At 41.7% G+C, this 133947-nt stretch overlaps 8 protein-coding genes across 11 annotated transcripts in view; 3 read left to right on the forward strand and 5 right to left on the reverse strand.

Annotated features, from left to right (window-relative positions):
- The first annotated feature begins 8126 nt into the window (after positions 1–8126).
- On the forward strand, positions 8127–22338 carry RAC1 (Rac family small GTPase 1). Its single transcript, XM_039731626.1, has 6 exons — positions 8127–8292; positions 14377–14448; positions 15738–15855; positions 19695–19757; positions 20452–20611; positions 20780–22338. The coding sequence occupies exons 1-6, from the start codon at positions 8258–8260 to the stop codon at positions 20908–20910; spliced, it is 579 nt and encodes a 192-aa protein (XP_039587560.1). The 5' UTR covers positions 8127–8257; the 3' UTR covers positions 20911–22338.
- On the reverse strand, positions 21847–35038 carry DAGLB (diacylglycerol lipase beta). Its single transcript, XM_039731624.1, has 15 exons — positions 34828–35038; positions 34282–34433; positions 31965–32139; positions 31279–31540; positions 31079–31204; positions 29835–29962; positions 29023–29149; positions 28451–28534; positions 27947–28024; positions 27480–27560; positions 27264–27391; positions 26736–26804; positions 26568–26640; positions 25330–25583; positions 21847–23967 (listed from the first exon to the last, which is right to left on the reverse strand). Exons 1-15 carry the CDS (start codon positions 34920–34922, stop codon positions 23775–23777), a joined length of 2025 nt encoding a protein of 674 aa, XP_039587558.1. The 5' UTR covers positions 34923–35038; the 3' UTR covers positions 21847–23774.
- A 628-nt stretch (positions 35039–35666) lies between these two features.
- Positions 35667–48191, reverse strand: KDELR2 (KDEL endoplasmic reticulum protein retention receptor 2). The gene is made up of 5 exons (XM_039732077.1): positions 47985–48191; positions 41439–41539; positions 38890–39048; positions 37577–37829; positions 35667–36882 (listed from the first exon to the last, which is right to left on the reverse strand). Exons 1-5 carry the CDS (start codon positions 48073–48075, stop codon positions 36848–36850), a joined length of 639 nt encoding a protein of 212 aa, XP_039588011.1. The 5' UTR covers positions 48076–48191; the 3' UTR covers positions 35667–36847.
- Positions 48192–55183: 6992 nt separating this feature from the next.
- Positions 55184–88688, reverse strand: OTOA (otoancorin). The gene is made up of 29 exons (XM_039732298.1): positions 88583–88688; positions 88207–88235; positions 88077–88107; positions 87956–87983; positions 87002–87089; positions 85421–85552; positions 84583–84818; positions 84273–84376; positions 81772–81878; positions 81158–81297; positions 78574–78697; positions 78000–78215; positions 77322–77489; positions 76875–77015; positions 76233–76288; positions 75757–75874; positions 75163–75236; positions 73642–73777; positions 72595–72785; positions 71080–71173; positions 69826–69955; positions 66359–66546; positions 62586–62741; positions 61051–61193; positions 60515–60651; positions 59493–59590; positions 57433–57625; positions 56226–56315; positions 55184–55682 (listed from the first exon to the last, which is right to left on the reverse strand). The coding sequence occupies exons 1-28, from the start codon at positions 88659–88661 to the stop codon at positions 56248–56250; spliced, it is 3405 nt and encodes a 1134-aa protein (XP_039588232.1). The 5' UTR covers positions 88662–88688; the 3' UTR covers positions 55184–55682; positions 56226–56247.
- A 4830-nt stretch (positions 88689–93518) lies between these two features.
- On the reverse strand, positions 93519–111168 carry METTL9 (methyltransferase like 9). Its single transcript, XM_039732452.1, has 5 exons — positions 110731–111168; positions 107036–107226; positions 104602–104811; positions 103986–104170; positions 93519–94241 (listed from the first exon to the last, which is right to left on the reverse strand). Exons 1-5 carry the CDS (start codon positions 110902–110904, stop codon positions 94036–94038), a joined length of 966 nt encoding a protein of 321 aa, XP_039588386.1. The 5' UTR covers positions 110905–111168; the 3' UTR covers positions 93519–94035.
- Positions 94859–101415, forward strand: IGSF6 (immunoglobulin superfamily member 6). Its single transcript, XM_039732453.1, has 6 exons — positions 94859–95059; positions 96586–96933; positions 97841–97947; positions 98987–99040; positions 99632–99715; positions 100835–101415. The coding sequence occupies exons 1-6, from the start codon at positions 94993–94995 to the stop codon at positions 100871–100873; spliced, it is 699 nt and encodes a 232-aa protein (XP_039588387.1). The 5' UTR covers positions 94859–94992; the 3' UTR covers positions 100874–101415.
- Positions 111169–115963: 4795 nt separating the features above from the next.
- On the reverse strand, positions 115964–133377 carry LOC120513046 (transmembrane protein 180-like). Of its 4 annotated transcripts, none has more exons than XM_039731994.1 (7): positions 133060–133377; positions 129828–130006; positions 127844–128578; positions 124712–124866; positions 123168–123251; positions 121988–122131; positions 115964–117066 (listed from the first exon to the last, which is right to left on the reverse strand). In XM_039731994.1, the coding sequence occupies exons 1-7, from the start codon at positions 133325–133327 to the stop codon at positions 116937–116939; spliced, it is 1695 nt and encodes a 564-aa protein (XP_039587928.1). In that variant the 5' UTR covers positions 133328–133377; the 3' UTR covers positions 115964–116936. The 4 variants fall into 4 exon arrangements, with proteins under 4 accessions (XP_039587928.1, XP_039587927.1, XP_039587930.1 ...); XM_039731993.1 differs by having other exon boundaries at positions 115964–117069; XM_039731996.1 differs by having other exon boundaries at positions 116937–117069; positions 129828–130002; positions 132484–133200.
- Positions 133378–133504: 127 nt separating this feature from the next.
- CDR2 (cerebellar degeneration related protein 2) overlaps positions 133505–133947 on the forward strand; it is a 15305-nt gene continuing 14862 nt past the window's right edge. Inside the window, exon 1 of the mRNA XM_039731997.1 lies at positions 133505–133749. Within this exon, the coding sequence (XP_039587931.1) occupies positions 133671–133749 (79 nt within the window). The 5' untranslated portion in view covers positions 133505–133670. The remainder of the gene's footprint in view (positions 133750–133947) is intronic.

Consider the following 133947-nt stretch of genomic DNA (forward strand, 5'->3'; position numbering starts at 1 on the left):
GGGCGGGGCGGGGCCGTTGGAGCGGGGCCGGCTCTGCCCTCAGGCGCCGCCGCCCCGCCCCTCGGCCCGGCCCCGGGTGCCGGTGTCGGTGTAGGGTCATTGTCGGTGCCGGTGCCGGGTCAGTGCCGGTGCCGGTGCCGTGCTGGGAGCGCACGGGGACTCGGGGGGTCTCCATAGCGATCACGGAGTCCAGCCACAGAGCACCCCTAAGAATCCCGCTGTGTGCCTGAGGGCGTTGTCACTCACTTCTTCAAACGCTTCCTAAGCTCTTCTCAGGTTTGGTGCTGTGGCCGCTTCCCCGGGGAGTCCGTTCCAGCCCCAGCAGCCTCCCGGGGAATGGCCTGCTGTTGTGGTTCGTTTAAATGCAATAGTACAGCCTGCTACGGACACCCAGCTTTAACCTGGGTTAGCGTGGTTCAGCCCGTTTTGTGAGGGCGTGACCCAGGTGTGCTCCCGGGCCTGCTCGGTGACACCTGCCCTGATGGATGCCGTGGAATGTAGAAGGATTTGGGTTGGAAGGAGCTTTCAGGCCACCCCGTTCCACCCCCGGCCGTGGGCAGGGACACCTGGCACTGTCCCGGGTTCCATCCAGCCTGGCCCTGGGCAGCGCCAGGGCTGGGACAGCCCCGGCTCCTCTGGCAGCCTGTGCCAGGGCCTCGCCCCCCTCACACGGGGGAATTTTCTCCTAAAAGCTAAACCCACTCTCTTTCAGTGTGAAATGTCAGTGATGCTTTCTGGGTTTGGGTGCGTTTTTCTGTAATTTTGTTGTTTCCACAGCCATGTGATGAATTCAGTGAGCCAGCTGCTGTCACAAGGCAATGCTTGCTTTGCCTTTTAAGCCAATACTTGAGTTACACACTGTATCAAAAATACACTGTTCACCCCAGGTTACACACAAAACCATTTTTTAAACATTTCCTGGGAAGGTCTTTGAGGTTAATTACCATCATGACACTTTTCAAGTAGGCAGAAATGTCCCAACAGGTGAACAGTTGACCAACATAATTTTTGGACGTGGCCCCATTTTTTTTTTTTGCCCCAGAACTATTCTTTACAGTTTCCATTCAATCAACTTTCAGTAACTGAAATGAAACAGAAAAATTAATGCATTGACCTAAACTTCTTATAAAATACTATTTTATTGACACAGAATCAAGCTGATGTATAGAGAAAGAATAATTCCAGAGCAGGACATTTAGCAGCTTTCCATTACTAATTGGAAAACCATGCAGGATACACAAAGGTTAAATCAGGAAGCAGATTAACTTTATATTTACCAGTAGATGTCTGCCAGCCTCGTTAGTTCTGGCTCATGTTGCACATTGCAACAGATGTGACGCAGTATCAATTTTAAAATCTTGATTAAGAGTAAATTACTTTCTACACTAAAATAGGCAATATCATTACTAAATTAGGTCATAACAACAAGTTAGCATCAGTATTTATTTGGATCTAATTATTTCAGCAAATACTGAGATTGATAAAACACTCTTTAGCTCTCCAACAAAGAAATTAGCAGATAATGCAGTTGAATACCAGTTGAAGAGATTTACCAGATTTTGTCACATAAAGAATTGGAAATTAGCTAATTATTTTGGTAGTGAAACTAAACCTCAAAGGCATCCCACACTTCCTCTTGATTTCAGCTCTGTCATGGTGGTAAAATCATTTGCAATTTGGCTAAAACACTGATTACTTTAGTATGCAGAAGTCCAAAACTATTGACATGCAATTTGCAGCTGATGCCTGTAGGGATCATTTTCCATCACTTTAATGCCATCATCTCAATTTGCTTCTCAGCCCTGATTTGTGTTTTTCTGTTGCATCAGAGAACACCTTTATCTTCTCTAAACTGTTCATGTTCTATTTCATTTTATCTAAAATATCTTCTCAGGTGTTCAGATATTCCTCTATTTAAAGATAAAATGTTTGAGTCAACATTACTGAGTTGTTACATTTTCAAAACATCCCCTTAAGCTTTCTCAATGTATATCCATAATATTTAGTAGTTCCTCATAGGTTTATGAAAAAATTCCTTTTCTTGGCTCTGCAGCATGACAGAGAACAATCTTTATCTTTGAGATCAGGTCTCGAGACCTCTCTCCAAGAACTAAAAATGACACAGACAAACTGTGAACAGTGAGTGTGCAAATGAGACAGAGTTTAGGGTTATTTATGCTTACAGTTCTTTCTTTCTGGTGCCTTTTATATCCACTGCTATGAAGGCAAAAATTGCATTAACTGATTGCAAAAGCCCGAGTTCAAACAGGCACTTGGAAGAGGGGAAAAGTCAAATAGTTTAGATTTAATAGAATTAAAGTTCAGTTAAAAAAAAAAAAAAAGCCAGATAGTTACGACAAACCCCTTCTTGTGAGTGGGGTTTTTAGGAGTGAAGGAACCTTGCCATCAGTTGTGGTGGCTGTCTGCTGCCACCGTGCCTTCCTTCCCCAGCAGTGACCTGCCAGGACACTCCAGGCACACCTCGGAGTTTATTGTCCCTGGTGACAAAAGCACTGAGTTTGTGATGACATCGGGCTGAGAGCCCTCCCTCTCCAAAACCTCTTAGAAAACGACCAGCACAACAGGATGGTCACAACATGACATGTGCAAGTGACAGTCACATCCAGGGGACAGCTCCCACACAGCTGCTGGGTTACAACAGTGTTCCACACACAAACAGCGACAGTAAAAAGGCACAGCACAGGTATTTTTAATCAGTTTATCAAAGGCTGGATCTCACAATAATTCAAAATACCCAAGTGCCAGCAGTAAGCAGAAATACCCAAAAATACCCAGCTGCATCTCTTGGTAAAACAGGAAGGTGGTTGATGTATGTCACTGTTAGCCTGGAGTGTTTTACAAACAGAACAATTTTCTAATTTTTATATTTAGGAAGTGGGGAATAAATCAAATACTTTATTTTGAGAAGTTTTCCTCTTCACAAAAATTGTAACTTAGCAGCTTATCAGTATAAAATCACTGGGGAAAAAAAACACTGTAGGTTTTCAAACAATTTGTATAATGTATTTATGCTAAAATAAGCTATTTTGTATTTACTTATTACATCTATTACTCTTAAAAATTCTTCAGAATTTCCAAAAATGGTCCCAGTGAGTAATAGACTCCAGAATATATAATCACTTTTTGACAATTGTCTTATTTCTGTAATAAATGTGCATTTCTGTTTCAAGTGTTGACCATGCTGTATGATGAACCTCTGGTTTTAATTTCTGGCTTTGATCTAATGCATTATTTGAAGCTCTCTGGTTTTGTCTTGCTCTCCACTCCAAGAGAAGCTGTTCAGTTGGGATGTGAGTCACAGCTGTGCAGCATGACAGGAGGAAGTAGGCTTCTTCCCATTCCATCTGTTCTCAGACAAACCAACCACAGAAGGTTTGGTCCTTTTTTAGGTCCTAGCTCTGCTGAAGTCCATAAGCTTGTCTGCAAGTCTGGAGCAAAACAAACACTAAATCTTTCTAAGGAAATCAGGGGGCACATCACAGCTTGTAGCTTTCTCTTTTATTCATGTGAAAAATGACTGGGCAATGGAAGGCAGCAAAACTAGTAATACCAAATGGGCTTATGTCATGGTTAAACCTTTATATAATTTTTCTTGCTATTTTAAGGCTCATTTCTGTGAAATGCTTGATGTCAAGATGGAAGATGAGGGGCACTTGCAGCTTACATGTCTGTGTGTTTCAGCAATGCCTCACTTAGGGCATGATGTGATGCCTATAAAAGGCTTATTCCCATATTTCTGCTGAGGGAGTTACAGCAATAAAAAACTGAAGAGACACAGAGAGAAGTCTCAGGTCCTTGTTTATAAATATATAATGATGCCTCTATTCCAAGGAGCTCACAGCCATGTACAGGGGTTGCTGTGTGTAGTCCCATGGCCTTCCACAACAGTTGAAGCACTGTCTGTTGCTGCTTGCTGAACCTGAGGGGAGACATCAGTGAATGCAGAGCCTTATGTGGTTTTTGTAACTGAAATTCCTGACAGAAGAGAGATTGATCAGAAGCTACCTAAAGAAAATGCAGGACTTGTTTCTGTTTTATTCATATACCAGAGAAATCATCTATGCTAGAATCACATCAATGGGATCCATTTATTTTACAATGCTTTATTAATAATGTAAAGCTTTATATACTAACATTTGATTTTTATGCTCATTTAATCTGTTCTCTCTGATGCAGCAAATGCTGACATTTAAAAGTTGTGGTTCCTTTTTTATTGCTGGCTTTGGTTCCTCTAGAGCAGACTGACTGCTATATTTGAACAGTGTACATATCACATGCAAGTACAGGGTTTTTTCAACACTCAGGAAACAAATCATGCCAAAACTGCTTGTCTGGAATATCTATCCATTACTTGTGGATTAGACTATTTTTTGACATTAATTTTATGTCATGGTACCTCTCCAAGTTCAATGAAGATACTCTGAATTTCCTCCAATAGTGTCACTTTCCCCAATTAAAAATCTGTCATTCGTTAACTTGACAAAGAGATATCAACTAAAGAATTCAAACATCATTAAGCAAAAATTTGGAATCTCAGGCAACTGTTAGGTGAGAAGCTTTGAGTGGTAGCTACTGTCCAAACAGCTGGAATAAGTACTACTGTCTGGATTTAAAAACAGGAGGGCAGAGGGGCTCAGAGAGTGGCAGGGCAGAAAGGTGGGTAACACCACAGGTGGAACTAGAGTCCAGAAGGGAATTTTGGATGCTCACTGCTGTCTAACATTGACTTCTTTCTGCCAGTTACTCTGAATTATTACCTAATACTACATCATTAAATACCTGACTTTTACCACCAACTCAAATTAGGGTCAAGCCTTAATTACAATTTTTAAAGACAATTATGTCAGCTCTTTTAAGATGAAAAAGTGTCTGGAAACCCCTTTTTCTTCAGTAAGGTCTCTCTGTTTTGTGTGAGGTTTGGGGGGTTTTTGCTTCTGATTTTAATATAAATTATCTAAAGAAAGAAGAATACAATATGCTGAAAACCTTATTCCACCGTCTGACACTTCACACCTTTGCTTCACATCAAATTGGCTTTTGCACTTCAGTCCAAGCCCCTGTTTCCAGTGATTGTGAATTCCAGTTACAGCTTTTCACCCTAAACCAGTTTTTCCATTATTGTTAAGGACAGAAGGTTACTTTTGACCTCAGAATTGTACATGCTGTGTCCTGCAGGCAGCTGAACAGAACCACTGTCAGCTGGAGGTGTCATCTGTGAGTAAGGGAGCACACCTATGAATCAGTGCCAGGTGTTCTCTTGTTTCCCTGTACAAAGTGTGCAGGGCCTTCTCTGCTTCTCTGGGGCTTCATTCATGAGCTGTCAGTACAGAGCACAGTAATAGCTGGGGATGAAAGATACCACAAAAGTACCAATAATTATTGTCTCTGTAGTGTTGATAGTCTGTGTCATGGTGAGTAGAACTTTCTGGTATTGCATCAGCGTGATTACCCTGCCACTCCCCATCCACAAAGGAGAATAATCCTCCCTCAGTGCCAGCACACACACAATACACACATTCAGGCAGTATCCCAAACAATCTTAAATAATGATTTCTTCTTCTTGTCTGAGAAAAAGGCTTTCAACAACAATTGTAATGGTGAGAGAAGACAAGGTGATGGAGCATGGAATAATATTAAGACTGATCTAAGCCTCAGCTGTATGATTCATGATTTTATCAGAGGTATGGAAAGATTTATAATGGGTTATTGTCACTGCCATTTATTATTTTCTTCCATCCTACTCCTCTGTGAGGTGCATTTGTAACTATTCTGTATACAGCTCAGCACTGCAGTCATATGTATCAAACTGAGAATTCTTCTAATAAGTTGTCTGTTATTCTCACTTCTTTGCCCTATGTTTCATCCTCTAAGTTTCTTTTGTTAAACTAATGTTTCAGAATATTCCGTGTTTCTCTCTCTTCTCAATCTCAGGGGAAAATCCATACCTGCAAAGCGTTGAGTATTTGTAGCATGATGTAAGTTATCTTTTTCTCTTTAAAAACAAACACACCACTTACTAGGTAAACCAAAAAAAGATGCAAGAATAAAATAAAATGTAGCTGAAATATTGTAATGTTCCACAATAGAATAATTATCACATCATGTATTTTAAGGAGCATACACACAATTGTCTGCCAGGACAAATAAAGCCAGTGTAAGAGAGATATCAGCTACGATTTCAAATGCAAAATTTTTAAAAATTCCAAATGGCCTCTTTTATAACATTTGAGGAAATAAATATTTACAAATGTGTTGAGGAAAATTGTTTAAATATGTTGCCATTATCATAATCTACCCAAAGTGTAATATTGTTTTTAATGACTAACAGTAAGTATTTCTCTAGGTATTTTCTAATATTGTCAATTATATACCAAATTCAGTATAAAATTGTCAATTTAAAACCTGTTTAAACCACGCCCTGTGTTTTAACTTAAATATTTTTTGACAGTGCAAAACAATTGATCCCAAAAACAATAGGGTGGATGAGCACTGAGAAGAACATATGTAAAAAGATAATGCTTGTCTCATGACAGGATCATAAAACAATTAATGCTAAAGTGTTTTGTCTGTTACAGCCTTCATCCTTGTCTTTGTGTGCTATTTTGTAATTATATTGTAAATGCTGTTTTACCCCTTTTTCATAGAAAAAGCTCTAATCATCCCTCTCTTATACAGTGGATAAAAAAAGAACCAGTGAAGGAAGAGATAGGTGGTGGAAAATCAGAAACAGTTTTATGTATCCCTGGAGTCTTCCCATGTCCTGGCTCTGCCATCGGGCAGACACTGAGGTGCTGCTGTGTTCCCGTGCAGGATCTCAGAGGCCCCAAGGCTGCTGCAGCAGCAGGAGCAGCAGGAGGGGGTGGCTCTGCCCACACCTCCCTCCTGCTGGGCACCGAGCGCTGCCCGGTCATTGGCACAGGCTTGGCTTTAAAGATACTGAACTTACATGACAACTCATTTCACATTCCATCTGTGCCATGGAACACCGACATACGAGTGTTGCAAAAATAGCCTTCAGGTTCACAGTGGTGGTTAGGATTTCCCTGTGATGGGAAATATCTGAGAATTATTTCTGCTCAATAAAAGAAAAATGAAAGGGAGTTACTGTCATGGAATGCTCTGTCCACTGATGAAGATGCATTGTGTGGTATCAAAATAACTTAAAAATGTTCTGAAATTAAGAGGCGATCAAGTCACTGGAAAACCACCCCTGATGGTGGTTTCATTCATCCTCACTTTGCAGGAGCAGTGTGTGCATGGGTCCTGTCCTCACACTTCTTCCAGGAACAGATGGCAACGCAAACAAAGGGAACAATGCTTCTGTGCATCAGCCCAACCAGGACATGCTCGGGCAAGTAGAGCTATGGCAAGAACTAATTGTTGAAATTAAGATTCTTGGGATCATCAGATCTGCTCTGCTTGACTTCTGCTTCACTATTTAATGGAAATAAATGGTTTGCTTGAGGGAAAAAAGAAACCCAAAGCTCCGTGAGGCCTGACAGTGCCTGGGTTCTCCCATCTTGAGAAGGCTGGATGTGCACTGATCTGTTCTAAAACTTGCCAGCACCATTAACGTCACACACAGGAAAACCATAGGAGGGAGGATGGTGCGAAGATCCATGGGTTAAGGGAAACAATCTGGCTCTGCAGTGGTGGCACAGTGAGAGATGGTCCCATGGCAGGTGCCTGGCTGGGGAAAGCGGGCACCTGCCCACGGCAGCCCAGGGGGAGCGTTGCGGTGACCCGAGTTACACGTGCTCGGTACGTCTGGGGGGAAACACATTGACGTGCTTCAAGAGATGCCAGGAATGATGGGTGCCAGGCGGGATAGACGGGATACACGGCGGTGTCAAAGGCAGCTCTGTGCTCAAGAGCGACTTGTTACACACGGCAGGGCTGCAGAGGGACGATGCCCAGCCCCCTGTCCCTGCGGGCTTGTGCCAGCAGAGCCAGCGCTGACATCCCCGCTCAGGAGGGCTCCCCACGGCCGGCCCAGGGCCGCAGCCCCGCTCCTCACTGGGTCAGTAGCACAGCTCCGGCCCCGCTCCCGCCCGAGCCGAGGCACCGCCCGCGAGGCGGCCCCGGCGCGCCCGGCCGGATGTGAGCGCGGCGCCGCTTCCTGCGCCCGCAGTCCGCCCTCTCCCTCCCCGCCTTGGGTGGTGCCGCTGCCTCGTCCCTGCTCCAGGCTCAGGGCGGAGGCGGCCGCCGCTCCCTGCTCCGCTCAGCAGCCGCCCCGATGCAGGCCATCAAGTGTGTGGTGGTGGGCGACGGGTAAGTCCGAGGGGCCCTCGGCCGGGCCCGGCCTGCGCCGCTCCGCCGGCGCCGGGGGGTGGGTGGCGGCCGCGGCTTCCTGCCGCTGCCGCTGCTGCCGGGCGGGGAGGGGAGCGGGGCACGGCCGGGCCGGGCTGCGCGGGGTCCCCGGGCCCAGTCCGCATCGCCGCGGGGCCGGAGCTCCGGGCCGGGCCCCGGTGGTGGCCGAGGGTTTCGCCCTGGTGCGGGCAGAAGCACCGAGTGAAGGAACGGGGTGTGCTGGGCAGGCCGGGCCGCGTCCCTGCACTGCCACTGCTTGCTGCTGCTCTTTCATCACCCCCGTGCCTTAAAATAATTACTGTGCTTTTAATTATATGGGAAAATTAATATTGGTATGAAATACTTTTTTTGTGGAAGTAACAAACTTACTATCTTTAAGATCTTGATTTTTGGCATGTGACTTTTGCAGTAAAACTGAGTGAAATGGGCTCAACTCTATGCAGATCATAAATGCTTTTGGGCAGAAACTGATTTTTTGCCTGTAGACATCTGGTCTTGTAAGGCTTCTGTCTAAAGGAGAATGATAGGCCCTTGAAATACAAATAGTTAATGATATACTTGTCTGTAAAGAGCTGGTACACCTACAGTATCTTCATATGGTGTTACTTGTATGTGAAACAAGTTGGGGATGCTTCTTAGAATTGAGTTAACTCATAAGTTTAGCAATTGGATTTCAGTGTGAGGAGTGCTGGAATTGAGAAAAGAGTTTGTGTTTGGTGTTTTTGAATATTCTCCACAATACTCTTCTGCTCAGCTCAGAGGGATTCTCTCTCTTCCTGGATGTTAGAGCTCAGGGGAACATCCCAGCCCAGCTGGAAAACAAGACTTGTCTTACGCAGTTTGAGTTGTTTTTTTGTTTGGTTTTTTTTTTTCCTTTTAGAAGAAACAAAAATCCTAGTGTAGACTGAGCATAATTGGTATCACAGCAAACCTCTGTAGATTACAGAGGAGTGAAGTGTAGCTAAATGGACTCAGTACAGTGGTCTGTAATCTCACATGGTGCCTTATTTTTGAAGTTACTTGTGTGTGTTTGGGTGGGGTTGTTGATTTGTTTTTAACAATGTAGAATCCCTAAAAAGGCAGCAAAGTATGGCTGAAAGAGAAACCTTACAGCGTGCCAAATTTGTTTTGAATCACTGTGTAAGATTTGGGGCCACATGGACATGAAAGTCGTGTGTCAATAAATCATAGCAGTGTAATTTTTTGATGCCAGATAGGATAACTGTGGACTGCTCTTTTGCTTATATTGAATTTAAACCCAACAAAAATTGCTTTTCTAATACATGCATATATATATATATATATATATATATATGGTTTTTTTCAGTTCATCTGAACTCTGTATTTATAATGCTTTAAATAAACGTGATGCATCATGTTTGGGTGGGGAAAAGGTGCAGTCTACTTCCTCCTCTAGAAGGGAGAACTCAGCACAAGCCAGCTGTATAATGTTCAGTAATTCATTCAACAGAACAGTTCTTTGGGTCATTTGCTTTGTAAACCATCTTTCTTCCTGGCATTTCTGTAGTTCTCTGTCTTGGAAATGTAGGTGGTGTAGTTCTACCTGACTTTTGTACATATGTGTGAACAAAATAGTAATTTACTTTATTTTCCTTTCTCTTTAGTTAGAAACAAATCTTTTGTAAAGTTCTTTTGAGATACTGTTGCTCATTTTTGGTGGCTTTGTATCATTCTCTGTTCACCGTTTTTAAAATGCATTTAATGATTTGTCTTTCTTTGTGCTGTTGCTGCTTCAAGAGCTCCAGCATTGCAGGTATTCTAGGAAACGTCTTGTTTGGCTTAGATAAGGCCAAAGTTTTAGTGTTCCTGTAAAACAATGCAGGTTAAAGATTTGCTTATGTAATATAAAACTTGGGTATTGTTGTACGTACCCTCCACAAAGATCTGCTAGGAACAAAAATAAACAGAGCTTTAGAAGTACCTGTGGTTATTTTTCTGATTTGTTAACAAGTAGGCTGTTTCTCATGTGTGAGTCCCTTTTTGTTCTTGGAGTTTTGACCAGTGTAAGTTTGGACAACTAACTTGACTAGAAAAATGTGGCATGTGTGCTAGTTTGGGCTATCATATTTCCCTCCCTTTTTTTTTATTTTGCTGTGGGGATTGTTTGGGGGAAAATAAATGCCAACTGTTGCTTTGAGCTGTCATGATAGAGTAGGAGGAATGTGCAGGACAGATGAAGAGCAGCCTCTGGAGTAACTGCAGGAGTTGCTGTTGACTGACACTTGAGAAAAAGCATTGGTGGAAGTTATTTTTAGCAGCTTTTGTTTTCACTCCAAAAAGGCAGCTGTTCAGTGGTACAAAATCTCCAGCGATGTTGTGTAATGTTAGGAGAAGTTCTGTGTTTGGGAGAAATTACCAATTACTAGATGCCACAGAAGTTGTTGCACTTCATGCTCTTTTGTTGTAGGCAATTTTTAATTGTGGAAATAATGTATGAGCAGTGATTTAGGAGTCCTTGTCTAGAATTCTGCTTGATCTGAGGTCTCTGACTCCTAAAGCTGTGCTTTTTTGGGTGTGTATTTGATTTGATGGCTCGGGGAGAAGGGGAGGGTGTGTGTAGGGTAATTGGCTTCTTAGTGGTGGAAATAATGTATGAGCAGTGATTTAGGAGTCCTTGTCTAGAATTCTGCTTGATCTGAGGTCTCTGACTCCTAAAGCTGTGCTTTTTGTGTGTGTGTATTTGCTTTGATGGCTCAGTGAGGGTGTGTGTAGGGCAATTGGCTTCTTACTGAGCATAGTGCAGTGTTTGTGTGAGACACTGAACACCTCAGATCCCTCCCGTGCCATCTGCAGAAAGTGCAGGGACTTGAAGTCTGGTAACTTGTGTTCCTGAAAAAGTTCTTTAAAAAGTAGTTGTTTTCTAAGTACTGAAGAGCATATTTGGGAGAGGGTGTGGCACAGTGAGTAATGGAGCTTATCTGAGAGCTGTATGTAGCTAAACTCCTGTAGCAGCAGTACTGAACTCTGGATCTGAGGGTGGTACCAGGGAAATCTCAGCTGCTCTTCAGTGTCTGAGCAGAGACCTGGGCTGTTGGGCATCGTGTCTGCCAGAGGGGAAGGTCATGTGCATCAGGGAAAGAAAGAAATGGCACAAGCAAAGCCTTTTATGAAGGTTACCACCTGTTTGCAGGTAAAACATGGCTCCAAGGAGCTCTGCTACAGTGGGGAAATTTCATAAAACTTGTTAGTGTAAATAAAAAGAGGGTATGTTCTGTTCTTAGGAATTAATCCATATGTGGTTATATATGGTTATACTTAAGTGATAATACATTGATTCCTGGGTGCTACTCAGAATCAAAAAGCGACTCAGGGCTGTCTTTTGTTAAGGTAGTTTTGTTAAGCATTTAAAGCTAGATTTCTGTAGGCCATGTTTTTAATGGCAGTCAAATGTTGCTAGTTTCATTTATGTAATAGTGGGTGGACAGAGCTGTGATTAAGTAGTTGCTAGAAATCTTATGACTAATCTTGGTGTTATTTTAGATTCCTAGTCTCAGCCTTTATGTACAAGGATTTAAACTTTGCCAAACAGTTAGAATTCTCTTTAGGGGAGTTGCTTTATTACAGAAATTAGTAGTCCAAAAAAGTTGATAAAGCACTTAGAGGATGTACTTTATAAAGGTAGGCATTAGTGTTTATTTTTAAGACCATAACGATCTGATTCGTGTGGCAGTGAGCCAGAAGGCAAGGAAAGCAGGAAACCTGGATGGAGTAAGTCTCAAATGGGGTTGTTGAACGTGTTTTTTCTTGTTTAAATGGCTCTGGCTGGTTGGTGCTGCAGAACACACTACAGGCACTTCTGAACTTGAATGAAATCTCTCGTCACCTTCCCGTGCTGTTTTGATTAGCCAGAGCAGATTCAGGAGTTTCAGTGCCGGGTGGGCAAAGGAGCCTGGATGCACAGAATAGTTCTCAATCTGCTGCTGGAAATGTTAAGTTCAACAGTAATTTGTTGGAAGCTCAAATTACCTGTAATGATCTTACTGGAAGCTGGAGTGTCAGCCCAGACAGGTTCCAGAGGCATGAGAACGTGTTGTCTCTGTGCCTCAAGAGATTTCCCAAAGCATTTGGCTGTTGTCCTGCTGGGGATCCTGAAGGTTTTCCCACCTGTCCTTTGTGAGCTGGCCCAGCACAGCCGGCTGTGTGGTGCTGTGAGAGCAACTCAGCAGCACATCCAGACTGATCTAACTCATCAGCAGGCAGCTAAAATAGCAAGTTGTCCTTATGGGGGAGGAATAACTTTCCTTAACTCCTTGTTCTGGCTTGCTAGAGCGTTAGTTCAGGAGCTAAGATGGGATCTCCTCTTTGACAGCTGTTAAACAGGTAGCTGGGTGGTGAACTGCTCCTCGATTGTCTCCCACACAACTTTTTTTTTTAAGGGCAAATCCATCTACTTTTGAGCACAAGTGTATCTCAGACCTTTTACAACAAGGGAATGTTCAGAGATTGTGCTTAATGAGAACAGAATTAAATGACTCCTTTCATGATGCTATTATAGCTTGGTAAAGAGAGTGTGTGCTGAAAGGGAAAAAACCCTCAGACTGTGTGAGGAGCTGGTGTCTTAGAAGCAGGTGAGAAAACCAGGGTGGAAAACTGCAGGGAATGATCAGAGCTGCAGCAGATAGGATGTTATGGTATTGGCTAAGAAACATAAGTCATATTACAATTAAAAATGGGTGTGTGGGACAAAATCCCAACTAATTTTGTCCACTGAAGTGTAGCTTGGGCATTTCAGGGGATGTCAGAAGCTGCTATCAAATACATTCTTGGGCTGATGCAGTGAAGAACTGCTTAAAGCTGAATGGAGAGACTTCAGTTAGGGATTGAGCCGTGACTTATGGATATGACAGAGCTCAAATTCACTTGTGAAAGATTTAGTTCAGGAGGCTCGTGAGTCAAACCTCGTACTAATGGCACGATTACGTGTAGGTGCAGCAAGGATTCCAAGTTACTGCTGACTGGCTTTGAGCAAATCGCTGTGGTGATAAAACATCTGCAAGACAATGCAGTTTTCCCTGCCCAGGAGCAGGCAGGGGGATCGGGCTGGGAGGCTGGCTGGCAGCATCCCTGGAATCTCTCACAGGGTCAAAGGATTATGCACTGCAAGTGGGAAGCCTGCTAGGGAACCGGTCTGCAGTGTCACACTCTTTGCAGATACTATTTTAAAAAGAGAAATAAGGCCCAATTTCAAGTTTTCCAACACTTGATTGAAACTGTAACAAAAATTGAATGCTGTCGTTAATCAAATGTTTGACTCCAGATAAGATGTGGGGAGGAGGGTAGAGAGGGAATGAGCTGGCTGCCAGAGTTTTGAAGGAATCCTGGAACAGAGCCTTGTCCTGCCCCCATTTGAGGCTCTTGTGAATTAGATCAGTAGGAAGAGGTTTGCTGTTCCAAGTTTTCCAGTCCTGGAATGTAATTTATCTTCAAATCAGTTAATGAAATGTTTGAGTAGTGGGTGAACGCATGTGGGGAGTCACTTTGCAATAGCAGTAAATAATATGAGAGTTATCATTTGTATTCATTCCTTAAATACTCCAAAGTAATGATGTGTTGAGAAATTATACTCTTCAAGCTTTCTTTAACTTCACTTATATGCAAGTATACAATTTTCTGGAAAAGATAAGAGTTCTGGAATTGTGTAAGGGTATCTGGAAATACTTGTCAGGGTTTTTTAATTTCAGAGAATTGGAAGAAGGCCATCTTTCTGAGTATTCAGTCAGGCGACTAGGAGATGTTAGTAGTCTAATTAATACATGTGGATTTGTTGGGGGTTTCTGTCACTAAAAATTAACAAAATGTGGTAATTTGTCACTTCACAAAATGGATGTTTATGCTAGGTGTGTTTTTATTGCCAGTAATTTTAAAGCTGCAGTGTGTCAGCTGTTTTTCTGCACTGTAGTGACTGGAGATGTTCAGTTGTCCTTAGGTGTCTGGATGTAATTAGTTTTCTTACCTCTACAAGGAATATAATTTCTTGTTATTCAAGATGAATGTGTTTTACATGTGAACTTTCTTTCTTTGCAGTGCTGTAGGTAAAACATGCCTACTCATCAGTTACACAACCAATGCATTTCCTGGAGAGTATATACCCACGGTGTAAGTACTTGTAAAATCCAAAGAACTCATTTCTGTCAGCTTCTCAGTGCCTGCTGCCATTCCAGATTCCTTAACTGAATTGTTTGATGTGGCTGCAAGGACCCCTCAGGTGTGTGAGGAACACTTTGAGCTTTTACTGTGGCACAGTCACACCAGTGATTGCTGATGGTCCCTCAGTTTTGGCTCTCTGGGCCTGGCTGATTAGGGACTAACATTTGCTAACATTTTACCAGATGTTGTTCTCTTCCAAAATAGTGTGTTTCTGTCTCTAATGTCGTTCATAATGAGCAGTACCAAGGCTGAACAGCTTGTAAAACATTATATCATAGTCAGAAATAGTTGTCTTACATGGCTGGTGATTTTTTGTTTATTTGTTCTTTCCACTTTTTGTGCTACTGCCAATCCTGTGCTAAGCCAGCCACGGCTTTTTGGCTCCTCAGGCGAGACTGTGGAGACTCATTTATTCTGGTGCTTCCCTTTTTCTTTCAAATAAGGATTTGTCAGTATCAGTATTAGTGCAGTTCTCTTTTCCAGGGCCTGTTGAGTGTGTTTTATACATATACAGCTTCTTTTCCCTTTTCAGATGTTTCTGTATTTTCGTCTGGCTGTGCTGCTCTCTGAAGTATCGATTAGTTTTTTTCAGACAACAAAATACATTCTAATAAGGTTTATAGAGGACTTTTGTTACCTGTCCAAGGCCTTGTTGCCTTAGTTACTGCTGTTTCCTTTTTTTTGGTCTTAAATTCGAGTTTTTGCATTATAGTGTCTTGTGTTCCCAGTGAGTTTAGAACCTTTGCACCCACAGCAGTGATGAGGTAAAAACAATGCCTCCACTGGCCCCTGGTTATGAGCTTTGATATTTCATTGGAGGGGGTTTTGATTAGCAGGATTAATTAGCTTTTTTTTCTTACCTACCGTTGTCATTAAGGATTTCTTGGTTGTTGCTCCTGTATCTTCTGTTCTAAATCTCACACCATGAGACAGATTAATTTGCTGAATGTCCCACTAAGACTGGAAAGTGCTTGCTAAGTACATCACCTGCTTTCCTGTACTCGCTGGGATTAACACTTCCTTTGGAAGAGCCGTGGCAGATCACTTCTGCTCAGACTGGACCAAGTCTGTTGTGTATAATTTTTTATTCCAACAATTTCACTGTCTCAGGGGAGCTGACGGATGCCGTGAAAATGTTCCCTTCCCCAGTTTTCACTGTTTCTCCCTCTGTGAGGGAAAAATCTTGGGTGCCTTATTTTACTGCAAGCTAATGCAGCTAACTCTCTCTTTATTTTTAGTTTTGACAACTACTCTGCCAATGTAATGGTTGATGGAAAGCCGGTGAACCTGGGTTTGTGGGACACAGCTGGTCAAGAGGACTATGACAGACTACGCCCGCTCTCCTACCCCCAAACAGTAAGAGCTGCAGGGTGGAACCAAGAGCAGCCTCTACAGCCTTGTCTGACATAAAGCATTTTTCTTTTTGAACATAAGGCAAACATTGTCACACCTGGAGTTGTATTTATTAGTAACAGTGACCCTCTTTCATTTCTTGTGCTGTAGCTGTATTTTATAGTCTCTGGGGTGTGTGCAATTGTAAAAAAGTTAAAATTTGCATGCTCTGTGTATTTGTGTGCACTGGTACTTGCCGGGTTTTGTGTAGTTGCAGCCTCAGAATTGTCTAGAATGCTTGATTTAAAATAAGAAAAACCACCCCGAAACTACCTCTAAAAATCTTGGTGAATAGTCCCATCAGCCAGTCCATTGATTTTAAGGTTAGCATGCCTGCCAAAGGCAGGGTTTGTTTTTGGTTTTAGGCGATGTTTGGCTGCAACCTGACACTGTCACTGCTAAGCACTTGATATTGTTTAGTCTGTGTGAAGATGTTCTACATGTGAAAGAGGCAGCACTGAATGAAGAGATTATTGGTATTGACAGAGGCTGTGGTGTCCCAGCTTTCCAATGTACTTGAGCCCGTGGGTGTTTCATTGCTTGCTGTAGATTGTGCTGTGACATCGATACAAATAAGCTTCTGTCTTCCCTGTGTGCAACTGGTTAAGTCCTGCCTGCATCCTGCATCTTTCCATGTTCAAGGAAAACACTGAAGTGATCTGCTTTCTTCTTTCCAGTGTGACTTCAGCTACAGTTAATCTTTGTAAAGGTGGTTTTGTAATCTGTTTAGAGCAGTGGCTTTTACCTGATGGAGCTGTGCTAGGGTAATTTGCAGGGTTTTTTTGGCACTGATTACTCTTGCTGTTGACTGTCAAATATATGTTAAATGCTGGTAATATAAAATGCAAAATTGTTTCACTCTACAGCATAAGTGCTCTCTTGAATAATGTGAATCTTATTTAAGGAACTGTGGTGCTATTTTCAGTAATCTTTCCTTAATTCACTGCTCACTAACTTACAGTCATGAGGCTTCCCCGTCAGTTATGATACACAAAATTGATATGAACTTGCCAGTGTGGGCAACTATAGTTGAAATGTCAGAAATATCTGTCTATTTTACAAGGAGAGACAATGGGAAACTGGTTTTCTCTAATACTTAGATATTTATAGGATACCTATGAGGTCAGTTTTGCCGAAAAGTAGAAGGTATGTTGAAGGATCTTTAGTAGGAACAGAATGTATGTGACAAAGGGACAGAATGCACATAGCTGTCTTCAGCCTGCCAAAGTAACTGTGGCTTTCTGGTAGACTGCAAAATAATTCCTTGTCTAAGCATCCTAGGGAAAAAGTCTTGTCTGTGCAAGGGTGTATAACTGTTCAGTACAGTTATATTTGGAGTACTTTCAGTTGTTTGGATGGGTTTTTGCAGCGGAAAATGAAATGGGGCTGTAAGTCTCCAAGTTCTTGGGAAGAAGTCTTCAGATTTCAGACTTGTGCAGTATCAAAGATTCATCACCCCCACACAACTAAGAAAAAGCACTGAGGAAGAGAACAGTGGTGCTGACGAAACCTGACTTTTTTTAGGATCTGTGTTCAGCCTCTCTTCTCCTTCGATGTGCTATTTAAAACTCAGCCCTTGCATGTTCTCATGGCCCTCCTTTCCCCATTTGTGCACCTGAAGGATGTTTTGGGCAAGGTGAAAGCAGCAGGTGTTGGTTACTTGGGCAGTGTGTGCTGAGATCAGCCACCCAGCAGGTGACAGCTGGTAACTTCACAGTGAGGCATTAGTTTGTATCTCTTTCTCCTTATTCATATTTTTATTTTATTCCTTAAACTATGCAGAAATTTAATAACTTCTTCTTAATGCTAATCTACTGCTATTTTCAAATATTTGGGGAAGGTAAAAGTTGGGACAGAAAAGGTGGTCACATCTGTTTCCTCAGGAGACCAAACCAAAGGGAAATTTTTAGTCGGGTGCTTTTCAGGAGAGGTTTGATCTTGCAGGTTTCCCCCGACAGTGCAGAACTGCTTTCTGGGGAAGGCTGCTGTCTGCTCTGGGTGCAGCTGGTTGTGCTGAATTACAGGGCAGCGTCTCTCTTAAGAAGAAAATCCTCCTTCAGAGTATCTGTGAGCAGAAATTGCTGACTGAAAACATTCTCCCTTAAACCCATTTGAGGAGTAACTTTATCTCCTCCTGTTATTAGGTTGGAGGAACCAATGGTAAGAATATATCTTCCAGTCTGACAGATCAACCTATTGCCGTATGTAAAACTTTAAATAAACTTCAGTTCCAAGTTCTGTCATCTTGTCTTGCCTATGATAGTGATAAATTGGCCCCTATTTTTTGAACAAATACTTTCCTTGGAACTATCAAATTGCTAGATCTGAGAACTCTGTTACCAAATTTGTATGAGTTGCTAAGATTAAATATTTTCTTGAAAACAAATAGCTTTTCCTACTAGTGTGCAAGACACCTGAGATCTTTCAGTAATTCCTTGTGGTTACACCAAATCTTTTAATCTCTGGAACTAGTGGAGGAGAGAATCTCCTCAAGTGCAGCCCTCGAGTCCCTACAAACCAGCAGAATTGGAAAACAGAAGTAGTGGCCATAGTATCACATTATTTGATGTTGTTTCTTTCTTCTTCTGGGACGCTGCTACGGAAACTTGTTGGGTGATGCATGAACAACTGGGTTGCAAGTGCTTAGCAGTGAGATGTCAGTGCTGACCTAACAAAATGCCTTGAAATGCAGCACAATCAACTAACACTCTGCAATGCCTGATTCTGTAGCACCTTTGGTACCGGAATAAGTACGGATGCAGAGGTAGGTTGGGGAGAGTTGGGCTTGTTTGGGACACACCTGCTGAGTTTTGGGTCATACAGCAAGTTTGCATCAGCACAGACAGAGGAAATGAGTGTTGGGGTTATTCTGAATGCCTGCACACCTGGAGCGTGTCATCTGTGAAACCTGAATTGTATGCTGTGGTTACTAGCAACACGTGCTCTGAAATGTTTTTATCTGCTCTTACTTAGAATCTTTTGCCTTCAGTTGAAAAGCAAGATATGCAAGATCCCTAAAAAACACCCTTTTTTTCTGCTTTCTCATTATTTAGAAAGGGAGGAGCTTTGAGATTTTTAATGCCCTTTTCAATCCTCATTTGCTTATAGAGAAGTTCTAAATCTTTTTTTTACTGGCATTCAGTAGGAGTGAAGTTCTGTAAGAAGTTCAACAAGCTGCTTCTGATTTGGGTATGGAAGCAATAATTGTAGAAATTCTTGTCTAAATTTTTTTTAAAATTTCATACTGTTGAAATTGGCCTTTGCAATTTAAGACCACTTTAGAGTTGTGTATAAAAGTAGCACTTTGCAGAAGCTGCTTCTGATTTGGGTATGGAAGCAATAATTGTAGAAATTCTTGTCTAAATTTTTTTTTAATTTCATACCGTTGAAATTTGCCTTGGCAATTTAAGACTACTTCAGAGTTAATAGTGTGTTAATAGCTAACACTTTCCAACATCCCATGCTGATGAGGTCAGTGAAGAAGAAATGACATTTAGAGGAAAAATCCCTTGAAAGGCAGTATTGGTGTCCTAGTTGCTGGCTACTGCAAAAGCTGATTATAAATTTAACTGCAATCTATTTGTTATTTTCTCCCCTTTCTCTCTGGCTGCTTGTAGCTGCCTGGGAATGGATTTCCCACTGGGAAAGCTGCCTCTGATTATCATGTGCAACTGTATTGCTGACCTTGCCTTTTGCAAGTGATAGAGCTGGCAGTGTCATGGAGATACTGTTGGTGTTGGCCTGTTCATGACACTCTGCAGTGGTTTCTCTGTTGGGCTGACCTCTGTCACCTTGTTTTGTAGGATGTCTTCTTAATCTGCTTTTCCCTCGTGAGCCCAGCTTCCTTTGAAAATGTCCGTGCTAAGGTAAGGATGAGCTGGTACTGTTTTATTTCTGAATGTTCATCACGCTGTTCACTGTACAGCAGAGCTTGGAAAATATTAGGTGCTTTTTTTTAATTGTTTTTCCCACAGGCCCCATGCAATGCAGTTTGGAAAAGCAGAAATCCATTTGCCTAACTTGTGAGTCATGGAAGTTCAGGGCACATGACACACTTCAGTACGAGTTGTTCCTTGATGCATTGATAACAGTAATTTAAGTGTTCAGCCAGCAAGGTGCTGAGAGCACAAACAGGAGCTTTCCTTTTAGTACAGTTTGAAAAAAAGAGTTTTAAAACAAATGCATGTAAAAATTGGGTTGATAGCACTTGTTCCTTGCATCAGCCATCCTTCTGCACGTGCTCTGTGACTGAGGGAGTATTCCATGTCCTCAGACAGCTCAGCTGCACAAGGAGGTGTCTCCGTGGGCAAGGGGGGTCAGGGCATTTCTGGTGTGTGAGGAAAATACAGCCCTTAACGGGCTACATTTTAAATTGTATGGAAATAGCTCTTGGCTTCACTAACAGGGATGTCCCTCTTCTAATCATGCCCGGATGGGATCTGGGTGCTCCCTCTGCTCCGATGGAAAGTGAAGGACTGGGAGCTTCCAGCTGTGATGCTCCAGGGCCTGCAGGGAACTCTGCCCCCACACGAGACCCCATTTTTAATTTGTCTTTTGCAGTGGTATCCCGAGGTGCGGCACCACTGTCCCAACACGCCCATCATTCTCGTGGGCACCAAACTCGACCTGCGGGATGACAAGGACACCATAGAGAAGCTGAAGGAGAAGAAGCTGACTCCCATCACCTACCCACAGGGCCTTGCCATGGCAAAAGAGATCGGTATGGCAGCAGCAGTGGGGTTATTGTGGGCTGGATCTAGGCTGTGTTTGTGGAAGACCTTGTACCTTAATTAAATGGAATGCCTGGCTTCTGCTGTGGAGCCAGCTGGGAGCAGAGCTGCTGGAGCTGTGCAGAGCTGCTCTGTAACTGTGTCTCTGCTTCCCCCAGGCGCAGTGAAATATCTCGAATGCTCAGCACTTACGCAGCGAGGCCTCAAGACAGTGTTTGATGAAGCCATCCGAGCAGTGCTGTGCCCCCCTCCTGTAAAGAAGAGGAAGAGAAAATGTCTGCTGCTGTAAACTCACCCTCCCCCAGCCCATCAGCCCTGTGCTTTGCTCAACAATGGAGCATTCACATGCCAATTTTTTTCTGTTATAAATTAGTTCTCTTCCATCAATTCTTCAACCAATTGACAATTTCATGGTTTCATTTGTTTAAAGTATGACCCTTACCTTGCATCCTTCTAAGAGCAAACTCCTGAAAAGACACACCTATGTAAAGCCTTATTTTTAAAATCCTCTTCTTGCTCAATTAAATGTTGCCAAACTATCTGCTGAACTAAGTCGCATTGTTGTGCTACAAACACTAAGCACTAAACTGTTTTTTAAAGATTCTTGTTGAAAATGACTCTAATTTCTGGTAGGAAATGCAAAATCTCTTTATAGTTTTTCACAGTAAGTAACAGGACCGGGGAATTAGCGGAACATTGCGCTCTAACGTGTTTTATTCTGAACTGTTTTCCCAGCACAGCCGTTGCCTCGTGGTGCAGCCAGCACCCATCTCTGGCAATGACTGACACGCCTGAGTCACAGTGTAAATGCTTTACCATTGGTAAGGGCTTGGTTGCAATCTAGTTCTTGCTGCTGTGATTGGAAAATTAACTATTACTGAAATGTATCTAGTCCTTTTGACAGCGTTGTATTGTGATGAATAAATGAAATATTGGGTTGGATCAGGAGATAGTGCCAGACAGTATTTTGACACTGTACAGCTGACTTACACTACACTGCCAGAGTAGCTCAGCAACCATTTTCCCAGAGGTGCAGTAGTGGAGAGAGGTTGGTGTTCATGGGTAAATTCCTTTGAATTTCAAGTAGGGCATTCATGTAGGTACAATTCTGAATCAGTCATTCCCACTTTTATGTAGTAAATGCTTTTCTTGTAGAATCTCTTCTTATTGAGCAATATAACTTGTATTTTAAAACTTTCTGATTGATAGAAGTTTGCTTTTTTTCTTTTTTTTTTAGAGTAGAATGTTCAAGCATATCCTCATTTTCCTCTTATTTCTGACCCAGTAAGTTATGCTTTCTGAGGCGCTTTTAGTCTATTAACTAGGTGTAAAAATCATGTGAAGCAGCTTTACACATTTTAGTAATTTTTATATTTTAAACCTCTGTAACTGACAAACCTTTCAACCATCACTATTTGCAAGGTCCCCCACTGTAACATGACTAATGCAGCCAAGTGTTCTTTCTGTCACTCCATGTGCAGCATCGATTGCGTAACGGTAACTTGGGTCTGTGAGGTTCTGTAATTAGTGCTCATGTTCTGTACCTTCCAAACTGGCAGGAATATGATGTTGAACTACACCCTTTCAACCACTAAAGCAAAATTTAAAAATAAAAGTTGCAAAATTGTGAAGTTTTTACATTGATCTTTTGCTAATGCAATTGGCAGTATGTTTTGCATGTATGACTTAATAAATCCTTGAATCATAAGTGTGGTAATGTTTGAGTTTCTGAGCAAGTGTCTCATTCCTGTGCCTCTCTGAGCACACACTCTTGTTCTGTGCCAGCAGCCCTGAGTGCACGTGTCTCTTCAGGGCCAGTGTGCAAAGCCCAGGCTGGCAGTGCTCCCCTGAGAACCCAAACTAAACACAGCACTTGGCACCAGCTCTGCAGAGGCCTTGCCCTCTCAGTGCAGTTGTTGCAGCTCCTGCTGCTGCTTGTGCAGTGGTTTAAAGCTGCTGGCAGCGGGGGGCAGCTTCTCTGTTCCACTCCCCTCTATGCAAACAAATCCTTTTCCTCTGAACCAGTCACAGTTTGTGCTAAAATGCCCCAGATTCCAGGCTTTTATTTAAAGCCCTGTTCTGTGTGCTTCCTCCCCTCCTCCAGAGTGGCTGCACCCAAGGCTGGGGCCCTGGGACCCCACAGCACCCAAAAGCAGCACGAGCCCTCCTGGTGCTGCCTGCCCTCATTGCTCTGACAGCCAGCACTGCTACTGCCATTGCACAGGAGCCAAGGTTTTATTTAATTTCGTCTCCATATCAAGTATCACAGCAGGAACATCCACACAGTTAATTCTCAACCACATCATATTTTACTTACATCAATTTCTTTTAAATAAATGCTGCTGAGCCTTAAAAAGGAAAAAAAAAATAAAATAGTTACACACTAGAAACAAGGAATCCACTTTTTCAAAGTCATTACAACTGGTTACACATTCTTGGCAGAATCAGAGTGCTGCTCAGTAGCTGGAACTAGAGCAAGTGACCAACATGATGCCAGGGCCTGAATGTTAGTTTTTTTTTCCTTCTCATTAAGTAGTTTTAGTTAAAAATCAATAAAAGCAGTGATGTAGATCAACACATACAAAAGACAGGGAGATTAAGGAATATTGCACATGTACATCCAAACAGCATTTAACCACAAGCCCTCAAGAGCAGCCCTGGGATCCCAGCACAATCTGTAAGAAAAAGTAGTGCAATCACTGAGCCTGCCCAGCCCCCGCCCTGCTGGGCCGGGTCACTCCCCCTGAGCCCTGAGCTGCAGCCCCTGGGCTCTGCCACGGCCCAGGCAGCCAGGAAGGGACGTGGGAGCACAAGTGGAGCTGCAGGTGGTGGATGAGGTGTGGCAGGCTCTGCTCTGACACGTGGTTCTCACACACATTCACTTTGGTCAGCGTTCAGCTGCTGTGCCAGCGCGCACGGGCTCGGCTGGAGCTTCTCATCCTGATCCCTTGTGGACAGCCCAGCCCTCAGCACAGAGACACAGTCTGTGCTTGCACCAGCACAACATTCCCCGAGGTCCTGCAGGGCACTAAGACCCTTGTTCATTTTATGCAATGTGAGAAAAGTACTGAAATCCACTTAAGCGTGAAAGTGGAATGTGTCCTGGATACCTGAAACCTGCAAAAAGCCTCCCAGGTCGTCCTCGAGCTGTGGTTATACTGCACTGGGGTTGTAGTCTCGTGTTTGACAAGACAGACACGATCCATGTTCCTGAGACAAACTGTTCAGAGCTTTGAGCACAACATCTGGCATGTGGTCTGTGATCATCTTGGGACTTATTAAAATGCTGCTGAAGACGGTTTCGTTTGACCACCTTGCCGTGTATTTAATATCTGAAGAACACAGCCTAGGGAGAAAACACACCATAAACACAATGGCCCTGTCAGAACTGGAGCAGCCAACCTGGAGACTCTGGCCATGGCTGAGGGAGGAACTGGAACCCCCTCACAGCAGGTCTGCCCTTCAGCAGAGAGCTGGAATTGCTGCCATGAAGTGTCCCTGAGGGCAGAGCTGCACCACGTCACACTGTGCTTTAACAGGGAAAGAAGCCATCATAGATTCAAATAATTCTGCTCCCAAAAACATGGAAAGGAGCCTGAGCAAGGAGAGGAGGGAATTGAACACTGCACATTAATGTGGCAATGTCAGTTTAGGGAATAAGGAACAGTGGTATCAATAGGAGACCAGGCAATATATTTAATGCTGCACATAGGATGCAAAATTTGTCTGTAAAATTAAATACCAAATACATGATGGGGGCTCTTGTGTGCTGGGCCTACTTAGAAAAACTCCCATTATCTCATTCCACAGCACACCATTATTAACTGCTGTGCTGTGGAATAAAAGAAAAGAAATCAGCTCAATAAAGTAGAAGAGCAGTCATTGGGAAAGCCTGCCCAGGTCAGAGGTGTTCAAGTATCTAACTTGTAAAACCAGTATTAAAATTGTTAGAAATTAAAGATATGAAGCTTAAAACATTGATCTATTGAATGGGAGAAAAGAAGTTAATTTCTTCTCCAATCCTTTTCTTTCCTCTCTGTAAGGGGCAATTTCTCTTTTCTGCTGTAAAGATGGTCTTGTGCAAGTTAAAAATGCTCTGATTTCTGTTTCACAACATGAGAGGCTATCAGGGCCTGCCTGGCTTATGGGCTGTTTCAGGTTGCTTTGTCTAAAAAAACCCCAACATCAACAAAAAAACACACAAAAAAAGCCCTGAACACAACACTGCCCCAACAAAGCCACAATCCTCACCCTTCCAGCACTTTCAGTTTTCTGGTGTCTTTGTCTCAGCTTCCTGCATCCACAGAAAAGCAGCAAGTGACAGGAAAATCTACAGACTGTGTGGGCACACACTGGTACTGGGGCAGCACTGCAGGCAGTATTGCACCTCCTTCTAATCACCAACATTCCTGGGACTGCTCAGTAATGAGGAATTTTGTTACCACTCCACCTCTACCAGCACACACAGCAGATCTCCAGTCTCGGGCAGAAACTGCCACTGGCAAAGCTGAAGGTGCCAAGTTTGGGTTTAAAGTCCTCACTTCAGCAGCTGCAATAAATGGGCAGGATAAGGCACAAAGAGAACAGTGTCCAGGGCTTGAAGTGAAACAGAAGTCAGGAGACACAGAATAGAAACTGAAAACTGGGCAATGTGCAAAGAGCAAAACTGGGTCCTGGAGGGTGGTGCTCATCATTGTTCATCACTTACCTCCTAGAGCTGCATTCTTCAACAACGTGGATAATCTTTCCAGGCAGATACAGGTGAGGATACTGAGGGGGTGAATTCAGGCGTGGCTCCTCCTCAAGGGCGTTGTAGGAAGGCGACCGATGAACCATTAAACTCTCCTCGGCCAGGAGGGGCTGGCTCAGGGCATCCTGGCTCCTCCCATCCAGCTCTGTGGGGAAATCATCAGGATCTCCTCCAAACACCTCGTACCAACAGCCCCGCAGCAAAATCTGGTACTGAAATCAGAAACAACAGTCCAAGTTTGGCATCTTTTCAAGTAACTTACTCTAGTCGTGTGCTTGCACACACTTCATCTGAAAATAATTAAAAGATTAAAAATTACTTTATGCACATGCTCCCCAAATTTTGTGTGAGTGATCTCCTTCCCGAATTTTCCCCACAGTAACATGAATTTCAGCAGTATGGACCTTAGCCCCCAGCAATACTACAGAAAACATTACCATCTTTACCAGCTGGATTACTCCACGTGGATTCTTGCTCTGCAGGTTTAACTTTTCTTGCGCCTGTAACTTCTAACTGTCCATTATCTTATTCTGTATTTACGTCACACAGACCCTCTGCTCACCCCTAGGACTACATGGAAACCTTGGGGCATGGCAGATTCAAATTCAGATGTTCAGAAATGGCAGTTCTGAATCTTTGAGCCACACCTCTGTACCTCCAGTACCATCCTGCCTGACACCACCTGATCCAGCACACTCAAAACTGTTTCCCACTAACAGTAAAAGATAAAGAATTAACACTGTAACAGAGAAATATTTGCTTTTCAAATGAATTCTGACAGAAATGTATAAGTAAAATCAATAATTTGCTTACCTATTGGTACTAGTTATTACACTATTAAAGTAAGTAATCTTACTAACTTTTTGTAATTTTAGCTGTTTGGGGTTTTTCTCCCATTTTTGTTTTTTAATAGTTTCCTTTTATCAGCAAAACTACCAAACAATTTCAAGCCTTTGATGTTGTAAACTGGTATACTGGGAGTCTTACTGAATCCTAATCTTCAACAACATAATTTTACAGGATAGGACACTAACACAAATGTCACTGAATTAAATGAAAACAATTTTGTTCTGAAACACAATTGTAACTCTCAGTTTTAAGATCATAAATACACACACCAGCAGTCACTTCATTAAATTTGGGACTTAACCCAGGTAACAATTCCACAATTTTAACCAGGAACTGCATTTGGTTACCTTGGGCCTGTTGCAGTTTGCCACAATTCTCACTATTCTTCTCTTTAAATCCTCCATGTTGGGCATACTTAACCTGTTTAAACACACAGAACAAAGTAAAGCAAAGCCTCCTATTGTCTGCTATCAAACACATCTCCAAATATCAATTTAGAAGTATTTTCATCTCACCTTGCAACAAGGTCTTTTCCAACAATGACTGAAACAATGAAATGCTTAGTGTAATCTGCAAGTGATTTGCTTAAACAAAAGAAAAAAAAAGAAGAAAAGCAGTTTAGACACACTAAGGAGATAAGCACCCTTTAGTTTTAGGATGATCATAATAATTCAGTAAAAATACAAGCACGTGGCAGCACCATTTGCAGTCAGTGCCTCAGTGAGTGTTCAGACCCTCCTGCTGAAGGTGACAGAGTAACTGCAGTGCTGCCTCTAAGGGTGTGTGGATGTCCAACAGGCCAAGGCAGACAAGTCAGGTGAGTATTTTTCTGGAACAGTTATTTTAACCTCTAATTGTACTGCCTGACAGATTCCCCAGATGTGTTTCATTCTGTAACACTCCCCCAGGAACTCAACTCCAGATGGAGCAAATTAATTTGAGTGGAGAACACACAAACTCTTCCCACAGCTACCAGCCAACACACCTGGCAGCTGCCTTGGCTTTTACAGCTTGGACAGAGCCAAGCAACAGAAGCCTCTCACCTTAGGAGCCCTCCAGGGGGAGAGAAGGCGTAACACCTCAGCGTGGGGAAGGAGTTCCTGAGCATGATGGCCAGGATAGACGCTGTCCCACCCCCCAAACTGTGACCAACTATCACAAGTTTGTATTCCTGCAGACAGAAAGACAGACTTAGATGGACAGAGAAAAAGCTGTGGGTAATTTTACTGATAAATCAAATTATTTGGGAGGTAACTTACTGGGGCAATTGTGAAAGCCTGGTTTAAAATTCCATCATTTATCAGTTTTCGATAGATGTAATTTGCAGCTTGAGTTATTCCCTACAAGAGAGCAGTTCAGGTTAGAAGGTGTCTCTAATCTGAGGTGTGATACATGTGTAGTTTAAATACAACTCCATCACAGAACAACTTTTTGCAAAGCTGGGCTTCTCTTTGACATCCTCCTGCCAGAGGTCTGGTTACAACCAAGAGGTCTGCATGTATGGGTTAAAAAGGTTTTGGGATTTTTCCTAAGGACATTAAGTCTGACAAGAGGATAAAAAATTCTACCTTGCAGTGTCAGAGGCAGCATTTGATGCACCAAACACTGAAATAATTTGTGCAATCCATCTGGCAAGGAGAACATTCTTCTGTTTAACTAAGGATCCCAGGTGTTTTTAGCTTGCTACTGCTGGGCTGACCTACAAAGAGCCACAGGCTGCACACACCTTATGCACAAACCCATTCTCCAGAACCTCCTCCAGTGTCAGGTCCTCGCAGTCTGCTGACAGGTCAGTGAGAATGTCCTGTGAACAAAGCCTGGGTCAGAGCTCCCTGCAGGGCTGTGTGGCTCACCCTGTCACAGGGACATCAGCAGCTGACTGCCAGGTGTGTGAGCAGCACAACACATCCCACCACACACCAGCAACCCCAGCAAACACACAGCAAGCACAGCTCCAGGCCTGGCAACTGCTCCAACTGCAGACACCCCATTATGGATGCACCTCCTCCCACAGTGACCTGGGATTACCCCTGCCTGTCCTCCACTCTCTCTTCCAGTAGCACAGGGAATATTGCCCATCCAAGGGCAGGGGGGCTTACAACTTAAACCTGGGAGACTCATACCTGTGAGTGAGTTATTTTAGCATGTGCCAGCCTAACACAATTTCCTCTAGGTACTGGGAGTTCACTCATTTCTGTAAAGCTAATTATTGATATCAGATGGATGATACCTCAAAAGACAAGGTTCCTCTCACAGCGACCACAATAGCTTCTTTTTTGTGATCCAAAGCAACAAAAAATGGAATCTCATAGATCTGGAGGAGAAAAATGTAACCAGTAAAGACACCAACATTTTGTAAGGGCAAGCTCTTATTGAGCTCCATACTGTACTATGGAAAGAAGCTGAACTGGCCTCTTATTTGGTTAGTCTAAGTGCCTTTTTTCAATACTGAGACAGATTTATATCAATGGTTTTCTGGCTGTTCTGTTAGATTAGAAAAGAAACCCAAACTGAACGTTTTCATTTGGCTTTGCATCTTACACTTCATAAATGCTGAAGGCAAGCTAGACCTTTCAGTCCTTGCTTTCCCTGAATTAATCATAAGTGCCTTTTTTCAATACTGAGACAGATTTATATCAATGGTTTTGTGGCTGTTCTGTTAGATTAGAAAAGAAACCCAAACTGAACGTTTTCATTTGGCTTTGCATCTTCATAAATGCTGAAGGCAAGCTAGACCCTTCAGTCCTTGCTTTCCCTGAATTAATCCCTACAGCTTGCCCAGTGCCTGTGCAGATTGTTTACCTTGTTATGAAAACTGATATGAATGAAGTCTCTGTACTGCAGTCCTGTTATTTTTAGGATGGATCCAAAGTGAAAGTTATGACGATCACTGCCCGTTATATCAGAATCTGTTGGTCTGTTTCTGCAACTAACAAACACAGAAGAGAAAAACTTTCATGTTCCAATTTGTTAGGTTTCATTTCAAGGAATCACACTCAGTTAAATGTGCAGAGGGCCTTCTGCCAGGAATCAAAAGTGCTTTCTTTTTGCAATAGCACCAGTAAACATTCTGATGCAAGATGTTACCTCTGCCTGTTACAGGACCATTGGCAGAGCAAACAGTGCAGTAAGAAAAGAATTCTTAAGATTACAAGCCACTGAGCAAAAATACAAACAAGGAAAAAGGAAATTCAAACAAAAATCTGCACAGCAATCTGATCTCATGTTTTATCCAGGGTATATAGGACAGAGAAAACTACTGATACACTTCTATTTTTATATGTAAGTCTGTGCCCAAAAGGAGCCTCTAAAAAGCCTCAGTTTAAAACATATTTCATTTAATTCGAATTTTTCCTTTGTCATTTTGCTAAGTGATTTTTTAAGTCACAAACTTTTCCCATGGAAAAAAAACCCCAATCTGTTTGAAGGTGGAAAGACACTGGAATTTTGTTTCTCTGAATTTCTGAAAGATAACTCCAGCAGTCAAGCTCATGTACATCCAAGAGTGATATAATTTAATGCAACAAAAATACTGCTATTGTAACTATTTCATTCTGCTGAGACTAGTTAAATAGAAGGCAGCTTGTGTTTTGAAGCTCTGAGGTCAAACCTACCAGTCACCATTGAGCTTACAGAGTGCAGTATATGGGTTGGTGTACACGTAGTAGGGCCAGCCATAGGCAGCTGCTGCAAACAGCATGTAGTGAGCAGCATTCTCCAGCTCAGCATCCAAATCATCAGTCTGCAGCACACAGGGAAAGAAAAGGGAGCAGAGAAAGAGAGGAAGTTGTGTTAGGCAGCCTCAGAACACAACTGAACACAGGCTAGTGAAAATCAAGGCATTATGAAATACACACTACCCAAAAGGAAAACCTCAAGGTCTAAGAGGAACTAAAAATAGCCACTTGTATTTCAGGAAAAAGTCTGTGTTTATTTATGTAGCTACACAGCTCAAGGATCTTCAAAAGCTCTCACTGAAGCAGCTTCTACATTTGCTGATACATGGATAAGCTCAATGCTGGAAACAACATTCACTCCAGATGTGCTACCTAAGGATGTCCAAGGGAAGGCTGAAGAGCCTGCAGCAGACCTCTCTGGTACAGACTTTTAAAGCACAAGCCCATCACACTGGCTGCATTCCAAAGAAACTTGACAGAGATGCACTGGTTAAAGTAAAACTACATACATCTATGAAACACAGGCTAAAAGGAGGGGAAAGATTTACAAAGACACTTTACTCCTGAAGACCAGCAAAAATCAGTTAGGAAACTAACCCACCACCTGCCAGTATTTAAAAGATGCTATTTTTGCTCTTACCTTGTCTGGGTATTTGCAGCAGACAAACAGCCCACAATACATACTAGAAGATTGCCTTCTCAGTTGTATGCAAACAGTACCAAATATTCATTCTCCCTCTGTTCCCTTTCTCTCCCAACTGTTCATCAATGATTAAATATCCTAAATGGTTCCTTTTTTTGTATTTAATTCCCCATTCGAAGTTCTACTCATGCAAAAGCAGAAAAATGTTTTTGACCACAAACTTACTGTTTTCACTGCCTTTATTAATAACGTACATTGTTACGAATTTTATTGCAGTGTTTAATTGTATTAAAAGAATAAACAACAAAAAAAAAACCAAAAAAACAACAACAACAAAAAAAACAACAAAAAAAAAACCCTAAAACCAAAACAAAACAAAACACCCTCTCCAGAAATAAGTGCAAACAAAAAAAAACCCAAAAAAAACCCCAAAACCAAAACAAAACAAAGCACCCTCTCCAGAAATAAGTGGATTTCAATGGACCTGGCACCACTTCCCAGAACAACTACACCAGAGGCTGCACCAACCCCATCTTACCACGAGAGATGATGGAGAATGACACAGGACTTCTTCAGGCTCTTTGGGGCAATTTTCCATTTTATCTTGCTCTTGATGGAGCAGAATCAAACCAGCTGCTATGTCACTTGGCACCAGATCAGTGTCCTGTACAAAGACACGGAGACTCAGTAAAGCCCCCACAGCTCAATGCCAAGCCCCAGCAGGAGCAGGGCTCTTACTGAGAAGTAGCTGCGGAAGAGCTCGGCGATGCTGGTGAAGGCCACCCGGTGGTCGTCGTCCTGCACGATGCAGCAGCAGAGCAGCCTGATCCTCTTCTCCCACACCCTGGTGGCAGAGCTCTTCACGTTGTAGAGCAGCTGCCCCGACTGGCTGCTCTCCAGGTTGCGGCTCACGCCGTCGGGCAGGTAGAACGTCTTCTTCCCCCCGAGGGGGTCAAAGACAATGACAACTCCAATGACGGTAAAGATGATGATAATCCAGCTGCCAGACAGGGGGAGTGGGATAACAGACTGTGAAACCAGACACTTCTGACAAGTGTGCAAGAAATCCCAACTACATTTCTTGGCAGACTGAAATCGAAGCTGGGTATGGAATTCTGTGTGGAGACCTCCTGCTGCTGTGCTGAGGCTGCAGCTCTTTGAACTGTGCTTGCAAAACTCTGCATTTTTCACTACAGCTGCATTCTTCACTACCAGCTACGTGATCAGGTTACTACACTCTTCATCTTTATCCAGTTTTCTACACTCCCATTGCCCCTCTTACCCTTTCTGACCTTCACCTCCTTCCCTCCACTGCAGGACACGTTTTCTCTCCCAAGGCAAGCAGCTTTTTTAGGGAAGGATACCCACTCATTTTCCTTTTCCCATACACTGCCAAGCTCAGATTTGTGGGGAGGCACCTTTACCTTGCAATAACTGTCCCAATGACACCATTTATCACAGTCTTCTCACACTGCACGCTGTTGTCTGACACCCACACAGCTCCTACAACAGCCCAGATGAATTCAGGGAAATAGAGAAGCAGGCGAGTATAAAGTATTTTGGGAAGAGATTTTCTTGGGCCTGGATTAGAAATTGTTCCTGAAATTAGAGAGAGAATTTAAAACAAGAACTGTTCACAGATGCACCTCAAGTATATAAAATCCTACCTGGAAAGATGAACTTTCTGGGCTTTACAGACAGTAAGAACCTTAAGCAAAACTATCAAGTTCTTTCATACTAATGGAAAGCTATCACTGAAGCTATGAAAAACAACAGTGGATTTACAGCTGTGATTCTTAGGATCTACTCCACTAAAACCCAAAACAACTCTAGTCAGAGACAGTTTTGCACTGAACTTGAGGCAGCAGTGCTGTGCCCCCCATAAATTAAAGCTGCATCCAAGAGCACTGCCTTACCTACAGTTCCTCATGACTCTTAGGGACTGCTTTTATTATTCTGTTTGGCTTTTAGCTGGTTAATATTTCATTTTCAGATCCTATTCTGCTGGGCTACACTGAAGTTCTTTTACTGGAGTTACTAAATAATAATAGAAGAACAAAAGTAGGACCATTACCAGGACAAATACTTCTCAGGCTACTTTCTGTATTGTTAATTTACTAATAACCTCTTAGTTTCAGCACTCCAAGGCAATAAAAAAGGGAGTAACTTTTGGCCAGCTCATCTTAAACCAGTCTGCTGATCCCAGGGTAATGGGTAGTGGGGTGTGAGTGCTCAGGTGTAGGCAAGTGATTGGTAAAGGCTGCAGAACAAAAACAACTTTGGGAACTGTTCCCAGTACAAAGCTGTGGTTCACACCCAGGGATAAAGCTGTTTCAAAAGCCCTCCATCCAGAGGTTGCTTTTTCCCCTTCCCAGGTTGCAGCCTGTCCTGCAGCAGTGGGGATGCTCACACAGACACAATCAGATGGAACTGTGCTTCCTCTGAACAGCTTTTCCTTTCTCACAGCACCAGGTGTGAGGGCTCCCTGCTGGCATCACGGATTCTCAGGACAGCACAAGGGCTGCTGCAGGAGGAGCACACCCACCCATGCACTCCAGCCACAGTCCAACACACCTCAGCCTCTGCTTTCCTGGAAACTCAGCCTCAGAATTACTCCATTCCTTACTTACAATGGCCTTGCAGCTGTACTTTCACAGAACAAGGCTCTTTTATCACTGCTGTTTACAGTTACACCTCTCACCTCTGCAGCTCTGGTCAGAGCCTGGTGCTAACAACACCATGGGTTTGACCCCTGTATGGCCCATCCACTTCAGAAATGGACTCAGTGATGCTTTGGGTCCCTTCCAACCCAGAATATTCTGTGAAACTTTGATATAAACATCACAGTCTGCCTGATCTAACTTCCCCTCCTCTGGAAACTCTGGGCAAACCAGTGGTCAGATCCAAGGCCAGGATTATCATCCACACCTCTGCTCTGTCAGTTTCTCTTCATGCACTCTTAAAATTGCTTACATGGAAAGAAGTATAAATACTTATTTACAGAAGCATAAATGCTTATTTTCAGTGAGTCATGAGAACCAATATATTAGAAACTGTGGAGTCTCATCTGTTACTCCAGAGACCACACACACATTTCAAATTAATCTTCTTAACATTACTTTGATGATCAGCTGCCTCACCAGAAAAAAGCTTTCCTAGCAATTTTAACCCAAAGTGAACCATTGCTACAATTAGAAGTTGCATTGTGGTCCTTACTTGTGTTCAGACATTCATTTCAAGCTGTGGGTCCTGCTCTATTTAACAGTACTCAATGTCAGTTTTATTATGACATTTATATAATTCACTTTTCTGTGTGTTTTTCCCCAGGCAGCCCACTGCAGCTAAGGGACTTTCACAAGATATGACAAAACCTGCCTATGCAAGGCAGAACTAACAACAGGCTAATGATTCTAAATTATTCTGGACACACTTCCCCAATTCCTGCCAGAGAGGTGGAGCAGTGTTACAGCAGAGGTCACACAGAGAGAGTTTCCAGGATGCTCTGATGGCAATGAACCATTAGCTGGACTAAGCTGTTGTATCTATTCATTATGTTAGAGTCCAGACTAACAAAGGTAATACTATTAAAGCAAATATATTAATGCTGTTGGAGGTTTTCAAGTCTGACTACCATTAAAACCATTTCAATTTTTTGGTAGTTTTTATGTCAGCTGCAGATTAAAACAGACATCTATTACAATCCTACTAGATAAAGGCAAAGCATCGTCATTAACAATTTACCTTGCATACTGACGTACACAAGAGCACATAACGCACATATTATGGAAGCCAGAAGAATGATGAGGCCGAGCAGGTAGCTGTGCAGCAATCCTCCCCCGGGACAGTTGAACTGCCCCTTGTGAACCGTGTAAAGGACAAAAATCCCGATCCACCTGCGGGAAGGGAGATCGCAGCAGTTACAGCGGGAAGGAGAAGCGCCCGATCGATAGCGGCCGCCTTAGGGAAAGCAGCGCACGAGGATTACCAGCAAGGCACCTGTTACATAAGGGAAGTGTCGGGCCGGAACCCGGCACCAACAGCGGGCAGGAATCACAATCCGGTGCCCCCGAGCCGCGGGCTCCCCGCCCGGTGTTATCACTCGTTCCCTCCCTCAGATCCCCGGAGCCCAGCGCGGCTGGCGGGCACGGAGCAGGCACCGCGTTAATACCAAAGCAGCCCAGCGCTGCTCGCGGCTGAAGCCCGGCGGCTGAGGGCGCGCAGCGGCAGCGCGGGCACCGCTCCGTCAGGGACCGACCGCGCCCGGGCCGCGGGCACCGCGCGCCTTACCACACCAGCCTGACGAACAGCTCGAAGGCCCCCGGGAGCACGAAGTCGTCGCTGCCGATGGCCCAGCGCCGGCCGAAGAGCACGAGCCCCGGCATGCCGCGGGTCCCGCCGCGGGTCCCTCAGGCCCGCTCCCGCACCGCCCCCCCTCAGGCCTCACCGCCCGCCGGGGCGGGCACGACCTCTCCGTGCCGTGACGTCACGCGCGCCCGCCCCGCCCCGCCGGCATCGCCCCGCCCCCATCAGGCCGCGCCGCGCATGCGCCTGGAGGGAGCCCCGCCCCGCCCCGGGGCGCGCGCGCAGGGAAGGCGGGAAGGGCGGCGGCGCCCAGGGCGCGTGCGCAGCGCGGCCCCCAGTGGGCGGGGCGAAGCAATGACATCACATACCAGTGACGTCACACCGCCCCGGAACAAGGCTCCGCTAGGGCCGCTGGATGACGTCACAGCGCGGGGCGCGGCCCTGCCGCGCTGCACGGGAACGGACAGGACACGGCTCGGCCGGGCCAGCAGCCAGAGCGAAAGGGGATGGAAACCCTCGACTCGTGCAGCACTCAAATCACCCAGACACTCACCGTGCAGAGAACTTAAATTGCAGATAAAACAACACACACACTCACCGACCCCTCCTCTGCACCACGCTGACCACTGAGCTCTTACCAAGCCAGCCAGCACTCGGCCCTCACTGCTTCCATCTGTGACAATGCCCCTCAGAGCCTTAAAAACTATTTCAATCCAGCAATATTTCAATGTTAAGCAAGTCGTCCTCACCACAAGTTTCCATCCAGTCCCAGACAAACAGAACACTTTCACATTCAAGAATGAAAAAAGGAAAAAAACCCCGAAATGTTTTCACCATTTCATAAAGTGTTTATTGAGGATGGTAACACAGGATAAATCATGCAACAGCTCAGTAAAAAAAGGGAATCATTTAAAGGATGAAGAATGGTAACTGGTGCTGCTGATTCTGAAAAGTTTATAAAAAAAATATTAATTGTCCAAAAGTGACATCGAAAACCACTTGAAGCTGAACATGGAAGTTGCTTATAAAGCATTCATTAATAAGAAAATGTAGATATTGTTTAAAATGATCACCCACAGATTTCTGTAATCAACAACTTACAAGTCTCCCTTTCCCACAGCTGTAATGGTGGAGCAGGGTTGGACATCCAAGAGATTTAACCTCCTCTCCCTGAACAAACAACACAGTCACAAACATTTCCCACCAATTAACACAATCACATCTCTTACCCCTCACAACCTGGGCTGCCAAGTGCTCTCATTATTGGGATTACCTTCCCAGGCACCATGGCAGAACAGACAGAGCCCGTCCTTGTGGCCTCAAGTGATTTCCCCATTGCCCTCTTGCCATCAGTCTGTTTTAGAAGGGGAACAACTTCCAAATGTGACTGTTCCCCTTCTAGCACCAGCATATATTTTGAATAAGGAACTCCATGTCAGCAGATGGCACAAAGACTGGGCACCAGCACATCACATCAAACATCGGTGGTTTCAGATTTAGAGTTGACAGATATTCGCCTTTTGGAAAAAAAATAAATATAGTGGAATGAAAACTGAATCAAAGGGAAAGAACAGATGACTACCATCCATCAAGGATGCACATATTTGTGCACTGAAAAAAAAAAGAAAAAAAAAATCAGTCATTTCAAAGAAAATCTTGAAAATTAAAAAAACGTTTGCACTTGTTCCTGGTCATAAACAATCTCACAAAAATCTCACTTTTGGAACTATTCCAATTGAAACCATACACTGAATTTATTAATACAGTATAAGTTTCTTTATGTAAAAAATCTTTATACATAGTAATAAAAAAGATAAAGGCAAGATGCATCAAACAGAAATCTGCTGGTTGTTTTTCCTCCGTTCTTACAGAGCCGCTGATGACTACCTGCACTATAAAGAGCTGTGTTTCTGACTTTCTGTCTCAAGCATCTTCACCTTTGCTTGTGATAAGGATTGTTCTGTCCAAGCATCCAACAGGACAGATGCTGGTGATGTTTTGGCACTTACGCTGGCAAACTGAGCTTCTTTCCCTTGAGAACTGCAAGGAGAAGTGGAAAGAAAACAGTCAGCACAACAAAGCTGTGAAGCAGGAGAAGCACACACTGCTAGAATGTCACAGGGACCAAAACCTTCCACACCAAACTGGCCCACTGCAGACAGCCCTCCTAGGCTGCCTCTCTCTCTTCAATACATACTGGAAAAACTAGAATTAACAAATCTAACCTTGCCCTCTAGTGCCACCCTGCAGCTCCCACTCTTCATCTTCAAAGAACACACTAGCACCCCCACCACAGCCTCTTAACAATTATGACTAAAATACCACAGCTTTGTGGTGACATGATGGAAACTTTCAACTCTTACAGCATTTAAATCACTGAGAAAGGTGTCTGTAGGCACAAGATCTGCATGTAACAGTGTACATGGTCAGGGGAAGCAGGAGGATCATGCTTATCCATGGAAGGCAACAGCAATATATATTTAGACATAATTAAGTCCAAAAGTTCATCAGACCATTTATATATCTATATTCTACCCATACCCCCCAAAAAATCCTCAGAAATGCCCCACACTAGCAGAAAGTGTACTCAATAAATTAAGGGTATTTCTGAATTTGTGCGCAATTAATTTGCACACAAAATTAATGAGCTTGTAATGCTGATGTAGCAGACCCCTATGAACCTGTTAACTGCTACATTCCACAACCTGAAGCTGCAAGTTGCTGTATTTCTTACCTTTTGTAACATACAAATAGAAGAAGTCACAGTACAGAACGGTCTGGACCACACCAGCAACAACAGCTATGAGGTCAAAAAATCCCTCAAAGTAGTAGCGCCAAATCCAGTTGACTAAGTACAAGGCACGGTACAGACCCAAGAAGAAAAGATAGTGAGTAGTGATGGTCTCTGCTTCCCCAGTTTTGCTGATCATAAAAAGTTGAGGGAGAATAGCAACCGATTCAAGATAGATGGAGAAGGTCCACAGTATCTGAAAGGAAAAACCACAGGTATGTCCAACTGCCTTACTGATGACAGCAGGACAGAAAACATTTGACTTGGCTCGACTTTTCACTCTCTAACAATGTTATGGATGGATGAATACCTAGTCATACAGGCCCAGTATTTTGGCAAATTTTCCCTGGTACAGGAGAAACTGAGAGCTTAGATACCAGCTCTCTAAGCCAGAGGATGGGAGAAGAGAACTCTCCTGGCAGACAGAACTCTCCAAACCAGCCCTCTGCTGAGCTGGCACACACAGGTTTACTTGGGAGGGAACGTGTGTGCATCCAGTTCACATTACCACAAATGCAGCTTACAGAGTCCATGCTGAGAAAGCTGCAGGGAACATGGAAGTCCCTTCCCCTGCTTAATGTTCTTCCATTTTTTACCTATTTATTTAAAGAATAAGTTAACACAGAACAAAACTTAAAGTATGTCTCAAAGTGCTGCAATTCAAATCCCCTTACCCTGTAATAAATTAATTTAAACCCAATATAAAAATGCAGCTCAGACCACGTAAAACAAGGATTTAAAGTTATTCTCTATTTAGTAGGAAAAAATTACCTGTTTGAACTCTCTGTAATGACATTTTAATATAATTTTTCTGCAATTAAACACACAGGTGCATTTTAAACATAATGCGATTTGTTTTTATAGTCTAGACCATTTGCAATTCTATAAAATTTAAGTAGTAGTATAATTCCTTTTGTTTTCACCAGGTGGCACCAACTATTCATAAACTGCCTTCCTGGGGATTTCTTTAACAAACAGAACAAAAGGAATTCTGAATTAATACAGCTGTCATAGTATACTGGGAAAAACAGTCTTCTGCTTAATAAAATAATCTATGCTGATATATATGCTGGTCTTCTGAGGTGCCTTAAATTTGTGCAGACATCTGCACCACACAGATTCATTGAAGAAAGGATTACTGAACCTACTAAACATAGACACCCTTCAACCATTCACTTGTCAGGCTAAAAATGCTCATCCTCACATTCTAAATATTTCAGCAAAAAAATATCATCTCATGCCTACAATCAACTCACCTCCAGTGGAGAGAAGTCATGATTGACAAGGAAAGAGAGCCCACCAACAGGAACTATCAGGAACTCCACTCGGAAGGTGTCATGGTTTCCATCATAGGTGGCCTTGAACTTCATGTAGATCAGGTACACGGTGGCGTACGAGCAAGCGATGTAGATGAGCTGAGGGCAAGGAAAGAAACAAGCCCAAAACAATCCACAGAGGTTCCAGGAATCAATCACATTCCCTGAACAAGCACTAAGATGAGTAAGCGTGGTCTTTTTTGATTCTTTGCATTGTTTATGTGGTTTTGCAGGCTGTTGGTGGTGCTTAACTTTGTCAACAGAGTAAAACTTCAAAATGAGCGATTTTGGGCCCTAATGGTTTTGTTGCTTTGAAGGCATCACATGCCCATGGCTGAAGTGACTGCCCAAAGGTGAAGTCACTAAGGAAGTGACTGGAGAAGGAATACATGTTCTGCAACTGCAGGGGAAGCACTGGCCCCAAACATTTAGGTTAAAAATGTGCAGGTGCACACACACAATAATAATGAATGGGGCTTTTCTATATTCAAAAGCCCAGCAATGGTGTGGCTCACATGACAATTAAAAAAATATTCAGTAATCCCCATTCAGACAACCATTTAACATATCACAAGTTAGCTGATTTGCTTTGGACCTTTAAACATCTTTAAAAATCTGAAGAGTGGCAACTGGACACTGCTCTTCACCAACCAAGAGGCCCCAAAACCTACAAGACTGAGAGCAGCAATGAACCAGAATTCAATCTGAGCTGATGCCTAGCCATTCTGAATGGTTATGGCACAGCAGACTTTGTAGCTATTCCCTGTGGAATAAGCAAAAAGCTTCATTTTACAGGTGAGAAAACAGAATAGAGAGAATCTTAGACTTTCTAAAGGTCAATCTGTCATCATCAGGACAGACCTCATTGTCCTGGAGTCAACAGAGTACAGCAGACTAGACAAATATTTTAGCTTCTGCCACTTTCAGCACAAAGATTAAATGTTCCAAACCATTTATCACATTAAAAAAGGATTCTCTACAACAGAGAAGTAACAGATTAAAAATCCCACTGTTTGCAGATGCTATTAATCACTAAATGCTCTGCCCACAGACAAAATCCTACAAATACTGTATTAAGGAGCTCAGAATCCAAAGGCTCTGCTACACGAGCACCCCAGCTGAGTGGAGATAAAGAACCACAGGACAGGATACAGGGAACCTTGCCTATGGGTGTAAAATCACAGCAGGTATGGTCACAGAAGACACTGAGAAAGTGTGAATGAATCCAAATTTCTTTCAATACAAACTTCTTCATCTCAAGAATCTCAGCTCTTGACTTCTCAGCTAAAGTTCTCTCAAGTTCTCAACTGTTCTCAACAACTGTGTAACATTATATACTCCTACATATATATATAAATATAACACAAAATTGTGTTGGGACACTCGAGCAGCTTCATCTTGACACTACAATAATGGGTGGAAAAGACAATTACATCCATCAGTCTTTCTAAGCAGCAACCTTTGAAACTGAAATAGAGGCTACCATTTTGAAAGTTAATATTTCCACATTCCTTCCTTTTCTGGTTAGGAGGGCTGCAGAACAAAATATGCTCATGGCCCTGAATCACAACCAATAAATAAATAAATGACAAAACCCCCTACCTTCTCCTTTAGTGCACCTAATGGCACCTTCCAATCAGAAATCACATATGGAAAAAGCTTCTGTTTCAAGAATATTTTATTTAATCCAGAGTTCTTCATTTATACTGTTAATATTAAAACTTAAGCATACACATTTCACTTGTGGGAAAGCAAGTGTGAGTTTAAGACACAAAATTTTATTTTACAGTATTATTTCCCTAATTTATCCATCAATTTTGTGTTATTGATTATTTTAGTCTTTCCTCTTGGCAAAGTTATACTGCCCTCTAAATTAAAGCTGAAAAGCATTAAAAATTCCAAAAATAAAGGAATTGTATTAAAAAAAACCATAAACATACTGCCCTCTCTCATACTACTGCTTTATTTTCTTGTACTCAGCACCAGAAATTGCAGGAATGAGTAAGTAAAAAACTCAAATTCAGGCTCACTGATATTCAGTGGGCAAGTGACAGGGGTATAACTCACAGAAGCTGCATTCCTTAAAGCTTACTCATGTCAACTTTTCATCAGCCTCTGACCAGACAGTAGCTGCAATTCTGGCAGTGCGTTCTGAATACTAATTTACCTTGCAGTGAATAAAAGGAGATTTACTTGAGCTTTAATGTCTCAAATGAGAAATACAGTTTATTTGAACCATTTTTCCAAGAGCTTGTACTTTCAATAACCAAAATGTCATTTGTTCTAAATGTCACAGTCCTGATATACACAGTTTTTTAAAATTGCATGTAGAGTGCAGAAAGTAGGATTTTGAGTCCATCTTCCACATTCTTTATCTAAAGCCCATCTAGAGCTTTGGTGCAGTGGGCCATTAAAAATGGCTTTTATTAATGGAATATGCACTCTGCAGGCAACTTCACTAGCTTTTCTAACTCTTCAGCATACTCTACCTTCATAGATGTGTTATACAATGAAATGAATGAAGTGAAGAGGTCCAGGTAACGGGTAGTGAAGACCAGTGCAAACAGAAGCTGGCTTTTCCCAGAAATACCTAAAGTGATAAAGGAAATAATTAATCATTCAGAAAGTGATGAGGTGCTTTGAAACATTTGATGACCGGGATGAGAAAGGATATATCCTTTATTTTTAAGCAGGTTGATCACAAAATTAGGACAAAATCCAAATTCCCAAGCTGTACAAAGCAGAATTCTATGCCCACGTAGCTCAGTAGTGTGAACATAAGTTACCCTGTACTGGAAGAGGTGCTGGCACTACACAAGGTTTAGAAGTTACTCACAGCAGGTAGTGTCATCTCCAAAAATATCACCTGCAAGCTATCTGTTCTGTATTATCACTGGGCAAGGCTGCATTAGCTTTCAGTTCTCAGAGTGCTGTCACATGCCTCAGTACAATCTTTAGATGCTGAATAGCTGGAAAGGTACAAGGGCAATACAGAACAGACCCAGTGACAAGCAGAAGGTATGATGGCACCAATAATGGGATTTTAGAGGAATACATGGATTTTAAAACATAAGGCAATTCAATTCACAGACTCAATTGGCCACATGGTGAGAAAAGCATCAAACAATCAAACCCACATGTTATTACGTACTAAAACAAAATTTTAAAAAGGAAGAAAAGTGACCTAAAATGTCAGACATCTACACTGCATCTTCAAAGCAACTTTCGATTCTAGGTCAAAGCCCCAATGTCAAAATGTTTGTTTGTACTTAACTTCAGGCACTAGAGCACAGTTAGAAGCATAAAAGCTTTGCACAGTCAGTCACTAAAAGCTTCTGAAAGCCGAGGTGAAGCATTGCTCCACAACACTGATGTGGTGGTGTGTCACAGCAGGGGACAAAACAACCTACTCTGTGCCTCTATCTTGTTATTCCAATTATTCTTGTTTTCAGTCATCCAGGGCGAAAATAATTGAATCTGTTCAGCTAAGCATGCAAGTCTTCTTCAAAAAACAAGAGGCTGTAGGAGAGGCTGGAAATCCTTGTCCCTTTGTACAGAGATATTTCTAGAAAGGCTTTTATTAACAGTGCCATAAAGTAATTAGGAGAAGGCAATCTGCTATGGCTATTGAAGTCCTTTCTCACTCCAGCTTAAGGAACATGGAATAAACTGCTCCAGATGAAGGAATTTAACCTATGAAGTACAAGAATGGCTGAAACAGTAACAATTAGAAAGGCATGTGTTTGCAAATTTCGTATGTGAAACCTCTGCAAGGTGAGCCTGACGTGCCACCTACAGAACAGCTCAAGTACAGTGCAGGGAACAAAAACCTTTCAAAACCTGCAGGCTGTAAAGCTGTAAAACACAAGCTGCAAGTATTACAAACAAAACACACCACCCCTCCCTCCCCCCCAAAAAAACCAAAACAAACCCCCACAAACAAACCACCTCCAAAAGTTTAGGGAAAAAAATATATTTGACATTTCTTGAACTACAACTGCATTGCACAGACAGCTGAAGCAGCACTCTGGGCTCATCCCAGGTGTGCTCATTGGCATCACAACTTGCCAATGAAACCTCCCAGCAAGCAGAGCTGTCCTAAGGTCAGAATCCACAGGACAAAGAAATCCACCTGGACAGATTACAGCACAGCATGATATAATTAGGCTAAATTATTCAGCATGCTATTTTCTTTTAGCAAATAACTGGAATAGGAAAAAAAACCCAACAAACCAAAACTAAAAACCAACCAGCATATGAGACATTAATTATTGGTAACAGCTCTAAATTCGGATCTGGATATTCTGTCATAAATACATATAATATACTTGACAAATTCTTCTAAGCCATTGTCAATCTTACCTCCTCAACCTCAAAACTGTAATTTTTATTAAGACTTTCAATACTCTCAATGATTTTTGAATCTTTAGAATAGTTGTGAAATCCTGAAACCCACCCTAGACTCAAGATTAAACTACTCAAGTAAAAGTAGGCTAGACTAGACTAGGCAAGGTTTAAATTGTAAACCAAAGGCCTATGAAGGGATGGGAGAAACATCTTAACTACAAACAAAACCAAGGCGAGAGAACAGGTAAACACAACAGTTGTAGGACTTTGATGCTTTTTAAGACTTGGGGAATGTATCAATGTATGGGTCACAGCACTGACCCTGCCTCAGCGTTGGCAACTGCAATACACTGAGGCTACAATGATGCTAATCTCATCCTTCTCCCTTTCCTTTTACTCCCACAAACGTTACTTAGTTCCTGAACTAAATAAAAATGGTTTTATTTCTTCTTCCAAAGCTCTGGGCTCAAATTTGGAAGAGCCAAACCTCTCAGTTTTGTTTCATCCTCACACATGGAAAAACTCTTTCAACCTCTGCGCTCCAGCTTGGCTGAAAGCCATAGCATGAAACTTTAATTCAGGTGATTTTCACATCCAGGCAGGAGGGCAGAGCTGAAACTGTAGTAGTTTCTTATCAACTTATTTCTTATTTTGCTGTGGTGAGCCAGGTAAGGAATAACAGGCAGGAGCAGAGGCACTGAGCTGTGGAATATGTATAGCACTTTCCAACTACAAACTGCACATCACAGCCATAAAACCTACAAACAAAAATTCTTCTAAGGAAGGTCAGTCCATACTTTGCCATGGAAACTTCACAGACTTTTAAAAATAAAGTAGGTTCAGTTCTGTACCAAGTGCACACCACCTACAGAACCACAACTTCTTTGGTTCTGCTAATAAGTACCAGCATTAAGACTCCTGGCTTCCAATTTAAAAACCCAACCTAATTTTAAAGACAAATTTTCCAACTGAGAAAGAGAATACTCTCCTTCAAAGGGAGAGAAAAAATTTCAAATCTACCTAAAGCAGCAGTTTTTGTGAAAATACAGACAAATTAGCAGCAGCCTATGGCAAAGTACTGTCAGAAGTCTTCATCTTAGCATATTATCTGTTCCACAATAGACATATAAAATTGAGATACAGCTACATTACCTAGCAAAAGTACTACACATTTACTATCTATAGTACTTTTTTAGAATACACAGCTGATAATTGGACAGCACTGCAACCGCAGGTCACCTTTAACACTTGATAAATGGCACACAGAAATGCGAATCAATTTTCAGACAGTAATTTGCAGTGCAAACAACCTAATTTGACTTGAAATGGGTAAGAAAATACAGTCTGAACAGGACAATGTTTGAAAGCACAAGATCCCTCAAGTCTCATGAATTTCCGAATTATGACATGACGTTGATAATGGAGTTACCTACTACATTCTCCATGGCTCTTCCTAATGATTTTTGAACTGTTATTATTCCAAACATTTTTCCAAATTCTAAATTTGGAAACTTAAATAACCAGACATGCAAAAAATTGTTTCCCTGCCAGCTCTAAAATTCTGAAATCAAGATTTGATTTGCTTTCCCCTTGTTATCTTTTCAACCTATTGACTAAATAAGGGAAAAAAAAAAGTTTCTCAAACATAGACTGCTTCAAAGTGCAGATGAGCCTAGCCTTACCTATCTACTTCAATTAGAAGAGTCACTTCTTAAGAAAGAAAATGGGGACTACGAGTGCTCAAAAAGCAGCAGGTTGCAGCAGAGGTGCACAGGCTGTCTCCCTCCTTTCCAGCTGCTTTTACCGAGTTCTCCTGGAACAAAGGCCTCAGACACACACAGATGCAACCAGAAGAGAGGAGCTGGCACCATGTGGTTTGCCAGCTCTTCATGGATCACAGCCTGCACTTCAGCCAGCAGTCAGAAGCCCTTCTTTATTTTCAAAGCCTCTACTGCTTCCAAAGTGCACGGTTAAAGTCGCAGCTGGTTTGCCTGGGTCTCCTTAGTCACCAATAACCACGAGGTATAAGTTTATTTAATTTAGAAATGGTTCTAATAACTATGCAATGTAAAGAAATGGCAAAAAGCCCTCTAATAAGTGGCTCTGTGTAGAGCCACATTAACTGGTAACTACTTAGGGGTTACTGTCATGCATGACTTTACAAACATATGCAAATGCATATTTACAACAGTTTCATCAATAGAAACCTCAACTGACAACCATGAACCACTAGGAGGAACAGAATAGAGCCCCAAAAATAAAATTCTTTGCTCATGGTCCTTTGAGGTATTCACGTTCTCATTCTAGACAAACTTGTTAGGCCTCAGACACCAATCTCACAGCAGCAACACAAATCTGGATTTACTCCTGAGGACTCGGGCAGAACTAGAAGATACCAAAGAAACAACCCTTGACAAACACATTTCTGCTTTTTTTTTCCTTCAGGAAAATGAATGAAGCAGATACTTTCTACTGAAAGAGCTCATGCACGTGCATTTGTGTCCAGGGACACTGGCTAATTTGGGAATGGGGAGAGCTGTATCACCTATGTGATACAGGCCTGTTTACTTTTCTGTCCTGCAGAAAGCTGCACCAATGGTTGGTGTGAGGCTGCCTTCTTATCAATAAACCCCTAGCAGCAGAGATTCTCAATCACAATTGGCCTAAGGAAAGCAACATCAGACCACTTTTTAAGCAGAAAGATGGGACCAGGTCACATTGTACTATACTGTGCAAATAACCTCACATCCAAAGGTCACTTAAGAATCTCTTGGCTCAAACCCTATCTGAATTTCAGCCTTGCAATAGAATTTCACATTTTCTTTCTTCAGACATTACATGACATTCAGTTTTTAGATCATTAACCCTCCTGCTGTTTGGAATCTCAACTGCATTTCTCAAACACAGGACAAGGCTCTACTCACGATCTGGAGGAGGCAAGGCCCTCTCCTGCCAGAGCCAGGCAGGATTCCTGCCATGCACTAGAGCTGAGCCAGGTAAGTTCATCAGGAAGGTGCTCTTGTGCTCCATGACCTCAGGAACAATAGTTCTGCACTACTGCTGCATGTGGGCCATGGAGTCACTTGCTTGACCTCTTTTGTAAAGTTAAGAACAGTTTTTACTTTAAGTCTGTTTAAAGCCAAAGCCACTAGTTTACTTTTTAAAAAACAAAACTATTCATTTACTCTTTGTTTTTTTTGTGTTACCAAGTGATTAGCTGGTGATTTGACATGACAACACAAAGAACCTGTACTTCCTCCTACCTGTGGTGTAAATCTCTTTCATTTCCCCATTCTCAGTTATTTCAGGTTACAACTTAAACTAATTCTTCACGCTTTTAACTGAAAACTTTACAGATACATCTGTTCAACAGTGCTAACCGGGTATTTGAACAGTATCATCAAAACATGGCAAACTCATTTCAAGAACAATCACCCTCACTAAAGAAGGAGAAGCTCACTGGAGAGAAGGCAAAGTCAAGCTCACGGCCAAACTCCCGTGCACAACACAGCCGATCCACGTAACACACACCGCAAGGAGATGCCCATTTTGAATGACAACAGCTCCCGGTTTTCTGAAAGAAATCAGCTACGCTGCAGTTATGGGAACTGCCTGCAATTCCCTGCAACCACCACAGCGTACAGCCGAAGGGAGGGAGCGAGGCACGGCGCAGGGAAGCGGAGCACGCCCGTTCCGAGCGCGGGGAAGCGGCGCGGGGGGCGCGGAGCGGGGCTCGGGCCGGGCCCGGCAGCTCCCGCGCCACGTCACACGGGCCGGGAATCTCCCTCCTCCCGCTCCCCGCCGCGGCCCGGCCCGGCCGACAGCAAACCCGCCGCCAGCGCTAACAGCGGCACGAAGCACAGCTCAGCTCCTGCACAAAAGCGAAGCACAGGGGGAGCGTGAGGGAAGGGGAGAGCAGGGAAACTTCAGAGGCTGCGAGCCGCGAGCCAGCGGCGGCCGGCGCTGCACCAAACCGGGTACAGCCAGGGCAAGCGAGGGAAGGGATGGAGGGACGGAGGGATGAAGAGACGGCGGCTGCTCGCCCCGCAGGGGACGAGCTGATCCCCCCCGCCCGCCCTCCAAGCCGGCCTCCCCATTCATTCGCCTGCCGCCGGGCAGTTACGTAAGGAAGGAGCGACCCTCCCGGACGCAGCCGAGGCGGCGGTGCACAGGGATTAAAGTACAAATAATGGCAACCACAACACCTTCCAGGGAAATGCAGCTGCCGCCGGCGCACCCCCACCCCGGAGCGGGATGCGCCTCCTCCTTCCCCCTCTCCCGGCTGCTCACCCGCTCCGCCAGCGCTGATTCGGACGGGGCCGAGCCGCGGGGAGGTCAGGAGGAGGGCAGAGCCCCCTCCCCTGCGCGAACGGGAGCCACCGTCCCTTTTCACCTGCCCGGGCCGAGCTCTGCCCGCCCGCCCCGGGGGCCCTCGGGGGGACCCAGCGGGGTCAATGCCCTCCCTGCCTTCCCCCGCTTCACCAGGGCCGCCTCCCGGGCCACTGAGACAGGCGGGACCCCCCCGCCGCCCCGGCCCGCCGGGCTCTCCCCGGGGCGCGGCCCTCGGGGGCGATCGCAGCACGCCGCGGCGAGCCCGGGGCTCTGCCGCCCGGCCCCGGCGCGGCTCCCGCGGGGCTCTGCGGCCCGGAGCCACCCGGCCGGTCCCGCCCCGCGGCCTCCGCACGCACCCGCGCAGGAGCGGCTCTTCCAGATCTTGAGCAGCAGGATGATGATGGCCGCCAGGTGGGACAGGTCCCCGGTGAGGCGGAAGATGTTCATGGCGGCGGCAGAGGCGGCGGCGCAGCCGGAGCCGGGGAGCGAAGATGGCGCAAGCTCAGCGGGCACCGAGCGACGTGGCCCGGGGACGTGGCCAGGCAGCCCCGCGCCGGTGCACGCCGGGAAGCGGGGGAGCACCGCCCCGCCCCGCGCCGCCCTCACGGCGGGGCCGCCCCGGCAGCCGCGGGCCCGGGCCAGCGGAGCGGAGCGGCCGCGGCACTCAGCGCTTGGGGCGGCCGAGAAGCTGGTCTATATATATATATACACATACACATACAATAGCGAATATAATATATATTATATGTATATTTTAGTACGTTTTGGAGGCTAACACTGTGAAAATCTCCATCAGCTACTAGAGAGAGTCCAGGGGAGGCCATAAAGGGGATGAGTGTCTCTCTTAGGAGAGACTGTGAGGCCTGGGCCTTGTTAGTCTGGAGAAGTCTGAGGGGGGATCTCCTCCACAGGTGGGTGGGTGCCAAGAGGGTCACAGAACCATGGGATCACAGAATGGATTGGGTAGAAGGGTACCTAAGGATCATCTCGTTCCACCCTCTGCCATGGGCAGGGATGCCGCTCACTGGACCAGGGAACTCAGGACCAGGGTACCCCATCCAGCCTGGCCTGGAACACTTCAGGGGTGGAGCAGCCACAGCTTCTCTGGCATCCTGTGCCAGACTCTTCACTTGTGCCCAGTGACAGGACAAGGAGCCATGGCCATAAACTGAAACACAAGGAGTTTCACCTCAAAACAAGGAAGAATTTGTTTACGTTGAGGGTTGCAGAACACTGGGACAAGACTGGGCAGTCAGGGATTCTCCCTCCCTGGAGGCATTCCAAACCCACCTGGACACGTTCCTGTGTCACTGCTCCGGGTGACCCTGCCTTGGCAGGAGGGTTGGACTGGGTGATCTCCAGATGTCCCTTCCAACACTAACAATTCCATGATTCTGCGTAAACTTCCAAGAAAAAGAAAAAATAGCTATTATTTATTCAATAATCATGCCTTGAGAGTCAGCACACTGCCTCTTCAGAGTCCTTAATCCCCAAAACAGGACATGACCAGCAAAGTTCAGTGGGCAATTCAAAAGAGGTATCTCCTCTTAATAACTCTCCAGTGTTCTCTGTAAAAAAAATCCAACAATCCAAATAAGAGCAAAGAAAATACGAGTAGCTTCCCAGGAATAGGATTTCCAATGGTTGTAGAAAATGGCTAACAGCTTATTCCAGTGGTGCTTTGCTGGGTAAGCTCATTTCTTTAAAATCTCTTGGTTTACATTGTTTCACAGCCCATTTGAGGAAATAGCATAAGGACTTCACTGTTACAGAATTATACAGTGAAAAGTTCCCAGAGCAGAAGGTTATAGACTGTTTGAAATTTAAGAAAAGGATGCTAACTAAAATATTTTAACTTTTCTGTTTAAAATGTGGCACAAACATTGAAATCTTTAGAGTTTGCATAATCCTGAGAAGAGAGAACTGATTAGTACCCGCTATTGCGTTTATCTTTTTTAGTAAGTACCCACTGTGTGACAAAACCAAATTTACTTATTTTCAGAGATTAGGAATCAAAGCCTGCCCTCTTACAACGCTGTGTTTACAAGCACAGCAGTACAACTCCTTGACAAGCTCCATAGTATCTCTTACCACTTCCTAAGAGAAGAGCTTGGATGTTGCAATTGAAAAGTTTTATAGATCTGAACTCTAACAGAATAATTATTTTAAACAGATATTGAATAATTTTTGGCATCAAATAATGTTTGATGTAACCATCAGTGAGTTGCCTACTTGAGGATACATGTTAAAACTCCAAATATAGTACTTGGAGAATTTGTACTGAAGATGACAGCATTTGGCAGAACTCCCCAAATCTGTGTACAACTGCAACAGGAGAAAGTGCAAATTCATAACCACAGCATCAGCAGCTGCAGTGCTGAGGCACTTCCATCACTGCACACACGTGTGAGGTCTGAAAACACAGAAATGTCTTTTACAGCACTGGCTGGACCAGCCTGTTTGACACAGGCTTGATTGAAATGTGAACATTGAATATGTCAGATCTCAACAGTTCTGAAAGGATGAATGCTGAAATAAAAGTAGCTAATAAAAACACTGACAGATGCATATCTGGAATCTATTTAATAGATACATTAAAGCTAGAGAGCTGACATCCATGCTCTCAACTCCTGCTCAGTTAATGCAGTTCATATTCAGGACTTGTTTGTGATCTAAGTTGTTTTCTGATGTCTGATTAAATGTTGAAACATGTCAGGCCCCAATTAAACATGACCTGGGGCAGTTTCAGCTTGTGCACCAAACCAATGTGATTTTCACTATAGCAATGGCTATTCTTTGATAAATCAATACCGTTCACTTCCATATACAATGGTTAAAATTATCAAGGAGAAAATATTCCCCTGTTGCATCTGTGACAGATTAGCATTTTCCACTGTTTTCATATTTCCCTACAGGAATTTACTTTTGTCATCTCTCCTTTTCTCCTTGTCCCTCAAAGAGAAGTTTGCAGATATTAAGTGAGATGTTAAGTATTTGTAAGGCTAATTATACCAGCTAAAACATTAGAAAATAAATGTTATACTATTGCCAGCAAAGAAATCCATCAATCACAATTCTTCCAGTTAATACTTCAATGTTCAGTCACTTGGACTATGAGCTCTGAACATGCCTGTGTTCCTGCATCATCAGGGCAAGAAAATCCTCTCGTTAATCCGGATTGAAAGCAGACTGATGCTGAACAGAAAGGGGCAGGAAGAGACAGATGGACATTGGTTGCTTTCTACTCATTGCAGAAAAAATATAATACATTTTGTGGCTATCTATTTTTGGGTACAAATAAAGAACCAGATGTGAGCTTTGATAAAAATATCCTATGGTGCAAAACTCCTACTTGTCCTGATGCCAGGCAAGGTCCAGTGGGGTCTTTGAGGTAGTCTCATAATTTCTCTGTCTAAAGACTAAAATTAGAAAGATATGGAAAGATGGTCTGATAATAGATCACAGTCTTAACTAAAATATGGAATTATGGATACCTGGATAGCACACAGGTCTGTTTTGCTTTATGACAGGTTTGTTATTTATCTGCACTTTCCAACAATATGCTACATAACAATGCAGAAAATACTCTTTCTGAGGACCAATTCCAAATGTTCTGGGGTACCAATAAAAGAAATTTAACTTTGAGTGGAGTTTTTGTTTATTCTTTGCAGACCTGTCTTTTCTATCCAGTTTCCCTCCTGCCTTACTGGAAAAGGAAGTCAGATCCCTGCCTTCCAACAGCACTGGAGTAAACAGTCCCTAAGGCTGTCCCACATCATATGGATGAGAATATTTTACTAATCAGGACTATAAGGTTCTTAGCTCTCCTCATCCCATGCCTAGAGATCTTGTTTAAAAAAAAAACCAAAAAACAACCCAAAACACACACACCAAAAAACCCCACACTTATCAAAAACATGTAAATAGTTTCACTGAAATAAAGAGACACTGTTGCTTAAAGTTGTGTACCAGCCCAGAATATCAGCCTTTTAGAGAAAAGAAAAAAAAAAGGAAGATATTATTTGAAATTTGATATTTACTTTTAAGGAGAACAGAGTATGACAGGGGAATGAGGTGCTGCAGTTTGCTGGCTGTTCCTTGACTGCCATGGGGAAATTGGCAGTGTGTGGGATCTATAACCACAACACAGCATGAGCCAAAATACCAACGGTGCACTATGGCCAGTACCTGCTCAAGTGACACATTCCAGGTGACTGCTGATTCCTTGCTCCTTTCTGAGTGTCACTGGAGTGAGTCAGGCCTCTCCCTTGGCCCCAGGAGTGCTTGGCTGGCACACCTTGAGCAATGTCTCACATCTGCTCCAAGGGGGCAGCCAGTGGGACTCTGACAAGGTCCCAGCCTGACATGATGGGCTGCAATTTGTGTTACTGGAAAGTAAATGAGGGGGTGATGAGCCCTAGGCACAGCAGTGAAGTGAGAAGCTAAATCTGCCATAATGCAGTGTGTAATTGCCTCTGGAATATTTGAGCAGATTATACAGAGAAATAAAGGGCTTCTTAAAATTAAGGAAGGATGCCTTTTTTTTAAACAGTATCTTTAGAACCTCACACTGAGGAGCTGGTTAGCTCTGATGTGACAGATTGAGATCACTGGGAGTCAAACATTCCATGCACTGTACAAAACCTGACAACAGGCATAATGCCAGCTTTAACAGGGACACTTCTCAGACACTGTGGATGGGTAGTTGTTTTCTTCCTCTTGGGGATTCAGAGATACCACAGATGTGCCATTTACCTCAGTACCAGGTCATAGGGATATTTTCTCTCCTGCTGATCCAGAACCAGTAGCCCTTTTTTCCAAATACAATTCTGAACATCAAGGTATCAGGCACTGAAACAATAAACCAACAAAAGTATTTCTTCCCATTTCTTAACTTCTGAAGGATCCTACATTCAGTCACAGGAATGAAATGCCTCCTCTCACATTCTGCTGGACAGGGACATCTGTCACAGGGCTCAAAGCACTCAGAGGAGCCAGGCCTACACCAGAGCTCTGACTGTCAGCAGCTGGATCCCACAGGATGTGTGGCACTGCCCAACAACCATCACAAGGGTCACAAGTGGAGAGGAGAGCTGCAGTTCTCACAATAAGCAGATACAATTATTACCATGGCCTGCATTCAACAGCAGATTTATGTACAAATCTGATTTTTTTTTCTTTCTCAAAGATCTAAAAGAACTAAAAAGAATGTAGGAGAAATTAAGCTTGGTTTAAATAAATGTTACCCACATCTACAAAGAGCAACATTTCTTTAAGAATCAAATCTTTATACCACATTTCTCTGTAGTATATTCTTCCCCAAAATCCTGATCATGCAAAAAGAGAGGGAGTGTGAGACATTTTTCCCGTGAATGCATTCCAGTCCAAGTGATCACGTGCATCTTGTATGCAATACACATCTGCAGAGGGGACAGATGTCTGCACTGAGGGGTTCTGTGGTTTGTTTCATGGAAGTAAAGTGTACAAGTTCAGTTTCCTCTGGCAGTGTGCAGGATTGTGAATGGATGGCAGGTCACACACACAGATTACATACCATGCATACTTGTGCTCTCTATGCCTTTCTCCCCTTTCCATCTATTCTTCCCACAGAAATTCAGTTTCAACAGTTTTGATGGAAGTGCCTAATGAATCCCAGATTTTGTAGAATGGGCTTTTCCATCAGTGACCTTTACAAGAGGGACATTGTCAGGAGTAAAATTGCTTTTCTACAATACTTGCCATCCAAAATGCTCACACCACCTCATGAACCAACCAGCATTTGCAATCTCATAGTGAAATCAGTACAACATTAAGTCAGCCACGTTTACCCGTCCTAAACTACTCTTGTAAGAAATAGATAAGCCCTTGACCAAACGTAAATGCAATGCCAAAGTTCTTAATGTAATTATTAATTTAATAAAATATATAAATAATCAAGCTGTTCAGCTATTTAAAAGCACTTGTGCTTGAAAGAAATTACAGCACAGATGGCACAAAACAAAGAACTCACTCCTGCTCCAATTAAAAGCTAAACTCTGACTCACACAATTGCAAACAGAATCACTCCCAGGTATATTGACAGAAGAAGATCACTTTCAACTCATATAGATTTTTGAAGGGCTTGGTAGAGCTAAGTCACGTATCTGACCCAAGCAGCTGAACTGGAAATGCTGACGGTCTTCTTGACATGAAAACACTCTCCTGCATCTTCGGAAGTGCACACAGAATTCAAGTCAGGCAATTTCTAGAAATCAGAAAACCTTTTAGTACTTTCACATCTGAGTGAGGCAGAACTTTCTAATGTGAAAACACAGATAAATCTTTATAATGCATTTGATCCACTTGGTTTTAGTGGACATTTGCATGTATTTGCTGGGATTAACAAAACAAACTTCTTTCTATTTAAATATATGTCTCAATCTCTTGTTCCCATGCAGAAAAGGAAACACAGCTGGAGAAGCTACAATCTTACCATGAGGATCAGAGAAAAAAGTGCCAGGCAGTTTGAAGCAATCATAATTCTTTGCTTATAAAATGCAGAACTAAAGCATGTAGTACTATCTATAACATCATGTCACACTTGCCAGGGTTAGTTATAGGCAAAGGCAGTTCCCAAAGCAGCAGATTGCTGAAGGGGGAAGAGGGAAAGGAGGGGGTAAGAAATGGCTCTCACTGCCTACTTTGCCAATTACAAAGCCCTGAGAACCAAGTTATCCCCTGCTGCTGCAGGAATTACAGAATATGTGGGACTATGGTGGAACTGTTACTCCCAACAACAGCAAGAGCTCACTTTCACCTTGCCCCAGCAGCAGCTGGGCCCTTCCCTCCCTCCCACTCCTATTGCTTCCCCAGCTGAGAAAAATTTCAATTCTACTTTCAGGACTGAGAAGCCAGATGTAATATTTGCCATAAAGGAATACAAATTACAGTTTGAAGGGCATTTGCTACAGTACAGCCCTGAATGAAAAAGCTAAACTTTTCAAACCATGCATTGCCTTTTTCAGTCTAGAAAATATAAGACTTTTGCAATGGCAAAATGGAAAACTGTGCCATGTGTCCATGGTCTAAAATCATGTTGAAAAACATCAAAATATATGTTCACATGGACAGGATTTTTAATATATCTTTTTCCTGCCATTGTTTAAAATATTGAGAAATATTGAGGCATGAGAAGCTCATATTAGACACTTAAATCATATGCTGATAAAACACAGGAAAATATTTATGGTTTATGAGAAATTCCTTATTCTAGGTCTTGTGGAAAATACTGGATTGACAGTCCTAGTAGTGCATAGGCCCAGTGAACAGTTTCCCTTTAGCATTCCCAGGTGCACACTTCAACCCCACCTGGAGTGAAAGGACTGTCTCTTGATGAACATAAGCAGGTTTCCATGGTGCATTTTGTCACATGAAATACTCACAGTATTGCCAATGCCCCCAGTGTCAACAGTTCTGTATTGAATACAAACAGCCATGGGGAAACAACATTTTGTAGAGGTGCTTAAATTCTAAGAGACTGTTATCACTTCTTGTCTGAGAGGATTTAAACCAGCAGCTCCAAGATGAAGCTATTTTATTGCAACAGCAGTAACTTTTAGTGTAGTTTCTACTACACCACACAGAAGGACCCCTCTCCAGGGAATGTACACTTGAAGTGAAAGAAAACCCAACAAAAGGACACAAGAGTGGGACCAAGTTAGCCCATGTAAAAAGCACTGGGTATCAGACATCAGCCTCCAAACAACAGTCCCCCACCTCTCCTCTCTATACTTCAAGTTCCTACCTAACACATAATCCTATATTTCAGTGATTTTCTCACGAGACAGATAAGCTATTTCCAGTTTTTAAACTTCAAGTATTTGCAGGGATACTGTGTTACTTGTTAATGGTAAAGCTATGGAAAGGAGATAGTTCTCATAATGATGGCAGATGAGGATCTTGCTTGTAAGAATTTAACCACTCTGCACTCAGAATTTCAGAGCCTCTTGATTCTACTGTTCAAGCTGAGCTGACACTCTTTTATCTCTAGCATCTTTGTTGTAAGCTCCAGGACACTGAAAATCAAAGCAAAGAAAAATATTAAGTCTTTTGACATGTCTTGCTTAAAGACTTAGTAGAATACTTAAGCATTTAGTTTGCCTAACTGGAATCTAAACTTCAAGCCCACCAGTGCTCCTCTTAAATATTAGCCTGTCAAAATGTTAAAATCCAATGAAAATTAATGACAATACTCTACTAAACAGAATTGTTTGTGGAATAAAATCTTATAAATAGCCTGGAACAGGCAAAACGCAGAGTAAAACCAAGAACATGTTCCAAATAACAATGCAGTAATTGACTGGTGTTACATGGAGTTTTAAATATACCTTTGTTATGTTTGGCTTTACAATAAAGATAAGATAAAGTGTTTTCCCCTTGATTAGATTGAGAGATAGTCTTGTACCAAGGTACAAGACACCTCTGTAATACAGAAAAATTATTCAAGAATTGTTATCTTTGTATTCAAAGCAGGAAGAGGATCCCACAGTCCTTCCTCCCTGTTACAGGTGATCTGTGCTTCTGTTATAAAGTTACCTCTAATTGAAAATATAACTTACCTCAAGCTCAACCCTTGAGGGTTCAGAAAGGCAGGTGCAGTGTAAACACAGCACACAGCCAGATGCCAAAGCCACTCAAACAAGGAGCACCTGGAAAGCAGAAAGTTTTATTTCTTAGTGTCACGCTACAGCTCAGGCCTAGAAGTCTTCTCTACACCACCACAGGGAGGTGCAGCAAAGTGCAACAGCTGAATCCTAGTTACATTCAGCTCTCTAGAGATGTCACTTCCAGTGTAACATACACAGCTCCAAAGAGAAGCATTTCATAGGGAGCCAGGAACAATGGACAAGAAGCTCAACAACTCAGGTGATCTTTACCCGGAAAACTCCTCCCTTTGGCAGACCTCCAGAAGGAACAGGTCATATATGAGAGGGAGCAGGGCTAAGAGCACTTCCCAGGTGCTTCTGGGAAGGCCTGCTCTAATTCCAGCAAGGGCATCATATTTAGCAATTTAGCTCCCCTTACTCCTGTTTCAGCACTTCAGCTTCCCTCTTTCTCATCCAACAGCTTATGTCTTGCTGGTGTCACTGGAAACAACAATATTTGCTGTCTGATAGGGATAAGTTCTCAATATTGTCTTGACTATGTGCAAACTCTCTTACTGTAACACATCCATTGGCATTGCCCAGTTTAAACTGAAATATGAAGAAGTAAAAGATAAAACCACTGAAGTATAGGTACCAATAGGCTTTAATTCCAAATAGGATGGGAATAGCAAGAAAAACGATTCATTGGCCCTACAGTCTGGATAAAAATGCTAATCCACCCCAGTTCTACCTCCTTTCCCACTTGCAGCTCTACCAACAACACTGTGATGCACATAAAGGCTCTGACCTGAAGGTCCAGAGATGGAGACCTCTGCCTTAAATTTAGGCAAACAATATGGGAAAGAAGGAGAGGGAAAAGCTCACTGTTTCAGACTACCTTTTACACAAGCTAGTGCTTAGCACAGTGTAATGCTACTAGACAGCTGCTCATGCCATCTGACAGTCTTCCTCCATTACCTCTTGCTGTGGGTAAATCCAGCATCCTCCTGGCTGTTTGTCTTGGTCAGGCATGTGATTTGAGGCACGAGTGTAGAAGCTGATTAGCAAAGTCACTGTAACCCACCCTCAGAATAGAGCCTGACCCTGCTGTGTGCAGTGAGACCTCACACCCCGCTGGTGTGTGCCCTCCCTGGGCAGGAGCAGGGAGGACTCCACTCACCGCTGGGAGCCGGGGTTTGTCCCTGCTGGGGAGACCCTGCAGTGCTCTGTGTCCCGGGGCTGCTGCTCCTGGCTCCGTCCAGTGCCAGCCCCAGGCTCTGGAGCTGTGCTGCATCCAGATGCTCCCGCTGAGATCCTGTAACCATGGCGGCGTTCTCGGGGCCCAGGTTTGCTATTTGCTCTGGGGACAATGCCTGGGAGGAACAAAAGACAGAAAAATTGGTTTAGGCTGTCAATTATAGAAGGCAGGTAAGGAATCAGAAGTCAGCACTGCCTTGCATTTGGAATGAGGGACATTAGCCTTCAACATTGTGTTGCTGTAAAAGAGCTCAATAGAGCTTAAAAGAATCCTCTGTATTCATTTACTTCCCTGACCACTCATCTAGCTGTCACCTTTCTCTTTGATGCTGGAAGCTGACAGCTTGAGAAGCTTTCTATGCCAGCACTGTACTGCACATTTCTTCAATATATTGTTGGAGTTTAATTTTCCAGCCATTTCTTTTCTGATTTGTTCAAAGACTGATGGTATTGTGCAACCTCTTGTGTTTTCATTTATTTCCTCTTATATCTGCTCCCAAGCAACCTCAACTTGAACTTACATTTGACCTTTGATTACAGTTAGCAGTAGAGCAATGAGATGAAAAGACCCCATGCTTAATCTTATTATTCAATTTTCTCATTTAGATTGAAAATCTTCCCAGTTTGTTCGTATTAAATTTAAAAATTAAACATGGCAATCATAATCTTACAGTAATTATCTTATATCATGTAGCAATTAAGCAGTTTGTAAAGCCTGCATTATTGAGCAGGCTGGTTTGCTTTAGTTCTAGTTAACATTCTGCAGTCACAAGCATTTTAACCCTCCTACACAACAAGCCTTTTTTCTTGCAATAATTCTGCATCCAGGTTCTACTTTGGAAAGACAAAATTCCCCTTGCAAGTAGGTCAGATGATGGAGCAAACCCTTGCCCATTTTTCATTGTCTACCAAATGGTGAGCTGATTTAAACTCAGCAAACTCATGGAAATGCCTACAGGTTCAGACATTTTGAATTGAACATCTTCTTAACTCACTTGAAGTCCATAATACACTGTAATTTTTCATAAATCAAAATCTGAATAATTTATAGAGCTGCAAAATGAGGCCATAAAAAACCCATGTAAAACCAAAGTCTTCTTTGTATCTTTCAAATACAGAAAACTCTTCCAAAGAGGTACCCTGCTTTTTATTAATCACTTTTTGTAGCATCATTACTACTCTTAAAAACAAAAATGTTGTTTGTTAGAAATGCTACAAGATGATATCGAGCTGTTTTGCAAAGAAATAGTTTCTGTAATGACATTTTAGGCTTATCTGAACTGTCAGTGGTACTGTGCACAGTTAGTGCTCAAGGAGTTTTTCTTTTTTATGGGAGCTGACACAGTTAACTCTCTGTTTAGCTCAACTGTCCATAAGTACATTGCTTGCCTGAGCATCTGAAAGAGACCAGCCCAGGCAGAGTATTAATCTTGTCACTAAGTCAAAGAAAGTCAGGGGCAATGATCTCAGGATCCCTGTTCTAATTTGTGGTCCACATTCAATACTGCTGTAATTAGATGTAATTCCTTTCTGATCTGTATCTGCCTGCACAATCTGTTTTTCAGAGCTAACTCGGGAGAATGGTGCCAGATTTTAGGTTAATAAAGCAGCTCTTGCACAGTCAGCAGAGAAATCTGTAGCTATTACAGCATCCTTGCAAATGTTAATAAACAGAGACAAAAATTCAGATCTGAATCAAATGTTGGAAGATACAGTGTCCATTCCCTGTTTTGTGATGTTTGCTATTTCTTTGGGATGCATTCTGAAGGATGAATAAAGCTTGTCCAGCATATTTCATGGGCATCACAGATACAGATGATACAGCTGAAAGTTAATGTTCCAGATCCTTGATGGTCTCTCACTTAACAGACCAAAGAATTTTTTTTGCCAAAACCCACAACCTATCAATCAATGCTGCAGTTTATTTATACTAGAGTAAAAACAATAGAAATTTAGTAACTTCTTCAGTAATCAAGCTCTTACTTGGAAAATTTCAGGAGGTATATGTCTTACTGCTGATGGCTGGAAATATGGCATCAAGCTTTTATCAAAAGCTTTTAATTCATCCTCACTCAAACCACCTAAAAAACCCACATAATAGAAATAAAACTCGATTAATGTTATTTTTAAGGCAATATAAACTTTAAGCACTTATAAAAGATATATCATAAATGGCTTAGTCCAGGGTGTTATATAGAGAGATGCTGGTTCTTTCTGTTTTATTTCTTTCATTATATTTCAGCATTACAAATCCTCTGACCTTAGCCACTGACATGGAATGTACTCTACCTGAATTACTTCACCTTGGAAAAGAGAATTATAAAAGCCTATACAATCATAAGCAATGTTATTAGGGAATGCTCATTCACAGTCTCTTCTGATCCATGGTTAGGGAGCATAATCATGCAATGGGAGTGACTTCTTCACCACTTAGGTGGTTATGGAGGGAATCATTGCCACAGGCATTGGGGATGCTAAAAATTATGAGAGCTCAAGGTGCAGTTAAATGATAACAGGGAAACAAATCCAGGAACAAAACTGGGAGTGACCTCTGGCTCAGGAGGTCTCTGAGGCTGCAAGAGCACTCTGGAGAAGCATCACTCCAGGCCAGTCCTGCCCTTGTGCCCTTCCCTGGGCAGCCCACTCTTTCCAGGCAGGATACCTGGGGAGCCAGAGCACAGCTCCTCCCAGTGCAGCCTGGTTCACAAAGAGTGACTGGGTCTGGAATCCTGATTGGTTTTGCCCTCCTTGATTTACCCCTTCCAACTTACAGGACATAAGAAGTAACTTCAGTGCTTCCCAAGGTCAGTTTGACCAGATTTACAGAACCTTACAGAGAATACCACGATTTTTCCTTCTGAAATTGCTGGATGCCTGTCCCTGCAGGTGACTCCCCTCTGGAAGAAATGCCTTTTGCCAGTTTAGAAAATTCCCCAGCTAGGTGAACCCATCTCTTCATAGCAATGCTTCAGAACCATTACCATCTGGAGCTGTAGCTTTGTTACCTGCTATAGTACCAATTTCCTGTAAAACAGAGCCATTCCAGCTGGTTGCAGCACCAAACACAGATTCTGTCATCTTCTTAAACTGCCTCAGAACAGGGGTGCTACAAAACAACAGGCCAATTCTTGCAACTGCAGCACTGCAAAAGGCAACAAGGTCATCATTACAAGCTGCATTTACATGGAGTACTAAAAAGGCCTGGAATATACTTAAGCCTGCTGTAAGAAGACTGTAAAACCCATTTGCAGTTTAAAATGTATGTGCACAAATTACATATAAATATTTCAGGTTTTAAGCAAAAACCTGTATTTCTTGATGCAATACCTAAATGGTGGGATATAAATGGCAGAGGAAAACTATAAAAGAACACATTTTAAACAACTGCTGCATGCCTCCTGCTTTTCTAAAAGCATTTAAACATTTAAAATGTAAAAAGGTGTCCTTTAGGCTCTGAAAATCTTGATGGAACAAAAATGGCACAATAAATTTAATCAACAGAGTTACTAATAAATATTTCATTAGATATAAAATGCAGTACCTGAATTCAGCAGTCCTTATGGATGTGATTTCTGTGGAGTTCAAAGCACAGAGAACAGCTCCTAATCCAACTAAATCAAAACTTTTTAATGTGCTGATGGTCTGGCCAGAGTCATCTAGAAAACCTTGCAAAATAGCTCTTGCCTATAAAAGCAGTAAGACAGTATGGATGAACAAGGCAAATATAATTGAAAGGTTTGTTACTATGATTAAAATCTTACCAAAAGCTATGGAGCATAAATATATATCCTGAGCCTCCCCAATGTATGGTCATGGCCTTCAGGAGGAGCACTGTCACCACCTACATGTGACACTGAACCAGGGCACTGTTACCCAACCACTTGCTAAATGGAAATGGTGTGAAAACACTCTGTACTTCTGCCAGGCCACAAGGAAAGCCTTCACCAGAAGAAATGGTGCTGGATTGCCTCACAGTATCAGTTAAGTGGCTACAGGAAAACAAAACTACCTAAGGGGATCAATATGTAATTTTATTATTTTTAATACTCAGGATGACTTGCCTTATTTAAGTGCCATACATGAGCGGTGACCTGTGTCAAGGATTAATTTTCAGATATGAATGGGATATTGGTACCAAAGTGCCTTTGCAAGCCAATTTAGAGTGGTGGTCATTTTAAACTAACCCTTTAAAAACTGCATCCATCTCAAGCATGTCATCAAGGCATCCTCCAAAGCCAGTGAAAAAAACAATCATCTTCCAATATTTCCTAATCTATCCACAATGCTGAGCTTCAAATAACTAGCTTAACTAGCTGCCTAAGGTTTAGACAACTGAAGTTCAGCAGGATGAATTTCTTTTAACTAACTACTCTTACTGACAGCAGGAAACCTCAAAAGCAAACTGGTTCTGTATAAAATCCTCCCAAGCGCTTCCTTCTTATGGTGCCCTTCACAACATGAATCTATTAAACAGATTTGTGATATTCTTCCAGAACTGCCACCATGCCAGCACCTGTGCAGCCACAGAGCCCTGATGGGCCACAAAGTCAGAAGCATGCTGCCAATTGCGTATATAAATAAAAGTTTTTAACTCTTTTTATGAAAGTCCCACTGACATAACTAGAAGTTATTCAAGGAAAGGAACATGAGAGGAGGTTATCTGCTAATAAAGAGCTTCTAGGGCAATGGATGTTGGGGTTGGGGCAGACTACCTATTCTTTGATTGTCCTTAGGAAGGACTCGTACTCTTAGCAGTAGTGTCCATTCCAGGGACAGTGTGAGAGGAGCTGCTGACCTCCTTCCACTGCTCAGTGGACAAGTGCTAAAGAACACACTCATGCCCACCCCAATTAACAGTGATTGATGGTGACTTGGCCACCTCCAGGGAAGCCCCAGACAGGCAGACACCAGTGCTGACCTATCTGCCACTTTCACTGGGGTCACAGCTGCACAAAAGCAGCAGGGAGTAGTGTGGGTCTCTGGATCTGTTGTCTAGGCAGTTCCAGGACTTGAGTCCCAAAGGGCACGAATCCAGAGCCTTTCACCAGGAGTGCATTCAGTAACTCACTCACTCACCTGGGTAAGAGTCCACCCTGTTTGCTGACTAAGACCAGAAACGGAGTCGATGGAGCGCAGGTCCAGCTCTGTGATTTCCTGTGCAGTGAGTGCCAGAGCAATGCGGCCCAGGGAGATGATTTGGTAACTCCTCCAGTCTGGCAGCAACCCCCAAACCTTTAGATGAGAGTCATTAATACCTGTTAGACCATTATGACTCTTCCTCTATATACACCATTCTCAAATCCCTTGGTTCAAAAGCCCTAAAACCTGAACATTCCTCTTTGCACACAAAAGGAGGGCTTAGGTATTGTGAAGGTTTTTGAGGTTCTACACCAATAATGATTAGTTCATCTAAAAATGCTGCAATTTTTACAGCTTGGACTTGTTGATGAGTCAGAATATGAACTGCTGGAAGTGTGGCTGTAGGAGCAAAACCACTAAGAACAACAAAAAATGGGAATCTGTGCCTAGATCCACACTGTTATACTGCCAAGAAAGCAGCACCTGCACTAGCCAGGCTCCTTCCCAGCTGCAGTCACTCCAGGGGATTGACTTTAAGTTCCTTTTGTGACCAGTCACCCTGGCTCAGTCACTGACAAGGAAAGACAAAGTAGAGAATCAAGTAATACAAAGAACCAGTTCCTAAAGTCCTGATTTCCAGACTGTGTTCATACAATGTTAAAATAAAAAAGAATTTCAAAGTGTTTGTACAGATACAGTTAAATTTCTAAAGCTTTGTAAAAAACCAAAGAAATAAGCAGGGGCTCTTCTAAACCAGTACCAATGTATTTAAACTGACAGCTTCCCCTACTTTTAACTGTATTTGTGATAAAGTTACAGTGATTGAAAAGCTGTCACTGATCAGCCCGAAGGAAATTTTGGTATAAGGAAAAGTTCTGCCAGAGTAAAGAATAATACAATTCCATCAAGAGCTGAATTTTCAGGGGCCAGAACTGTCAATTACATTTTCTTGACAATGGTAGAAGACTGTAGACAGTGGTCAGTATCTCCCCAGATGTGGCCAATTTCCTTTACAGAAAAAGACACTGGGTTTTGGCTGGAGGAAGTGACTTGAACAAGCCAGGAACACATTAAAAAAATACTCACTTTTAAGCTCTCATGTACTTCAGCAACTCTGCTTTGTGTCAGCAAATACATGGTTTCTAGTATAACATCATACTGCTAACTCCAACTAGAAAATTAAAACTAAAAACCCAGGACTGGGCTCCTATCTGAGTCAGAAAAATATTTACTCCATTTTTGAGATAGCTACAATTTAAGTTTTGTTCAAAAAGTTAGAAAGGACAAAGCTAGTGGGCACTTGCTGAAGAGCATCTCTGCAGTTGCCTACTAAATAGTGTTTGTACTATCAGATAGACTTGGAGCTGTACAGTCTCCAGAAAATATAAAAGCAGAGCTCAGGAATCTGGATCTCTGGAAGTAAGTACTCCTTACACAGAGCTGCAGGCTCTCTGCTGTGCACATCCAGCACAGAGCAGCTGTCAGGGTGCTTTTCCCAGCTATGACCCTCAGGGTAAGGATTTGTTTAAGAGATGCATTGCTGGACTTGTACCTCCCAACTGAGCTTCCACCAGATCTTTTACGTTGGTTTTACAATGTCATAAAGGGTCTAAGTCTGGGAAACTTCAATCTTTTCCAAAGCAAATAGACAGTAAAAAGTATTAGCCCAGTTTTAAAGCTTTTAATTCTCTAGCTTAAGAGATACATGAAACACATGCAGGCAAAAATGCCAAGTGTCTGTTTCCTGATCTAGGCCATAAAGTACAGAATTTGAAGTACTTCATAAATAGTATTATTTGACAGGGCTGGGTGAAATCTCAGGCAGAATGATATAAATAACACAGCACATGAAACTGAAACACTCCTTTGTCCTCATTCACCTAGAACTACAGATCCATACAGCTGTCACTGCTGCAGAGCTGGGAGACCTTCCACTTACAAGTGAGCTAAGCTTCTTACTTTCATTAAGATACAATCTGATAACTAGACTTTTTGAATTAGTTTGGAACAATGACTAGCTCAGGCTTAATGAAACCTTTAATCAAAGATGTTAATAACATAACAGCATCTATGCATATAATTTCAAAGAGCTTTGCCTGTCCTGTCTCATTTCTCATGCTTCATGCTCAGTGTAACACCACACTGCATTTTGAAATTAATATATAGGAAGTCTGTCTTTGTCTAGCAGAAATCTGTACAAACACTCACAGACAGAATATACTGCCATTCAGTGCACTGCAGATCTGTGAGTCTTTGAATATAGCCAGAAATGTGAGTGTATCAACCTTGTTAGCAATTTCCATACAACCCAAATATAGTAAGTACCCCAATATATTGCACTACTGTAAAGAATAGTAGTTTTCACTATGTCAGGAGAGCACTGGTTTTATTTTCTTCTAGGATTACATTTTTCCCCCTTTTGATGTGTCCATGCTGACAGAGGGAAGCTGACTTGGGAAGAATACATCTGCTGCAAGGCAGCAGAGACACAACTGCAGAGCCACCATCTTCTTTCAGAAATCTCTGCAGTGTCACTTCTCTTCAAGCACCTGCAGTCCCACTGCTCTAAAAGCTGAGCTTCACTGCTAAAAATTGCACAGTTGGCCTTATTTACCCCAAATCCATGGTCAGCTCCACTACTGGCTGCAGCTGCTGGTTTAAGGAGATGCTGCCCAGGCCCATGTGGCCCCTGCTCCTGCTTTCCTCCACAGGTCACAGCCCTCACGTCTCCAAGCCTCTTGCACTCTGTACTGCTTGCTGCCAACTGCAACTTGTACATGCTTCCCAACCTCATTCTGTCAGAATGATCTGATGGAACCTAAAAAGGACTTTTACAAGTTGGATCATTTTGACAGAAGGGGATTACAGAGTAGCCATGCAGAGATGGAAGCAGAGAACAGATAACCTCCAGCAGATGCTGCTGACAGGAAGCTGAAGCCAGGCTGGGGCAGTACCCTCTTCACCTCTGAGTTTCTGCAACCAGAACAATTTGTCTTACTGCACCCTAAAGCTTTTTCTTGCTGAACTGAAAGTATGTTTGGGAATTTGCCCATTCCCTGCCAGTGCAGGCAACCACAAAGCAGCAAGAGGTCACCCCAGGGAGAAGTGCAATGGCAACAACAGGCATAGAGCAAAGTCTGACTTCTCTGGCTCCCCACTCTGTCTCAGGCAGGGCAGCTCAGAGCTCTGTGGGTGCCCCAGTCCCAGAGTGCTGACCTGCCCCCAGCACAGTTCTCTGTCCAACTGTGCTCCAGGAAAAGACAAAATGTAGGTGGGATTTTTCCTCCCTAAGATTTCCCACTGATGGGTCTGTCCCTGCCTGTGAGGAGGTGGGAAAAGGAGCTTTACTCAGCCAATACCTGCCTTTCAGTCAGTTTGGGTTTACCCCACTGGAAGCTATATTTAGCATCCATGTAGACATGCCAAGTTTAACATGCCAAGCTTAATTCTCAGCAGGGCAATCAACAGCCCCTAGTACTGCTTGCTGATTTTTCATTTATGAAAGGAAAGTGAGAAGCAAGCAGAAAGGTAATTCAAAAGTAAAACCACTTCACTTTTCCAGCTGCCAATAGCTCAGAACTACTTGCCTGTTGACTCCAAAGCAAGGGCAATAGTCTTCTATCACCACCTCACATTATTTTTCCAATAAACCATAGATATTCTTGTGGCAGTAGTGACATTGACATAGCACAGTTATTTTAGAACTGCATAGTTCAATAACACCAAATCAAATTACAGATTTAATTTTCCTTCACAGACAGGATGGTTACCTGCTTGGCTTTTTCCTTCAAGGCAGTCAGCTGGGAGCTGTTAAAACCTGAGACACCCCCAAGAAGTTCCACATTTTTGTCAAAAGTCCCTGGATCCATGCATTTCAGTTCCTGAACTGACCAAAAGACATTTGCTTCTCCTAATTTAATGATTTCATTGGAAGAAGGAGCTCTGGTTCCCAGGCAATCTGAAAAAGGTCAAATAGCAAGAGTTTTCATCAAAGAGACAACAAAATAAATCAAAGCAATATTGATATTTAAGAGAGCAACAGACTATGAAAATTTACTGCTGCTGATGTGATATTGTTAAATTAATTATTTTGTAATTGAAGAATTAGAAAAATACTTATATTATTAATGTTCTGGATATAAAACTATCAGTATCTTGAAAACTTCTTTCAAGTCTAATTCTCAAAAGGCATCAAAACCCAGGCAAGGGCTTGTTCTGAGTTTAAGCCACCATTTGCTGGGAGCCTTGATTCAATAGGAGTGAAATGCAAATGTTTGGGGTGACCCTGGTGGAAATTCACCAAAAAGAGCTTCAGCTGAATAAACATCACATTCAAACAGTGGATCCAACCCAACAAGAATGTAACAGACATGAGAGGTCCTTGCACTCTGAAATGCCTGCTAGAGATATATGTCTTGTAAGACTTGCCTGACATTTAAACAAGGTGAAGACAGAAGCTGGATGTGTCAGAGAAGCACAGGGCTTGTTGGTTATGTCAAGCCTGTTGTTAAAATGTCAGGATCTAGAGAGGGCTGTACATTTACCACAGCACTGTTTGGACAGACAAACTGCCTTTAAAAATCTTATTTACAGTCAGGTTCCAGGCCTATGCATTATCAAACGAGACAGTTTCCATTGTGTGTTTTAAAAAATCCTAGTCTTTGTTGACATAATCTACCTCTAATGTTGATGGAAAGCAGAAATAAGAATCCTAATGTGGTTGTTTACTGCTCCCTCTCCTATCACTAATTTAGGAAAACCTTATTAAATAATTATCTAAACCAAATAATCCCTACATGTCTTTGGATACAGTCATTACTAGTAAAAAGCATGAATTTCACAGATGCTGTGCCTCAGCTAAGCTCCCCCAGATAAATAAATTAAAGCGAGGATGTACAAAGTAGATTTGTACTTTGAAAGGAGGCAGAGGAGGGATTTATTTGCATCAAAGGACGCTGCAGTAGTGGGCAGAACACTGAAAAGATTGAATCTGTTGAACAAATGAAAATGCTGCTCAGCTTCCACTGTACCAGCTGATCTTCTGCTCTCCCTTTACCTCCCTCTTGTGAAGCTGCATTGTTTCCCTTTCCCCTGCTGCAGGTCAGCTTTTCTCATGTAAATACTGCCCATGCAGACACAGTGCAGCTCCCTTCCTCAAGTCATGAAAACCTAAGACTGGGTGTCCTTGAAAAAAATCCATTGATTTTATAATTTTTAACACATCAGGTACACTGATGCAATTAAAGAGGGAAATAATAATTAGATTTTTGACCTGATGTCATTTTGCTGTTCCTTTTGCTATAGATTTAGTTTGATGAAAAACATATATATATATGCATTATAACATCTCAGTGCTTGTGGTGAGAAACCTGAATTCTTTCTCCAGCACTGCTACTGCCCTCTGGTAGCATCTCAGACACACAGCTCCCTAGTTTTGCTTTTCATGTTCCATCTTGCCTTAAGCACCTTAAAACCTTTGCTTTTAATCTTAACATAGACATAGATGCAAGAACTCTGTAACTGGTAATTGCTACTGTTATTAACATTAGCTCACAACTGGTCTGAGAAATGCAAAATAGCATTGGTGGCATGAAAAGCTTCAATGTTATTCTGGAGTAGTTTTCATAATACCCAATTACAAATCAGTCATGAAACTTCATTCCTTACTGAAACCACTGTGTGAGTTGTATGGAGCTGATGAGATTATGTTTGGTGACAGCAGTTCAAGACCATGTTTGGGCTGCAGAAGCATTTCCTGGAGTAGCACAAACAATCCTTCAAGTCCTCATCTCCCAGATTCCCCCCAGCTGAGCTCGTGCACCCCAAGTGAAGACTCAGGAGCCTCCACAGTCTGGGAACCAAGTTATCCTTGGACAAAACCCCTCAGCTTTGCTGGCACTGCTCTTGCAATGCAGATGAGAGAGCTCTGCAACTGCACTGGACATGAGCTGGGCTGATTAGAGAAGTCTCTGGGATTCATGTAGATCCAGAGACTTAAGAACACTTAACTTAGGGACACAGGCATACTGAAATACCTGCTGCTGAACCTGCAGTCCTGTGGCCCATGTCTAAAGAAATATGGCTTGTGATCTGCTGATTTACTTGTTGAGGGAAGAGTGAATTTCATGCATACAGGTGAACTAACCCCCTGCTATTTCACCAGCTGAGTCCTGCTTTTTTTAGAGCCTGATGAGAGTGTAATGACTCCTCTGATCAACTGAGGTCATGTTTTGTTTCAGGCTATAAAAAACCACAACTCTCAGAACTGCCTCCACCTCTCTCTGCCTACGAATACAGCACTCCAAGAGGCAAATTCATTTCTAGAGACACACAGTCACAATTCAGAGTTCCTGCCATACAAGCAGATGGATTTCCATGGTGGCTCAGGGCTTGCTGAGAGCTTGAACCTCCACTCTGCTAGGCAGAGAACCAAGAGGGATATTTTCAAAGACAAAGGCAGACAAGATCAAACTCCTTGAATATGTTTGGGTCTAAATTCCCACTGGTGCTTTTCAAAAGCTTCCCCCACAGCAGGATTGTTTTCCATGGCACAGGATGGCACAGCTTACAGATTCTGCCTGGGTGAATTTCAGATAAGAGAAAGAATAGTTGTTATTATAATAATAGAATATAGTCAGAGTATCTATCTTATATAAAGAAAATTATCCACTTGTCACCAGAGATTCTAATAGATTAGTTTGGTTGCTAATTAAAATACCTTTTAGATGATTATAAACTTGTCCATTTGGACAGAAAAAACACAGTGCCACCACTGTCAGATTTAAGAACAGATCAGTCACCATATGCTCATGTCTGGCAAAGGATTAACTATGTGCAATCTTTTGGCACAATGGTAACTTGTCACCTTCAGAGGTTTTTAATTCAAGGGGTTTCAATTAGATTACAAAGTAAAAAAAAAAAAAATTAAAATAAACAAACCCCTCTAATTCAAATCATTCATATTTTTCCTTTGTGCACTCAGAAGGATTCCAGGAAATGCTTAATTATGCAATCCTGTAATGAAAGTTTCAGCAATTAGTGCATTATACAACTCTGATGAGCAGCAGAATGAACTCTCACTGGTTTTTGCTGGAAGTCTGTAAGATACTGAACACTTCACTTTTATTGTTCGACTTCTCAGAAGGCATTTGATGACAAAGTGAGACAAAGTCTGTTTGAGTTGCACATCTCAGCCCCAAATGGCAGCACTTTGCAGAGGCCCCAGTGCAATACTGACCAGCTGTGCTGAGAGATGGGAGGACGCTGCCAGTGCTGCTGGAGACTGACTCAAACACAGCTGACAGAAGCTCTTCAGCTGAAGAAACTGGTCCAATTGTCTTTGCTATTTGTAAAAGGATACCTGGGAACTTCAAAAGGAGAGAAAGAATAAATAAGGCTTCTCTCCCTTTTAAAACAAATCAATTTGTGGAGAAAGACTTGTGCAGACGTGAGCAAAGCAGGGGTTAGTAACAGTTCAGTCTCGTCCCATTGTGCAGATGTTTCAGAAAAAAGTAATTGGCTGCTACTGAAAGGTCATTGGCACACATTTGAGGGGGGAAAAATTAGGAACAAAGGAAATTCTGAGTGATTCTCCATCCTGTGTGCCCTCCCAGCTTCTGGCAACACCTGAGCACTGGCTGATTGGTGTCTGTGTCCAGCCCCTCCTGGAGCAATGAGTGCTACCATTTTAATTTGGGCTTCATTTCGCTTGTCTTAAATTTGCCAGATAAGTGTATGAATTGGGATAGGGACCCAATTAAATTATGAGAAATAACTTTGACCTGTTTGCCTTCTTTAGGCTTTTTTGACCTCTCTTCTCCACCCTGCTAGACACCTTCTTTTCCTTTGAAGAGTCCTATTCTATCTGGTCAATTATAAGCATTCTCTCCAGTGGAAAAGCTGCTGACTGTGCTCACATATTTCTGCTGAAGAATGAAAACTATACTCATTCCAGTATAGTTTACTCCTATGCATGAAAAAAAAAATTAAGAGTATATGAACTAAAAAAGGGCAAGGAAATTACAAAGTGCAATGCTGAGGCCATCAGATATTGTTACTTGTGCTATGCTGGCCCCAGGGCAAAGGGCCACATGAGTAAATGCTCATTTGATCAGTATGATCCCATTAATAACAGGATAAGAAACACAACTTTTATGGTTGGAAGGCAGAAGAATGGAGTAAAGAGCACTGCAAGGTATAAAGTACTAAAAATGAGTCTGCATCACTATAAATGCCTCTTTTTCCCCCCCCATGTGACAATGTACAATTATCATTGTACACATGCAAGTAATTCTTTATATAAACATTACTCTCAAGAAGAAATCTCTTTGATGGAGTCACGAATATGTGAAACATTAACAGACGTTTCCTTGACAAAAGAAGTATTTACCTAGTTCAGCATTCAGGTTACATAATTTAGACTTCATTATGACATTCACAATTCCAAGTTCTAAAATATGTTACAAATTAACATTTTTTAATAAAAGCATACCTTTTCAGCAAGGATGTTTAATTCCTCTTTTGACAGCAGAACTATGAACGGTCCAACATCTAATGTTGTTTCTGCTGTCCAATTGTTTGAGGAGCTGAAAAAATATTGAAAAATTTAATACAATTGAAAATTGTATTAATAAAGAACATTACAATAAAAATAATACTAAAACTTCAGTGGGTTTATGACACTTTATCATACAGGAAACACAATTATATGCCAATGTGATGATTCATTGTTACAAGCATTAGATTGCATTTTCTCACTTTCTGGGCATAGGGCATTAGTGGAACTCACAATATAATCAGAAAAACCCTTCCAATGTGGTGATGGAGCTCTCCTCAATAGTCAAATGTTCTTAGCATTACAGCGTTTGAACAAGGAGAAATAATTATTTATTTGACAGAAAATTTACCATTTTCCATAAGTTCATATTGAAATAGTAGTCTGCAAAATGGCTATCAAAAGAGAAGTAGAAACATCATCCACATCTGACAAATGTCAGTCAACCCATTTGGTAGGTGACTTAATAAAGCTCATAGATAAGTTATTTTCAGCCTGACAGAGCCTATAGAAGAGTGTAGGAACAAATATGTTACTAGCTCATGTTCCCACAAACAATTTTAATTGCTTTGTTGCTCCACTATGAGGATGTTTAAATATCTTCAAAATTAAATATAAAATAACATAAAATCTTATTTAGCACAGTGTGCCACACTCAATAAAACTGATTTGTATCAAGATCAATGCAGGGATGGGATCTGCTGGAAAATACAGCTATCCTACCACAGAAAAATGCTGGCTGGCAGGAAGCTGAACAGCATCTAATGTCATCAGGTGGGTCAAGTCACCAACTTTGGGGTGAAGAGGTGGTTAGAAACTGCAACCAGTCTCCCTTTTCAAATGCAAGATACTTCCAAGGGACAATGCAAGACAGAACAGTATACTCTTGCTAGACAGAGGATGGCTTTGTTCTTTGCACAGCTGATACCAGTGAGGTTCCATTTGCCCTCCTCATCTGAGTCCTTAGTGACACCCAACACACTGCCCACTCTGCTGCTGCAGAAGCTTGAACTTTATATCCCTCTGCTTCTTCTCTGCTCTCTCCTATTGCCACAGGTGCTTGCAGTCTTTTTTACTTTTCTCCTTACACCAGCACAGCAAGTATCCCACTTCCATTTTCCCATTCTTTGCGTTCCTGCACCATTCTCTGCTTGTAACCCCTTTCTCTTGCCAGGCCTGTGAGTCTATTTGCCTGCCCCCCCCAAACATTACACTTTCTCTCCTTTTCCTCTGGGACTTAAGCCATGCAGGGTGTCCCTGGGGTTGTATTTTGTTCCACAGTTATCACATTACACACAAGAACAGAAATATCATTCTAGTGGACAAGAACTGGGGCAGTGACAGAAGCTGCTTTGTGCTGGTTTCACTGCAGTTCATCTGGGCAAAGCAAATGCTTGTTGTTTGCATGGCCTAACCACCAGCATGACCACAGTGGTGTATCCAATACCTTACCCATATAACTCGAAGAGTTTGTATTTAATTTCAGTCTTCTGCTCGTGGCTGAGCTGTTGGCAAAGTTTGAATTGATGTAGGGCTGCTGCCATTGCCTTCAGGGACATTCTGCCATGTAGAAAGGCTGGAGGTAGGTGGCAGATTAGATTTCCAAGGAGGTCAACATCATATTCATCAGCAATGGAGCTGTTCTGAAACAAGAAGCATTTGCCCTGTTGGCAGACCTAACTGGGCTCTTGCCCTGTACCACTTAGCTGCATCACAACTCATTTCAGCTGTAAGGAACAAAGACACAACAGTTTGCACCAGCAACTTAATCTACATTTTCTGCTGAGACTGCCTTACATTTTTTGTTTTACCAATCCAACTGGTGATATTTCATAAGCACTTCTCAGAGCTTTCAGTATTCTTTATTCCATACTGAATCACACATAAAGAATGTGACCACCCAGCACCTGCAGAGCTGGTGCAGCTCTGTCTGGCAGCACAGCCCTCATGTGGCCCCTTGCAGCAGAGGGGCCCCAAGCTCTTGCTGTTAGAAGGCTGAGCTGTAAAAGGTTTGTCAAGCAGCTGCCAAAACACTGGGGATTATACAGCTGGTACTGTGTGTAAGGACAGGAACAGCCACAGCTACATCAAAGAACTAGCTTCCCCTAGAAATTGGTGAGTGCTGCAGCTCCCAGACAGCAGAAGTCACAAAATCCCTCTGGTACCACCACCTCTCCCATGGAGGTCCCTGTGCCACAACAGCTCTGCTTGGACTGGCACTGCTTGGAGCCAGGGAACAGCTCCAGATGCAAACTGGTCAGCTCCAGGCTGTCCTGACCAGCAAGGACATTTCATGAGAACACTTTGTAGTGTGCATGGAGTCAAGGAAAATTGCTACGCAAGCTATTAAAAGGTTTGCTTAAGGAGCAAATAATAAAATTGAAACAGTAAAAAAGCTCCCAAAAGAATGCAGATGGATGGATGAAGAACTCATGTAGGTGGTGACTCCCTCCTCCTCCATGGTGTCTCCTCCTCTGCTGACCTCACAGCCATACCCACCAAGCACTCCTGCACTTTTTGCAGGACAGCATCCCTTTTGTGAAGGCTTGGGTTCAGAAGGTCCATTCCAGTCTTCCCCACACGTTCAAGGAAAGGGACACACAAAGGGCCTGTAACGTACTCCAGGTACTCAGAACTGCAGAAAGAATTCAGAAGGTCTCAGAATGCAAACCTGACCTTCATACACCCACAACCATAGCCATGAAATCTGTGATGACAGAAATATTTAGAGACAAGACTGGACTTGAAAAATCATAAACCAGAGAGGCCAAAAAAACTGCAATTAACCCTCACCTTAGTCCAATATCTGTCTTTTTCCAGTCCATCAGGACATGAACTGAACTTCAAAAAATGGCTAAGAATTATAAATAGCTGCAAGTGTATGAAAGTGCTCTGAGATGCTTTAACACCATATGAAACAACAGCTCTTCCAGTCCATCAGGACATGAACTGAACTTCAAAAAAATGGCTAAGAATTATAAGTAGCTGCAAGTGTATGAAAGTGCTCTGAGGTGCTTTAACACCACATGAAACAACAGTTTACAGGTCAGAAGCTTTTCCCCTTTCTCTGTTTTATTAGGAATAATTCTCTGATGAATGAAAATGGGGTGGGTGGCCTGCAGACCACAAGTAGTTTTAGAGTAGGTTTCCTTTTTATCAAAATCCCAAAATCCTGCCAAATTAAAAAAAAAATAATGCTCTTCTCCACACATAGTGGCAGACAACCTTGGCAAATAAAGCCACAACCCACATCTGCCCAGCCTTGCCAGGGTCTGTAGGCAGCAGCAGCAGTAACTTCTGATGGCCCTGAACAGCCAACATGCAATTGCTGCCAAATACCTGAGTGCTGTAGTTTATGGGAAGTCTTGCATTGAAGTCTATTATTATTATTTTATAGTTGTTAAGTAGAATAGAGCCTTTTCAAATTGAATACTTTTCTTCCTTTTTTCAATTAATTTCAACATATTCCACAAAAATAAGGGTTCTCAGTCCCTTTAATCCCCTGAGGCACATAAAGAGAGAAAGAGTGGAAGAGACAGAAAGAAAAAGTGAGAAAGAGACAAAAGCAAGAAAGCAAAGAAAAATTAACAAATTTTACAATTCAGGAGTTCTCATACATACACAAGTTATTTTTTCCTAAGGAAAAAAGCTGTCACTGAGTTTTGTGTGAGCTAACTTACACAAATGTCTTGAAACACACTGGAATGTTTCCAACCATACAGAGCAATATGCTTCAGCAGTATCCAGTGCTTTTGTCTTATATATCAAAAAGACCCCTAAACAAATAAACAAACTGAAACCAAATAAGCCTACCTAGGGGGAAGAAATCCACCACTGTGACAAAAATGTACTGTACTAAAAGACACAAAGTATTACCAACTTTCACTCGAGACAGATTTTTCCTACAGTCAGTGACCACTTTTCATAAATCACCATTTACTGGAATCATCAGTTTCCTTAGGACTGAAGAGATTATTTGAAAAGTGCTCAGAAGTTAAGATGGACTAAGATGTAACTCACGGAAGTGCCAGTAAGAGGAAGGGAGGAATGGATGCATTGGAGACTTTCCAAAATTTCCAAGCCAAACAATTAACCTAAAGGCAACAAAAATTTAGGATCTTAAACCTCTATCAGTTTTGAAGAAGAATAAAAAATATGGCTTGTTTATTGCAGCATATATATAAATTAGCATATATAAGACGATGCATATTATCTTCAGAGAGCATTTTTATCTGGCTTGTTTGAGTTTTCTTTTTGTAGACATCAGAGATGAAACATTATATATTTGGGAACATGAGAACATTTGTATGTTTCTGAAAGTTCTATGTATTTCCAAACAGATCACTCATGAATTAACAAGTCAGAAGGGCTGTAGGAATTTCTTGCAATTTGTAAGTGACAAATGAAATTGTCAAAATGAAGTATGATAACAGACAAATTCACACATAAAAGATTTAAATAAAATATGCTAACAGACAAGCTGAGACATACAGGATTCTGAAAAAAAAATCCCCAAAAACCCAAAGACAAAATAGAATGAGCCAAATTTTAATCTGCCTAATTTGGATATTGGGTAGTATGTTTATGTACATAAAGTCTTTTTTGTTTGTTTACCTGATATGGAGAAAGCAGATGAAGATTAATTTCAAAGAATTTAAAATTGTTTAAAAATATGTCTGTGTCCATACTTTCAAAGAGTTGACAAGTTACTCCTTTCACAAGCTGTCCTGTGCTGATAGGAAAGGCAAATTTCAATCTTATGAATATTTAAGCAGGATCTAGTCCTTACTCCCCACAACCCCATCCTAAGACACAGTTTCTTCATCTCTCCCATTTCCTGTAATTAAAAGGTTCTTGAAAGTAAAAATGAAAACAAATCGAAAAATATCAACTAAGACTTAAAACACCCAAACCTCTGCAATGCTTTGATCCTCACTTTGGTTTTGAAGACCCTTTTTAATAAGGAAGGTGAATTATCCTGTGGTATCCAGGAATGAATAAACATAAGGTAATATATATTGTTTACCTCAAAGTTGCTCTCATCACAAAACTAGTTTTAAATCCCATTTCAAAAGAGATACAGTCCATACCTTAGAAGGTCAACAGGATAGTTTTCCTTGGACAGTAACTCATACAGATACAAAGCCTGAAAATAAACCCACCATAATTAAAGGTAACTTTAGTTGATCCACTTGTAAGAGATATAAACTACTGTAAGGTTTTTGCACTCTGAGCTCTTTTATGTACCCTAAAGGTAATTCTGTGGTCCAGCTTGAGCAACCAAAAGGTTTGGCATGCAGTTTAGCTGAATTTTTTCCTCACAAGACAAGCCATAACTGACTGGCATTATGGTAAACCTGTACATGGCCCACAGCCACTGAAAAACTTAAGGGTGAAGGGAGCCCTGGAAATCGTCTGATCCAACCTTTCATCTCTCTGGACAGAGTCAAAGACTTTAAATGCAAATATCTAATGTACAGTACTGGAAAAAGAAAATTTACATGGCAGAAACCTGGGGGCTTAAATTCAGCATATTAATGCTTCCTTTTCCATAGCATTGTCTCATAGTGCTGCCTGGGCTCTAAATGCCCTGTGGTGTTTATGTTGAGATATATCTGGGGCAGTTCCTTCCTTTTACCTGTGTTCCTTGAACACAAATATATTACACCACTTTTCAATTCTCCCATTCACACTAAATTGCAGTGGAATTGGAACTGCATAACAATTTTTACCTGGCTGCTTCTTAGTTCTTTTTCTTTCAGCATTGTGGAATTATAGCCAGTTTGCTTCCATAAACCAGAAAGAGAGACTTCTTTAAAGAAAGCTCCTTGTATATCTTTGACTGATGAAGAAAAATCTCCAGATGCAGCAATCTAAAAAGAGGAACACAAAAATACATGGTATTTCTGAACTGATGCTTAGATTTACCGGATTTGCCCTTCTTTCTATTCCATGTAATATTTCTCTTAAGAGGATAAAGGAAAAACACGACATTATTAAAAACACAACAAAATAAGCAAGAGAGAGCCTTCAAAATACACTTGGTGTTCAGAAAAAAAACAGTAGAGCTGTTAACCATTGAGCTAAAGGACATATCTTGCTTTAATTCAAGCTTTATAGTTCTGGTTATGGTGCTTTTGTGCAGAGAGACCCTGCCACAGACTGGAGTTAATAATCACCTTCCTGAGGATGCCCTGTTGCTGTGCAGGAGATAAGTCAGACAAGTACTGGGATGTTGTGCCTCGAATCATCTGAGCCAGCTCCCTGGGGCTCATGCTGTGCAGTGACCCAGTGCCAATTCCTGTCACCAAGGCACCCATTTGGCTCACATTGTAAAATGATAAAACCTGCAGGGAGAACAGCACAAGCAAACAGGAAGCTTTATTGAGACCAGCAGATATGTTTAAAAGCAAAAGTCAATAAATAAAGAAAAACTATTTATTAAATACTTAATACATTTCTTGCCTGGGAATGCATTTTTTTGTGTCTGTCCATGGAACAAACGCCTGAAGTTCCTCAGAAGTTCCTTTTTCTGAAACTTCAACCAGGACCTGATTCCTTGCATTGCAGTATATTTGTATATACAGCCTCAGGTCTTTAATCATGCAAATTCTGCCTAGGGCAGTGACACAGACAAAATAATATATACAAATGCCAAATCCAAGTACTCATTCTCTCTCTACTAGAGAATTACTTTGGGATGTACAATCTTGAAAGCTTTTATTTGATTTAAACACATTCTCCAGGCCACTAACTAATTTGAATTTTTATACTAAACTTTTCAAAATTTACAGTTATTGTTAAGAAGCCATTTCACTTTTAAAAACAGAAGGTAGGAAAGCTGTTATGAGAGGTACCTTTTCATAAGAGAGATATTTACTGGATAAAATCATAACTTGGCTCTTTGCCCACCCAGAGACTTGGTTTAATGTTGCAACAGCATTATGCACTGCTTCAGGTGACAGAGATTCCAGCTGACTTGAAGTTAGTCCAACCACAGCATCTGACAGAGATCCAAGGGTATCATTCAATGTCTGGTTTTGCATGGCAATGTTCAGGAGCTGAGATTTGAGCTAAATCAAACAAAAAGAGCAGACTGGAAATAAAAATCTGCCAAGAACCAATTTTCATTACCACCCAAAACATTAACTGGAATCTCCAGAATAGGCATTGGCAAATATTCACACACTTAGTAAAATTTCAAAAATAGAACCACAGTTGTGAAAGGTATAAGGAACAGGAGTATGAAACAGAATGAGAAAAGAATAAGCACCCAAAATGGGTTGCTATCCTTTGCATTCTCAAGAACTATTTTCCCTTATTTCTTAAGTTCCAATAATTTTTCACTCATTTCTCCTTATTTAAGAAGAGCATCTTTCCTCCTCTGTTTACAGGATTATGTTAGGCAAGAAGAACAAATGTTGTACACACCTCATGAACCTCGGCCTGGAAACCTCTCAGCTGATTGCATTTAATCATTTGATGAAGTAGAGCCCGGGCCACAGCTGCATCCATCTGTTCCAGGTCATCATAAAAACAAACCAACAAACCCAGCCTATAGAGCAGAAATACATTAGCTCCCTTCTGACATAAAAGGTGTCACTGTTGGGAAATGGAAACACAGCTTGGTACCCTCTCCTTGTGACCACAGCTTGAGCCATTTCTGTTTGTCGTGAGTGCCTCAACCTGCAGTCTTTAAAACTCAGCCTGTAACAGGGGTATGAGAACATGCACTGGCCTTTGCATTCAGCTGAATCCTACCTGGATTGCATGTGCTTGAGAATTTACCTGTCCTGGTTCCATTTGTTCATGGCTGGATTGTCCCTGTTACTCCACTTCCCCCAACAGGAAAATTTTGAAAATGATGGAGGGTCTTTAGAAGTGGCTTGCTGAGTTCTTATCTGGTTTGATTGGATGTTTTGAACTCTTAAGTCCTGCTTGGATTCCACATGCAGCACAACCTATTTATGTTTCAGAGCAGCAGCTAGGGCATGACATAGCTTCTTTATAATTTTAGGATGGAACAAAGCCTGCAGTATTTCCCATCAAACACGGGACTGGCCGATGGATGGAGACCTGTGCAGTTCAACACTGGTCAGGAGAAAGCACACTGAGGCTCACTGCCCACTTGTGCCAGCACAGCAGCCTGCAAGGCAGGGTTTGCACTGAGCTCGTTTCCCTTCACAGTTCCCATGCCGTAACATTTCCATTAACCTCTGTAAAGTGCAACCACAGCCATAGTTTTTGGAGAGGAGGAGTCACACCACCATGGGGAAGTGCCTGTTGTAGGTGTCCTTCTGGCTTAGACCTTGTGCTTATTTACTGCCTTTGCTTATTTACTGCCTTGTGCTTATTACTGCCTTTACCTGCAGCCCTGCAAAGAAAGAGCTCTGAACTGTGCATCACCATGTCTGGATTTTGAACTTGATAGTGATGGGGATGAACTGGTTTGTAGGAAGCTTGAGTCAATTCCCTGTCCCTGTAAACTCAGTGCCTTTGCTTTTATAATTCAAACAGAACAAGAACCTCAAAGATATGGCCAAAGCCCAGCTTTCCTGCTACAGTCCCTGCTTTTTCACAGTTCAGTGAGACAGGCACAGGCAGAGTCTGGGCAGTAATGTCCAGATGTGAATCAAATCATCAGTGGACAATGCTGCAGCACTACCACAGACTCAGTCAAATTCTGCAGCACAGAAAGGCTTTTAGTTCTTCCAGTCCCTCAACAACAACCTGCCAGTGATATAACAAAACACTGCTTCAGCAGCACATCTGAATTCATGGGAGATCATCAAACCAACATACAAATAAAAGAAGCATCTATAAGAGCATTTTTATAACAAATAATTACATTCTGATGCATTATTGCTTAGCCACCAAAAGCTCTTCATCTCCTCTGGGATTAGCAGAAATGAATAACACTACTTCTTAAAAGTAAAAGTGCATTTAAATCAACAGTATGGTTAAAATGAGTAACATAAACTAAGTGTGTCGTAAAAATGGAATATATTAAGGATTATGGAGCATGACATTTCTCTCATCCGTGAGAATGTGGCAGCTCTTATGAGTGACAAAATAATTTTTAAGATTTCTGACATTGAAATTTAGAGCATGGGCATAACTCTTCTCTCGCTTACTCCTCCGACAAGAGCAATGCTTCATGGAAGTCAGCGAGCTGCACTGCAGTAATGACAGGAGCTCTGAAGCCATAAAGCATATTCTCCATTAGTTTAAAACTCCAAGGTATCCCCCAAGGAGACTACAAATAATTTCAGACAGCATTGTCTTGGGACTAAACACATCCATTGATATGACAATGTAAATGTAAATGTGGAGTGCAGAGCTCTCTCATGCTCACTGTGTATTTATGAGTAACAGCAGTTTATTTTGGTTTTTTATTAGTGTTAAAGTTAGTTCCGAGCAGATTTGACAGTCCTGAAAATTCAGTTTCCTGCTTACACACCTAACGTCCCAACATATTTAAGCATGGCTCATCTCCACTCTTCAGGACAAAGAGGATAGCAGGGCAAGCTTTACACTGCTTCAGTTTGTGGCTTCTCTGGTGACACCCACGTCAGTTTAAACCCACTTGCAGTCCTGCTGGCAGGAGTTGAGCTTTCCTCCTTCAATCCCAACTGTAAAATTATTTCCCCCAAACACCTCCATGTTCTGTGATTCAAGCAGCCAAGACAACTCATGTCCTGCTGTCCCAGTTTATTTTATTGCTCTGTGATGTGGTGGAGCTCTGCCTAGGTCGCCCAGATACTCCTGCAGCCTTCCCACAAATGCTACAGGCATCTCCTCACTGTGGAGCAGGAGACAAAGCATTAGCTAATTAGGCACACCTCCAAAAATTCATAAAGTAGCAATTCTTCACTGTTGCTAAACAGGGCTGGATTTCAGCCTAGATTTTTTGGCTGGAATGAAAAAGCTGTGCCACGCTATCAATTTCCATTTTCTCCTTAGTTAGTTGTTCCATCCACACACAGCCATAAAAGAAAAAGCAAAGCAGCCTTGCCTGTAGATAGTTGAAGTGTTCCTCATATCAAATCCTGACAAGTTTATCCTTTCCAGGAGGGCCTGTGCAAGCTCTGGTGTGATGTCATACACCATGTCCAGCTGCTTTGTTGCGTTGTCGTAGCTAATGAACAGTCTGATCTGACCAGCACAAACAAAACCATGCATCAGCACTGTGAGACAATGAATCCTACAAAGTCTGTGTCTGACACTCAAAATTAACTGAGCCTACACTCAAAATTAACTGAGCCTGTTCATGTTATAGAGAAAGCCAGAAGATTTGGATAAACCAGTATTTCTGAAGGCAAAGCTGAGTGAGTGATTTGAGTGATTCTCTGCCAAAATGTCATATAATTTGAGGGTCTTCTATCATTGGTCCCTTTCAATAGCAGTCATGGAAGTCTGATACAGAGAAATAATTACATATTAATGACAGGCACTTTAAAATTAAAAAGACAGAAGAATTTTGTAAAGAATACATTTATATTTCCCCTCTGTAGTTTCTCTTCATAATTAATTAATTAAGATACATTAAGTTATTTTTCATGTTTAAGTTTGCATTTGTGTTCTTATTGTTTGTAGCAATAATATATCCAACCACACTTTGTTACTTACTTCATTAAGACTAATTTTCAGAATTTCTTCTATTGGGAGATGGACCATGTATCTTCCCAAAATCCATAAGCTTTCTGCACTGACCCAAGAAGTTGATTCATTGAACTCTGTTTTGTACAAATAAATACTCACTACAATGTTAAGAAAGTAATTACTTTTCAAATATATTTTCAAGTATATTGTTATTGTTAAATAATAAAAAAACTGCAAATCAGAAAAATCATTAGCAGAGAGAGTCAGATTTCCTCCATTTGCTACATTTTAGCACCATACATTTATGAGTCCATACATTTTTTTACTGAAAATGAAATAGTGTTTCAAGTGTCTCAAATTTTCTCATACAAAAACAGTCAATGTTTTATGTTGTTGAAACCAAGAATTAATAAAGTGTAGGACATGAAAAATTTATCCAAAAGTATTAAAAATGGAGCAACGTTTTTAAAATTCACTTTTCCTAATCAATTGCATTATTTAAGAACATCAGGAAGGCATGATACTTTATATGTCTTATATATTATTATTGATGATGCCACTTGTTTCAGTAGTATGCAATAGTAATAATGGAGAAAATGAAAAACTGTCCAAATACCTCCATGGAAATGAGCTGACAAAACCACAAAACACTGCACAACAGTTAAAAAATGGCATTCATTTAGTAACATTCTCCCAAGGATTGAAAATGAAATCAAGATCCAAATATCCCTGAGAAAAAACATATTCATGGACTCCATGGGTACCCTGAGCCACAAAGACTGTTTTCTCCAGGGTGTTGTCATTTGGATGGCTCAGTGTGTGACACCTCTGAACACATTCCTCAGCAGTGCTGATACTCACAGCTCTGTTAAAATAAAATAATCTGTGCACTTTGAAGAGTTTCCAGTGCTGGGGAAAAAAACAGCCTGCATCTATCAGAAGCTGAAGGACTCCATTAAGTGATTTTTTTGAAAACACAGATCTAAGCTCCTTAACTGAGACAAGATGATGATCCCAGCAGACCTGTCAGGCCTGTGTTTTTTAAAGTGATATTACCTCCCATTACCCAGAATATTATGAGAGTTGAAAGACATGACAAGAGAGCTAAAGGAAAAACCAGCATCATTTAAGGATGTTGACTGTGGCCTTTAGCAGAACAGACTCACAGCTACCAGCCATGGTAGCTGTGATCCCCAAAAACTGATCCCTATCCCAGGTTGTCCCAGTGCTACCCACATATGAAGTGAATAAATCAGCCTCCTGCAGCACTGTTCCTGCGCTCTGCTGTGGCCTGGGGAGTGCACACCGGAGGGAGCTTTAGACTTCCAGTCCAAGTGTGCCTGCCCAGGGCTGATGGTTCACACTGCCACAACCAGCTGGGAATGAGCCCACACTTGATGCCCTGAGGGGGGGGATTCACCACTGTGCAGCTTTTGGCAGGTGAAGCAGCAACCAGGGAGGAAAAAGAGGCCCAGCAACTCCCAGTCCCTCCCAGGCTGTGTGATCTTCCATGAACTGAGGGCTCACCAATGGTTCAGACACAACTCAAGATGATGCTGAGAGATTTTCCCAGGACTGCTGAGCAGCACCAGGCAAATTCTGCATCTTTGCTTTCCCAGCAATGCACTGGCACTATCACCTCACAGCAGCAGCATGAACCTCCTCTCCACAACTTACTGGTTTATTCTCATATTTTGAAATGGCAGGAGACCCAAGAGTCAAATTTAGCTCCACTGAAGCAAGTGGGTATTTAACCTTTGATTTCTAGGGAAGGAAGAAGAACACACACACCTGTAAGTCTAAAACGCTCCCAGGACAGCTGTGCTGGGATGTTCAGTGAAACCCAGGCACCAGCTCTGATGTTCAGTGCCCTGCACAGCCCCCTTGTGGAGCCCATCCTGCCTGTCCCAGCTGTTTTGGAACAGCTGTTTTAGGCACATTAGCCAGGCAAACAGATGTGGGAAAATGCATCCAATCAGAATTAATTAACTTTGGCTTTATCATGTCCCTTTGCTGATCGAGTTGGTGCCATGTGCTTTCACAACATCCTGCATTTCTCTGTGTTTCGAAACAGTGCAGTGGATAATGTATCCTGAGCCAGAGCTGTTTTCTCCTTTGAACAGGAGTTCAGAAGAGAACAACTCGCCTTGGCAGAGCACCTGGCCACTGTATCCTATTTCAGACTTAGAAACAGTACAGAGAGAAAAGACTTTAGTACTAGAAAAAGACTTTGTGTATAGCTCTGTGCAGAACAGAAGGGTCCACTGGTTGCACCTGATGATCCTGGAGGTCTTTTCCAGCCTTAACAATAGTATGATTCTACTCTACAAGTTCAAGCATCTTTGGAGAACTATTTGTCATGAGTAACAAACACATTATGTTTATTTATGTGCTCTGCAGAAAAGGTATTCCAGACAGCTCTTACACAGACCTGTGTTAACTGGGGAAACAATTCAATACAATGGGCAGGCCATTTCCTGAGTGCTTTTCTCTTATGATAAGTAAGAAGAAAACACTTTGTAACATACCACTCATGTTGTAAGATTGCTGTAGAATCTGCTTCATCCAGCCATAGAGAGCTCTCTGAGTGCTTGCTGAGGTTCTGTCATAGAGGTCCTTGAACAATGATGATCTAAGTGATAAATACATTTGTTGGCTCACTAACGAGTTAACTATTCCTTTTTTTAATGACACATGGACAAATTATTTTAGAAACAGCATTCTTTACACATAAGCAGAAAGCTGTATCAGGAAAACAGACTAAGACCATATAGCAACTTCTTTTTCAATAGTCAGCAAATCCAACATAGTATTGTGTCTGAAAAATAAATGGCTTACAAGTTTCTGAAAGCATCCTCCAGCAGAAGGTTTGGGAGACTCCCAATGACATCAGGTTGGAGATAGTTCACTGCTGACACACGCAAAACCTGACTCAGGATATCCACACAGTCCAGGGCACTCAGAGCCAGGAAGCATTTATCCAGAGTTACAAGGAACAAGGTCCTGTTTACTCCTGGGCTTTGAAAAATTCTCTCTCTAGTCTTGCCCCAGTCAAGAATAATATTTCCCATTTCCTGCAAGAAACAAAGTGTGAAATAAACATCTCTGATTAATTCAATACATTGTTCATTTTGAGGCCTGACAGAGAGCTCTCTACAAAGAATACGATGCTGCTCTCATGAAAAACAGCTGCAAATTACTGGTTGTTTGCATTACTTCAGATAATTCCTTTCTGGCATTGGGTAGAGACCAGCTTGAATATTTTTTACAAAACCAAATGAAACCCAGAAAGATATTTCAAATGACTGATTTACAAAATTACTAATTTCACCTCCTTTATCCATCTTGGCTCTCTTTCCAGCCACCAAAAAGAAGACACTCCCTGAGAGTAACTGGCCCTACCTACCTTAGGTGTTACTGTAGGAGGGTGAACTCTTCTCTGGAGATGAGTTTCTCTCTATTGATTACAGTGAAAATCCAAATGACTGACTTGTACTTGCATCAACTTTTAGACAATAAGAGTTAAATAAACTAAGTCTAACCTAAGAGGAGAGGAATCCAATCCAAGCCAGGTAAGTAACTGCAACGCCTGCACTGTGAGCCCCCCAGTCTGTCCCTTTCCATTTCTAAACCACTGACAGCAGCTTTTCCTTTTCACGTGTGGAAACTTGCTTACAAGATGCTCCTTTTTGCTGTTGAAGAGGTACTTCATCGCAGTTTGGAACTGCTGCTGATCAAGCTGTTGCAATTCAGACAGTAGTTGCCTGGGCTGGTATAAAAGGTTCTTCAGGTAACTTTTTATGGACATCTGGAGTGTAGAAAAATATGTTTAATATACATAAAACTCATACTATCGTGCTTTTACTCCCTGAAAATCTGTGCTCAAGGAGAACTAAGTGCTTAGCTCTGTATTGTCTGGGCTGTCAATGATCAAAATAACTGTTCTCCCTCAAACTGAAAACAAAAATAATCTAAATGCATTCTTGAAATACAGTAATTTTCAAATCCTATTCTTGGCTCCATGAACAAGTCCTCTCGAGGGAGCTTTTTAACCAAGATGCCTCAGTTTCTCACTTCATAAAACAAGAGTAATAAAGCTTTTCTGCTTCACACAACAGAGCTGTGAAAATGAAACTTCTAAAGAGCTCAAAAAATAGCTTAAAAATTATCAGATATCATGTGCTTATTACTTAAAAAAGGGAAGGAAGTGTGCAATTAGATGGGAGGAAAAGTCTCTACCAGGTCATAAGCCAAAAATATTCTCTCTCGCATCAAGCTTCATTACCAGTTAACAATCTCATGCCTATTTTGAAAAATTGAAGGGGAATCTTAACACTGGAACAGAAATAAATTTAAGGCTCATTAGCAGCAGACTGGAGTAAGATCCCTGCTATTTCCTGACAGAATTATTTCAGAATTGGGTTGGAATTTGAGTTGCAATTGCTCTTTGCTGCCTTTGCTTAACTTGCATTGCCACCACCAAATATTAACACTGTTCCTTTATGCCTCGGGGTTCAGCCTGCTGAGAACATCAGGCTGCCAATAAACCTGACAAAGGGAAGAGGCAGTGGCAGGAAAATGTAGGTGAGGATGAGCTGTGACAGCGACACGGAGCTTGGGACAGGTTTCAAGCACTGTGGAGCTTCTGGGAATGCCTGAGGCTCAGGGATGGCACGGTGACACTTCCCTGTTTCCGCGTGTTTAGGGACGAGGGAGGGGCTCAGGTTTGTTAGCTGGGTACAGCTCCACTGAAAGCAGCTCATCACTAACCCTCAGCAGCAGGAGGAGGAACAGCAGCTCCTTCCTGCATCAGTCCACATCGATAATTTACAAAAACAGCATTGAGAGGAGCTTTAAAAGGTGGAGGCATTTTGTAGGATGCTCCAGAGCCTCTCATTCCATAAGGAGCAGTGTGAACTACAGCCAGCCAAAATTTGGGAGAAACCCATCATTTTCTGGGGAAACAGCATTTATATATACTCAACTCAGAAACAATTAGCACCAAAAAATCCTAATTCCTGCTTTCCATCAGAGAAAAAGCAAAAATAATTGTTATTATTTCTGCCTTGCATATTCCTGCAAGCTTTGGGGGAAAAGACAAACTATTCCTATTTCTTATTTAGCTGCTACACTGTAGGTGTATTAATTACCTCTATTAATTACCTCGTTGATCACCTAGCTTTGGCTACAGAGATAAGTTAAGGTTTTTTAATTCCTTTTCAAATAAAAATTGTCATGCATCTTAAATGTCACAAACCTGTAGACTGCTAAGAGTAAACATAACTTCCTGAGCATGAAAATAGGCCATGACTTTTGTAAGAAGATCTGCTGTCCAGACATTAGAGCTGTAACAGAAAACAGGACCAAAAATGCCAGTAAAATGATGTAACAAGTTAAATAGCAGATTACAAGAGTAGAAAAGAAAAGGGGAAACAAAGAGTGATGATAACACCATAATGACAAAAGTATTCAGTTTTTTGTCTAGCCAGAGTAATAGTTGATCTGTTTAATGCAATGAAAATACATGGTTCAATGGGGAATGGACTTAATTAGTTTTTCTCCATCTAATTCCACAACCACCCACAATAAACTCAATTTTCCAAGGTGCTGCCATTAGTACTCTCTCCAAGGCATGTGCTTTCTGGCACCCCATTATGTCTGTTCTGATCTGCTTGCAGAAAGCACAGGGAGTAACTGCTGCCTTTCCTTCAGCAGAGTCATTAATTTCACTGTGTCTTCCTTACACAGACACTGATTTTCTCAAGATATGTAGGAGTGGAATGGCCTTTGAGGCTTATCCTGCTCTTTCAGATTTGGACAAAATTAGCAAATAATTAAAAAGCCACCAGGAGCTGGAGGATGGGGGATGGAGTGAGAATGAAAGAAGGAGGTGGACAGACAGCTGGAACTGCACCTAATTTTCTTAAGAAGCCATTTGGACACATGTGAGCAAAGTTAATTATCAAAACTTCTGAGAACTGTAGCAACTATATATTTTCAGCCTCATTCTATATATTTTTTTTTTTCACTACACTACAAATAGGTTTTTCCCTGTTAACAGGAAATGCTCCTCCCAGGAGACCTAAATCCAAGCCAATATGAGCCAATTTCATTCCATCCATAATGTTCCAGTTTCTGTGGATATGAAACAGATCATATCTGAAGTGCAAGATAATACTGAAAAATCAAGATGGGGAGAGTAATACATTACCTTTGAAAATAAAGTATATCTAGGAGGGCTGCACATGAAAAATGGAACATAAAAAGTTATGGTGAGATACTGAGCTTTAATTCATTTTAGAAGCATAAATGGGAACAACTGTGTACATTACCATTCAGATATTTCCCAGCTATTACTTCCTCCTAAGGAAAAATTACAAATATATGCAGTAAATTACTATTTTTAGATTATAATATAAAATGTTATGTCAAAATGTAGAGAGATCAAATAAAAATACTAACCGCAGCTTTGTGTAACAATGGAGGCAAATCTGTAAAAGATTATCCCATTATTAGAAGTTAATTTAATGTTTTATCAGTCAATTGTGTTACACAAAAATATATTTATTGTATACAATGATTATATACACATATATAATTTATTTGCAAATATTTAATGCAGTTTTGATTAAATTTATTTACAGGAAAATATTGCAGGGAAAAAAGGCTATTCAATAATAATCAGTCTTGGTGAAATTCTTTGCTGGCATAGCTCCATGAAGCCAAGAGAGCAGAGACTATGGTCCCAGTTAGTAACAACACCTAGTATTTTTTATTTATTACAAACAGCTTTTTCTGTGCAAAAAATATGTCCCTCAGACAGGAGTTCTGGTCTTACCTTCAGAGTTCTGACTGTGAGTAATCTTGGCATGATTCATTGATATCAACAAGAAACACATCTTCAAAAGTCTGGACATTTCTTCTGGTGTTTTTAGAATAAAAAGATACTTGGATTGAAGAGGAAAATAGGAGGAACAGAGTCAAAATGCAATATTCACCCCAAATTTCATAGCTATAAATCAGAGACAGCCTAAGCTATGGAGTACAGATTGAGATCAGAACAATCCAAGGCTGCTTGCTCCCAAGTTTTTAATTTAGATCCTTTTCTAGGATAAAGATACACTTTATGCAAACACGAGTCCATGAAGAGTGCGTGTGCAGACAGATTTATCTCCCTATAGCAAGTGGCTCATTTAATTTTCTTCCTTGTAGCACCATTTATTTACCAAGTTACACTGCACCAAAGTACGACTTCAATGCAGTTTTGTTAAAACAGGCAAACAAATCCTTTTAAAATCACATAAAACAGAAGAGAAATTGAATGAAAAAGGAAATTATAAAGAAGCTTCACACAAACTCTAAGCTTTTCCTAGCTGGCTAAGCTGCAGTATCACTGCAGACTTGGTCTGGAGCCCTCCATTTGCAGATCTCTGAACTCAGGGGTGGGACAGCCTGGCCCTGGTCCCCTGTCCCTGCAGGGTGCTCCAGGCAGGAAGGTGACAGAGCACTCCCCTTCCCTGCTGCCACATTTGGCAAAAAGGGAGAAAACGCCCTTATGCTCTTCTGAAGCAGAGGGAAAGTCACACATTTGGGAAACAAACCATGTCACTGCACCTGGATAGATCAGAGCCGTGGTCTTTGTACTCACAAGAAGTGTCCCATCAAAGTTTCACCACCACCACGGACACGGTTTGTGTGGAGAGATGTTTTGGTAGCTCTTGCTATCCCTGCTGCCCTGTGCTATGCAGCACAAAAATCACTGAAAGATAAATTGTCTGGAAGAGCAGTAATAGGGTACCCAGAGCTTTTCACTGGGTTGTTACCGATTGCCACCAGAAAAAAATTGAGTTTCACAGTTGTCCAAAACAAAATGAATGTGTTGATTTTGGTCTAGTTCTTGAAGGACGAGGATACACACAGAACTAATGCAATGGGGTGGAAGGAAGCAAAGACTGGGCAGGTTTCACTCACACAGGAGTTTCTGCAGCCACATCCCCTCCTCAGCTCTGAGGGCCATCAGCTGCTTCAATCCACACTGCAGAGAGGATTTTCTGCCTGGCCCTCTGCTCAGCCTGAGAGTCACCACCCCCACAGGTAAAACAACAAATTAATCTGAGATATTAGGTGATGCCTTGATCCACAGATGGCAACTTCTTACACTGGGATCAGTCCCTGATTTAACAAATGACACACAGGGTCCCATTGGCCAACTTGGCTCTGAACATAAAGAGACTTTGTTAGGTTTTGTCTCCCCTTCCCTCACTTCAAAGGTTTATTTGCAAGACACTGAATTTCTGCATTTCTTTTTGTTGCTGAATTCTGTGCTCCCTCTTCCTCCCCCCCACCAAAGTTCTCTGCCACAGCTTAAGTTACAGATCTGAATATTTGATAAATGACACCTTTTTTAGGATTGTTTAATCTCATGTACCAAGGTACTCTTTTATAAAAATATCTTTCAACAAGCCTTCAGCAATACTCAGTCTATTGCAAATACTTAACTCCAGTCTTGTAACAGAAGTGTCTCAAACGGACAGATGATGAAAAATTTAAACTTTAAACTTCAAGAAGCTATCACCTCTGTCCTGTTCTTACACACACTGAAACCCCTTTCAGCCACTCTTTTGGGAGCACCACAGTAAATGTCTCTCATTCAGATGTATCTGGTTTCCTAGACAATGAACTTACTTGTGTTTCTTTCTGCCTGTGCCCTAATAATTTTGCAGTAAGGTTTGATTACTCTGCATAGGTTAAATCATGCTTCCAATGTCACTCCCGATTTGTTTATTCCAATTCATGCACTTTGATCAGGGAGTATATTTTAATTAAAGCATGTTAACTTAATGTATAAGGAGATTAAATGCTAAGGAAAGTGCTTTTTCATCCTGACTAACTCAAGCGGACAATCAGCAGGGCACAAAGAGGGCTGTGAAAAGCCCTGCTGGGCAAGACAATCTCCGGGATGAAGTTGTTCATTTTTTGAGTGAAACAGGTCAGTTTGCAGCTCACAGCAACTTCCAGCCAGTCCCAAATCACTGCAGATCCCACCCAGCATTTCCCCGGAGATATTCCTTGTGCATGCTGCAATGAGACCTCTGAGCCTTGCAGGACTCCCCGCTTGTGAGAGGCTCCCTGATCGCCTTCTCTCGCAGCCAGAACAGCCACCCTTCCATGTACAGAAATCCTAGACATTTTATCACTCACTCCAGCAGTCGCTGCCTTATCTGAAGCTCGATAACCAGAAAACTGACCTTACAACCACAACCTGTGCTGATAAACCCTCACACTGCCGGTGCCCACCTTCCCCCGGGCTGTGAGAAAAAGCACCACATGCATGGGGGAAGCCGCAAGGGGTGCGGGCTGGAAAGGGAGAGAGGGCAGGAGGAGGGCCAGGACCCCCGAGAGCTTTACCTGCCTCTGCAGTGTGCGGCTCCTCCCCGGCACTGCGGGAGCTGGGCGGCTCCAGCCCGGGACCCTGAGAGCGGGGCCAGGCCCAGCGCCGCCCCGCAGCCTCCGCGCCCCGGCCCTCAGGGCGGGCGGGAGCGGCTCCTCCGCCCGGGGCTCGGCCCTCCCAGGGCCGGCAGGAGGGGACAGCTCTGCCCCGAGGTGAAGAGAGCTCAACAAGCTGTGCAGGGGAAGCACAGGGCTGGTGCTGCCCTGCTCCCCCATCTCCCCAGCCCAAGCTGGGGCAGGTGACCCTGGGTCCCTCAGAGTATGAGCTGATTGTACCTGGGATCGCTCGGCAAAGGGAGGCTGTGGTTTTGAGGGATGAAGCTGTTCCAACTTTGCTTTGAAAGTTTCTGCCTAAATCGAGTGCTTGCACAGCATCGTTTTCCAGCAGTGCAACACACCCAGCCCACCCTGACAGAACAGAACAGTTCAGCCACTCCACAGGGCAAAACTCTGCACATCAGTGAGAGCTCCGAGTGCAGCTTGGATGGACACTGGCACCCACAGCAGGACAAGGCAGGATTCCCAAACCCAGGAGTAACGAATTTCGACATTGCAATTGCAACATTTGTTCCCTTAGATGGCATCTTTGGGGCAATTTCATCAACTATTGAACACACGAGTGGCCTGTGAGCAGCATTGACTGCACACAAATGCTCTCTCAGTGCCCACAGGGAGGAAGAAGCCCCTTCACTCCCAAGGAGCCCTGGCTTTAGAAATACAGGCGTAGATACAGTCTGACCTTAGAAATACAGGCGTAGGTACAGTCTGACTTTAGAAATACAGGCGTAGGTACAGCCTGACCTTAGAAATACAGGTGTAGGTACAATCTGACCTTAGAAATACAGGTGTAAATACAGTCCTGGGGGTTATTCTGTTTATTCAACAGGACTAAGCAGGTGTTTGACCCTGCTGAATTTAGGCTTTGTAGAAAGATTTTCTTCATCATCGGTCATGTTTTAATTCCTCATCTCAAGTGTAAGAATACTTGGTTAAATAGAGTGAACAAAGTAGAAAATCTTAGGAAAAAACACCCCTATTGTTTACATTGCACCTTCTGTTCCCAAATGTCTCAAAGCCATTACAAATTGAAATCGTCAGTGACAGGACTAAAAGATGAGAGGCATGAAATGCAGTCTCGTGTGATTTTTAACATGTGGGATTAAAACACTTAAGTACCTTTGAAGAAGTTTGTCTTACTACATATTTGCTACCTTAACCTGAATTAATGACACATTAAAAAAACATTTTCCCACTACTGGAGGAGTACAAAATGAAGGCAGCAGAAGATAAATTAATGGATTCACTCCAGAGTATACATAGCTCATTTTCCCAACAGACAAATCTGACTGCACGACGTGCCAAAATGCAACAGCACATCCTGAAATGAGAATAACACTGAGTCTAAATTACTGTTGAGAAGTAATTTGAAATTTCAGCATCTCTTGCCCTTGCCCCATACTACAGAATACTATTCCACAAAGATGACTGACAACAAAAAGCTAAGAAATTGGCAGGAGAAATCATTAACCATCAGTTTGAGGTAAACCTAAAATGACATTGTTAAGCATCCCACCTGGCATAAAATCACCATTAATTATAAAAACCACAAAAAAACCCCACAACAGACAACTTTTTTAGACTTCAAAAGCAACAGAAGTCAGTTCTTACTTTACCTACCTGAGGGTTCTCTGCTCTGTCACACTTGCAACCCAAGCACTGTATGACATACACCAGCCAGGTCTGTACTACTTATGATGCCTCTTGTTTTAAAGAGAAGCTATATCCCAACTGGCAGAAATTATCCACTCAAACAGTTTTTAAAACAAGACTTGTTAAAATAAACAGCATTTATTTAGTGCTCTTGAAGAAAGGAAAATATCTTAAGCTAGCTAAAATGAAAATGTCTCAAGCCCCTATAGCCTGATCCTCACAGGCAGTTTGACTCAGAAAATTTGCAAGAAACTGCCTGCAACTTTTTAAAGCTGAAAACATTTGGCAACACTTGCTTAGAGGGTTTGTTTTTAAAGCCATCAGTTTAAAGTGCAGTTTTGACAAGTTCTACTGTAACCCCTTTAGCTGGAAAACGGCAAATGCAAAAGCAATGAGGATTTATGAGGCTTTGACAGGGAAGAACATGAAGGAAACCCAGCCAAAAGTGATACATTTTTTGTGCACTGTTATCCCATTAAAGAATAATTAAATGCTGTTTAAATAAATACAAGGTTGTGTTGCTACTGAAAGCTTAATTCTCAACACAAAGAGCAGTTGCTGCAGACAAGCATGGCTATGGTTTACAAAAATGAACACAAAAGTTAATGCAAAAGTCATCTCAAAAAAGTTTATTAGCATGATTAAAAACGTGAAGAATGACAGTAAGAGAGAAAGTAACTTAGCATGGAAGATTATCCATTTCAACAGTTTCATTCAACAAGGCTTGAACTGAATGGATAACTTTATTGCCAGATTTTGCTTGATTTCTTTCACAACAGTTCACACTGTATCATTTTCACCATTATAAAGACTATTGCTTTTGTTTGGATATGATCCCTGTTGCAGGTAAGTATAAAAAAATATCACCCATTGCTGCTGGATTGCAGAATGCAATGTTGGTTTAAGAGCTGGTAAAAAAGAAATACTCAGCTGAGGAGTCCATTTAAAAAACAACCTTTTTTCCCCCCCACCTAATCACACTACAAAGAAATACATTATTATTTTGGCCTTTAAATTTCTTACATTGTATTTATTTAGCATGGCAATCCCAAAATTCCCTCCCTTTAAGTAACCATAAATCAAAATCCCCTTTCAGAGGCTGCTTCTTGGGTTAGATTGTGGAGCTTTACTTCACACTGGCTTGAGGACAAAGACAGCATCATCCAGCACGTAGTAGTCATTGTACATGTCACCTTCACAGAGGTAGGGCAGTCTGGTGAAAGCCTCAATGGCAAAACCAGCTTTACTGAAAACTTCTGGCAGGCTGTTCACCTGCTCTTCCCAAGTGTGCCCTTTGATTTCCAAAACTTCTGAGGGCTTTTCCCACTTGCCACCTACTGAGAAAACAGAACAGCTTTGTTTCAATTATAAAGAAAACTTTATTGTGTGCTGCATTTTCCTACAGAATGCATAATTACACTAATTATGTTCCATTCCACTACACACAGGAGGTTGCCACACCACTTCCAGACCTGTTGCAAGACCAGTTTCAGTTTATCCCTGCTGTTCAAAAGCAGCTTCTTTAAGGTTATCTTTTGTTACATTTTTAACTAGAAGTGCCAGGAGTCGCTAAAAGGTAACTGCCATTAGTGAGGCTGGTGTCCAGCAGACAGGCACAGAGGTAATTACAGTAATTAGAGTCAGCAAGTTGAAAACTATGATTTGCTGTGAAGCTTTCACCAGCAGATCACCCATATCACAGTGGAGAGCTACTTTGTCCCTTCAGTGGCCACCTACCATCTGCTAAAGGCTGCTGAGGGTCATATAAAATTAAGAAGCTGATTAAGTAGCATGCTGGAAAATGTCTTTTTATTTGTTATATCAAATGAAATAATCTAAAGGGTTATAGGTAAAACTCTAAGGAATTCGAAATGTAAAGTTCTTCACTCATTTTCCAAGTGATGTCATCCACAACAAACAAAGGCTTTCTGGTTTGGTCTGTACCTTTAAACAGTTTGCTAAATGCAGTAGTAAACACCCTTCTAAACAGGAAGTTCTACATCTTGTGATTAAGACAGTTCTGCAAATCCAAACATTTCCTAAGTTCCTCTTCCTTCAAGAAGATTCATTTCCACAGAGATACAAGAAATGGCATCTTTCAACAAATTTGAAAATGTGCTAATGTTGGCGTTTGACTGGATCCTGTTTGGTGCTGGTAAGACTTTAAAAAAATTTCTTACATTTTCTCACTTAACAGCAGTTAAACAAAACTGAGAATTTTGTGGTTATGATTTGCAGCACAGCTACAAAAGAAAAGCAGTGAAAAGGTTTGCTGAAAATCAGGTTAATTTCTGCTATTGTCATATAACTTCCAAAGTACACAGCTGCTAGCAAATGCTTTTTTCTTCCAAAAGTCTGAAAGGCTGCTGTAATCTGCAATTTCTCGGTCAAATCCTGCTGCACTTCCCTGCTTGGAACACTCCAGCAGCAGCCTGGATTCAGAGCAACTGTGTTTGTTTGGGTGGAGGGTTTGGGAAGTTCAGCAGGCAGCACCAATATGACCTGAGGCCAGGGAGCCCTGCTCTGCAAGGACACCAGAGCCTGTGGGTAAGGGGGAAAAGAGAAGGGGAGCAGCTGCAGAAGCACAGGGTGCAAGTACACCCACAGCTTACAATCTTCACATGGCTGTAGTGCTGTGGAATGGCTCTGATACGGACCTGACACAGAATCAGTTTCACTTTACTCCTAAAGAAGTCACAGACACTGAATCTGATGGATTTAGTGAGAAAAATGGTGAAGGGACAATGCTAATTGTTCACCATGGACAGGTTTACAAATTGTGTCTCAGCAGTACACTAAGAGATGTCAGTTTATTTATCTTCTAGTTTGTTATTTTCTGGCAAGCAGAAAAGGATGCTATTTAGATATTACCTTTATTCTTGCTGCAATACCCTCAATGCCATAGTTTAAATAACCACACTATTTGTTTTAATAAAATTAAATATATTAACACAGAATACACATGATATTAAACCACACATTTTTGTTCCTTAATTAGAATGCTCTTCTCTGATTAACCTTGTTTTCTCTGCACATTTTTAAATGTCAGGACTAACAAGCATTATTATTCTTAGAAACCCAGAGTCAATATATATGATGAAGTGGAAGAATATCTAGGAACTATTGTGAATTCTAATCAATGTTATGAAGTCGCTAAATTATAAATGTCTTGATTTATGACATTTCCACTGCCTGCCTTCAGCTAGTCTGGCTGACTCAGACCAGGAGCAGAGGAGGAGAGACAAAGCCCTGCAGAACTGCTCCACTGAGCAACTGCACTTACACCACACAACACCCAGCCCCACTGGCCAGTACCCCCACAAACATGCAGCACTAAACCTCAGGCTAGAAACAGCACCAAGTATTCTTCTGGTCTTCTCCAGTGCCAAAGGAAACATTCACATTGCTTTGGATCTATCAATCTTCCCTATTTTATCAAAAAATAGAAAGGCAAGCATATCACCCTGTAGGTAAGAGTCAAATGAGCACATGTGCAAGCTGTAGGAACTGTCTAAAAACAAAGTTTGCTGAAAACAGCCTTAATAATTTCAAGTTTGAAACACAGTTAGTTTCTTCCTTTTCTCCCACCTTTCCTTGAATGAACCAAAAGTAGCTGTTTTTTCTTTTTACTGTACCACTTTTTAGCTGTCTCTCACACCACCAACTGTTCCTTCCCAACAGGTGTTGCAGGTCACTGCCGAGTCACTGTCACACAGCCCAGGTTTCAGCAAGCTGACCCCTCCATGAACGTGTCCCTAACATGCTCCTTCTCTGCCTCTGGATGCTCCTTGTCCCCACCTGAAGTTCTGTGGTTTCGTTTTTTAACTAATACACATCAGGATTTGTGTACTCCTGGATGCACAGATCACCAGAAGTATAAAGTACATTCATCAGGAAATAACATCTTACTTCAGATAAAAGATCTGACTGTAAGTGACAGCGCTGTTTACATCTGTGGAATAGCATTTTCAGACTCAGATTCACCCCTTTCTAAACAAACAGGAGATGGAACAGTACTAACGGTAACAGGTCAGTTGATTATTCCTTCTTAATGAAGCATCTTAGAAGAAATAAATTATCTTGTCTAAATACTCTCTTGATTTATACTTTCAAGAATGACATTTAAGATGGAAATACCAACAAACCCATTAGGAGTAGTATGGATATATTAAGATGTTATTAGTAAAACCAGAGGGATTCCACAAATAAGCACCTCAACCTCATTTGCTAGTTAGGCTGCTCTGTCATGTGATGAAGATAACTCTAGAATTCTACAAAAGAAAGAAGTTTTGCACTTATGCTATCTAACCACACTCTACATCCTCTTACAGAAAGACTTTTGTGGCTGTCAGAAAGAAGTATCTACTTAAAAATGGGAAGTAGAGAAACCATCATTTAGTAGAAGTTGCCAAGAGAGTGCAGGGCCTCAGACCTGGGGATTCACTGCCAGCCTGAGAAAAATGCTCCAAACTTTTGTATCACTTGTCTCTAGTTAAGAAAGTGATGAAACTTGAGTAACTACATTTCAGTTTTACATGCCTAAAACAGAAAAAGTAAAAAAACAAAACAGAAACACTCAGCTGGATTATTACTTTATTTATATTCCTTCCTTCCTCTAATTCCATTTCTGAACAGAAGTCTATGAGCTTTATTCAGATATACCTTTACAGGAGCAGAACACTGGATACCATTCTCTCTCTATCCCTAAAGGAAAGGTTTGTAATCAAAACTAACAGGTCTCCGTTGTCCTCACAAACATATGAGTGAACAAAAGGAAATTGATCTCAGTAAGGAATTTAGACTGAAAATTACCCAGAAAAATATTGATTGTATATTGTTCTTTAATTCCTCAGAGAAAGGGAGCTGGAATGCAGAGTCTTAAAAAAATTAAGTGAATCAGAACTGCTCTTTATTCTAACACTCCTTTTTAATAAAGGATCAGGGAAGCAGCTCAGCAATGGAAAACTCATCTCCATGATCATTGCCTCGTCCTTACTGTTCCTGTACAGCTCTGCTGTGCTCATTTCCTTTGTGGTCTACAAGGTAGGCTCTGAGTGATTTTCTGGTTTTCTTCATTTTGTAAATCAATGCAGTTTTAACGTCTCCATAAGGGGAATAAAAACACATTTCTAGCTTTCATAACGATTATATTTAGGTTTTAAAGAGAAGGTTGAAGTCCATGTGCTGCACACACACATCTGTGAACTCCTGAATGGCAGATACCTGGACTCTCAACAGCAACCACATTTTCTTTTTTCAGTAAAGTGCCTAAAGTAGAAGGTATTCTGAAGTTAAAATTACCCTAAGAGTATAAATTTCCAGTAAAAGTAAAATTATTTAAATTCACATCAAAGTATTTATGAGCTGCAGTAAAGTACTGCAGACTGACCTTGCTTGTCTACTGACTCTCTTAATACATGTACAGAACAGAGACCTTGGTAAAATTTAAAAATATCAGAGACTTGGAAGAACTTTTATGCTTACAGAAACAAACCCATTAAAATGCACATGGTTAAAAGCTATGTAATTTTTGTTTTGTTTTTTTTTTAATCTAGAACAAAATTTGTGTTTAGATAAAAACAAACAGAGCTACAACAGGAATCTTTATATGATAATGAGACTTTGACAGGAGAATCAGGACTTCACAGTCCTTACTGGTATGATCTGGTAAAATGACTCTTTCCTGTAGTGACTGCTGTCTAAGCATAAAGACAAGACTGGCTTTTTCACTTTTGTTTTTCTTTAGAAGTGAAGGTACAGAGTGAAGAGTACAGTGGGAAAAATTAAACGAGCCTTCTTCAGGGGAAAAATTAGATCTGTGATGCCATTGGTTTATTTTTGAGAATTAAGTAGTGTTTCAAGCAGGTCCCACTGTGCTCAAAGCAAAAACACTTGCAGCATCTACTACTAGAAGCTGAAAAAAGCTTCATGCATGTGAAAACCTCTGATTTTTCCAACGGTATAAGATGATCTAGTGAAACACCTCCAAACTGACACTGCAAAAGGGCAACAATTTTAACTACTCTGCTAACTTCTCACCTTATATTTTAATTGCTTTTTCATTTATTTTCTCTCCCTCCAGTTAAAACCAAAGCTGCTAAAGAAAAGTGGAAAAGACCAAACAACAGAGAACTGTGTATGTTACCATGCTATTTGCTTTGTCTGTGATCCAGAGCTTCTTCTTGTCTTTCTGAAGCATATTGGGCATCAAATTTGTGATTAACTGATGGTTCCATTAAAGAGACATTCTGAGCTTCTAAGGCTTCACTTTAGATTTGTACAAAATTAGTTATCAATTTATATTGAACTAATTTTAACAAATCAGGTAATTTATTTTTAACAGATTGGATGCATGGTAAAGATAATCTCTGTAAAGGCCATCTCTAACACATTGTTTACTTTAGGTTTTAAATAAATTTTATTCAAATTTCTGACAATAACAGATTTTGCTATTAATCAACAACAACCTCCACCACTACATATCCTTTATAAAAATCAGAAGCCATGCATTTAAAGAGCCATTAAAGAAGGTGTATATGTTAAGTAATGAAATAACAATGAGATTTAAAAACCTTCTACTTGCCAAACTGCATGTTTTAAAAATGCTACTTAGTAACACTCCCAAACACATCTCCAGGTAAGAAACCTAAATTAGAACAGTTAGAAAAAGATGTTTCCTCCAACTCAAAATGTTGCACTGAACCAAACTATTTTAAATTATTTGCAGAAAATAAATAGTGGCCGGAAAGTTTTTCAAGCAATTGCTCAAGAACTTCAGAAACAGAGATTTGCTCAACATTGCCAACAGCCTGTGAGTATCCACCCACCAATACCTAAATTTCTGGGGAAAAACAGACACCAAAAGGTTTTAATGTACCTATTCCCTTTAAAGTTGATAGAGATGTAAAAAAAGTATTCTGAATGACAAGGACATTATAAAGCATTCTAAATGGCCATATGCATACAATTACATATATATATATTTATACATAGTTATACATGTGTGTGTATACACCCCCCCTTTTTAAATGCATGCTTGTACATTTAAAATTAGAACTGCCATAAATTTGTATTTTGCCAAGCAGAGGTCTGGTTCTGTACTGTTTGGTAAAATGCCTGGAGCTATTAAGAGGTTTTGTTTGAAAAGTACTGCTTTTTCAGCTCCTCTTGCTCCATAACCCAGAGTAGGGGATAGAAACATAACAAAACTATTATAAAAGATCTGTAATATATTTAAAGGTATTTTCCTTCCTGCAGCACACAGACTAAGTATTCAACATCACTGTTGAATACTTAGCCACACAACTTATTTATCATTCTAAGTTTATGTCATTAAGTCTTATATGACAGTAATTTTACACGGGCCATGTAAATTATTTAAAAAAAAAACCCAATAAACAAACACAACTTTAGAAATCACACGTATTTGCAAGCAAAGAAAAATCTCTTCAAAATCTTGCTTTGAAAATCTTGCTTCTCTTGAGAAACAGTGTTAATTCTTTCCTATTCTGAGCACAGAGATCATTCAGAGATGCAAGGAGGAACCAAAGGACACATAGACCAAAGTCAAGCACTTCTCCTATATACATTTCACTTCATTTATTTCCATACAGCTCCAATAATTTTCCTCTGTAATTACCCCTTTAAAGCCTTCCAGTCCCTGCTGACATGACCTGGTCCTTGGTTTGACCATCAGGTATGAAAATATGGGCCATGTTTTACTGCCCCTGTGCTCTCTGGAGATTAGGAAAAGCCAACAGGATAAGAAACATGTTGTGAAGACTGTAGGTACCACATGGACAGAAACAAGTGGATAAGAGGGGAGAAAGGATTTTACTGAAACACTAAAGGGATGGAGTTTGCCTCAAAAAAGAAATTCTCCCTTTATTAAAAAAAAATCACCTCAATAACACAACACTTCTGTCCCTAGGATGATTTGGAAGATGACACTGTTTATCAGAACAGATGAGCACATACAGCACTTCAGATTTGTAACTCTGCATGCAAAGGAGCAAAGGTGAGGAAGTCAAGCTTCTTCACAGACTTCCTTTGCTTTAAAGGAAGAGGAGAAAACCTTGCAGGGCAGTGTTCTTTGGGAGTATTTTCTAAACAGATCACCACAACCAAGTGCATTATACCTTACATCTGTGCATATGTGTTACATATTCCATTTTCCATTTCCAAGCACCCAGGGAAAAGACTTCATAAGATAACTGTTGATGTTTCACAAAAGTTTCCTTTTTTAGTTTAGATTTAATTCTGTCTTTTTTTTCTCTTTATATAAATTTTTATGTAATCCTGTTACACAAAACAGGATGTGAAAAATATTTGACAATTGACAGCAACAGAAAATAAACTTGTTTCATGGGTGAAATTCTGGATTTGCTCATGTTAATGGAGTAGTTATTGATGTAACATCTACAGACCAACAGTAAATGAGCCTTAGAACAGTTTAAACAGAGCAAAACCTGTGTATTAGACAGGCAAGCAGAAAAAAACTGACAATATAAACACACAAAAGCTCATTTGGGATGGGAGCATCTTCCAAACCTATTTAGGAAAGTAGTTGTCATTGTGAAAACATTGCTCCTCCAATACTAAAATCTAGTAGGCTAGGCTGACAACTCCCATCTCCCAGTCCCACCATCCCAAGTCAGAAATACCTGGAGCACCACGTTTTGCTTTACAAACCTGTTCAACTTGGATACAAGCACAAAAAAGAACTACATTATCCAGTATACTTTTTTTTAAAGAACCTTTTTCACCGGTTACTAGCTAGACAATCTGCAAAATCAGCACTTTTACAAGATACCTGTTGGTATCAGGCATTTTCCCTTCTAAAGAACAGCTGCATCTTTTATCATAATTTAAATAAAGCAAGGCTTTGTTTAACAAATCAAGGGGCATTTCTCATTTCTGCGAGATGAGAACTGACAACTGAGACAAGAGTCCATCTTACACACTGTGTTTCCAGCTCAGTTAACAGTATTTCAGGAGGACAGAACACACACCTTTGCCTTCTCATCCCATCAATCCATTACAAGGATATGAACACATTCAACAGGAAATTTCACACTCCCAGCCTCCCAGTGTTCACTACTTCTGAAGTATGGCATGGCATTTTTATTTTAGAGAAACTTACACCAGTCCAGTCATGTATTATCCAATAATGACTTTTTCTGTCTGTATTAGGAAATACAAAGAATTCTTATATGACTCTGTGAGACACTATTAAAAATGAAGTTGTGGTAATACTTGTTCTTAGTGACTGGTCTAATACCTGATGATTCATCAGGCTCTCCTGCCAAATTTAGACACCTGCACTAACTGCATTCCTGGTTGAATGCACATTGAAATAAAAACTGAAAAGCCCCAGAGAGAATTTATGACTGAGCTCCTCTGGACTCTAGGTGTCACTGTCATTCCACAAACAGTAAGCACAGATCTGTATTTTAATTTCTTCTCCACCTTGCTTTGTTCTCTTAGAGCAGGTTTTATGTTATTCACATAGACAGTTTCTACCATTACCATCCCATTATACTGCATGTAATAACCTAAATATCTCACTTTGATTAAAATAATTTATCCACTTCAATCTATGGATCTATCACTGGATCAAACACCTTACCTGTCCCAATGCTTTTCCATTTGCTCTCCCTCTACAAAATTAAAAAGTTTCTCTACAGGGGTCCAAGCTGGTTTTAATGAGCTGCTACAAGAAGTTACTTGAGCTGAGGAATGTTCTCCTCTTTGAATGTTCCAAGTATAATTTTGTTATATATGAAACATATGTATAGATCTATTTTTAAAATGCATCGTGTAGAACAGCTGAATGAAAATACTGAAATTCTAAAATGGCTTTTGCATCATGAAGACAGTCTGGCAACTAATTGTCTGTTTCTTTAGCCCACGGTTAAATTGATCTTTATTGGGAAAGCTATAACTTTTGTGTGTGCTAACCTGCACTGTTAACAGTTTAGATAGGTCTGTATCCATAATTGTGGCAAATAGGGGAAAAGGATTTCTACAAGGTGAAGCCATATTGTTCCACATTATAGGAACAATAAGTTGTAACCAAATATGCTTGAAATACTTTACAGATGCCTAAGTCAAACACCAAATCTATCACACACTACTTTTCAAAACACTTACAAAATTACAAGCTCAAATACTGTATTATAAGTAATTCTTCACCTGATGGCATTACTTCTTATACTTATTTTTTTCCTTTTCCCATCAAAATAACACTAGCATGCAACAAGAGAAAACCAGATTCAGTTTGATGCATTTGTGATTACCAGATTATGATTAGTTCTGTATTTTTCTGGGCATCCATACCTTTCTACAGACAAGTCTTAACACTCAAGGAGAGCCAGATCAATGACTGATGAACATCAGCCTCCTGGAGTTCAAACCACCTTCAGGGTGCTTCTACCTGAATCCACAATCACAGGCATGTAAAAAGGTTTCTAGTCTCTTTAGAAGATTAGTCATAAGGACAGATTAATCTAAAAACCTCTCACATATTTCTTTTAAATCCAAGCAGGGTAAATAATTGAGTTTTGGCACTGAATTTTACTTCTTTACTCCTGTTACTAGTACAATGTAAATTCATACAATATTAATAGTGGGGTTCATATTTTACTTTGGGACCTCATGTTGGAAAGTGAGTTATCTTTCTATGGATTTTTAGGTGGGATTCATCTGGAACACTTGAAACAGCTTGACTTGAATGGCTCAATTCAGCATTAGACAGTTCTGGTGGTTTTGCTCTACTGGTCACTAGAGACAGCTGGGGTAAAAGGTCCTCATCAGGGACCAGCTTTTCCAAGTTGCTCCAACACAGCTGAAATGTGGTAACTTGCAAAACAGGATCTGTGACTTCAATATTTGAGCTTTTTGTTGGTGTCAACAAAACAGCTTACATCATGTGCCCTATTTACCTATGATTTCATACTTCTACTAGTTATGAGTAAAAAATCAAACACAAACATGTCTTTTATGAAACATTTAAGCCAGGGATACTGGATCATACACATATTTTCTTTACCTGCCTACACAGCTGTTAACTGTGCACTTACCATTTTCCACATAGGGGTGAAATGGCAGAACCAGTGCTAGGATGACTCTGCCTCTGGTTGGCTCCAGTACACTTCTAATATCTTTTAATACAGTCAGTGGTTGATCACAGCGATCCAGCAAATTCAAGCAGCTGATAACATCATACTGAAATCCTGTGTTTTGCCATTCATTTACACCAAGCACCCTGTGAAAGGAAAGAGATACAATCTGTTAAATAAAAACAAGCTGATTTCAGACAGAACTACTGAAGAGAAGAATTCCCTGTGGATGTGTTGATAGTGCAGGTAAGGTCAACCATTTAGAGAAGAGACAGACATGATCCCTTCTGGTCTTTTGGAAAAGGAAACTAAATCAATGATCAGCATGGCTGCATGTCCAGCCCTATGAACCTTTATACAGTCTGATAAACATCAGGTAAAAAACGAGACAAAAACCAATGCTGCTAAGAGGGATCATCACATGTGCTTGTTTCTCTGCTTTTGTACAGGCTACCCTTTTCCATAACAATCAAACAATAAAGGAATTGACTGAAAATCCTGAGCATTCATTAAATCACAAATAGATTACTTGCTGTAGTGTCTGATATAAAGGATGTAGGAATTACTCAGTCGATACCTGTATTTCTTCTTCTGAAGCTGCCATATCATTGTTTCAGACAATTCAGTGGCATAGATTTCTTCAAAGTGAGGACTCATAACTTTAGTGACTTCTCCATCTCCAGCCCCTAAATCAAGAAGTCTGTGGGATTTCCATTCAGGATTTATTTTAAGCAGTCTTTGAAATTGTTCTGGGGAAAACACAAACATGGAGCCCCTTCCCAGCAGCCTAAAATGTAAAAACAAGAAATGACCAATTTAGTACAAACTTTAATAGGACAGGCAGTGAAGAAATTCAGAATGTGCTCTGGCAGGAACCAGTCATACATAATAGTAGACAAGGTCACTGCTCAGATAAATTTTAAATCCAGTTCAACTTGCCTTGCACTTGTAAGAGATCAAACACAGAGCCACATGCAGTAACAGTGGTTAAGACTCCAGAAAGAATTTGATTAGGTAAGGAAGAGCTCATGGGGTGCAGCTCAAGAAAATGATTGCATTTAAAAAAAAAAGAAGGAGAAGAGAAAGAGTAGAAAAGATAAAGACTGAACCTTATTTGTCACATCTGCAGATTTGAATCTCTGCTACCTACCTTAAAAAAAAACAAACAAAACAACAGGATGAAATAACAGAGGAAATAAAATGGCTGCAGACACAGAAGTATGCACAATGAACGAGGAATAGGATGTGGAATGAGGAGGGAAGACAGAAAACAGATTTAAAGAAAGCATGGGGGCAACGCTGCTGGAGGGGCAAAAGAGGTTTTTTAAATTCTATGTTACAATGGCTTTTGCTGCTATCTGCAGATCCTGCACTCAACATGAAAAGCTGTGGAACAGAAAATAGACAACTCATTAAGGAATTGGGTAGAGGTGACAGTTGGATTCCTTATGGATCAAGTCAATGCCATACCCGCCCATGACTGTTTGAAGACTACACAGTGACACGTTTCAGCTGTCACAGCAGAATTCAGTGATGAAACTGTTAGAAGAACAGGCAGAGGAAGAAGAACTGGTCACTAATAGACTGCAGGTAGATAAATACTATTCGTTAAACTCCTGTTGGATAGCAGGTTAAACTTAAAGACAATGAACAGGAAAAAAAAAGCAAACAAGAAAAAAGGTAAACAGAGACAAAAAGACTCAAAGAATAAAAAATGTGAAAAGGAGCTGGCCTAGGAAAGACTGACTACTAAAGCCCAAAGAAACAAAAAGGACAGAGTATACAAAGTCATAGAGAAGAAACTAAGCAGGATATCAAATGTATAAAAATAAACAGACTACATCCAATTTAAGTAGAGCCCCCTTGCAGCACACACGTGTCAGTCCACACTGTATAATTGGCTCATAGCTATTATTCCTAACAGCATTATGAGGTGTTATTCAAAGCCCTGAAGAGCCTTTGAAAAAAAATGGAAGAGAAAGGAAGAAGAGACCAAAGGAACCTTTATATAAAGCTACACATAACTAAGAACACCACAGGGAAGCTCATAAAGTCATCTGAGTAGAAAATAAGGAAAAAGACTATTTTTCTAGCCCCAGTAGACAGCTCCTATTTTGTATCAGACTGTGCAGAAGTATGCAGCACGTGCAGAGGTGGGGACACTGGAGAAATTGGCTAAATGTAACAAAATGCATTTTTCATAAGGTCAAAGCTGGTAAGCTGTTAAATGTGTCTGAATGGGGTAAGGTGAGCAAAAAAAAGCCCTGCCTTGTTTGAAAAAAAAACAACACTAAAGCACCCTTGAACAGCCAAACTCCTCTGCAACTGATGCAATAAGAATTGAAGAATGCTGTTTTATCAATTTATGTTTTCCTGCTTTGCTGATGGTTCATGAGTTAAACATGCTCCTTCAGAAGTGATCTGTTCCAGTGCAGCTTACACAAAAATTGAGGTGAAACTGTTTTAGAGAATAAGAGCAAGGACAATAGTCCACATTTGTGTTACCAGGCACAGCACTTGGGCAGCTGGGCAGTGCTTAGAAATGTACCATGATTTGCTGTGGACAGGCAAACACTCTCCTGTAGGAAGGGTTTTAGGTACAATCAGAACAGTCTGGATACAGCCCCCAGGACAGTCACAACAGTAAATGATAAAAATGTGGCAGTAGGGAAAGGGCAAAGTGAGAGGGGGGAAGAAAGCTGAGGGAAGAGACACAAAGAACACTCTCTTAGAAGAAAATTAACACAAGTAATTGTTATAAAATGCAATTAGAATCCTCTGACTGCCTTGTATTAATTGCAATTATCTCGTCTGTTCCCCCATACTGGAAGTGGTGTTCACCAGTTAAGAGGGCTGGGAATGATGAACACAGGAGGACATTTCACATCTGACAGAGCAGCAAAGGGAAATTACACATTTTGAAAAGCTGGCAGATCAAGGGGTAGGGCTGAACACTTGAAAACTCTAAATCCAAACTGTATTTAGCTTACCCAAGATCAACTTTCACTTACCCATTGATAGATGTTCTAGACATAAAAAGGCTAAAAATAGAGGACACAAAAGAGTGATAGAGCTGGATAAACAGCCAGCCTGACTTCTCAATGCTGTTGTTTAAGAAGATCTGTGTTCCTTGATCAAGGTAACTCTGGACAAAAATAGGCTGGAGGGATTCAGACAACTGTTCAGTGTTGCAGACATACCACTAAAGAAAGAGATAAAGAATCATTTTAAAAGTTCAGCAATGTAAACCCAGAAGTAGTCAAAATTAATACATACAAATCTATTACCAATTTCCATAAATACAAAAATTTAGCTTTTCCTACAGTCTTTCCAACAAACTTAGAATTGTAATAAAGTGAGGACTGATTACTTGCCAAGAAACAGTGGTTTTAGTTTTTGCCTTAATTCTTACTGTGTACTTGGAAGATATCTACAAGGTAAATTCCCTAGAAAGCTAACATAGGTTCTCTATGCAAAAGTTATATTTAAAATATTTAAATTTCTTTCTAATGAAGAACATCACTATTATTTTTCACTTGCCTGCACTTACATGGAGTTAGTGCCAGTCCTTCTCATAAAATGCCATTGTGTCTATTTTCTACCATTAAGAATTATTCTCTACAACCAACACCCTCTCATCTCCCCCTTAAATCTTGCAATAATATTCCTTAATCTGGCAGCATGTGTTCATTGTGCAGATAGAGAGTTTTAAGTATCCTAAAGTGACAGGTAGAGTTTTAGCAGAATCTTGCAAAAAATGCACATGGAAGGACAGAAACTGTCAGCTGGGGTAACTCCCCAAAGATTTAACACACGTGTGCTCAGAGCCTGATCCCATCACATTTGTCTGCCTTGTTGGGAGAGGAACATTCACTCAAGGTTTACACAGCATCAGCACAGTGGAACTGGAATGGGACAGGATTCTGACTGCAGTGTGTGCAGCTTCCAGGCAAGCAGAGGGGAGCACACAGGGCTCCAGGGCCCCTGTGCCAGGTTCATGAGCAGGGGCTCCATCAAACACTGGCCCAAAGCAGAGAGGGAAGACCCCAAGACCCCTCAGCTGAGTAGCAAATGTGTGCTGAGGTTTGAAGGGTGCACTGCTGGCACAATCAGGCTCTCGACTGTACTTGGAAACACACTGGTGGGTAGAACAAGTGAGTGATCCTTTCCTCTGAACCACAGATTCTAGCCTGGCACAGGGATCCCCAAAACTGCTGATTCACCAGTTTAGGTCTCTTCTCACTGCAGCTCAGCACTTGTGCAATAAATCAGCATAGGCCAGTCATTCCCAAAAGGAATCCTTAGTGGCTCCTGACAAACCATTCAAGCAGCAGCTTGTGTACTTTGGCCATTCATTCAGGAGCCAATTCCAAGAGTGTGGCAGAAGCAAATGATCCCAAGGAGCTGAGGAGCAGGCTGGGATGTGTCGGGTTCACTCACAAGGAGTGGCTCAGATGATTTGCCTTTTGCAATGTGCTGCCAGTTTCAATCCAGAAGAAAACCTTTTCAAAGCCTTGGGAAAGAGAGGCTTTGTTCCATGAGCAGCATGACTACACCTGAGCTCACACACCTTGGGGCTCTGCACTGAACTCTCACCTGCAGTTCCACTGAAAAACAACAGTCCTACAATTCTTGCCTTTAAGACTTCTAAATATTGACATAACTGCCAGAAGGATGACAGTGACAACGTAAGCTTGTTTCCCAAAATTAGGTGTTGTTCACAGATCTCCAATTTCTTCTTCTCAATATGGTTTAGTGAGTATGGTGGTATTTGGTGAAAGAACTTTATGATCTTGGAGCTCTTTTTCAACCTTAATGATTCAATGATTCTATGATCTCTCATGGTTAATCTTGCCAATTAGGTTATTGACAACAACCTGTATAACACTGGTGAATAACAGAAGTTCTAACACATTATAACAGAGAAAAAAAACAACCCCCCAAAACCCCAAGATAAATTTCAAATGAAAAAAAAAACAAACAATGGTGAAAACCAGCCTAATTCCAGAATTACTTCCTCAGAACAGAAACTGCTTTTGTTTTCCTCCACATACAAAATATGAAAGGCCACTAGTTATGTGACAGTGTGTTAATCTCTTATATATTTTCAGATGATTGTGCTCAGACCTTTGTTACAACAAAAGTTACAAACATTGCAACTCTTGCCTAATATTAGTAAAAGGATGAAAAAACTTATTTTAGATGATTTACATAAAACTAGCTAAGTCAGTAAAACTGCAGAGTCAAAGCACCAGCAGTCTGAACATGCAACCCTTGCATAACCCACAAACTCAGTAACCATAAATCTTACTGAATATACTAAATAATCAATACCTACATTTAGAATCTAGATCAAATAAAATAGAGATAAGGATTATCTACTGCAGACCATCTACCTGTGAATGACACAGGCACCTCCACAACACATTTCCCTGACTTGTCTTTCTACTACAGCTTTAACAACACAAAAGACTTTCAGATTTTCTTTGTTCACCAGAAGGAAGTTCTTCCTGTAAACCTGAATTCTGCTTCTCTTTGTACTTATGTCCTGAATGATACCAACAGCAGACCACAAGCATTAAATTCCAGGGATACATCCACCCAGCAAGATTCTGGATGCCCACCCAGAGCACTAAGAAGGCTGCAGAAATGGATCAGCAGGAAGAATTATGGTCTTCCTTTGTACAGCAGTCCTCAAGTGCTTATACTACATCTTCTTCGTTAGCTCGCTTCTGCATATTTAACCTAGATTAAGCTGCCAGCTTCCCTCTGCGCTAAGACTTTTTATTAGCCCTTCTAACTGCTGTCAGATTTTCAGCAGCATTTCGCCAAAACACAGTGCGGCTCTGAGCACACTCCAAATGAAATCCATCACATCACCATGGCAGTGCGGGGGCACGGCCCCGAACTTCGGCACAAGGCACCGACCCCTGCGGCCACGCTGCCCGAACACAGCACCAACCTTTCCTCGCGTTCGGACCGCACTGCCACGGCTCCTTCCCCGTCTGCCACCTCCTCCTGCTCCGAGGCCTCGGGGGACTCTCAGCTCCCCACTTTTTTTTTTGTTGTTGTTGTTTCCCTCTAGACGCACCGGCACTAATTACAAACATCTCTGCGATTACAAACCCACCACCTGCAAACTTCCCTGGAGCTCTCACAGGGCTCACCGGCCAAACGGGGGAGCGCATTGGAAAAAGCGGGGTGCACATCCAGAACACGGGGTGCCCGTCCACAGCCCGGGGTGCCCGTCCAGAGCCCGGGGTGCCCGTCCAGAGCCCGGGGTGCCCGTCCAGAGCCCGGGGTGCCCGTCCAGAGCCCGGGGTGCACAACCAGATCCCGGAGTGCCCGTCCAGAGCCCGGGGTGCCCCTCTCCGGGGAGCAGCCCCGGCCCGGCCCGCCCGCTCCGGGACGGGCGCTCTCCCCCGCCGGTACCGCCGCGCTCTCCGCGACCCCCCCGAGCCCGCAGCCCGGCAGCGCTCCGCGGGGAGGGCGCACGGCAACTTTCTCACGGCCGGGCAGAGCGGTTCGCTCTCTTTGTCTCGCTGCCCGGCCCGCTGCCCCCTCAGCCGGGCTCCCGCTCCTCCCGCCGCTCCCCCCGGCGGAGCTCCCCGGGGCGGGGGTCCCCGTGCCGCCCCCGCCGCCCAGCCCGGCGCGATGAGGGAAGGGAAGGGAGGGGCGGGCAGCGCGGCCGCCGCCGGGGCTGTACCTGGTGGTTCTCCCTGGCGCCCGGGGCTGGCTGGCGGTGGCTGCCCATCATATTCACGTAGAGGGACCTGGATAAAGGGCTCCGCAGGTACCGGGCCGGGCCAGCCCACATCGTCCTCCTCAGCACCCACAGCAGCAGGGTGTAGCAGCCCAGCCAGCACAGCCACAGTCTCATGGGGAAGGGGCGCGCTCAGCCCCGCGCGCCGCCGCCGCCCCCCCGCTCCATGGCAGCGGCGGCTCCGCTCGGGGCCCGCGCACAAGCTCCGGGCGGAACGCGCCGCCGCGGCAGCGGGGCCCGCCCGGACGCCTTCGCTGCGACACGCCGGGGCCTGGCGCGCACACCCGCTCCCTCCCTCTCCCTCGCCAATGGCCGGGCGGGGCCGCGCTGCGTTCGAACCGGAGCGGGGCCGGGCAGGGCGGGCTGGCGGCGGCTCGGCCGGGCCCCTCGGGAGGCTGCCTCGGCGGCGCTGGCGCACGTGCTCGGCGCCGCCCTGCCAGCCGCGCGTGCGCAGAGCGGCGCGGGCCGAGCCCTCAGGGCGGCTCCGGTGGCTGTGGCAGCTCTCGGTGTCACCGGCAGGGTGGCACTGCCACACAGACCCCTCTGGGCTCCTGCCTTTCACTGGAACCTCCTCTGATCAAGCACCGATCACATCCAGCCTTGCTTGTCCTGGGAAATCAGCAACACCAGAGCACCAGCAGAATATCGCCAGCGGATTTTTGTGTGCAGTTCATTTTCACTGATGCTTAACCCCCTTGAGGAAAGTTTTTGACTTGAGAGCTTTAGACAGTTTTCCACTAAAGACTGTTAGGGTGGGTTGTTTATTTTTTGTTTGTTTGGGTTTTTTTTCCCCTTCTCTCTCCAATAGCTAGAATGCCTTTTTGGTCTATTTTTATTTGGTTTGGGATTAAAAATCTCCTTTCCATGCCTGTTCTTATTTGTGAAGGCAGACTAGTTTATTTTTTCCCTCCAGGAATAAAACACCTTTGTAATCAAAGTCCAAAATGACAAAAGATAAATTTGCTGCTTTTTAAGCAGACGTCTGCTCACAATATTATAAAGCAGTAAATATAATTACATCAGGTTAGTTACATGTTGTTCACAGGGAAACATAGCTTGGTTTTATCATATTAAAAAATACAGATAATTGACTGCATACCAAATAAATCAAGAAATTTGCTAGCTTTTGTCTTTGCATCATTATCATAAACCTGGGTGTGTTTTACTGGAATTTTTTAAAATTCCTACCCAGTGTTAGATTTGTCATTAACATTCTGATGGAGCAGTTGTATACTCAGCATATTTTTCTCTTGACAAGCCACAAAGAACTCACTATTCATGCATATTTAGGAAATAATTTTGATGTACAGTCATTTGCATATAAGCTGGTGGAGTTGTAAGCAGCTGCTGGACCTCAGCAAACCCCTGGTGGGGCAAGCAAGCTTTGTCATTGAATTCATGTGCTGGGAAAGGATTCCCAGGAATAATGGAATCACTTTTTCTACTTTCTGCTCCTCTATTTGGAGAGCATTTTTTCCTTTGTCTGATGGGAAATTTCTGTAATCAATTGAATCCCTGGAGTAGAAAAGGTCCCAGACCCAGCCAGAGGGTTGAACCTGGCCAGTGCTGCTGCTGCCCCCCTGGCTTCTGCAGCAGCCTCGGTGGCAGGGCTGGCTGTGCAGCCTCGTGTGAATCCTCAATTTCCCAATAAAATGTGATGCCTCAGGTTTTAGCTCTTATATTTCTCATATTCTGTGCTGCTTTAGCATGTGGGTCTGGGGTTCATGCCAAGGGAAGGTGATCTCTCTTCACAGAGTAGGGAGACAAAACAATTCCTTCTCTAGCTGGGGACCAAGGACAAATGATCCAGATCTCAGACCCAAGAGCACAAACAACATGGGCTGAAGAGAGGAAAACAAGAAGGATGGGACTGCATAATCTAAAGCTGTAATTGGACAATTAACTCCTATATGCAAATGGACCAGAACTCATGTAAGTGAGAGCCCCATGGCTGGTCGTGCATTTTGTGACCATTTTGGGTTCAGCTGGGGTGCAGCCCTGGCTGGGCTCCTGTGCTGCCCAAGGTGGATTTACTGAGGCCTCCTGGGTTCAGCTGGGGTGCAGCCCTGGCTGGGCTCCTGTGCTGCCCAAGGTGGATTTATTAATCCCTACTTTATTCTTTAGCTCCATCTAGTTTCTGTTCTAGGTCAGCCTTCCCAAGGCATCCAATGCAGTGATAAAACAACTTTCCCTTCTATTATTGAAACATTAGGAAGAAAGGGATTACCAGAAAGAGGTCTTTAAGGCAAACACAGATCTCTAAAGTCCTCTCCCCAAAGGTAACCCAGGAAGCCCAGCTGTGGGTCTGTCCAGACCTTCAGGACGACTCTCCCCAGCCTCAGCTGTATGTTCCCTTACCAAACCAGCTGGAATTCTTTCTGCATGTACTACTGAGCCTTTCCCCCCACAGGCTGGCTCAGTTCTGCCAGGAAGTGCCTAGAAGTACTTGTGGAGATGTGGCTTATCTGAAGTGTTCCTTCCCCTTCCTGCTTGTCTTCCTGACAGCCCCATTAGGCTGTGGAACTGTACTCAGACATAAACATTCCTACCAGCCATGTCAACACAGGACAGCCATGAATTACTGAGCAGTTCCAAAATCAGGGCAGCAGGAGACTGGGAAGGTCATTTTGTACAGGACCAGAACAGAGGCAGCTGTCCAGACCTTCAGGACGACTCTCCCCAGCCTCAGCTGTATGTTCCCTTACCAAACCAGCTGGAATTCTTTTGCCTGCATGCACTACTGAGCCTTTTCCCCCCACAGGCTGGCTCAGTTCTGCCAGGAAGTGCCTAGAAGTACTTGTGGAGATGTGGCTTATCTGAAGTGTTCCTTCCCCTTCCTGCTTGTCTTCCTGACAGCCCCATTAGGCTGTGGAACTGTACTCAGACATAAACATTCCTACCAGCCATGTCAACACAGGACAGCCATGAATTACTGAGCAGTTCCAAAATCAGGGCAGCAGGAGACTGGGAAGGTCATTTTGTACAGGACCAGAACAGAGGCAGGCATGTAAGCTCCACAAAACATCACTTTTCCTCGCTTAAAATTAAATATGCTTTGCTGTCATTTATTCAATATTTTCACTCTATCACTGACCATATATTATGTTACTACTATATTAGACTAACATTCTTTAGTGTCTGTTGGGCAACATGCTTTTAAGTCTAGCAGACATTTCTGCTTATTGATTTTCAATAAATAAAATTCATTCCGTGTATTAAGTTCCATATTCTCAGAATTTATAGAGAAACTCTAAGAATGGGATTCAAGCATCACATTTCTCCTCCTCTGAGCTTACCACAGCATTTCATATTTTATACTATACACACACTTATAGCCTCTTTATCAGTTATGAGACTCTTTTAGACACTCTTAAATTATCCAGATTAAATTGAGGCATTTTTCCAGCAGTGGGAGTTCAAGCTCAGATACTGTTGGCTAATAAGGAGAGAAAGCAGGGAAACCAGCTGTTGTAAGACACTGAACTTTTGCCTTTGATCATCCTTTACTTGATTCACAGCCAAAACCAATCATGTAGGTTCAGCAGAAGATAACAGAGTTTAGTGGGTGACAGAGAAATGGAGAATAAGCAATGTCAGTCACAGCACAGTGCCAGCCTTCTATTCCCACAGGAACACCACCACCCAAATTTAAAGCACCCTTCCAGTTCTCTTTGGGATTGACTATTGATGCTCTAAACCACATTTCTCCAGCCCTTATAGCAAGGAAAATAGGACAGACACATGGGAGAATAGTGCATAGTAAATTTGGAAAATTATTAATATTTTACATATTAAATAATTTGAATTGTATTTCTCAGGTTTTTTTCTAAACCAGTTTATTCTACAGTTAATGTCTCCTGCCTTCAGGCTGTCTTGCTAAGGAATCTTTGATTATGTACTTTTCCTGTAAGAATTCCAGAGATGCAGCAGATTGTACAGCCTATTCAAACAGTGCATTGAGTCACATCACTACTTACTCCTTTCCTTATTTCAGCAAATTGATGGTAACTTTACCAGACATTTTCCAGAAAGAAATCATTCTGATGATTTCAATGAATTCTTGATGTAATTTTGACTCTTAAAACCACTTCTTAGATTTCCTGCTGTATAGCATGGTAGTCTTCCAGTTGTACACTATATTCTAGTAACTTAATATTAGAAATAACTAACACAGTCACCTAACAAACCCTGTTTATGGTACAATAATGTTATTTTACTGTATATGTTAAAATATATATTCTATGAAGATAGGATAAACATGGGAAATTTAGGAAATACAGAAACAATAAATGAAAAAGAGACTATTTAATGTTATTACCATTTTAAAGGAACTCTCAGGGAGAAGACTGTTTCATATAGTGAATCAAAGATTGTGTTAACTTAAATTCCTTTGACTTCTGCTCCTGCCTTTCAGACATGAAATAAATACATACAATGCAGGAAACCTTTTCAAATTCAAAACCCGAACACACAGGCTGTATCTGCTCTGGTATTTGTATTTACCTGTCCACAGAGCATTTACACAAGTGATGCTGTATGTGCATCACATAATACTGTCAGCATGCACAATGCAAATGGGCAACAGCCTCTCTGACAAGACAGATAAAAACCAGATAAGGCAACTTCAAACTTCACCACAGTGCTGGCTTCTTACACTTTAACATAAATCTTCATATTTCTATCAAAGGATTCATTTGGATTTCTAAATATTTAATGATGATCTACCTCTTTTTCATTCATCGCCTTGAAAGCACTTCACACTTCAAAAAAGGCAAGGAAATGATGTTATTTCTACTTTGAAAATGTAAAAGCTGAGACACAAATGAATGTTTTTTCAACTGTGGTATTTCAAATCTCAAACTTCTTCATTAAGTTATGCTGCTGTCCACCAAAATGCAAAACCATTTCTTACACTCCTTTTTCTTCCAAGATACCTGTCACAATAAGTGTAGAGCCTTGAAAATCAGCTTGCTCAGCCTTTTCAAACTGGGATCCACAAAATGCTCTTGTACTTTCAAGTGGCACTCCCTAAGAAAGGTGCTACTAAAACTGTGTTTGTCGAGGCAAAACAACATGCAAAAATGCAGTGATTGTATTACACTAAAGGTATTTATCAGTGCACAATTACACCATGGTCTTACCATTACAATGTGTGAAATGAAGAGAGGACTCAATGTTTCTAAATTTTGGTCAAAACCCCTTTATTTTATAAAAATCACAGGATTCATTTAAAATCTTAACTGATAAGAATTAATCAGAAATTAACTAACTTCAACTTGATGATTCAGAAATTAATTTAAATAGTCACACACCAAATGAGGTAACCAAAGTAACAGCAGTGAACAGGCAGAGCTTGGTTCAGTAACTGTGTGTGCCTGCATTTGTTCCAGAGCTGAACCCTATATCCACAGACTAATGCAGTCCTTGCCACGATGACATTCTGTATGAGGCACTAGCTTTAGGATACCTTCAAAATTATTTTCCCATTTAAAGCCAAAAAACTGCACTGACCTTCCACCAACCAGAGATTCTGAAAGCCAGTGAGGACTTACTGAGCTTTTCCCATACTGAGCAACACTGAACAGCACCTGAATCCTTTTCTTCTTTAGCCTTACACAGACTTTCACAGAGTAGTTAATTTCTCTTGGATCTTCCCTCGGTAGCTGTCAGATCTGTCTTGATACTGGCCAGCTAGACAGCATCTAAATTTTTATCTCCCTGCCATTCATGAGGGATGTCCACTGGGATCTTCCAGATTACCTTCAGAGATCTGTCATTTCATCAGTATGGCAAAATTAATCCACCAGTAGGCCTGAAAAAATACAGTTCCCTTGAATTCCAGGTGCTGGGTGGGGATCCCTTTCCCTGATCTGCCATATCCTTTCTTCAAATGAGTTAACAGGAATCATATATACCAGAAATTACTTTAAATAAAGTAATTAAGGAAAAAAACCATTAACAGAAAGCAACTGAACTAGGAAAAACTTGTGTAGGCTCAGCATTAAGGCTGAATGTGAGTCACAGTCTATAGAGACTGAATGAAACAGCTCAAACTGTGTTTCACCCTTGCAATTTTGCTTTCTCACATGAAAAACTTCCTGAACTCTCTTGTGGTTCAGCAGGAGATGCACTGACCACTGGCTCCACATTCACTGTGGAGCTGCCAGGTGGCTGCTCTGGATGGAAAAGGGAGTCCAGGTCAGGATCTGTAGGACTGCAATGCAGAGGGGAACCAGACAGACCAGGTAGAACATGGCATCATGCAGATCTAAAAATGACCTGCTGAAACAAATGAGAACACAGCTTTCAATATGAAGAGTAACTTCCATGGTCACTAAACGAGTTATTTTTAAATCATTCTCATTATAAACACATAGACATGCTATTGTACAGTCAATTCTAAGTAAAATAAATAGAAATATCTTGTGTATTTTGTAATTCTACATACAGATATGTATTATATATTGTTTTCTCTAGGTGGGAGGAATTCAGACAATTAGCACAGAAAGAGTTAATTTTAATATAACCTAAGAAATCCAGTTCACCACTTTCCTGATTATGTAATATAGAAATCAATTTAAGCAAATTTCATCCAATTACAGAACAGAGCATCCAAAAAAGATTTAGTAAAATTTGGAAGAGAAAGAAAAGTAGAAAATGGAAGCAAACATTTGAACATGAAATTAATTTATTTGAGTTGAAATCTGTGTGCTCTAATTACCCACATAGTGTGATGTCTTAGATGCTGAATGCTAGATAAAAGTAATGATAATTGCACAAAATTCAGGTGTGGTTTCAAGGGCCATTTGAAATATCATGCCTTATTTCATTTGGTTTTAAAATAAGTGATTACAAGATAATATAAGCCAGAGAAAAAATAAATGTGAAATCAACACTAGTTTTCTTTTTATGTAATGAATGCATGGTATTTCCTCATTTAAATATTCTCTAATGAAAAATAAATAAAAGCATCAGCAGATATGAATGAAGCAAGAAAATACAGGAATTAAATGAGCTCCCTTTTATGAGCAGTATGGTTTCTGACAGCTCAAAGCATGCATTTTGGCATTCATCTAGTAGGAATCATTATCTACTTGCATTCTGTTAATTATGGGATTCTAATTACTTAAATATCAGGAAAGTCAACTCAAGCTGAGAAACAGCCCCTAAGTGAACTTTCTCTCCATGAGGCAGTTTATGTTCCTTTCTAATTTTTTTCCTTAGCATTCATGGATGAGATAAGAGACTCACAGAACAGCTATGGACATGGTCCAAAAAACCTAAAATCTGTGAAAAATCCCCCAAACCTTGCGCAGCTTTCTGAATAAAACCGAAGAGCTCCTCTGAATCATGAAAAAATCAACTCATGTCTCACTCAGTTTAACAGAAAAAATGTTTGCAAGCTCCAACAAAGCCCAGATTCTGTCCTTAGTACAGACACAGGCTCCTAAATGAGCACAGTTTATCTCAAACCATGTACATGCTAATGCTACACGAGAAAACAAAAGCCCACAGGCTCACAAGTGAATCACTCAATCACTCGGGCAATTGCATTTGTGGCTGGAAATGTTCACTAGCAGGCCACTGGTCCACAGCCAATGTTTATTGGCAGTGACAATAATTTACCATTTGGAGTTGTTTACTGGCCTGTGTCCAAGTGCATTTCCAGTGCACCTCCAGCCCAGGAGCCCACGTCGTGCACAGCTCTGGCACAGCTGCCCCGGGACTGCAGGAGCAGTGCCAGCAGGGAGCCACAGACACATTCATAACCACCTAAGGATGGAACAGGGCTCAGACACAGCTAACAGGATGCTGGGGCTTGCATTTGGCCTGCTCTGCACACTAAAGAGGATTGCAGTTTTCAGTGCTAACATGATTCCATCTTTACACAAAGAACATCTGCAAAATCACTCACACTGTGCAATCCTGATTTGGTTTCAGTGGGACGATGCTGATTTAAGAAAATGATATTACCTATTGTACTGTAAAACCTTAAGTTATTGAGGGAATTATGAAAAAATATAATACACAAACAAGGAATGGGAAAACATTTCATTAAGGACTGGGATAAATCAAGAGCAGATCATGAATTTTATCACAATTACAGCTGAACAAGTAACTTCAGAAATTTCCACATCTACCCTTTTTTTTTTGCACACACAGGAATAAAACATATATTGTTTCCCCAAACAGCCCTAAAATCACTCTGAACAGAATGTCAGGTAGTTCAGTATTCAATATGAAAGCATTAACAGTTTAAAGTGCCTTCAATAAATAATGAAGAATTGCTGCCAAATAACTTCATTCTGAAGAATGAATCTGAAAAGCACTCTCAAGAGAAGCTGGTGGTAGTTGCAGTGGCTCTCCAGAAGAGGGAGGTTTTAAACTAGGCATCTTTTCCATGGCAAAGTAAAAAAAATCAAGCCAAACTAAAAAAAAAAAAAAAAAAAAAACCAAAAAAAAAACAAACCCCCAAAAAAAACCAACCCAAACCAGAACAAGTCATAAAGGGCATGCACTGCTTTGCTATGATGATGGAAGAATGGAAAAATCAGGACACTCCATTTCAAATTTTAAAGATATTAAAACCACTTTCCATGACAAAGTGCTTAACTTCTGTGCAGTAACCACACTTCCTAAGGATGTGGCACAGCGTGTGAGCAGAGGGGAAGGATCAGCCCTGCCCTGCTGCAGGACTTTGCCTAATTCCAGCCCAATCTCCAGCCTGCTGAGATCCCACAGTGGCAGTGTGACCCTCTGTGCACACAGCCCCAGCTTTGTGTCACCCCCAAACTTCCTGAGGCTCCATCCTGCCCCATCATCCTGGTCACCAGGAATGCAGCCCAGGCAGGCAATCTCCCCTGCCTTCCCCTGCCCACCAGGCAAGCCATTTAACTGCAGAAGTTTAGCAAGTTGGTCGAGCATCACTTCCCCTTGGTGGAGCCATGCTGGCTATTACTGATGATTTTATTGTCCTTACTGTGCCTGGAGCTTTCCAAGATTAGCTGCTCCATCATTGCTGCTACAGTTTAACTCTCAGTTCAAGAAAAAGTAATAATTATTAGTAAAATAAATTAATAAAAATAATTCAGAATGCAACAAATAGTGTATAGTCTGCATATTCTGCCTTGTCCCAGTAAACAACATTGCTGGAAACTCTTCAGACATATTTATTCAGGGCCCAAACATTTTTTTAATGCAGAATAAGGGTCCTCTGTGCTATCTTCACAATTCACTGCCACTACACCTAATAAAGCACATGCTTTCCAAAGCACTTAATAGATATTGCCAGCTTTGGAGAAGGAGGAAGGACAGAGCTGAGATTATATTGGCATGGGTCATAATACTTCATTTTATACAATTCACATGTGTGAAAAGCTTTCTTTTCCCCAAAACAGTTTGGGTGTCTTTTAAACAATCTCTAATATTTAATTTCTGTTTGTCCTCAAACAACTTTGTCCTGGGGCAAGAGTATTTTAACTGTCTGCCTATGGCTGAAATATGAGATCAGCAAATAGGTTTTTTATATATATATATATATAAGTAATTTTAGCTCAGTCAATGGTCTGAGAACAGTGCCAAGGGCAAACTGACTCCCTAGAAACAACTTTGATCTTTCTGGTCTTCATGGATTGTGTATCAACCCTGTACCCCAATTTGCAAGCAAAGGAAAACCCATTCACACACTACATATACAGGAAACACAGGCAAACTGCTTCATATTTAAGAAATTATTTTTGAAAGGATGGGCAAGAGAAACATATTTCAGGTGCTCTGATTCACTAATCACAGCTTTGTATGTTTTATGCTATTCCTGGCCCTAGTGAAATAAATAAGATTTCAGCATGACTCAAGTGAAAACACAGGATTTATAGACTGAGCATTCCAAGTATTTCAACCTCTATATCATAAATTTATTGTTGCTATAGTCCAGGGGCTATTTACCAGGCAAAAAAGATTTATGACTTCTGTGATTTAAAATCCATCCACAAAGGGATCATTTCTCTGATTGAAAGGGATCAGAACTGCAGTTTTTATGTTTCAAATCTGAATTTCCCTGAATCATCAAGATGAATATATTCAGCCCTCTCACATCCACATCCAGTTCTTCTGCAAAAATCACTCATCTTATTTGACATTATAATGAAGTTCATGTCCTCCTCACATCATCTCACTGGCTATCTACAGAATGCATTAAAATAAGCTGTTCTCAACTTAAGCTGCCTTTGCTTCTGTCTGGATGCTTTTCTGAAGAGCACCTGTTGTTCTTTTATGTCATGCTTGTCCTCATAGATTTTTTTAGAAAATTCCTCAAATATGGAATGTTCTCCTAACCTTAGGTGACACACAACCAGACCTCTCTCCCTCAGGAGCTATAAAGTTCATATAAAATTGTGTTTATCTGTTCCTTTAGGTTTTTACTGAAAGTTTAGGAGAGCTATGTACCTCCCAGGATATTCATGTTGTTTCCTCAAGTAAATCCTACTCAGGACTGAATTTTCCATTTAGCCCTGACTTCAGTTATTCCTTATGTTGCCACTTCCTCCTGATGGTCATAAATGCAGCCTGTGACCCTTTCAGTGTGGTTATTCCCTGTTCATTTATTTTTATAAAAGCCCACACATGTCCAACTAACCAGCAACCACAGCTTTATGCTGTATTAAGGTCTCCAGGGACTGAAATGCAAGCATTAGCATTAGAATGGTAAGGAGTACTGGAGCCAAAATGATACACTCTTACTCGAGGAAAAGTCTCTCCCTCCAGTGATTGTACTGCTTTCTCTCTCAAAAAAAATTTGATTAACATTTCATATTATATATTTAACATTTTATATTATATATTTAAGGAAGTGGTTTATGAGGTAAACAAAATTCAGATGTCAGGACAACATGTATCTTAATTTGAGCCATTAGGTGATCTCAAACATTTTCTTCCTTTATTGCAAAAAGCCAGGGGATGAAAGGTATCCTTTGCTTTTCAAAATTAGGTAGATATCCTCAAGTATATTGTTTAATAAATTATTTACTCTTTAACAAACATTTGTACTTCTACACAGACAAAAACAACTGATAAGTATTTTAAAATGTTTATGTTTTTGAAGTGCATTTGATGCAAACAAATTCCTGATCAATTTTATTTTTAGATTACAGGAGTATTTCACGTTATTTTCTAAGATTTAAAGTATCTCTTTTGAACTCACCTTATATCAGGACGACCAGGTACATTATTCAGGTTATAATATCCATAATGATTTAGTATTGTAACCACAACCATTGGAGCCAAAGATTGGGCAGGCTTGGTAAATAAAGCATTGGTACCAAAAACCATAGAGGAAAGTGGCAATCTAAAATATTTGGGGAAAAAACAAATTATTGCACAGCACAAACTTATTAGTGTATTAATTACAACTGTGATTTTAAAAAGCTTGAAATCCTGTTAATATGCAAATGATAAGTGTCATGATCCTTGGATTTATCTAGTTCACACATTATAGCAAACAGATCTACTCTCATAATGAAATTTAAAATTTTTTGGAAATTAAAAGTTACAAACCTCTATGGGCTGTGTGTATGAGTATATATATATAAAAATACATATACACACATATATACATAGACACAGCTTGGCCCTAATTCTGAAGTGACTCTACTTAAATTCAACTTTGTGCACTTTGAGTAATTATTGAAGTTAGGTTAGACTGAACAGTGCATGGAGAATTAATTACAACTGAAGATTTTGCATGCACAGGCCAGAAAATGAGGCATTTTTTTTTCCCATGAAAGCAACAGATCTTGCATTTGAGGGGCAAGTTCTTTAACAGGAGCCAATCTACACTTACATAACAATTGATTGAACCAACAGGAAGTTATGTGCACTTTGATAAAAATCCAAAAGATCAGTGAGCTGCAATATGCTGTTCTGCAGCAGGTTTTATCACTTTTATTTCAGGGAGATAAAGGAACCAGTTAGACTTTGAAACCTGCATTTCACCTGGCATAGGCAAAGCTTTCTTAACACCTTTTCCATCTTGGAAAGCCTCATTCAGAAAATTCCATACATGATTATAGATGTACCTGGTTACAAAGTAATTCACTTGAAGCTAGCAAAAGTAAAGCCACACAAATTGGAAGGACTTGGCTTATATTATAGTATGAGAAAAAAGAGAAATGACCTAATAATCTGTTTAAATGACTCTACTGAAGTAACTGCAGGAAACTTTACTCAAGTTCTGATCTTCATGTTATGTTACACTGCTTTCACAAAAAGCACCTCTGTATCAAGGATCCCAGATCATTTGCTGTCTTTACTTTGACATAATTTATTACCAAAGAGTAACAAGGCAAACAGCATGTTCAAAAAAACTGTAATGACTGACATACCTCCTCTTGTGCTTTATTAAATCTGCATCAACAATATCTGCCAAAGGCAAATTGAACAAGCTAAATGAAGCTTGCACAATTACCCTAAAGAAAAACAAAATATTGAAGATGTTCACAGTGCTTATATTCACTTTATAACGAAATTGTAACTGACATTCAAACACACCAACACAGATATTCTGCAAACACACAAAGCTGAGATGTTCCTTAAAACACGAAAGCATTACCAGATCTGTTCTTAGTTGAGAATTAGAAATCAATATGCAAACCTACAAGTGGGGGGTTTTCTTCTTTTTTTCCTGGACATTGGTGTAAAAGGTTATGAACACTCTGACAATAAATTTAACATTATCAGTAAATGTCATTTTAAATGATCAGGACAAAAGAAACACCACAGAAAAAGGGGAAATTGAAAATTTGCTCTTGAAGTCTGGAAAAGACCATGTGGAAGATAAACTTCAAGGTGGAAGAATTAGAATAGAAAGAATAGTTTACATGCATTCCTAGATCTGTATTTACAGTGTATGTAGATGTATACAGATATGCACAGACACACAGAAACACAAACATACAAAACTGATTGTTAACAAATAGCCAAATGAAACAATAAACTAAAATATTACAATTGCTGTGTCATTAAATTTGGGGTAGGATGAGGTTTTACTAACAAGGTAGTTTGAACAACTAGCTCTTTAAATATACAGTCTTTAGGTACCTCAGAATTTTTTCTTGGAGAAATCAAAGCACATCTTCATCATTTAAAACATGCAGATAACAAAATTCAATTTACTGTTCACACAATTCAGTGTTAGAGTAGCCCACGACTGCAATACTGAAAATAAGAAAGAAAATGGGGTGGGGAGGGAAAGATGAAGAAAAAGGGGAAAGGAAAGAACATGGAGAAAGACAACAATGAAAGAGAACATGAAGAAATAAAAACAAACAGCTGTAACAGTATTCTGATACAAACAGCTCTTTATCTTGAAATAAGGTTTTCCATGTATCATTATGTATTTATGTGAAAATACTCCAGCTTGGCATCTTACCACTGAGCACCAGAGGGAATGGGCTCAGTGCTGTTTAACAGACACCTGAGTTAGCCCTGTCTGCCTGCAGTGCAGCACACAAGTGTTCCTGCAACACAGGGGGAGGTCTGGGCTTTCCTAGCAAACAGTCCCTGGGGAGAGAGACTCTTTTCTCTGCTGAGCTCTTCCCTGTCTGTGGAAAACATGAGATTCTCCTCCCTTGCATCTCAGGTTGAAGTGACTGGAGGCATGTGCCTGCAAACCATAATTGCTGTTTTGCATTTTAGACTGTTTTTATTTCAAGCAGAAAATAAAAGCTGAAACAAAATAAAATGAAAGCCAGAAAAAAATAAAAGAAAAGAAAAGAAAAGCTGTAACTGGAGTTTCAACTTTTCTGGTAAGTGAAACAGAATGAAAACCATGAAAGCAGAGGCAGAATCTTCATGGTAATAAAAACAAGTATCTACTCTATCAGAAGTATTTCAGCTGTGTCTATGGACAGGGGATGGATTTACTCACATGTTTGTTGTGACATAAAATGCCAGCAGATAATAGTGTTCTTGCCCTAGAAGACACATGACAGCAGCAGCTACTCCTTCATAGTAAAAGGAAAACAAGATGATTCTGTAATAACCAAACTTCTTCAACGAAGCATGACTGAGAAGAACAAGGCACTGAAAAGATAATTCATACACATATAGGATGAAAAGGTACAGTACAGTGTCTCAGCCTCAGGAGAGCTATAAAACACAGACCTGACATAATTAATACCCTTTAAAGAAAAGAAAAACCAAACAATGATCCTTTCTAAGAAGGTATATTCAACAAAATAAAAAAAAAAACCCAGAAACTGAACAAAGACAATTCTCTACTGGCTCATTCTATGCCACTTCTACTGGGTACAGCATCCTTTCACTCAAAAACTAGCCACTGAGAACTGCAATATCCTGAGGGAAACAGTTCCCCAGAATGCCTAACTATTATTTAATAGTTTTTATATTATATATTATTTAATGCCATGATCTTTACTTCTGACATCCCTTAAAGTATTACCTTTGCAGTATGGTAACTGTAAATCAAGCATCTTGCCATGTAACTGCTGAAAATATGTATTTCCAGCAATTGCTTTTTCATTAACATTACTATTTTCATTGACATTTATAGAAATCAAGCATGATTTTTAAGTTGTCAAAGCAAGCTCACCAGGACAGCTTTGACTAAGCAAGTTAGAGGCTTTACTAGCAAGCAGAGAAATGCAGAGGCCAGTGCTTGTCATGGCTGAGTTTTAATTTTGCCACTCTTGGCAAGGAGTAGATTCTGAGAATCTAGTGACTGGTTAACTCAATATTAATTTATTAAGTGCTGAAAATTATATTAAGTGCTGATTATAGTATGAACAAAATTTAAGTTCTTCATTGTTCCTCACTTTTCAGTTTCAATAGGGCATTCTGCAATGAATTATGTTATTTTTATTATATGGGCCTTTGTCACCATCTACATGTACATGGTCCTCATCTCTGTCACAAATATACACAAAAGATCTGTGGATCTGTATAAAGATCCACATTTTCTCCTTTCTTGTGTGTTACAGAGATGAACTGTGTAATATTCACATGAAGAACAGGAAAGAATTTCCCTTGTACAATTGTTCCCACACTGAACTGCTTTAACATGACAAATAAAAGCAGGATGCTACGGTCAGACAAAGATTACCATGGCAAATGCTATTGTACAAAAAGCTCAAGATTTCTACTTGATCAGGGAGGTAAAACAAATCTGGAAAGGTGGTATAAGAAAAATAGCTTGTTATAAGAAATTTAAAACATACTCCTCCCCCTGGCTGTTTTCAGGGATTTTGCTGAAAAGTGCCTCCACTAGAAATACTCAGGGATCATGTAATGCCTGCTATTGTAAACACCATGTTCCTGTCTCTCTGTAATTGCAAAATAACCCTGTCTCAGGAAGTACTTATGACTGAGAAAATTCCTCACTACTTGCACGTCTTTAAGACTGTGTGTTTGTAAAGAAAATACTAACAATGATGCAAATTCAAAGTTGTTTGTCTGTGTTACAGCAACATTTTCCTTGTGGGCAGGTTGTGTTCCTCACATCCACTACTAGAAGGAACCTAAGTCAGAAGCTGAATTCTAGTACAGGCCACTGAAGCAGAGCTCCTAAAAAGGAGCTTTATTTATAAGGGTTGGGTGTTTTTCCAGTAAGTGAAGTTCAGGACATTGCCATCAGAGAATTCTCTTATTGTATCTTGAGCTCAAAGGGACAAAACCTGAGAAAAATAAGGTCACAGCAAACCCTCTACGGTTCAGTGACCTTCTAGACAAAGAGTCTCTGGGGAGCAGAGAGGGATGAATTTTCTGAAAGATTGTTCTTTTCACACTGTCACACTGATTTTACCAATAAAAGTGATTGTTATATATCAAGTGTAAAATTATTTAAGCTTTCCTAACTTCTGTAGCTTCTAATTTATTTCCAAAGTTCATTACCTAACTGTCTGAGGTACAGGGGAAAACCCCAAAACTATTAAAGCCGTGATAAGGACAAAAGTTAAAATTATAGATAGTTATAGAACAGAAGGTATGTTCAGGATCTGTATGTTTTATAGGCAAAAGCCCAAATGGGAACTGAAATTGAGCTGTGAATTCCAATTGCATTTTCATTTCTCTTCTTATACATATTACTTATCAAAACTCATTACAATTTAATGAATGTAACAGCCTGATTTAAAAAAAATTCTGAACACCATCAGCACCTATGATGTCAGGATACTCCTATTTTGAGTACCCTAACTTTCATCATCCAACAGGGAAACACGGAGAAAGTTTTTAAAGTTCTAGAGAAAGAAGTTAGAAGGCAATGAACAGAGGAATGTTTTATTTACTGCAGACAAGTATGGTCTATGGAATATTCTATTCTATGGAATATACTTTTGCTGCTTGTTTTCACACATTACCCTTTTGGGCTCTCTTTCTCTTTTCAGTTCCTTATTCCTCCCCTCATCCCTGACTGGGCTCTTAAAAGTATGTCTCTCTTCCCCATAAATACTGCTGACCAAGAGACCAATCAACAAAACAAATGGGAGTGTATTATTCTTCAAAAGCAGCTATTTAGAGATTTGTTTGGTTTCCATGACTGAGATACTACATATTTTAACAATGCCTTTCATACTTTATAATTTTTTTCTGGTATTTTGAGCATTTTATTTCAGAAACTTCCTGAAGAAGAGCTTAGTCTTTCATTTGTAATACACAGCATTGGAAAACAGAACAAATCCAAAAAATAATTCAGAATTCTATAGATTTTGCTTTAGAAATGCTTGATCTTGGCCATGTTTTTCATTCCTTCATGCTTAGGTATGATAAGTGCTGGAGGATACAAAACATTCATTCCTTGCCTACTCAAGTCTCACATTGGTTTAAACACATGTTCCACCAGCCTGTCTGCTCTCTCTACCTCTTACACTTGATCAGCCTGCACTGAGGTACTTTCTTCTTCTAGAGCACTGGGGAGTGAGATTTAGTACTCATTTTGGAAAGTGCCTTATGCCAAATACAGCATTTTTCAAGCATTCAATGGATACTGTGAACTACTAAAACACCAGGTTTTCATATTCAGAAATAAAATATGACTGCCTACCTGAGGACAAATAAAACCTGCTCCATACATGATACTTCTTACTGAGGAAGAAAGGACATCCTTAGGAATAAGATTATCCGCAAAGATCATCATAAAATTGTTGTAGAAGGCTAGGTGGAAGACTTGAAAGAAGTTCATTGTTACAAAACACAGGAAGTTCTTCTCTGTCATGATCTGTTTGGTCAATGAAACTACTGAGGCCAGGGAGAAAGCTCCATCACTGTTTTCCAGATTAGCATCTTCTGTATGAACATCCCTCTGCTCATACTGACTTGTGCTGTATTTACCTGTACAACACATACACGCTGTGGCCAGCGCTGCGACCAGAACAGCGAACGCCTGAAAATAAGCAAAATTTTCCATATTATCCGAAACCAGCCCGCAGAACAGAACGCTGCTGGAGCCCAGCAGCGTGGCCACCTGGCTGTACTGGATGAGCCTGAGCCTGCTGTCGTGCCTGCTGCAGCTCTCGGCGAAGAGCGCGCACTGCGCCAGCAGCACGAAGGTCAGCAGGCCGTCGAAGGCGCAGAGCGCGACGGCGAGGTGCAGGCCGCAGAGCCAGTCGCCCTCCTGGTAGTGCCTCCAGGGGAACCACGGCAGCAGGAAGGCCAGGCCGTACAGAGGGGCTCCGTACAAGATGGAGAACTGGCGCCTGGCGCAGCACTTCAGCCGCGAGTTGTCTTGAAAGTAGCCGAAAAGGGGATCGTTGATGGCGTTCCAGACCATGAACACGACCTGCCGCGAGCAAGGGGATCTGTCACTACTGGCATTCTTCTACAGAGATTATGCAAACACAGCATATTTATTTAAAAGAAACTTCAGTTCTGACAATAAATAAATACATAGTGTCACCATGATATTTTCTGAAAAATCCTTTGCTAGGGTTTTTCTCCCAGCTGAGAAACCTCAGAAAATAAATGTAAACAATTATCTATTGTTTACGTAGATAACTAACATTATCTAACTATCTGATGGCTGGGGAATGTGGTCTGGACATTGTTTACCAACAGGTGCATCTTAGACTGGTCCATGTGGATTGTTTTTACTTTATGAACAATCACAGCCACCTACCTGTGTTGAGGCTGTGAGCAGTCACAGGATTCTGTAACTCATTCCCTGCCTTTTCTTTCTAGCCTTCGGATGGATCTTTTCTCTGTATTCTTTTCAGTACAGTTTTAGTATAGCATTTTAATATAATATAATATCGCAATATAATAAATCAGCCTTCTGAAACATGGAGTCAAGATTCTCATCTCTCTCCTCGTCCTGGGACCCTCAAACACAACCATAACATAGAAAAGCTACTCAGAGTAGAACAGGTCTTAGAGTCTTAGTACAGCTACTTAGGTCTTAGTAACAGCCACTGAGAGTCAAAACAGACTCTAAAACAAATTCTTGTGGGTATTCATAGGTTTATAGAAATTTTGAAAAAATAAGATTGAGGAAGTAGTTAGGTGACCAACGACATGTGAAAGAAACTGTCTCTAAGACTCCACTCTTTCAAAACCTTATATATCTGGGCTGTCATCCTGCAAAGCTCAGATATTATTCTCACAGTAAGTTAATTCAAAACATGAGCTGGCCCATTACTTTCAGGAGACCATTTACAATGTGAGTTACTCACATGGATAATGACTTGCAGGATAAATGCAGTATTTAAGTACTTAAACAGTTCATAGGAAAGCACTAATGTCAAACTTATCTATGGAGCTGAGGTACAAAATCAGTTTAGAAAATTACTTCAAGCTATCAAATGTAAAAATCTTTTCAGCAATTAAGTCTGGTGATTTTTATTCTACAGACTGCAAATGATCTGCTTTATGTGTAAGTTCTATTGCTTATGGATTAAGTAAAGTAAAAGATAATTTACAGTTAATTAATTGCAATGATTCCAAAATTAATCTGTCATTAAAAGGATCACTTTGTTGCAATAACACTGACGCATAGCACAACACGGTAATCAAAATATCCCATTGTACAGTACCTGTGCTACATGAAATCCTGTTTCTGAAATTTTGTATTGGTTTAGGAAGAGCTTAACGTAGTAGAAATTAAAAATGCTGTTCATCATTCCAGCACCTAAGGTAGTCATAGAATATGCCAGTGCATTAGCATGAATTCCCCAGAGAATCTTCATCTTCCAAGAGCACAGCTCTCTTCTTCCTCAAGTTACAAAAGAGAATTACAACAATTAGTAGAATAATTTTCCAAATTAAAATAACATGGGGGATTTGCTTGTTTCAGAGGTGCAGAAAGGTACTATTGGAGGAAAATGTTCCCATTCTTCCTTTTTATAAAAATCAGAAACACATTTTACTGAGTGATAAGACACTGAGCCCAAAATACTAAGTTATTAGGTGACATTTCTAAGTATAATCAGTACTTAAAAGTCAATGGAACAAGTAGACAAAAATTTGAAAGAAACCCTTCCAAAACTGATGTACAGACTCCACTCAAAAACCTGCTGTTGCAAACACTCAATTGGTGTAGAGTTCAAAGTAATTGCATACATTTTAGATCTTTCTTGCTAGCTGTATATTCTTAAAATTATGGACTGTGTTGGAATGAAGTGACTCAACCTCTCATGTATTCCAATGCTATGAATGTCAAATGCAGCATGCACGTAGATGAGTATTTCTTTCAAAACAAATACCAAGTTTTGCCCTTCTGTTTTAAAATACTAATTGTTAAGAAGTCATGGAAACAATATTTTCACCTAATAAACCATAAAACAATTTAAACAAAACACCTTTAAATTAACATTTTCATGGTATAGAAGGGTGCATGTAAATAAAATGTAGCAAGCAGCACACACACCATTTATCTATGCCCAAATAGCAGAGATTCAGCCCAAGAACACAGATTTCTTTAATCTACCATTCAGATATTCAGCCAACAACTTTTTAAGATGCTGATCTTTTCCATCAATTATCTTAGCATGTTTGGTGTAAACTATGCCATGAAAGGAGCCAGCTCCAGGGAACCTCTACCTTTTAAAGCTGTTTAATAGCTACCTAAAATTAGCCCTTGACCATACTTGATTCTATAAGCCCAATACATAATTACTCCCAGGTACCTGTTTTTTTAACTGAGGCTTTATTCATTTTTACGTCTGTTGGAGGCAGCTGTCTGCTACCTCAAGTTCAAATTTCAGCCTTCCTATGCAGAGCTTTACAACCTGCTTTATGCCAATAGCTCACACGTTGCTCCTCTGCATATTAACAATTTTACCGTAAATGCAATTTTCACATGTCCATCAAAACACCTACTTTGAATATCTGCTTGATCAGCAGCTCTATAAGCAGCTCCCTGAACTCCTCATAAAAATAACCATGGCAGAAACAGGAAATGAAAGCCAAGGCTCTTTCCAGCCTTCCTGTGCTTTACAGGAGGCTGAGGAGAGGCTGCTGTGCAGGAAGGGAGGAACTTCCCAATCACCAGGCAAGGAGCACACAAAAGCCACAAAGCAGGTGGGACTGGGGAAGATGGAGCAGGCAGTTCCTCCATCCCCCAGCATGGGAAACAAACTCTTCAAGAGCAAATAAAGTGTGGATGCACTTCTGCATATGATGCTGTGGTATGAAATATGATGCAAAGAGGAGGTAACTTCATTTCATAGCTAAGAAAAAAGTCAAGCTGACAAACAACTGGAACCCTAGGATTTGTTTTATTAAAGCCAATTTATTTCTGAGAATATGACTGATTTTTTAAACTATTTGAAAATGACCATGATGTGTACCTTCAAACTTCTTTTTCTACACCTGTTAAGACAATACCATTTTCAAGGGATAAAATTTTTGCATCTTTGCAGCAAGTTTGGTTTCACAATCTTTTACTGAGAAACCTAAAATGAAGGAAAAGGTTATGAAAAAGATGTACAATTGAAATGTTTATTTTTAAAAATAAGTTTGATATTAATATGAAAGTCATTACAATGAGTATGTTATTGGCAAGTGTCACATTTGCTCTTTAGAGCCTTCATAAATATACTTAATGAAATTATTTATATAGTGGATATTAGGGCTTTTGGAAAGGCAGACATTTCACCTCTATTTCTACCTGGAGCACCCTGCACAGGTTTTCCAAATGGAGAATTGGGAAACTTTACTTTCCTTCAAATTTCACAAGTACTAAGAATAAAAGTGCTTCACACTAACATTACTGGCAGTAATTTCTGAATTGTTTGGCTTGATTCCTTCTGACAGAAATAAAAAATGGTTCTCTCAGAAATTCTGAAAGATATTTGAAATTTCTTCAACAAAAATCTTCTAACAATGCACAAACTGGTCTCTAGTACCATGAGTAATTGTACTATGCAGGATCTGACACAACTCTACCCTAATTGGTACATCTAGTCATGCACCTTGTTCATGAAATAGGTTCAATTAGAAGTTGAGGTACCACACTTCCTTCCCCAGATGTTCCCTTTAATAGCACTACAATGAAATCATGCATGAGCATCCCCTCCCTCTTCTTAATAGTCAGCCTTTATATTGAGCAGGTTAAAGCGCTGGTGAACATTTTGTGACTCACAGAAGGCAGATCGGTTTCAGAAATTTCTAGTGGTTACAGCTGTCTTAATAACTCAGAGGCCGAAAAGAACAAGCTGTTCGGGCCAGTGAGATGTACTCTGACACTACCTGCGTTTCTCCCACAGCAGGATGACAACGGCTAAAAGAAATTAGAGCAAGAGTCTAAAGAAGAAAAGTGGATTCCGAGAGATAACAGCAAACGTTGCCTGAGGCGCACTGGGTGCCATCCTGCTCTGCCGCTCTGGGTCCCAAACCGCTGTGCAATGCTCACAGCCCTGACAGACTGGTCGGACACACGCATCTTCCTCATCCTTCTGACGTGACTGCACCACACCAAGCCGGGAACCAGAATAAACGCTCTGCCAGTCCCGAGGGTGGCACTGAGGGGAGACTCGGGGTGCTCACAGAGCCAGCCGGGCCGTGGCACCGGCCGAGCCCGCTGCGAGCGCTGAGGGCCGGGGCGCGGGGCTCGCAGGACGGCACCTTTGGAAGGGCTCGCCTGCTAACAATAGGGAAGTTACGCTCGTTTTCCTCAGCACGTCCCTGGCCAGGAAACACGGCTCCCTCCGCTTTGTGCGGTGAAGAGGCGAGAGCGAGGTGCGGGGACGGAGCCAGCCCTTCTCGGACCGCGGGCTCCCCGCTCCGCCCTGCCCTCCCGCACTCCGGCGGAGAGGCGGCCCGCACCTGAACGCCACGCCGGGCCCCTCCTCAGGGCTCTTTCCTCAGCGCTCCCAACACAGGGCAACAACGAGCCCCGGCTTTCCCTACGCCAAGTCGCACTGTCCCACCCCGGCCTGCGCCAGCTCTCCTCCGCCACAAGCCGCAGCCGGCATCCCTCAGCGCCGGCGACCACCGCCCCTTGCAGCGGCACCGACCCACCTCGGCTGACGGGAGGCTGCGCACCGCGGGGCGGGGCGCGGCTGCCTCGAGCCCGCCCTCTCTTCGCTCTCATTGGTCATTTGATATGAATTCGCCTTATGATTGGTGTATCCTCCTTTCGATCTGTGCGGCGGGCGGCTCGCCATTGGCCGCCTGCCGGCGAGGCGAGGCGAGGGTGCTGTGTTTGAATCGCGGGAGGCGGGGGGCGGGCGGCGGCAGCAGCAGCTGCCACGTTGCCGCCGGCGCAGCCCGGCCAGAAGGGGGAGAGGTTCGGCAAAGTCCGGAACCGCTCGGCAATGGCCGGAGGCGGCTGCTGAGGCGGGGAGCGGCTGCCGACGCGCTCTGCCCCGTTCGGCGCAGGGGGCATCGTGGGGTGGGCGCCGCCGGCTCAGCCGCCCGTGAGGGGAAGGGGCGCGATGCTGGCCGACAGCCTGGTGGAGGAGTTCGAAATCCGCGAGGATGAGCCCTGGTACGACCAGCAGGACCTGCAGCAAGGTGAGCCGGGGCGGCGGCGGGGGGCGTGCGAGGGAGGGCGTGTAGCGAGCCGGGTGTGTGAGGGCAGGGGCCGCGTTGAGCGGGGCGGCTGAGGCAAGGCGCTGCGGGGGACCGCCGGGCGCGGGTGTGTGAGGGCAGGGGCTGCGCGGAGGGCGGCGTGGGAGCGAAGGGGCCGCGGCGGGGCGGGGGCCGGGCGGG

Source organism: Passer montanus, unplaced genomic scaffold (genome assembly GCF_014805655.1).
Source record: "Passer montanus isolate IOZ18808 unplaced genomic scaffold, ASM1480565v1 scaffold8, whole genome shotgun sequence".
NCBI lineage: Eukaryota > Metazoa > Chordata > Aves > Passeriformes > Passeridae > Passer > Passer montanus.

What these genes read in the sequence shown, in the direction of transcription:
- DAGLB (XM_039731624.1), bottom strand. Translation starts at nt 34,922, where the DNA reads ATGCCGGGGCTCGTGCTCTTCGGCCGGCGCTGGGCCATCGGCAGCGAC. An exon ending in CTGTTCGTCAGGCTGGTGTG is followed by an intron (nt 34,434 to 34,827) that starts GTAAGGCGCGCG and finishes CCCTTCCCGCAG; the next exon opens with GTGGATCGGGATTTTTGTCC. An exon ending in AGAATGGGTTTGTGCATAAG is followed by an intron (nt 27,561 to 27,946) that starts GTGTGTGCAGCC and finishes GCTCTCTTGTAG; the next exon opens with GGAATAACTCAAGCTGCAAA.
- KDELR2 (XM_039732077.1), bottom strand. Translation starts at nt 48,075, where the DNA reads ATGAACATCTTCCGCCTCACCGGGGACCTGTCCCACCTGGCGGCCATC. An exon ending in TGTATAACACATCTATGAAG is followed by an intron (nt 39,049 to 41,438) that starts GTAGAGTATGCT and finishes CCTTGCCCTCAG; the next exon opens with CTCATCTACATCGCTTGCTC. An exon ending in CTATTTGTATGTTACAAAAG is followed by an intron (nt 36,883 to 37,576) that starts GTAAGAAATACA and finishes TTCTCCTTGCAG; the next exon opens with TTCTCAAGGGAAAGAAGCTC.
- LOC120513046 (XM_039731993.1), bottom strand. Translation starts at nt 133,327, where the DNA reads ATGAGAGCGAAGAGAGGGCGGGCTCGAGGCAGCCGCGCCCCGCCCCGC. An exon ending in CAGGTTTTATTTGTCCTCAG is followed by an intron (nt 124,867 to 127,843) that starts GTAGGCAGTCAT and finishes TTATCTTTTCAG; the next exon opens with TGCCTTGTTCTTCTCAGTCA. An exon ending in CCTGGTCGTCCTGATATAAG is followed by an intron (nt 117,070 to 121,987) that starts GTGAGTTCAAAA and finishes CATTTGTTTCAG; the next exon opens with CAGGTCATTTTTAGATCTGC.
- IGSF6 (XM_039732453.1), top strand. Translation starts at nt 94,993, where the DNA reads ATGGCATCTTTCAACAAATTTGAAAATGTGCTAATGTTGGCGTTTGAC. An exon ending in CTGGATCCTGTTTGGTGCTG is followed by an intron (nt 95,060 to 96,585) that starts GTAAGACTTTAA and finishes CCTTCCCAACAG; the next exon opens with GTGTTGCAGGTCACTGCCGA. An exon ending in AACAGTACTAACGGTAACAG is followed by an intron (nt 96,934 to 97,840) that starts GTCAGTTGATTA and finishes TTTTTAATAAAG; the next exon opens with GATCAGGGAAGCAGCTCAGC.
- RAC1 (XM_039731626.1), top strand. Translation starts at nt 8,258, where the DNA reads ATGCAGGCCATCAAGTGTGTGGTGGTGGGCGACGG. An exon ending in GGAGAGTATATACCCACGGT is followed by an intron (nt 14,449 to 15,737) that starts GTAAGTACTTGT and finishes CTTTATTTTTAG; the next exon opens with TTTTGACAACTACTCTGCCA. An exon ending in TGCCATGGCAAAAGAGATCG is followed by an intron (nt 20,612 to 20,779) that starts GTATGGCAGCAG and finishes TGCTTCCCCCAG; the next exon opens with GCGCAGTGAAATATCTCGAA.
- OTOA (XM_039732298.1), bottom strand. Translation starts at nt 88,661, where the DNA reads ATGTCCAGACTTTTGAAGATGTGTTTCTTGTTGATATCAATGAATCAT. An exon ending in GAGGATGCTTTCAGAAACTT is followed by an intron (nt 84,377 to 84,582) that starts GTAAGCCATTTA and finishes TTTATCACTTAG; the next exon opens with ATCATCATTGTTCAAGGACC. An exon ending in ACAAACCCCGGCTCCCAGCG is followed by an intron (nt 56,316 to 57,432) that starts GTGAGTGGAGTC and finishes TCTGCTTTCCAG; the next exon opens with GTGCTCCTTGTTTGAGTGGC.
- METTL9 (XM_039732452.1), bottom strand. Translation starts at nt 110,904, where the DNA reads ATGAGACTGTGGCTGTGCTGGCTGGGCTGCTACACCCTGCTGCTGTGG. An exon ending in TCTAGAACATCTATCAATGG is followed by an intron (nt 104,812 to 107,035) that starts GTAAGTGAAAGT and finishes TTTACATTTTAG; the next exon opens with GCTGCTGGGAAGGGGCTCCA. An exon ending in CTTCAGAAGAAGAAATACAG is followed by an intron (nt 104,171 to 104,601) that starts GTATCGACTGAG and finishes TTCCTTTCACAG; the next exon opens with GGTGCTTGGTGTAAATGAAT.